The sequence below is a fragment of the Python bivittatus genome, unplaced genomic scaffold (assembly GCF_059951505.1).
Source record: "Python bivittatus isolate LINGU-HERP-01145 unplaced genomic scaffold, Pbiv_v1 ctg000080_np1212, whole genome shotgun sequence".
Lineage (NCBI taxonomy): Eukaryota > Metazoa > Chordata > Lepidosauria > Squamata > Pythonidae > Python > Python bivittatus.
The window spans coordinates 89,297,027-89,441,205 of record NW_028277035.1 but is presented as its reverse complement, the minus strand read 5'-3'; the positions used below and the strand labels follow the sequence as shown (position 1 = coordinate 89,441,205).

Below are 144,179 nucleotides of genomic sequence, written 5' to 3'. Positions count from 1 at the left end.
GAGATAGTTGTAGTCTTGCCACATCTGGAAGGCACCTATTGAGGAAGGATGTTGTAGTTCACTTGATCCCAGGCCCCCCAGACAGAGACCACAGCAACAGCCCTTTTCCCATCAGCATTTGCATATTTTTTCCTACAAAGCTTTTGGCCCTTGGTAAACGATTAACCTGTTTTCTTCTTGGAACGCTGCCATGACTTTTGGCTGGTGGAGAGAATTTTTCTCCTACTTTGTGTGGAATTTAACCCATGTTAGGCTCTTTTAAGAATTAGCTGACCTTCTCTAGATGGTTGACTTTGTCCATGTTCTCATTAATCAGGGTCAGATCTGATTAATGGGAAAGAATCAGTGACAAAGGTTCCCCCTATTGCTTCCAAGAAAACTGCATGAAGCCTTCTCTAAAGCTTCTCCCTAAAGTTATCAGGAGCCAAGCTCTACTCAAAAGAAACGTTAGTTTCTGCCCTTTATAATTTGTGCTTATCAGGATTGTCTGTCCCAGAAGGGTTTATTTATTTATTTCAAGCATTTATACGGCCACCCAACTTAACCAATGAGATTCCGGGCCCCATATAACAAAAATAAAATCCACAAGAAAATCAACCTCATATCATTTAAAAAGTAACCCAAATGTGCAAAATGGCAGCCTGAATATCTATTAGACTAAAAGATCCAATAGGGGGCCCCATTCACCTAGATCCAAACACCTGGGGGGGGAAAGGGTCTTGTCCCCCTTCTACAGGCCAGCAGGGTTGGGACCCATTGTATGTTGGGGTGGGGAGAGAGATTGTTCCAGAGAGCAGCTTCACTACTGGCTTTCTGTGCTCTTGAAAAAGTTAATAAACCAGGATTTCAATAGAGGAGAATATCTGTAGCTCAGGGTTGAACTGTGGAGTCCTTGGTGCTCTCTGAGCTGGGTTGTTTGCTTGCAGACGTTTCATTACCCAGTTAGGTAACATCATCAGTGCTAGTGAGTGTGGGGTTTGCTCCCTGTTTATATACAATAGCTTGCCCTGCCAGTGTTGGTGGGGGTGTGGTTTTCTCCTTGGTAGTTGAGCAAGAAGTTGGTTTTCTTCTTGGTAGTTGACCAAGGAGCTGGTTTTCTCCTTGGTAGTTGACCAAGGAGTTGGTTTTCTCCTTGGTAGTTGACCAAACCACACCCCCACCAACACTGGCAGGGCAAACTACTGTATATAAACAGGGAGAAAACCCCACCCTCACTAGCACTGATGATGTTACCTAACTGGGTAATGAAACATCTGCAAGCAAACAACCCAGCTCAGAGAGCACCAAGGACTCCACAAACCAGGAATTCTCTGGCTAAGAAGAGTATACCTCCATAATTACATGAGTTTTAGGAAGGGGAATGGCAAAAAACCGGCTCTTTTATGTTTAAAGAATGGGTCAGGTTGTGCTTAGGCTCAAATGCATACCAAATAAAAGCATCAATAATGGTAATTTCTTAAATATAATAAGCAGCCATGCTATTTCATGCAGCCTTTTTGAGGTATTTCAAATGCTTTATTCATAATTACAGGCTATTTATAGATTCCTCCCTCCCCCTCTTTCTCTTATCTAGTTCTTTGCTTTTTTTATTTGATGTCTTTGTAGTTACCCAGCAGTGATTTATTTAGAAGCTTTTGAGTCAAGCTTGTGGAATTGGTCAATAAAGCAATGTAGAACATCAGATGATTCAGAACTATAAATCTATACAGGAAGGCATTAAATGCACACACAAATATGTATTGATCCACTGATGAGGCAGTCCTGTAACATCAATCCCACAGGGATGAAGAAAAATACAACTCCGTGAACAGCTGTTGTATACTGTACCTGCTGAAGCCGGAATGGAGAATGCAGAGTACTGAAGCTAAGAATAATAAACAGCAAAGCACACTTACCGCAAATTGCAAATATTTCATTTAGTAAGTCTGTCTGTCATCAACCAGGCAATGGCCTCAAAATGGTTAGTGGGTGTGGGTGGTGCTGGTATACTGAAGTGCATTACAAGACCTATTTTCCTTCTTAGATAGGTTAAATCAGTGTTTCTCAACCTTGGCAACTTTAAGACAAGTGGACTTCAACTCCCAGAATTCCCCAGCCAGCATGCTGGCTGGGGAATTCTGGGAGTTGAAGTCCACTTGTCTTAAAGTTGTCAAGGTTGAGAAAGACTGGGTTAGAGAGTGAATGGCCCCAAATTATTCACCGAGCTTCCATGGGTAAGTAGGAGGCTTCATCCTTGGTCCTTCACCTCCTCCTAATCCAGCATCTTCGCCACTATCCCACCCTGGCTCTTGGGCTGGCCGAAAGTTTCCCCAAGGAATTTTTGTGGCTGAGTGAAGACTAAAACTCGGGTTTCCCCACTCCCCATCCAGTGCCTTAAATACGCCACACTATTTCTGCCCTCCCTCAGCCACATGGATCATCTTGGCTTTAAGTTTAGGCGACCCATTTTTATTGTGGTACGGTCACCAGCAACCATGAAACCCTTTCAGCAGATCTTCTAAAAGCATTCTAGCAAAGATGCTTTTCTGTATGGCCCCATTTATTCAATGGATTGAAGACCTGATGGCCCTTGCTACTTACGAGCAGGTTGCCTGTAGACGTAGACTTCGTATGGACGAGTGCAATGAAATATGGGACTCATTTATACAAAATACAGTAGGTTAAAGAATACGATAGTCGTATAAATGCATTAGAAATACGTATATACTTACTAGAATAATATTTGCATTAGATAAGTGTATATAGAATTGTAATTGTGTATTGTTATAAGGACATAGTAACATGTTTTTGGTATGTCTTTCACTTTTTCGTTCAAGCACTTTCTATGTGTCTTTTTTTCCCCTTCTCGATAGTAAATAAATTAAAAGATGCTTTTCTGTCTCAAGTAACTACCTTTTATTTAGAACACATGCAGCAGTCTTGAGGAATGTGCAGAGAAGAGCAAGTACTAATAAATCTGTTGCCTTGTTTTGCTACAATGGAACAACCGATCTGTCTTGAGACAGATCACGCTAAATTGTAATCTGCTGGTGGTTCCTGCTCTTCTCTTCTGTGAAACAATGGACCATTGTTCTGGAGGACGCGTGGGAAATCTTTCCACGTGTCCTCCAGAACAAATTTCCATGAAAGCATGAATATATTTTTGAGACGTCAGTTATCAGGTTTGCTAAGTGAGCGCACAACCCCAACCTGGCTGGATTTTTGTCGCTGGCGATGATGATGTCATTGTTTCAGGCCTGTTGCCAAGAAAGCAAAATGCCAGCACGCTTTTTGAAGATGATCTATTTTAATTGGAAAACTGTTCCAGTTTATTGCCTACAGGAAAGAGAAATCGGGTGATATAATTAGAGTAAATGTGCAATGGCAGCAAAGACATTTCAAATCCCCATAAAAATGAAAGTCGTTTTTCTCACACACTGCCACAATTCCCATAATCTTCTCTAACTGTTGACCTATCTGGATCAATCAATCAATCAACTGTTGACCTCTAGGATCTTCCGGCCAGAGAAGGCGGGATTAAAACTTTGCAAGGCTAATAGATCTGTCCCAAATAACTTCTGGCTTTTAATAAAATGTCTAGATGAAAGGTTTTATTAACATATATAATACTAATACATTCAAATAGATAAAGTACACCGCCCAGAGTCTGCTGGAGTTGGGTGGTCAATACAATCAAATAAATAAAAATAAATAAAATAAAGCATTTGAAATGAACGGGCACCAGCTTTCAATGAAACAAGCTGATGATGGTGTTGACCATGTGCATCAAATGTGAGGTTGTCCATAAAAGACGACGTTGTTTTTTTTCATTTTTTGCAGGTTCCTCTCACCCAGAATTGCCCCAAACAGCTGGAATTCACCCCAAAACTTGGCCCCACTCCCTGGCTCTACCATTAGACTTGCTGTGCTTTGGTCATTCCCAAATCAAGGTAAATCATCTTCCAGATGATATCTGGATCTAAAGATCCTTTCCAGTATTTCAAGATTAGCAGCCCTTGCAGAGGGCTCCACGGGGGGTCAAAAAAGTCAAGATGGAGGCCACAGCGATGCAATTGAACCTTACAATGCCCGTCAAAAAGGGGAGGGCTTTGATTGCACGGTGGTAGATGCTATTTTGCCTTTTTTTAACCCCTGTGTGGACACCCCCAAACCTTGGATGCTTGACAATAATGTTTAAATGGATATTCAGTAGTTACACCCAGTATTCAAGGGCTGCTAATTCATTCATAAACCGAGTGCTGAATAATACACAGCCAATGGTGTGTATTATTTAGTCAGTATATTTTTATCTCACTTTTCAGACCGGGACAGCAACCTCAGGCCCTTAAACAATAGTCCACCTCGGCTGCTATCTGAGATGGTCTCCATTTTGCCAGCTCGAAAAATTGAAGCATGTCTTTGTTTTTTGCTGGTATACTCTGATTGACATTTTTCTCCCCCCCCCCCCCCGAATTTCCATGGACGATTTAAAAAAGCACTCCCAGTGAATTATGGGCCCTAATTTTCCATCCATCGCAATTCATCATTAAGGCCAAGCTATGAAGCAAGAGAGCATATGGCTCTCAACAGCTGGGATCTTTCCTTTCCTCCCACCCTCTGTGATCCCACTCTCTTCCCAGAGAACGAGTGTCCATCTTTATCCTATCCAGGTGATGCCCCCAACTTCGCTCCCCTTTCTGAACAACAGAATGTGAGCCAACGTTGCTTTTCTGCTGGAGTACCTTTGATGGAAAGAGATCAGAAGGAGCTTCCATCACCCTTGCGTGTACATATTTTCAGTCTGTTCCAATAGGTCTTATAGGTTTTTGACCCCCTGAAAAAAACTAGAAAACCTGTTGTGCATTAGGGGAATAGGGCATGAATGTAGATTTTTGCTGCTGCCACAGCCCCTTCCCCCCCAAGCTTGTGAAAGAGGGTTGATGGCAGGAGATATACCTCTTCTAGATACCTATCTTGCTTTATATCCTTCCATCAACTCTGACCCCCCCACCCCCCAAAACAGCCTCTCCAACCTAAGATGTTCTTGAAATGTGGAGACTTGAATTACAGGATTTTCAGTCTGGTGTGGATGCTTCCGATTGAGAAGTCTACTCCCAACACATCTGCAGGGTTGATGGGACACTCTGAGCCAGGATCGTGCCTTTGTCTCGTTTGCTAAAAATGTCGACCCCCATCTTTAGTTATCAAGGAAGGGAGGGTGGGGAATGACAACAACATCCAGGACTTTTGGGTTCACCAGCTCCTCCTGGTTTACAGTGTTTACAGCAGCAAGGGGAGTTTTCGGGGGGGGGGTCTGTTCTTTCCCTAGCCACCCAGGATGTTGGATGATATATGGTCAGCGGCTGGACAAGGAGACTGTGGCGTTATCTTTCCCCCAGGAATTCAGTAGGCACCGCTGCTGAGGTGACATTTACATCTCACTGGCTGACCTTGGAAGCCAACAGCATTGTTTAAAATCCCATTAATGTCACTCCATAATACATGGATGAGAAATACTCTCTTGGGCCAGGATGGGTCCATGGAGAGGGAATACTAAGAGACACAATAACGTGGTGTGTGAAATCTTTGACTCTTTTGTGTCGCTAAGAGCTGTTTCAATTGGAACGTGCAGGAAGAGGGATTTCTGAATAGACAGTATGAAATGGGTAGAGTTCTCCAATTCTCCTTGTTCTCCAATTCCTCTTACGCTGCCATCATTCATTCTTGAGATAAAGCCCCCCCTCCTTAGATTTTGTGATTCCAGCTGGCGGGCAGCAATAAGAATGAGAAACGAAAATCAATAGATAAAAAGAAATCTGATGCAAAATCAAAACAAGCAAGCAGAAACGAATTCTAATCAATCCATAATTGAGGCTGGAGGTAATAATATAGACTCTTATCACAGAAGGGGCTCATCTACCATCCCAGATCAGGGCACGGGAGAAAAGGCAGGTCTTTATGGCTTTGTGGAAGGGCAATAGGATCTTGCTGATGAAACCCCTTCCTCCAAGTCTGCTAGAGCAGCTCCCACTCCAGGGGAATAGAAAGGGAGGGCAGAGGAACCCCAACAGGGAGAAAGGAAAATACTTTCAACCCCTTCCAGGACTGGTTACTTGAGTCCAGGAAGCAACCCTCTTCTTCGGAGACAAAACACATAAAAATATTTGGTTCCAACATCCTCTCCTTTCAGAAAACCATGCAATTTTCCTTGGTGGACATGGACTCCAAAGATAGTCCTGTGAAGTTTTCTGTGGGGAGAAGAGGGGAGACAGTCCTCTCCTCCCCTCCCCTCCCCTCCCCTCCCCTCCTCTCCAAAAGATTATTTTCTCCTTAGTTTTCCTTATTCTCAAGGTAACATAACCCATCAGCCTCACAGGTGCATCATGTGACTTCAAACCCCATCCATGTCCCACCTCACAGAAATGAGTGGATGTCAGCCTTTCAAGGTAGGCCAGACTAGGAAACCAAAGTCACGCAGGCCAACACTACTTTTATTATGAAGTTACAGCAGTGTTTCTCAGCCTTGGTTACTTGAAGATGTGTGGACTTCAACTCCCAGAATTCCCTCGCCAGAATGGGGAAACATGGTAAATAAATTAATAAATATTGTTATCCATGGTTTGTGGAATAAGACATGATTGACTGACTGATTGATTGATTGATTGATTATTTGCCATCAAGTTGGTGTTGACTGCTGGCAAGCACATAGATATACTGTAAGGTGGATGGACTCAGCTACAGTGGTGATGGGGGCACTGTTGGAAGACCTGAAGGACCAGGTTAGGGGCAGATTATCATGGAGAAAATCTGCCCCTAACCAGGTCCTTCAGGTCTTCCAATGGTGCCCCCATCACCACTGTAGCTGAGTCCATCCACCTTAAGCTACAGTTAGCTGGGTTTATAATAAGACTGAACTTTAAATCACTTTGTAAACCAAGATAATTGGGTTGGTTCACATGTTATCTTAAGCCAAGCCAAATGAATTGCTTTATAGCTTAATATGGCTATCGATCTTACTCTTCCCAGTATCAAATCTTCTCAATTCCTTTTCCACCAATTTCACTTGCCACTTGTCTGCCAGTCAAGCTCATTGCCTATATTAAATCACAGCCAAAGATGAAAGAGCAAGGGGAGTACAAGAGGAGAAATCTTTGTGAAGGGATTTAGCACTTCCCTCTCACACTCCACTTTTCCCCTAAAGTCATGTGCTCCCTTAACACACACGCAAATCCTTTTTGCATGATTTAGGTGGCGCCAGAAGGAGACCAAGGGCGGGGGGGAATTACACTCCTTCGTGTGTGATCTCCACCCCACGCTGACAATAACACATTTCAAATGCAAATTATAGCTGAACTTAATGGCAGAAACACCAACTTGATGGCCCATAATCAATCAATCAATCAATAAACTGGGAAAAAAAGCTGAAATCCTTGCAATCATCAAAGACATTTGGATTTTATTTCAGATATAGCATCTAAGGTTGGGAAATTTACAGGGAAGAGGGTCTTATGTTCCTTGACAAAATCAAAGATGTAAGACAGTTTGATATCTCCAAAATGTACCCTGTATATTCTGTTCATCCTCCAAATATACGTGTGGTAGGGGTTGCTAATGCTACTTTTGTGGGGGATGACCCATTACAAATAATAATAATAATAATAATAATAATAATAATAATAATAGGGAGGTGTGTTTTTTTTAACTCAAAGTGGCCCCAATTTTATTTCATAAATCTGCATGGAATTAGACAGCGTGGTGCCCTCAGTCTAAAAAGGTTGCCACCACCAGAGTTATGGCAAAGACGCTTCTTTCGGCCATGCGTCATTTCAAACCGCAGCCTTCTGAGCACAGATCAGATGCACCCCTGAAAATTATCCAGGAATAGAAAGGAAACACCAGAGCATAAGAGGGAGAAATTGTACCTTGGTAAGAGGTGAACCTGAATTTTCTTTCCAGGTCAGTTTGAAATGGATATTTCCTCTTCCCCCTGCTTTTTACAATCCCCCCACCTGTTTTCCATTCCGCAGCAGTTGCCGCATGCAGGCAAAATCTTCTCTTTGCAACTGTGCATCGTACAGTGGCCTCTTTATGAAAGTCTTGGAAACAGTTGTCATGCCATCTCAGGTTCAACGGGAGAGATCTTTGAGACTGGCTAAGATGAAACGTTTGCATATCGTCAGGACACAGTCACTAGGAGCTTAGAATTCGATCCAAATGTGTGATCGCCAGCTTGCCTTCAAGATACACACCATAAAAGGGGCATGTGCAACATGCATGTGTCTCCAAAGTTGTCGTAGCGTGTCAGCCTAGTGAGGTAGTCCAGACAGGAAGCATGACCAGATGGCCTAATTCTGCTTTACTGTAAGATTACATTAACAGAATCTTGCAAGTCTCAAAGTACATTCCTCCTCCCTCCGTCCCCTTTACAGCCCAAGAAGCTAGGGACGGTCCCTTCTGAGCTGTTTGCCCTTCCCACATTCCTTCTCTGGGCTCAGCTGCCTCTTATCTGACTGTTCCCCTGGCTGCAGCTCTTCCCCCTGTCTCCCAAGGTCATTCCCACACACCATGACATAGAATTGAAATGTTTGATAGAAGGGAAACTTTTGTAAATACATGGGGAGTAACTGCATCCTCTGGATTTAGTTGATGTAATCCTTGTGAGATGTAACCCAAGTAACTTTTTGCTTTTATTGTGGTCCTGCCCATTTTCTTGAAGTATACAATCCTCAGGTTATCACTCAAAAGGCAAGTGTGGACTATGGGCGGCAAAAGGTTATACACCTCTGTCTGGTCTTTGGTCCAGACTCCCCCACCCCACCCATCCCCCAATACTGAAGTGAATAAGAGTCAAGGGACCAATAAGGAAAAGTGATCCTGCATAGACAAAATGGAAGTGGAGATGGAGGAGAATTCTGGGAAATTCTGGGAGTTGAAGTCCATACATCTTAAAGTTCCCAAGGTTGAGAAACACTGCATTAATTGCACCATCTTGCTTGCACGGCCAACGAGAAAGCAGAGCTTTGCGGTCAAAAGGAGGAGTGGAGCTGGAAAGAGGGGGTGAACTCCAAAGTCTTCTCCTGGGATGAAATGTCTAGCAGGCCCTGGAAACATGGTGGAGGGAGCAGGACCATTGGAGAAAAATGTCCTTAATCCAGGGAGGGTAGAAAACATGTGAAAGAGAAAAACTCTGTCTTATTCGCCCTGGCTAAAAATGGACCTGGAGAATTGCTTTGGCAGTCTTTCAACATCTTTACTTTCAAGTCAAGATCATTCCAGAAATCCAACTGGTTCTTCTTCCCTGAGTTTGCAAGCCTCAAAGGGTTTGACAGCCACCGGTTCAGAATATTCAAGCATTCTATATTTTCAGTAGAGTGAAGATCACTTTCAAGTTTACTGTGTAATTAGATTGGCTTGATTCAGCCAGCGGGAACGGAGTCCGTGTGGTGTAGTGGCGGAAGTGCTGGTTTAGGAACAGGGACACCCGGATTCTAGTCCTGTCTGAGGCACAGAACTCAGCTGGGTGATCTTGGGCCAGTTGCTCCGTCTCAGCCCTAATCACCATTAGACTTCACAACAACCCAGCTGGAAAACAAAACCGTTCCTCACATCATGCACTAATAGCTTGAACGGTAGTGTGAAACAAACAAACCCAGCATTTAAGTGGGATAAACGCTAGACGTGATTGATAAGTGTTCAAAAGGCCCAGAATGCTATAGCACATTTTCGCTTTTCCCTCTGGGGTTATTTAAAAGCTGGTCCCATGCCCACCTTGGAATTTTGAAAACAAAACAAACTTTTCTGAGACATTCCTAACATCAAGACTTTCTGCTTAATCTTGCAAAATTTGGGGTTCTGTTTTCTTTGGCCTTTTGCACATCCCACCACACTCCAGATAGGTTGGACTTTAGCTCCCCATGGCATAGTCAATGGAAAGAGTGGGAGCTGTAGTCCAAAACATCAGATGTGAGCAGTAGAGTGCCTTCCCGTGCCTGGATCAGCTTTTGGGGGATGTGAAGTTTATCCAGAATTGAGAACCAGACTATGGAGTATGCCACTGGAAGGCTACTCCTTCCCCAATTGCCAATCAGAGGCCCAGAGATCCAGCACTGGGAAAACCTTACCTGTTGAACTTCCAGTTGCCATTTGTGGAAGGAACTAGTTCTAGAGTCAGACTTTGCATGCAGGGAAAAAAAAACCCTCTCAGGGTCAATGCCAGCTGTGTCTCATTCAAATAGGGGCAAAAGGCACAGACAGGAACTGCTTATTATTAGCCAGGATCCCTTGTTGCAGGCCCCAAAATGTGTAATGCTCAAATCTTTAGCCTCTTCTTCCTCTTCCTCCCCTTCTCCTTCCATTTTTTTGGGAGTTTGGAAGGGTTAAAGGACAAAACGAGGGCCTCAAACACTGCATTCATCCTTTAAAAACCATTCCACTGAAATTTCAAATAGGCTCCTACCTCAGAAGCGCGGCTCAGACCTGCCTGCAAATCCTGCAGGCCATGTGTGGTCCCGACAGATAAGCTCACCCAATCCTGCAAAACCAGGAGAGGGTTGTCTGATTTCACAATCTAAGAAAAGGCATGTTTCCTGGGTTTGCACAATGCATAATTACTTTAGAAAACGTCCTGCCACAAAACGAGCACATTGGCTCCTGGGGGTTTGTTCAAAGAATGGGGCTAATTCATGGTGCATCGGCTGTGGCAACATACTTCAAGGGAGTTGTGGATCCCTGATTACTAGATACTAAACAGCAGGGGAAGGTAATAGACTGCAGTGTCATGTCAGGGCATGTATTCTTCCTAAAAGCCCTTGCTTGACCCTTGCCTTAACAAGAACTACAAAAAGACTTCTTTCACCTGGATACCTATACCTCTCCTTTGAATCGAAAGCAGCCACAAGGTAGGTCAAAATCTGCAAAAAGGGAGCCGTGGCATGAAGTGCCTGTACAAAAGGGACACTGCTTGGATGGCAATGCCTTGGTGTCAGCCTTGCGAGGTAGTCCAGGCAAGAAGCACAGCCAGATGAGCTAACTCTACTTTATTCTAAGGTAATATTTACAGAATCTTGCAAGTCTGAAAGGACATTTCTTCTCTGTCGCCTTTGCAGCACAAGAAGCTAGGGAGGGTCCCATCTGAGATGTTTGGCACTCCCCATTCCTTCTGAGGGCTCACCCGCCTCTTATCCTACCGTTTCGTCTTCCTCCTGTCTCCCAAGGTCATTCCCACAGACCATTACATGTGGCTGCCGTCTTGTACATTTTGACACCCCTCCTGATGCCACTGCTGTAAATTTTCACTCTGTTTCCCATGAGCACTGCTTGCATACTCATTCCCAGCCAGAGTTGAAGTGTTTTTCCCAGGAGCATCCTCACTAGTATAGCCAGTGATGTCAACTCCCATAACTTGATTCTTTTTTTTTTTTAATATTTTTGTTGAAGAAATTTTGAACAAAGTAAAAACCATAAAAGAAAATAAAGATAAAAAATAGTAAATAGTGAAAAAGGAAAATAAAAAAAAGAAAGAAAGATTATAAAGAAGCAACTTCCAATCTTCTTGACAGCGGTGATAAATACATTTATATTTTAACCTCTCTCTCTAAAATTACACCATAGTTTCCTTCTTTCCGTAAGCTACCCTTTCTAATCTTCAAACCCATAAATCACAAGTTCGTTTTTCTCTTTTTTCAGCAAAAAGTCCATAAGGGGTTGACCTAACATGATTCTCAGAAAAAATTAAAAAATCCAAACAGAAGGCAGAAAAAAATCCAGAACACTTTAATTATTCCTCGACAACAATCAGACTACCAGCAATAGGCTCCAGTGGATCTGCTCCCAGGCTGGTGATGGGAATTGCTGGCAGAAAACAAGCCAGCTGGTCTGGCTGGCCTGTGTTTTGCCAGCAAGCAAGGAACAAGGTGAGTTTTCATGGCATCAAAGCATGCCCGGTGACATCACTCCACAAGACCCGCCCTGCAGTAGCAACCCAGTGCAGGCACATAACGGAGAGGCATGTGCAGTGATGTCACTGTGGGGTGGGGCTTGCCATAATTCCTCCCACTTTCTACAGATACCCTTGCATTCTTGAGTTAGCCAACAATTATGCTAGCAGGATGTTTGCAGCCCCCAATTGGTGATCCCCCTCCTGCCTCCTTTGCCCTGTTTCAGGACCCTACCCGTCACCTGATTTCTCTCCAAGGTGAGAAAGTGCAACAGATTTTTGAGAGTGCCTTTGGGCACTGCCAGACTGGGGGGCAGGGGGAACAGCTTTAACCCCAGAACAACTAAGGACAACTCTGCTTTCTCATGATGGTGTGACTGATAAGCCAGGAATGAGATGAAGGCAAGGCCAAGGGGGGAAATCAGGATCTGATTCTGTCACAGGTGCAAGTGGGGATACAGCCTTGCTCACAAGCTAGAGCAGTGTTTCTCAACCTCAGCAACTAAATATTTGCAAGAAAACAACCAAGCTCAGAGAACCCCAAGGACTCCATGCTGATTGAAGCCAAGGAGTTCACTTATCCTGGAGCAAGAGGCTCCACAGATAATTCAGGTGTGGCTTTCTCCTTTCCTTTGATTCTTGATCCTTGGGACTATTTAATGATTTGCAAGCTAGCTCCTCCGGCCTCTGTACTCATCTCTCTCTGGTAATGGTTAATTTCTAAGAGGTGCCATGAGGCTCTGTTTGTTTGCAATCCAAAGCTTTTCTGTGGGAAACCCAAGAGAACTGATAGCTTTTCCTTTGTTGACTTTTTAAGCGCAGGTTGCTTGTTCTTGAGGATAGGTATGAAGATGCATAGGCAATGCCTGGTGAGTATCAGAAATGAAATCATTCCAATTTCTCTGCTCAGCTTGAAGCTGGATTCCTTCAGCCACCAAGCCATGGTTTCTTTAACCTTGATTTGCTGACTAAATCACAGTTGGTGGAGTTTGCATGTTCCTGTAAGCCATACACCTTACTTTAGGAATGTATCTATAATTGCTGTCATGAAAATCTGGAGCCACTTCTTTAGAATCTTTTCCCTTCTCTTCTCTTCTCTTCTCTTCTCTTCTCTTCTCTTCTCTTCTCTTCTCTTCTCTTCTCTTCTCTTCTCTTCTCCCCTCCCCTCCCCTCCCCTTCTCTCTCCTCTCCTCTCCTCCCCTTCCCTCCCCTTCCCTTCCCCTCCCCTCCCCTCTCTTCTTTCCTTTTCCTTTTCCTATATTTCTTTTCCACTTTCTTATTACTTTCCTTTATTCTTCCTTAATTCAACATTTGTACTCTTTAATTCTGTTGAAAAACTTCTTCAGTAAAAATTATTAAAAAACCAAACCAAACCAAACCGTACTTTAGGAACGGTAGTGGCTGGGTTCACACAACAGACGAATCCCAAATCAAGCAAACCACATTGCAGCTTAGCACAATGTGTAAACTCAGCCTGTGAGCGCTGTGGCATGCATGCCCCAACAGGTGTGGGAAATCCCCCCCAAAATTGCAGAAACACAAACATTTTAGGGGGAGAAATTTCTTGGGATTAGGAACACCCCCAAATAGCCCAGGGAGGACCGGGTTTGCTCGGTAGCCAATCAGGATGCTGAGCGATTGTTGTGTCATGGGGATGGAATGTGGTTGAACGGAACCCTGACTGTAGCCTCCACGCTGCAACACTTTGTTGGAGGCCCCACTTGGGCAGATGTCAATTTCTGAGCTTATTTGAGAGAAACCTTTCTGTGTTTGCACATACTTCACATTTTTGGGAGCCTTGCAGTTGTCACTGTGGATCTATGGAAACAAATATTTGCTCTTTCTGAAAGGCAAGATACTTATCAAGCAGAGCTTTGGGGCTGACGTTGTCTCAAGACTGGAGTGACCTGAAAAAGTTTAGTTTTTTCTGATTGCTGTGAATTATATTTCTTCAGTTATAATCTCCTGATTATTTGAAATGTATATCTGGAATATCTATGCCTTAAAAAAAAAATCTGTATTTTCTTCTTCCTGTCCTTGGTTATTTATTGTTGGGTTCATGCTTTGTGGTGTTAATCGAGAACATTGTTGTTGTTGTTTAGTCGTTAAGTCATGTCCGACTCTTCGTGACCCCATGAACCATATTGCACCAGGCCTTCCTGTCCTTCACTGCCTCCCTGAGTTTGCTCAGTTTCATGCTCATTGCTTCAGTGATGCTATCTAACCATCTCATCCTCTGCCGTCCTCTTCTCCTTTTGCCTTCAATCTTTCCCAGCATCAGGGTCTTTTCCAAAGAGTCCTCTCTTCGCATTAGGTGACCAAAGTATCTGAGCTTGAGCTTCATTATCAAGCCTTCCGGTGAGCAGTCAGGGTTGATTTCCTTTAAGATTGACTGGTTTGACCTCCTAGGAGTCCAGGGGACTCTCAAGAGTCTTCTCCAGCACCACAGTTCAAAGGCATCAATTCTTCGCTTTTTTAAAATCAGTAATGCATAACTGTTGCATTGAGACAACATCAGAAATCATGGTTTTTCATGTTGGGAAAAGTTATAGGCACAGGAGCAGACTGAAACTTTTTATGTCTGTACAGGTAACTACAGTTTAGCATGATGTCCACACCTTAAATTAAGGTTTGGAGCCTGTTGTTGAACTACAATTCCCAATAGCCCTACCAAGCATGCCCTCTGGCAAGGAATGCTGGGAATTTTAATATCTCAAAAGCCACACAGCTTTCCCACAAAACTGTCGTTGTTCTTTGCTTGTTTCCTCAAAGGTAGCCACTGGTTTGAATTTGGCTTGTTTCAAACAAGCCATAATTAAAGCTGACGTGGTTGTTCAGGTTCACATGATGCATGAAACTACGGTGAAGAGATCAAAGCATTCCTACAGTTTTATAATATAGGAAAAAGAAGAGAATGATTATAAAGGCTCAGCTAGCTTGTTTAATTGTGCATATGCTGTGGCTTATTTGATGTAAAAACACGGCTGTTTTGTCTACGTGTTCAGATTTTAAATACTATCACTCATTCTCGGAGCGACTAGGAGCTACTGTAGATAAAAACAACAAAGTTTATGGCCCTTTAAAGGCTACGATATCTTAAAGCATATGTGAGGTGAGCAATACCTATATGCCAAGATTGCAGATCCACTCCCCCCCGCCCCTGAAATCTTTTAAGGTCTAAATCTTTGAAGATCACCAATTTTGTGGCATTCCGTAGTTGCAACCTTTCACAGAGCTCCTGCAAGATTTAAGAAAAGAACACTAACCTCCCGTGAGCTTTTGCCATTCCCAGATTCCCATGGGAGATTCTGTAAAGTCTTGGATTTCTAACTTCTTGCAGGACTGGCAATTTCGCGATCATGACAGATCAGACGATGCTGCCCAGCGCTTAAAAATGTGCTGAGTAATGCGGTGTCAGCTTTTACAGCCCACTTCAAGATCCACAGATGCTTCCACTATAATACTTGCGCTCGTATTTAAGGTACCCCGAGACCTTTTCGTAGACACGCCACACAAGATCACAGGCATCTCTCTGAGAAGACATCCCTACTGACCAGGATGAGGAGGACAGGAACCCTGGAGCAACAGAGCCCCTTGGCTGAAGGAAGACCAGAGATGAAGAACCAAGCAGCTGAAGGCTGACTGACAGCAAATCAATGTTTCATCTTTCTCTATCAATCTTGGCTCCAGTCAAGGCAGTTGCAACATATTTTGTGAAGGAGATCAGCAAAACACAAAGGCCTAGAGGGGGATGGAGTAATGGATCCAGCAAAAGCTAAAACCAGGAGGATCAGCAAGATTAGAAGCTTCTTCCGAGTCAGGACTTCATCTAGTTTAAGCTTCATATGTTAATTTCTATTAAGATGTTCCAGTGGAATGGAAATGACTTTAATGTTGTGTAAGGTTGTGCTGCATCCAGGCTAGGGAAAAGAGGCATCAGGATGGACAAGGCAGAAGCTGGAAAAATGCTCTTCAAGAAAAGACCCATCTGGTCCAGCATCCTATTTTTCAATGACCAGCTAGATGCTACCTGGGAAGCTCATAAGTCATGTTTGAAACCATCAACGTCATCGTCATCGTCATCATCATCATCATCATCATCATCATCATCATCATCATCATCCAGGGGCTTCTATTTTGGTGTAGATAGAGCTCAGCTGCCCCAGATGTGTTAGAATACAACTCCCAGAACTCCCCAGGCTGGAGGTTGCCTAGGAATTCTGGGAGTTGCTGTCCCAAAGCAGCTGAAGAGCGGGGAGTTGAGGAAAACCTATGGAGGTTTATCTTTCACGGATTTGATTAATCCCTTACAAAGCCTTTGTATCCATACAAAAGCTTGGTGCCTCCTCCGGTGCCCTTCCTGGCTCTTCGGCAGCAGAAAATGAATGCAGAGGGACCCTGAGAGTTCAAATGCGCCAGCAAGCCATTCCCCGCTTATAGACGTGCTCAGCACATTCTTGGCCGCCTTCACTGGCTCCAGGCGGGTGTCACTCGAGCTCCTGGCTTCCCCAGCCAGGGCAGAGGAGTGTTTACTCCCTGCTGGCCCAGCAGAGTATTATTAGCTTTCTCTGGTTTCTTGTTTGCGTTTGAAGATGTGAAGGTCATTGCTGGAAAAGACACATTCGGTCATGTCTCATTCATCTCTTTCTCCCCTGGCTCAAATCCCTGCAGCCCATTTCTGGTAGGCAACTCTGGGAATTGGTAGCCCGGGTGGCTGGCTGATTTACACAAGGAACAGCAGACCAAGGGGAAGCGGGGAAGGAACCTGCAGGGGTTCCAGTACTACTAATCTGCAGCTCCAGTGGTCCTCGCCATTGTCTAAATGGCTTGGGGATGCTGGGAAGTATAGTCCAGCAACTTCTGGAGGGGCACACAGGTCTCATTTTGCCAGCTGGATGCAAATGTAGATGTTGGACTACAACTCCCTTGGCCATCTTGGTGAGAAATAACAAGAATCGTAGAGTTGGATGGGGCCAGGGAATCCAACCTCCTGTCCAGTGCAAGAAATTCAATTAAAATATACCTGAGAATGGGCTTCCAAACCAGGTTTGAACACACCTGGAGCCAACACGTGTAAATGCTGTTAGATGGGGGAAAGCTGATCTAAGAATTCAGAGAGGGACATCTGAAGCCTGTTTTCTAGAAGAAGACAAGAGGGCAGAAGGAAGATGAGAACCATTCAGTGTCCTTCAAATGAGGATAAATCCCATAGTCTCAGTTCCTCAAGATCATGGGATCTGAACTGTAGGCCGAAGTGAAAGTGACAGAACTGTGAAGAAGAGATTGACAACCTTTTTCAGCCTAATCATGACTTTCTTGAGCTTTTCAGCCCTGCTTTTCCCCCATTTTCAGTCAGGTAAGGGGCTGAGGTTAAGGATTGACTGAATGACTTCGACTTTGCTGACGCTTAAGATACCCACTTTGCTCCCGAGCCCTGCCAGTGCAAACACAGCTTGGGGGGAGGGGGTGGGAGAGAGCAGGAATGGTTTTCTAAAAAGGTGCTTTGCCTACCTTAAACATCTGCAAGGTGTCTACCTTCTGAGCCAAAACCACCAAAACAAACCTCAAAATTGTGCCCTGTCCATGCAGGAAGGCAAATGGATGCTGGGGAGCCCATGTAACTCACAAGACATAGCTTGCTCACCCCTCTCTAAAGGGTTCGGGCCCAGAGTACCTTAGACAGTCTTTTAAAACTGCACATCCTAAGATCTGATGACAGATCTGAGGGTCAGCACAAGAGAAGGGACCTTCTCAGCTGCCACTAAATCAACAGACTCTGCTTCTGGACTGAAGACTAGGGCGTCCCTCTCTCTCCCGGTCTTTTTCCAGCTGGTTAAGATCTCTCCAATTTCAGAAGACATTTATTCCATAAGCTGTGTCAGTTTTAATCTGCGTGTTATTTCAGTGCCTCTCTCTGCCTCCTTTTACTCTATGACCTCTATTTGCAATTGTGTCTGGTTTTCGTTCATCTTTTCAACAATTTCAATTCTTTGAATTGCTTCTAACGATCGCTGGCACTCTAGCTGATATACACACACCGAATGGTGGCAAATTGGTTTCTTTTAAATGCAGTTAAATAAATTTAGAGTGAAAGATTCTGGAAGGTGCCAGGCTGAAAAAGGCTGATGTGAAGTCTTGAGTGATGTAGGTTTGGATCTAAAGTTTAGGAGGCCAAAGTTCTTTGTCTGTAGTGGGTCAAGAAGCTGGACACTTGTGTTTACTCATGGGAAAATAGAGCCCACTTTCCTTCCGCACAGTCTTTCCTTCCCTCCCCGCAAAACATAAGATAGGGTCCTGAAGCTCCAAAGCCTTCAGCTAATGGGCAGTGTTGGGCTTCAGAGTTTAGTGACCGTGGTCTACACAACAGATTTCCTGATGTTTAACCAGCAACCGTGGCTGGCATCTTCAGAGGCAAGGTGGTCTGCTACCCAGACCACAGGCAACTGAGCAGGGACTGACTAGGCTCTTGTCTTTATAGCCAGGTGTCAGCTACAGTTGCCGGCAAAACATCAGGAAATCTGTTGTCTAGACCACGGTCACTAAACTCTGAAGCCCAACAGATACCAGCCATGAAAGCCTACACCAGTATATCCTTCAGCTAATCTTACATGGAGATGTTAGGCCAAAAGTAAATTGAATCCTTGGCACAAAAAGGCCAGAGAAGAAGGGACAGAACAAGAATAAATGTCTCTAAATTTTCTCCTTTTCTCTTGGGAAGGAAAGCACTCCACTGTTCCATTGCCCTCTGAAGTGAGTCTTGCAGCAAAAAGAGAAGTGAATAAGAATAAGTATTTTTGGACTGAAATGCCGCTTCATCTACAACTGATGAACTGGACATTAGGCCCCAGCAAATTGCTATTGTGATAGATGTGCATATTTTGGGATGTTTCCTTGTATTGTTAAATATGATTGATTAATCTAAGATTTCTTGCAATCTGCCACTTCAGGGATTTTTAAAATCCCTAAATTGTCAGATCTCAGGAAATCTTATACAGTATTAGGATTGCATATTTTAATTGCATTAAATATTGAGAGAGGAGAAGAGAGGAGGGGAGAAACTTTGCAACATGTGAAACTTTCCACGCTGCAAAGCAAATGTGATTGTAACTGCTCTTTAGTTTTCTTCTGTTTTAATAAAGCACAGGGTTCTTAAAAAAAAAAATCAGCATCATTGTTCTGGCAAAGAATCGTGAGACTTCGTGTTTAGTCAAGGATGCTCATAATTTAAGATTAGAAATCCCAGTTTGTAGAACTGTAACTACCATTTTAGTTTATTATTGAATTTATACCTGGTTATCAGGTTTATTCCAGCTCTCAAGGTGGCTTATAAAGAGCAAATGAATGAATGAGATGTACATTATAATTATTATGATTATTCAAAGAGTAAACTGGAACAGGTAAAGACAGAGATACAGTCTTCTCCCTCTCTGTTAGGACTAAAAACTGGGGTAATCCAATGCAGTTCATATTTATTGGATTATCCCAGATTTCCGCTAAGGAAGCACTTCATCACATATGACATAGTTAAACTCTAAAAGGGGATTAGGTATTTTCATGATAGATCTATGGCCACCTCTCAGGGGATGAGACTGGCATTAATGTGGAAAGCAGCTGAAGAGGGGAGGGAGGGATCCTTCAAAAAGCCCTCGATTATCTGTGTGTGTGTGTGTGTGTGTGTGAGCAGATTGAGAACTAATGTGCTCAGATGGAATTAGTCTACTGAACCAAAATCCTGAGATGGTGGTGAAAGAAGACCATGCAGCGTTTCCTATTATGTTGGTCTGAGCAAGCAGCTAAAGGCCCTTATTGTGGCTAACCAATGAATACTGAAACATGCATATGGATGGGAAGAAACAGGACATGGTGAGAAGACATCATTAACAGAGGCAGGACACCCCTAAATGCTACTTGCTAGGGATCATGAGTAGAAGGGAAGTTAGCATGATCCAATCCTTCCACTGAGTCCTTTCCAAAGCCATAGATTTGGGCATTATGAGGAACTGGATGGTGAGCTAGATAAGATCCAGAAATGCTTATGTAAAGTCTTCAACAGCCTTTAATTCTGGCCTTTGTCTTCTTCTAAATGAACTCAGAGTCCTCTAACAATTCCTACTAACTGGCATCTGTGCTCCTTCCTGTGAAGAATATTTTCCCCAACACCATCTCTTTGTCCCCCCTACTCTCCCCAGGATGCCACGTTGTGTTTAACTGAAGGATTTCTCTTGACACCTTTCCTGGCAGTTTCTGACCCCAAGCCTGCTCACACAATTGTGTGATTGGACTCCTCTCCATATGTTTCAGGGTGGGGAGGGAACCTGCAACATTTCACAGCTGGGGGTCAAATATTCACCCTTTGCTGATGTGCTCCTCTCTTCCTTTCCAAAGCACATAAGACATACTAAGTTATCCAGATTTGGAGGGTCCATCAGGAGACCAAGGGTCTCCAGGAGGTGACTTGTCATGGATGATGCCTTTGAGTCAACCTCAGCCTCTGGTGATTTAACAGACATGGTGTGGAAATGGTTTGTCATTCCCTTCTTCAGACATGCTTTAAAATGAAATTGTCTGTATTTGCCAAGGGCTGATCCTGTTTTCTAATATCTGTCTCTTACTCCTTTTCTTATTTTTGCATGGAGGATAAGGCTTATTATCAATCAGATTACATATTGTTGGGTTCCCATATAGCTATAAGCCCTAATGTGATTTGTTCTAATTTTGGCTTAACATGCTATGTGAATTCTGGCTCACTCATTAAACAACAGTTAAGCATAGGGGGTGAACCAAATCAACTATCTGAATGGAGCTAGACCAGGGTTTCTCAACCTTGGCAACTTTAAGGCGTGTGGACTTCAACTCCCAGAATTCCCCAGCCAACTCCCAAATTCCCCAGCCAGCATATCCTGGTTGTGGAATTCTGGGAGTTGAAGTCCACACATCTTAAAGTTGCCAAGGTTGAGAAACCCTGAGCTAGATTGAATTACAGGTAGTCCCCAGTTTAACAACGAGTTCCATTCCCAAGATCTGTCCTTAAGTCAAATTTGTATGTAAGCCAGAACAGTATTATTGTACAATACTGTATAAGCAGTATTGTGTAATGAACTCAAACCATTGTGTATTTAACTCGAATTTTGCTACAATAGGCTCCGTTCTTAACTATGGGTCGTTCTTACACCGGGTGTTCTTAACCTGGGGACTACCTGTATGTTGCTCCTCATAAACTAGAACTACCAGAGCTGGGTTGCAAAAATACAAATGACCACTAGATGGCAGCAAAGGAATACAGACCCCCCCCATCCCCTTGCTGCCATCTAGTGGCTATCCAAATTTTGTAGGCCCACTGTAAACAGACATACAGGCAATTCTCATTATTTCCTGTAGTTACGTTCTGTGAAAATGCCACAAATACTGAATTAGCAAATGCCGAAACTTCAGCTGGGAGCACACGCATCGGGCAATTCCAATGTTTTGCTGCTCTGCGTGTCTGCAAATAACCACGCCAGTACCACAAGTACTGATTTGGGGGTTACAAAAACATTTTCACAAATAAGCAAATTCACAAGTACGGAACCCACAAATAACAAGGATTGCCTGTACTAGGAGTCTAGAAGAGGATGGGGACCCTTTTGCTGAATGCTTTCAAGCAAAGGATGTTTTTATTTGGATGTTTACACTAATCGGGGGGTGGATTTTATGGCCTAAGTTGTTTCTTCCTTTTCTGCAACCCTGTGAAATAAAACACAGTGTAAGGAGTGGCTTTGAACATGTGGCTTTGAGCACAACCTGAGCACTGAGTATCCCGGTCCATCTCCAAACATCAGAGACAAGGAAAACATAAACCCTTCCTGGGACAGGGAATGTGGCATCTTCAGATTACCTTCCTTATTCAGAGGAACAGAGAAATATACAAAACTGCTGTATGGACAAGAAGATGGCTCATTTAGCACAGCTATGCTGGCTGGAGGGATGAGAGATGTTGTCAGCTTTACAAGATAGACCAGACTAAGAAACCAATACCATGTGGGTCAGGACTACTTTTATCATACCGGCTATAGTAACAGAGTCTTGCAAGTCTGGATGTCCTTCCCCCTCCCTCCCTTTACCTCTGTGTGAACTAGGGAGGGTCTTGTCTGAGATGTTTCCTCAAGTTCCTTTCTTAACCAGGGCCTTTTATCTGAGGTTACTTTGGCAGCAGCTCTTCCTGCTGTCCTTCAAGGCCATTCCCTCTGCCTTCTACAGATGTGGGGGGAGAGGCTCCACATTGAGAAAGCCTGATCTTGTGCAATCTTCTTCATAGATGACCAGCCAAATTCTTCCCAAGGAGCAGAACAGGCAACATGATCCAGAGACAGGCTTTATCTACATTTGTTCCTAGTATCTATTAGAGAGTCGTCACTGGTTTACCTTTGAGAAACCTATCCTTCATAAAAAGCCATGTATCGTAGTGCTTCTAGCTATTATGTCCATCTACTGCTAACGAATTTTTTCCCCTTCTTTGTAAAGGGAAAAGAATTACCAATGGGTGATCCTTCCATTTTAATTTAGGTCTTGTGCTGGCTCACCTTACTTACCTAGGAGGATGTCCAGCTGTAAATGAGGAGAGAGCTCCTACTGCATTTAATAATAGTATTGACGAAGAACCGCTTCCAACTGGCACAGCTTCCATGACAACATCTTAATTCCTTTTTATTATTTTGTGGGTTAACTTGGCTTGATATTTTAATTGTAAACTGCCAAGAGCAGAGATGCGCTGCATTTCGGCTCCAACAAATGGTGCTTTGGAGTGCGCAGGGGTGCATACACCGCGCCTGTGCAACATATGGACCCCTACCCGCACCAACATCCCTTTTTGGCTTTGTAACTGATGTGTCACACATTCCTAGCCAAGCCACTTTGGTCATTGGGGGTATGAAAAGACGAAATAAAACGATAGGCTCTGAAATGGCCTCTGAGCACCGATGGGTTCGGGCATTTTGCAACAGGACTAGCAGCCGATAGGTTTTTCCGACATCCCAGCGGGAGCCAATGGAGGTGCTTGGATTCTGTGCAGAGACGGTGATGCTAGATAAGGCCCTGGAGGGGAGTAGGGGGCAAGATTAGGAAATTCCAGCTTGACAGTGATCCATTGGTGTCTCTCAACCCCCTCCCTGCCTATTGATCGGATTGAGGAGGCATCTGAGCAATATCTGAATAATTTAAAAGGCGTTTTTCTCTCTAACACCCACCCGGTGCTACAGTCATGCCAGATGGGCTGGGAGGGTTTCACAAGCCCAGCGGTGAATAATGAATGGATAAGTCTCTGATAATGAGGCCTCTGTAACCCAGAGGGAGAAGCAGGGAGGCAGAGACAAAGGCATGGGCTGACATCGCCGTAAGAGGAGAATAATGAGGATTTGTAGGAGAGATCCAAATAGAAAGAAATCTTCTCCTGGTTTTTCCTTTGCCTGACACCTGCTATGCCCTGTAGTCTTTCGCTCTATAAGCTGGGGGCGAAAATTAGAGTGGGGGAGGCAGCAGGGTGAATCTCAATGCCAAGGTGCCCAAAAGGTTTTTTGAGCTCTGTGCTTCATTTGACCATGTTTTAAAAACCTTTCCTTTCCTTTCCTTTCCTTTCCTTTCCTTTCCTTTCCTTTCCTTTCCTTTCCTTTCCTTTCCTTTCCTTTCCTTTCCTTTCCTTTCCTTTCCTTTCCTTTCCTTTCTCCTTCCCTTCCCTCCCCTCCCCTCTGTCCTGTCCTGTCCTGTCCTGTCCTGTCCTATCTGTTTAATAAAAGAAAAGTTGGCATGCTGCAAAATAAAATGCCACTGGCTTTGTTCCCACAACCCAGCCAAATGGGTCAGTGAAGATACTGTGTAGTGGGAACTTCAGAAAGGGTCAGTTGATTCAACTGTCCTCAACAGGGTGAAATTTAGCTCTAAACAGACCTGATCAGGTATAACTCCACACAGTCAACTGTATTATGGGAATGCCTAAATCCACTCCGATGACCTGCTTGACCTACCCACTTCCGAGGAAGATCGCCAAAGAGAAAACCTGGCTGAAAAGGGAAGGCCCGACGTCTGAGCTCAGCGTCAAGGTCTGGCAGCGGAGAACACACCTCGCCAAGGCTGATGCTCTACTGCAGCCAAGCCAGGCCCCTGCTCAGCCTGGCCCTCAAGGGACCTTACTTCCTTCTGGGAGAAAGCGGGCAGGGCTCCGGGAGCGCTAAATCTGGTAACGTTGGATCTAGTTAGTAAGATGGTTTGTGCTGCCAGGATGGTTTGGGTTAGTGACTGAATGCGTTATGCAGATAATGGGAGAAGGACACCTCCTATGTTGTCTCTGGACAGGCCTGCACCACCCTGAGTGAGCAGGTCCGTGACTTGGGGGTCCTCCTGGACTCATAGCTCCTGTTGGATTAGCAGATGGAGGCCGTGACCTGGGAGCCTTGGTCCAGTTTTGGCTGGTGCACCAGTTGCAGCCTTACCTGGGGCACGAGGACCTGCTTACAATGGCTCATTCCTTTATTATCTAGACTCTCGCAAAGAAAGCCAGTTTGGTGTAGTGGTGAAGGCACCAGGCTAAAAGCCAGGAGATCCTGAGTTCTAGTCCCACCTGAGGCACAAAGCCAGCTGGGTGACCTTGGGCCAGTCTCTCTCTCTCAGCCAGAAGAAGAAGAAGAGGAAGAGGAAGATGAAGAGGAAGAAGAGGAAGAAGGCAAGGGCTAAGCACTTCTGAAAACGTTGCCAAGAAGACTTCAGGGACTAGTCCAGGCAGTCACCAGGAGTCCACACTGACTCAAAGGCGTGCATGCACGCGTGTACACACACACATACATGACTCCTGGAACATGCTTTACATGCAGCTGCTTTTAAAGACCTCCTGGAAGCTTCATTCTACAATGAAGCTACAAAATGTAGTGGCCAGTGAGCTCAGGGGGTTTTGCCAGGGAGTGCGTATTGCACCTTTTTGTGGGTCCTGCATTAGCTTCCCATTAACTTCCGAATGCAATTGAAAGTGCTAGTCTTTACCTTCAAAACCCTTTATGGCCTGGCACGGGTCTAGCATCTCTCCACTTGAGTTGGCCCAACCTTTTCAATCTTGCTGGGAGAAGTAGCTGGCTGTCCCCCGTTTTCAGGCAGTTAGGGAGGCTGGCTCTCCGAAACGCCCTGTGGGAGATTTGAGTAGCTCTGATGTTATCCACCCTCTGGATACTGCTGAAGATGGCGCATTTCCAGTTTGGGGGTTGATGCCAGGTATTCTATTGGCTTGTATGTGTTTTATTATGGATGTTATTTCCTCTTGGTTAGCTGCCAAGAGTCTTTGTGTGATTGTGTTGGGCCATGAATTGGATATATAAAATAATAAGTGAAGTAAGAATGCTGTGAACATTTTATTCTCTTACAGAAGAAAATGGTAGGCAGCTAGAGGTCAATCATGGTCATCTACAGCCGGGGGGGGGATGGTCAAAATCTGCAAGATGGCAGGTGCATCATTGTGAATTGCCCAACTTTTGGTCACGCCACTAAGCTATGGCATGTTCCTGCATTTATGCAAAAGCTCAATCAGGAGACTCCACGAACGGATGATGTGATGATGAATTCTCTGCTGTTTGTCCCCGTATGGCATCTGTCCCTGATCGGATTAAGCTGTGGATCTTCATCCTTGCTTGAAAGGGAAGGGATCTGCTTCTCTTTCTCCCCCCATTAATGCTTGAAAATACTTAAGGAAATCACGCCTCATTTCCTTTGGCTGTTTATCGACACGTGGCCATCGATGGGTGAAAAGCACATGTTTAATTCATTGGGTTCAAATAGTGGTGGATCTGGGCCAATAATTGCTGGCTGTTGCAGAAAAGAAGTTCCTTCAGGAAACATTAGCTGGGAAAGAGTTTAGGAACTGGTCTGAAACCATCTGATGGGGTTCAGACATTGCTCCCTGCCCTGCCCTTGCAACTAACCCATCTTCAGTCTGGACTTCAACACTCCCTGGTTCTGCCCCTTAATTTCAGGGACAGAATTCCTTACACATATTTAGCGGATCTACCCCGAGGGGGTTTTATCCCTATGGGGTGAGATTATGTATCAGTTTTACCATCTCTGTAGCTTTTTTTCTTTACAATGAATGATCAGGGTTGGGTTTGGCATTACAAACCAATCAGCTAACCACTTGCAGAGAATTCTCTCCATGCCTCAGGAGGATTCCCGGTCCATTCAGATACAAAGCAGGCAACCAATGTCCTGGTTGATGACCCCATTTCTATTGGCCGTTTTGCATGCCAAAAGAGTGAGGGGGGCTGAGGCAAAGGAGACCTCTTCTTTCTGAATTCCTTTCCTTTTCAACTTTTTGTGGGATGTCCCCCTTTTCTCCCCATCCCTTTTGCTGACCCCTTCTTTTCTCTCCCCTCCTTCCTTGCCATCAGGGGTGTCCACAGTGAGACAAAATGGTGGCCCTAACCAGGCAATTGAAGCCTCGCCTTTTTGCACGTGTTTCATGACGCATAAAAGGGGCAAGGCTTTGAATGCATGGTTGTGGCCACCATCTTGACTTTCTTTGTCCCCCCCCCCCCCCGTAGACCCTCATACAGCAGGTGGGCCACTGGGTTTACTGGATTCCTTGCAAGGGGCTTTTGAAATAAGCCAAGGATTTTATGAAATTAGCCCAAAGGGCTTGTTCAGCCTTAGAGCTACAGTTGCTAACCCCTGACTTTGAGCTCTGAAGGCCGAAGAAAGTTCTCTGAGTTGGATTCGGTTGGATGTAACTTACCATTCTGTTCACCTATATCACCCCATGCCCCCCCCCCACTAAGTTGCCCGGGTAAACTGAGCAGTCAAGACCATGCTGTCTAGCGTGTGTTGAAAAGCATGACATGTACCTGACTGTCTCTGTGTGTCAAGAAGATAAATGCCTGTGATTCATGAGAAAATGCTGATGTTTGAGCTTTTAATAGCTCAAACGCTCATCTGGATCCAAGCAGAAAAACTGGATCAGCAAGAAACACGAGATTCAGATGAGGGAGAATAAAAACAGCTACAGAAAGGGGTGTGCAGACTGCAAATGTCAGAAGACATAAGCATTTGCAGCTGAGATCATGAGCACCACCATGACCAGAGAGTTTTCATGAAACCCAAAAGTAAATGGCCCCATTTTTGTACATCTCACATTTGCAATGTCTGTAAAAAGGGGCGGAGCTTCAATCACATGGTCAGGGCTGCCATATTGACTTTTTTGACCCCCACCCCACCCCGATACCTCTGTTTGAAAGACAGGTGTTTCTCACTAGTCCCTTTGGAACAATGTGGAACAGGGTCCAGGACTGCAACTTTATAGGGTGGAGACTTTTTTTCTGAACATTAAAAAAAATTATTTTAAAACATTTAAGTAACAACATAAATGGCTATATAAAGAAAAAACTTGTTTTCGGGCCTTTTGGCTGTAAAATAAATAAAGAAAATATAAAGAAGAAAGTGACAAAGGATATAGCGAATGAAAAATAAAATAGCAGCAAATAAACAGAGAAGAACCATTGTCATAAAATTTAAAATTCTTTATTTCGTTGATTAAAACATGAATCGAATATATAAAAATTAGACTCATATCATCCTAAGAAAGATGATAGGATGGAAATGACATAGCTCCTCATAATCCTGCTCTACAAATATTGTTTCTTGCAATGCTATCTACGGGTCCAATATTTAATATATTTATTTGATCAGTTGTATTGGATTTCATTCTTGGAAATAAAACCAGTGGGGTATAGTAATTAAGATACTGGGCTAGGACTGGAAGGAGCTGGGTTCAAATCCACCCTTGGCCTGGATGACTTTTAGTCGATTCCTGTGGCCAGCACAAATATGCCTTTACACGTTGTTGTCTGGGAGATCTCTCTGTGCTGCTTTTAGGTTCTGGGAGAAGGGCAGGATATCAATCTTAAATCATAAAATGAATGTCTTTACTTGACAACCACAGCTATTAGATTTCAGTCTCTGAAACCCAACCTTAGATATTTAACATTTGACATGTAATGGCTGTTAGTATGTGACAAGACTGAGAGTTCTGAGGGCAGGGCCTGGGGAAATCCAGTGGTCAAACAGCTGGTGGAACAATTTGTGGGTAGAAAATCCTTCTGTTGTTTCTCCTCTTGGCAATGTTTTGTTCTGTTTTTATTTTACTGATCTCTATTTTATATATCAAATTTGTCACCGCCCATCTCGCTGAAACGACTCCGGGCAGTTTACAGAACAGTGAAACTCAGTTAAAATGACCATGCACAATCATCGGAATAAATAGAAAATAAATAGATCCAAGGGTAGATATAAAATTGGCAGTCCCTCAGGGACTGTGGAATGACAGGAGGACTTACTCCAAAGACCTGTCTATCTTGGAAGAGAAAAATACCATACGGGTTCCAGAATCTGCTTTCTCCAGGCACAAAAGTTGGAGTGCAGAACAGTGATTTCCTTGACGTGCCCTGCACACAAATGCACTTTCCGTGTGGACTCTTTAACCATCTGCTCTCCCTTCTCTTCTGAGAGCCTGTTTTTTTTTTTTAATCTCTCTGTCTGTCTCCTATTCTCTGTCCCCCATGAGCTATATTTAACCATAGGAAGCCTCCTAGATTCACCAGAGATCAATCCTTTGCTCCCTTGATCCTTGCCCAACTCCTGTGAGAGGTTCAGGAAGTAAGCTGGGACGCAGATGGGGACTGGGGTGTGGGGGAGGCACAGAACAAAGCCCATTGTGGGTGGGTGGAAGGGGGAGACACCCAGTTGAATTCTAGAAGAAGGGGGCAATGCCTTGATTTTCCCACTTCCCTTCCCCTCTCAAAGATAATCTCCCTGGGAAATCAGAGTTTCCGTCCCCAGCCAAAAAAATTGCTGGATACTTCAGAAGGTGTTGGGTCCTGCACTGTCACCCTTCTGCATTTAGAGCAGTGTTTCTCAACCTTGGCCGCTTGAAGATGTGTGGACTTTAACTCCCAGAATTCCCCAGCCAGCCATGCTGGCTGGGGAATTCTGGGAGTTGAAGTCCACATATCTTCAAGCGGCCAAGGTTGAGAAACGTTGATTTAGAGAGACAGAGGCACCGAGAGAAAACGGAGGAGGGCTGTTTCTGCTGCTCAGAGGTGTACAAGTGTGTGTGTGTGCGTGCACGCATAGCTCTGAAGCCCTACTAGCTGTTTCCAGTGGCTCTCAAGGTCATTTTTTTTCTGGTTCCTAAAGGAGTTGTCATGTTAGCTTAAAAATGACCAAGAGTTTTATGACACCGTAGAGGCCAGCATATTTATGATTGCATATGCTTTCCTGGACTGTAGCCCAGGATATTAGCTATATAGGGTGTTCTCCTAAATTAAAGGTATGGATTAATATGTTACCACCATACAAGGAGGTATTTGGATTCCAAACATGAGTATCGAAGAGACAACAGCTTTTCCTTTGTGAATATTTAGGCTGGGAGTTGGTCAGCAGGAAGCCCATCGTTGCAAGAGAGTCCTTGGAACCCCAAAGTGGTGCACGTATTCCACCCCCTCGCATTAAACCGAAACCCTTTCTAAACCTTAAAAATAGCTGAAATCCGATGAGGTCATCAGATCTCCCAGGGCATGAGTGATTTCATGTGAGATTATGGAAAAGCTTGTAACACTGCCAAACTTCCTGAGGTTTTAGCAATCTTGTGTGACACTTGTGAGATCTTGAAGGGAGATCGCTGAAATCCGAAGAGATGTAGAGATCCATTAAAATCCGGGGAGGCATTTTTGTGGGTGGTTGTGAGCTGTTGTAGAAGTTGTGTGTGTGCATGTATGTGTGTGCCTTCCAGTCCATGGACTTTTCTTGGCAAGATTTTCAGAAGTGGCCTTCTTCCTCGACTGGAAAGTTGAAACAATAATTCAGAAGATGACAATGGCAAACCACTTCTGTATTGTTACCAAGAAAACAAAATAAGCTGTGTCCATGAAATCACCAGTTGAGCTTTATTCAGGGAGACCACTGACCTTTTCAAACCTCAGCTTCACACTTTGTGGTATCAAAGTCACAGGTATGTCACCCACCCTTGGTTTCTTTGTGAGCCTCAACTCAAGGAAGGAGTAAAACGTGTGAGCAGTCAGCCTCTCAAGCAGTGTTGTCCAAACTTGGCCACTTTAAGATGAGTGGACTTCAACTCCCAGAATTCCTCAGCCAGTCATGGGGAGCACTGCCCCCTTTTTCTGCCTTCGGCGTGCTGTTGCACAGAAGGGTAAATGCCCTAGCCAAGCCAGTCCTTCCATTAGGTAAAACAAAGAAGAACCCGGGGGAGTAGGAGTGCCCTCAGCTTCAGGGCATCACAGTCATATGATTCTCCAGAGTGGCTCACAGCTTCACCAGCCGTCCCATCGAGGGTGGGCAGTGAGAGCAGCCTTCAGAGAGATGCACTGTGGTGGTTCCCAGGCAGTAGCTCATCATGCGTTGCTCCCAGAACCTGCTCAGATTTGCAGGATCTTGAATCGTTGTTGGCCCTGGAGTAGATGGTGGTGCTACTGTTGCTGGCTGGGGAATTCTGGGAGTTGAAGTCCACTCATCTTAAAGTGGCCAAGTTTGGACAACACTGCTCTAAAGGAAGGTTGCATCTTGGGGTCTTTCAATGCACGCTTCCTCCTGCACAGCTCATCCTTGAGCAACAGTAGCACCACCATCTACTCCAGGGCCAACAACGATTCAACATCCTGCAAATCTGAGCAGGTTCTGGGAGCAACGCATGATGAGATGGTGCAGCTACTGCCTGGGAACCACCACAGTGCATCTCTCTGAAGGCTGCTCTCACTGCCCACCCTCGGTGGGACGGCTGGTGAAGCTGTGAGCCACTCTGGAGAATCATATGACTGTGATGCCCTGAAGCTGAGGGCACTCCTACTCCCCTGGGTTCTTCTTTGTTTTACCTAATGGAAGGACTGGCTTGGCTAGGGCATTTACCCTTCTGTGCAACAGCACGCCGAAGGCAGAAAAAGGGGGCAGTGCTCCCCTTCCACCCTCCACCTTCCAAAGTGATGGTGTTGGCAGTGGGTGGTGTGGGCTTCTGTAGCATTGGCTCTGCCCTGTGGTGGGAAGAAGACCAGTGGCTAGAGCAATGTTTCTCAACTTTGGCAACTTTAAGGTGTGGACTTCAACTCCCAGCTGGCTGGGGAATGCTGGGAGTTGAAGTCCACATGTCTTAAAGTTGCCAAGGTTGAGAAACACTGGGCTAGAGGCTTCCTCCGAGGCTAGCTTAAATATTGCATATTCGGTTCTGCCCTCTGACAGCAAAGAAGGGATGGGGGTTCAAGAACATGTGGGAACAGCATCACTGCTCCCTCCCAGCATCGGCTGCCTGAGGAAAGGGCCTCTTTCTTGCCAGCAGAAGACCAGTCTGGATGGCACCCCTCTTTCTGCTTTCCACCTGCAAATGAACCTCCTTTGCTGGCCTGTTCCGGATTCCAGGTCCTCTTCTGGCCCCCAGTCAGGCATCGTCCTGGCTTTCCCCGCGCCCTTGCCTTCTTGTCCTCCCTTCTGCTTCCCCAGACCTTGAATTAGTCACACCCCCAGGCCAGGCCAGGCCCAACAATATCTCCATTGTCCTCCCCCCCCCCGCTTTGGTCTCGCCCCTGTTGCAGACGCCCACCCAGCCCTCTCTTGGCAGTGCCCTCGGCAGGCTAGATCTCCCCCTTCCCTCCCTCGCCCAGCCGTAAATCTCTGCGTGCCAAAGAGCAGCGGGGAGGGGGGTTGCCAGGCACGGAAGCTGGGCACCTTGCCCTCCCCTGCCTTGGCTGCTGCTGGCAAGGGCCCTTCAACAGGGGAGCGGCTGGTACAAGACAAAGGCGAACAGGAGACATGATAGCCTTCCGCGTTAACTCTCTGCATGCGGGGAACGCTGCCCTGGAAGGTCCTGATTTAAGGCATGCAGGGCCAGGAAGGCAGAAAGCGCCATTCTGCAGCTCAGCCATTGCCTCGCCAGCCGAAGGGGCACCCGTGAGGTCCCCAGGTTTCCCCCCTGCAAAGGGCAGGGAGCGGGTGAGGAAAGATTCCTTCCCCAAACTCTGGAGAGCCGGCGGGATGGTCAAATAGATCGAGTCCATCTACCGTGCTTGCCAGCGGTTTGCTGCTTAATGACGGCTTGTGGCAGATGGTTGGACTCCGTTGAGCATGGCTTGTAAACCACGAGGTTTGGATTCCCACAATACATTTGGCCTAAACCAAACAAGCTCCACTCTTGCCAGCATTCAGTGGGAACCGAGGCACTTCCCTGAGCAGGAACAAACCCAGCTGGTGAGGGTGACTAGATGGGAGGAGAGTTTCTGCGCCTTTAAGAGCTTGATAGAAGAAGGAATTTCAGGGAAGCGCTACCTTTCTGAACCCTTCACAAAACAAGGCATCTGCCTGAACTGCTTTGTTTTAAATAAGCTACAGAAAGCTTATATTCCTTTGCATTTACTTCTATCTGCCGGTCGGTAAACAGCCGGGGTTGAAAGGGAGCATAGAAGAATGCCATGCCTGGATTTTCCATCTAAATGGGTTACAACAAACTCTTATTTAAAAAATTAGTAGAGATGGAGTAGATAACATCTATTTTTTTCGCTTGTTTTCTCTGGCAGGACTCTTGCATTTTTTATTTATTTTATTTAACATCCTGCTTTTCCTTTCAGGTTTCCCATCATCTTATCTTCACAACAACCTTGTGGGGTAGGATCAGCTAAGTAGCGAGCAGCCCAAAGTCAGCTAGTCGGTGTTGCCTGATCTTAATGGAAGACAGGGGTGTCTGCAAGCTATGGCAAAAAAGTCAAGACTGCCGCCATGATGATGCAATCAAAGCACATACAAAATGGGCGGAGCTTCAATAGCACCCTTACAGCCACCATCTTGACTTTTTTGACCATACCCTATGGATAACCCTCATGGAAGATGAGTGAACTGGAGCCAGAGGATACCAGAGAATGGATGGAGGACTCACTAAAAGAGTTTTGTTCAGTCAGCCAAGTTGGCACCCCAATGTCCTGGTTTGGATCCTGCATGGCTCTTTCCCTTTTAGAAGATCTTCTGGAAGGGGCTGCGGCTTCCAGCACAAACCGAATGGAAGTGTGGCCTCTTCGCTTGAGGGCAGGCCTGGGGTTTGGAAGAGGGGAAAGGAGATCAGGTGTGTGCGTAAGTGTTCCACCACGTTCATAAGTTATCACGTCCTTCTAACTGCATCCTGGAAGAAAAGGGTGGAAATCTATTTGCATTCTTGCTGGAGATAAAATTATTCTCACATTCAAGTGCCTCATTGGCTACTGGTCCCAGATATTTAGCCGGAACAAGGTGGATGGATTCAGTTATACTGGTGATGGGGGCACTGTTGGAAGACCTAAAGGACCAGGTTGGGGACAGAGCCTCCTGGAGAAATTCTATCTATGTGTTCGCCAAGAGTCAACATCAACTTGATGTCAATCAATCAATCAATCAATCAATCAATCAATCAGAAGTTCTGTTTGAGATTCCAAACCTGTGTTACAATCCTGACAGGCACCATTGTGAAAAGTTTCTAGTCCTCATGGCTATTGAGAAAGCAATGAGCACTGGCAGTGTTCTAAGCACAATTTGAGCACCATGTTCCAAATGCAGCTTGAGCTCCTGTATTAAAAGTGATACATAAATTTAACAAATGAAAAAGGTGCAGTGCCCTCTGCAATCATTCCTATCCATGTTCTGGCAACTTGAAATGTACTTCTATAAGGCATCATGGGATTCCCTTTAAGAGGGAATGAGGAGGAGGAGGAGGAGGAGGAAGTTTGGTCTAGTGGTGAAGGCTCCAGGCTAGAAACCGGGAGACTGGGAGTTCTAGTCCTGCTTTGGGCATGAAAGCCGGCTGGGTGACTTTGGGCCAGTCCCTCTCCCTCAGCCCAATTCACCTCACAGGGTTGTTGTTGTGGGGAAAATAAGAGGAGGAAGGAGTATTACGTATGCTCACCGCCTTGAGTCATTTATAAAAAAATAATAAAGGTGGAATAAAAAAATCTAAAAAAAACCCAAAACAGCAGCAGCAGCAGCAGCAAACAGCACAAATAAAAAGATGGTCTTTTTAGCATTCAAGTGCATGATTCATTTTTGCTAGTTCCTTGCTTCTATCATTTTCTCTATTTCTAATTGGTCTGCGTGGCTTAAATTTATTTAGAAACAGCAAGCACTTCAAAGAGAGGGCGCTCGGTGCTGGTCCAAAATGAAATTATGCAAATAGTCTTTAAAAATAAGAATGCGACTTTTTGACCTTTTAACATTTTCAGCATTCATAATTTTATTACGCTGGGGAAACCAAAGACTGTGGGTGAGTCTTCCAAATGTCACTTTTTAAATTGGGTTAGGAGGGATATTTTTTGAAATCTTCCAACTTTATGGGTGCATTGTAAAGAAAGCTTGACTAAATATCGACATTGTTCCATTTGTTTTCCACTCCCTCCTTGCCAAGCCTTCTCCAAGACTCTGAAATATCAGGCTGATGTGAACAGTGGGCTTATTGAACAGGGAGCGACCCGGGGGGGGGGGGCGGGGGGGCGGGCAGGCCATAGGATGGGCTATTCCATCCCAGAGTTTAATTTGGGTTAAAAAGTCTCTGAGTCAGTGGATTGTAAGCCTGTCTTATTTCTTGCTGTACTGTTTTCCTGAAAGAAACCTGACTGTATGAATATGAACATCTTTTTTCGCAAACACAGCATCCCTTTAATTGCACCAAGAAACCCATTGCCTCAGTCATCATAATCAGACCATCATCAATTTTATATCCTGTTAAAAAATGAGCTTCCACAGTTGCTAATCCTGACAGCCGTGAGAATGGTCAGTTATTCATCTTAGGGTCTCCTACACAGCTCAGTTGAGCAAACCTTGGTTAATTTGGGAAAGTTCAGCAGAATTTGACTGGGTTAATACTCTTGAGTTGAGCTTTTCTCCTGGTAAGTGTTTGGACACCTCCTTGTTTCTCAGTGACAGTGGTCGGTCATCAACTTCTTCTGAGATGTGTTTTTGACTTTCCAGTCTCCCATCCCACTACTAACCATATCCAATTCTGTTTAATTTTTTGAGATCAACAAAGTCAGTTTCTCTTGATCTTCTTGGAAGTTTGGAGAGAATTAAGCCCTATCCCCATTATCTTGGAGGTAAAATCAGGTCTTTACAGTCTCTACTTTATGTAAACAAAAGTTGGACCTTCAAGAAGATGAATAGAAAGAGTATTCATGCTTTTGAACTTTGGTGTTGGAGAAGAGTCTTGAAAATACTATGGAGAGCTAAAAAAACAAACAAATGGATCATTGAACAAATCAACCCCGAGTTCTCACTTGAGGCACAAATGACCAGGCTCAAATTATCCTACTTCAGACATTATGCAAAGACCCAGCTCTCTGGAGAAGGCTGTCATGCTGGGAAAGGTGGAAGGAAAGAGAAGAAGAGGATGACCAACAGCCAGGGGGATGGACTCAGTTACAGTGGTGATGGCTGCACCATTAGAAGGCTGAAGGATCACCAAGTGTTTACTAAGAATTGTTACCAACTTGATGGCATATAACCAATCTCTCAAATTCAGGTCTGGCCACCAGTTGTCAGTGTGACCAGAGATATGGGCATATCCCACTTCCATTTGGATAGCAGCCATGTCTACTGCAGCTATTTCTCTGCCAATGTTTGTCCTTTCCATCAACACTAATATTCTTTATATTTCTGTCACCCCCCACTTCCAGGCTTTCAACAAATAGAGGAGAGGACAACAGACCACCCACTCTTTTATTTGGGAAAGGATTGTTTGGACAACTGCACATGAACAGTACTCTGAAATGACATCAGTGGGGAATTTTAAATGCAGCAATGTTTGAAATTCAAAGATTATCTTGCATTGTTATTTTATTGTTAAAAGCCACCCGAGTGCTATGAAGGGGTGGGGCAGAGTATAAACCTAGACAAAAATGATAGATAGATAGATAGATAGATAGATAGATAGATAGATAGATAGACAGACAGACAGACAGACAGACAGACAAGACTAAGATGGGGGGGAGAGAGAGAGAGACTGGTAGACAGTGATAAAACATCTGGGGGCCTTGGGAAAAACTGTTTGCTCTCCTAGCCTAGGGTTATCTCTAGCACACATTCCCCAGTATCTCAGGAAGATGGCTTTCTCATCATTTGCTACCTGTAACCTGATTCTTTTAAGTGGGACTTTCTACCTACAAAGCATCCGTTCTACTACTGAGTTATATTCAGTGCTCAAACAAGATTACTTTTATTGGACCTGGATTAACAGCTGTGCCTTTCATCTATCTTTTCATTTCACTAATCCATTTGAACGACGACAAGATCAGATGAACCCATCTCAACAAGTGTCGCCCTTCCCATGGACTAGTATTTCTCCATAGGATCCAGGTTAGGTCCATTTGTTCCCTGCTTGAGATTCCCCATAAGCATTAGCTGGCCTCTTCAGCAGCTATAAAAAGGACCTTTTGGTCCCTTCTGCCAGCCTCTCAGCCTATTCTCAGCCTCCTCCATCTGGGAATGTCTGAAAACACTGATAAATTGTGCTGAACCTTTAATTGGGGCTTGCTGAGACATTTGAACACCTAATGGCAGTTTTCCTCCTCCTACCCTGAAGAACCATTCATTTCAGCATGGTTGTGCATGAGAATTGCCCATGCTGTGAGGGACAGAACTCTTCGCCTCCCACTCCATCTTCCTCATCCTCATCCTCATCTGCAATCAACTGCTTGGGACATCTTCGTCACCTTGCCTTGTGACAGGGCCGGCACATTCCTTCCACTGCCACCTCTTTGAGGATCCAGAGATCCTCAAGATCCTTCTCTGCATATGCACAAGGAGAGGATGAGAAACTATTTCTTCCCCTTTCTTAAGGAACCCAGCCTCCCAACTTAATTCCCCTTGTTCCTCTGCTAGATAGTCCTGGTCTCCCTTCCATTTCTCCCCCATAATTTCTGACACTCGCATTGGAAGATTCAGGCACCGAGTCCATCCAGCATTCTTTCCTCTTGCTTGAAATGCGGCAGATTCCACTCGAGGGGACCTTGAGAGTCCCTGCCTCTCCTCCTGCTGCTTAACCCACTTGAAATTCCAGCTTCTGTCTCTCTCTCTCTCTCCCCTACCAGCTGCTCACTGAGTCATCTCCAGTTAATCCAGCAGGAGACGTCTAGACCTGCCCTGCTGAAAACTTTGCTGCTACAGTATTAAGTCTTTTGGGGTTGATGTTTTACCTGCCAGGGCCTGTTGCTAGTGCCTGGGTGGCAGGAAAACTGAAAAAGGGACTTTTATGAGTGCAAACTCTGAGCAAAACATCCATCCACTCATTTTGGGGGATGGGAGCACTTTGCTCAAGGTTGCAGGCAAGAGAGATCCCTGAGTGTGACTTCTCTCTCTTTTTTTGTTTATAAACAGACAGGCATGCATGTTGGATCAGGTCCCTGTGTTGGAGAAAAAAGCATTAATCATTTCTTGCCCTGCACTGTGTCTCAAGTGAAATTAAGGCCCCTTGGAAGTGATTAGGGGATGTGTGCTTTTATAATTTATTTATATTAATTTATATTTCAAATTTAACTGCCCATCTTACTGTAGAGTGACTCTGGGCGGTAATATAATAATAGCACTGGGATGTATTTCAGTTAGGGAAATGGTGCAGAGAAGAAAAGAATGAGCTATGCGCTGCCCCAGACCTATTCAACATGATCCTGCCTGTCCTGTTACCATATTTCAAGCAAGAAAAAGATTTGGGAGGATCGAACCATGGAGCTCCCTTGATCCCTTTTCTTTTGCTACCTCTGAAGTTCCCCAGGATGGTGCTGCCACATTGAAATGAAGTTTAGCAGGATAAGAATTGGTTAGTACTTGAATGAGAAACACATTAAATGCACTAAGCTGGGATAAGGCAGTGCAAATATATTTATATTGTAGCAAAGAAAACAAGTTGGACATGCCCATCTAGACCAGGGTTTCTCAACATTGGTGACTTGGCTGGCTGGGGAATTTTGGGAGTTGAAGTCCACACATCTTCAAGTTGCCACGGTTGAGAAACCCTGATCTAGACACTAGGATCAAATCAGCTCAATATAGACTTTACCTTTTTAAATCAGAAAATAGGATCCAATCCATAGAACAGACATTCAAATGACTAACCTGTCCCAATGCTTGAAGATGCCCACTCTAAATATAACAGAGTATGGATTCCACCCTGTATTTTTACATGACCCATTTTTGTGCAGAGATACAATGGGAATGGCATAACTCATTCTTGTATGGCTCTGTGTTGAGAACCAAAATGTGGCACAGTTATTATAGCTGGCAATAGATAGAGATTGGAAGGATAGGCAGTTCACTATCTCATACAGAATGTCAATGGTCAGCTTTTCTTCTGTGGAGGATTATTTTGATTTCAACCAGAATCCTTAGAAATGTAATTCATACTGTACATCCTTCTTGCAGCACGCAACTGGGTCCCAATGTTCAGTTTGGAGATTAGGGCTCTAAACACTCGAAGAGTTAGATAGGCTCTTAAGGATTATCTAGTGAAGCCCAAAGAAATACATTTCCATGCCAACACAGACCAAAGATCCATCGAGCAGAGCATTTCTCAAGAACCAGCAGCAATGGTCTCCAGGGAAGATTACAACAGGATCATTCATCCCTATAACCTGTATCAGGTGATGAGAATTAGAAGACCTGCGTGCTTTTTCAGAAGGAGGTTGCCTGAACATAGTAAGGACCTCTATCAAGTTAAGCCCTGGGTCCAGCTAGTTCTACTGTTGTGTTCTGTACTAATTGCTTGGATTTCAGCTCAATTGTCTGGCTTTGAACATGATTGTTCCATACTTCTACTGCTTTCCAGAAGTTGTTTCATACTTCTACCCCATCCCCCAAACAGTCCAGGATGCTGGGCAGTTTGTTCCTTGAATGAGGAGGGTCTCTCACACCCTGGTGCAGATGATTTTCTGGTTCGCTTGGAGAGAAGAAAGATGAGTTTGGTAATAAAAGCTCTTTATTAAGCCATCTCTGCCTTCTGTAAAACTTTTGGATAGGGAGATTCCACACCTTCAACTTGTTTTTATTTCTAACCTTTCTTCTAATTATATCTCTCAGGAATTGAAAAAAGGAGTCTTGGGGGAGCTAACGGCCATCTGTCTCCAACCTAGGCATCCCATGTTCTTCACTAGGTGCTTTTCAATGACTCACTTTAATCTAAATAGCAATATTCCCATTATAGTTCTTGTAGCCTGGCTTTTGAGAGACGTGTAGCTTGGGACTTTTTTTCAAAGCCATTGATGACCTGACCCAACCACAGTGATTTTGTATGTGGATAAAGTACCCTTTCCCACCTTAGCACTTTCCAGATGTGATCAACTACATTAACCCCAGCTAGCCTGGCCAAATATGGTCAGACATTCTCTTTCAGCCTAGCCATCTGAATTTTTAAAAATGATTTTTTTTATTATGCTATTTTTGTTTTCATGAGCTTGGAATTGTTATTTGTTGTTAATGATGTATTTTGATTAATTCATTAAATTAATTTCTTCTCCATTTTAGTCACCCTTATTGTTAGCAATAGTTTCTGGGAAGATATAAATCCAGGAAATAATAATACATTATTATGAAGCATTTCCATTCTGCCACTCTTAACTCCCCCCTACATACAACCCTTAAAAAGACCCACATATTCTAGCTTTTCACCCTACATAGATACTCATTATACATGCCTCTTTCTGCTCTTCTCCTAATATTCTTCGTGTGATATGGCAAAACAGAACTAACATTGCCAGAGATGTAACTGATGCCATAAGCTGACTTTCCCTAACTTAGTACCCTACATACATGTCTCGGGGGTACCAGTGCCAAAAATCCTGGCCATGATGCCCAGCGGTTAGGGAAGTCTGTTATACAGTATTTGATACGTACACATATTTGCATGGCTTCATAATATTCATTTATTTATGGCCAAAAGACCCAAATAGCAAAATGTGGATATAATCTAAAAGTTTGGCATGAAATAAAACAGCTTAACAAATAAAGCAAATGGATAAATATTACATAAAAGATTTAAAACTCAAACAACTGATGTGTTACTAAAGACTTGGTTTTTACAGCCATAGTTAAAAATTTGGCAATTGCCATGGTTGTTTTAGGATTTTTATCGGTGCATAAAATTTTAACGTATTCAGAAATATCTCTTCCTGGCCTTGATTTTGTAATAGGTCAGATAACATCCTGCCAAGAAGTCTTGTAAAATTCACAATGCAATAAAATACGATCCATCGTTTCAAGGTCAATACCACTGGAGGGACAACATATTTATGTTTTGTTTATAGGTTTTTAAAGTTTTATTTCTAATTGTTCTGTTCTAATTGAATACTGCCCAGAGTCACCTTCATGAGATGGGTGGCTATCTAAATTAGATAGATAGATAAATGGATGGATGGATGGATGGATGGATGGATGGATGGATGGGAGATGGGGATCTTTTAAAATCTCCCGTATAGCATATTTGATGGTAAAACATTTAATCTGGCTTTTGACAAGGCTATTCTATAATTACTTCACTATAAACTACTAAGTAAAGTATAAGTAAACTATATACTAAGGTACATAGAGAGCTAAAAAGAGTATTTGTAGTATTTGCCATTGATTCCAAAAGTCATAGGTGAACATTTTTTGAAGTTCAAAAAACTTCAGCTTTTGCCATTCATTCCTGTAACGCTTCGTTTTTATCCCCTTGCCTTGTGAACTGGTTCTTCTCAACTGCGTTGTAAACTCTTCCATCGCGTCTTGGCTGTGTCTGCAGCATTCCCTTCCTCTTGTTATTTGCAATCACCTTTTCTGAATCTCAGAAAACCACTGCCTGGGTTCCCTCTCATCTTCTTTGCCCCAGACTATACCTGTCCTGTCCTTTCAGCTTTTCTTCCTGATAATCATGTATTCTAAACCTGCAATTATCCGTGTTGCTTAGTTTCAAATCCTTTCCAAGCTAAAAAGCCCACAATAGACATGATATAGCAAATCTGTAAACAGGGTCTTCCCTTTTTTTTTTCTTTTCTAAATTTAAAGGTAACTTCAGAAGTTACCTGTTGCCACTTGTTCCTTGTTTTTGTCCAAATTGGGGTAGAGAATGAGATGGTCATCTCAGGCAGCCAATGGGGGTGGGGGTGGGGACCAGAAAAGACAGCAAAATAGCATTTTCATTTGCAATGTCTCATTATAATCATTTTTATTGACTTTTACTTTTTTACTGTTGTATTTTTAATTTGTTATTCTTATTCTTACCTCCAGAGGAAGAGGCTTGTGGATTTTCTGCTTGGGGTGCCCAAACTGCCTGATTGGATGCAGACGGAGGAATGAGAGGCCATCATTTTTAGTTCCCTGCCCCAAGTCCTCTCCATGGAGAGAAAGTGCCTTCTGTAGCACCCTGAAATCTTTACAAGACAATTTTCGAACCCTCTGGGCGAACGATAGCAATTTTCCCTCCCACTATCACAGACTCCTGAAGCTTGGGCTTAGAAACGGATGATTTATTATAGCTTTCCTTATGAAGGACCCTCATGATAATGGGCAGCGTAAAACCACACAAACTATATGGTAAAAACAATGATAAAATTCTACACCTAAGCACATTGTAAAATGTAATAAAAAGCCAGCAATTGGAAAAAAAACAGTCAAACTATCCATTTGCATCAGGGAAGGAAAACAAAAATTAATCCTCCCTAAGCCTAGAGCAGATTCTTCTCACAGTCTCATTCCATTGTTTCCCTCTTAATCATCACATTGATACATCAATTTCAGAGACCAAAGAGACACACACTGTATTGAAGGTATTTCTCTGCAGACATCTTCCTTCCTTCCTTCCTTCCTTCCTTCCTTCCTTCCTTCCTTCCTTCCTTCCTTCCTTCCTTCCTTCCTTCCTTCCTTCCTTCCTTCCTTCCTTCCTTCCTTCCTTCCTCTCTCTCTCTCTCTCTCTCACACACACACACACCTGTTCCTTATAAGTCTTTTTAAGCATAAGCCGCTATCAGAAATGTAGCTAGTCTGGGGGGCGGATTTCGCAGCCGTGGCAAAGATGGGCTCATCTCAGTGTTATTATTTTCAACTAGCGTGCTTGGTTTTCTCAGTTTTTAAATGTACTTTACAAGGGTGTCTGCAAGAGTGGGTTAAACAAAGTCAAGGCAGCCTGCCATCCTGACTTTTTCTACTTCCCCTTGCCAGCACCCCTGGTCTTTTACTTGTTAGATTTATATCCTGCCTTTTTTCCTGGACCAGGAGGCCCTGCTCATGGTCACTCATGCCTTAGTCACCCCCCCCCCCGTTTAGATTACTACAATGTGCTTTACATGGGGCTGCCCTTGAAGACCATACGGAAGCTGCAAGTGGTCCAGAATGCAGCAACACGCAATGTTTTGGATGCCCCATGGTTCACCCGAGTAACACCCCTGCTGTGAGAACTGCACTGGCTCCCCAGTTGCAATTCAAGATGCCAGTTATCCCCTTGAAAGCCCTATGTGGCACATGGCCAGGCTACTTGCAGGACCGCCTCTCCCTGAGGGCATCTGCCTGTCCTAGGTTAGACAGGGTGGATACCCCTCCCTCCTGAGATCCGAGGGATCCCTACCCTTTCAGCCTTCCGGAGGGCTGTGAAGACCTGGCCCTTCCCCCAGTGGAAGCATTGAGCTCGGATGGGGGCTGAGCCGGGAGACCGTTTGGCTGGCAGCTTGAAGTCCACACATCTTAAAGTTGCCAAGTTTGAAAAACACTCATAAATACCCTTTGGAGATGAGATGCAATGTTGAACACACATAATTACCCAGAAAGAGATAGACAGGTACAAAAATCAGGGGAACAATCATCAACTGGAAATCTGGTGAGAAAAGACCTGTCCTCTTCTTATTTACATTACTGTGTTCAGGAGACAGGAAGTGGGTCTGGTGCAGTGCAACGATCTGAGATCTTCTCTACTGTGCCCTGATCAGACTCCACTTGAATACTGTGTCCAATTCTGGACACAGCTGGAATGAATGTTCGGCATTTTGTGCGACTGCAAAGAAACAGACTGATCCTAAAGGAGGTTCGCATAGCTTAAATACTCCCGCCATATTAGCAAAGAAAGCCTGCCGCATCCCACTTCAGAACCCGGGAGAGAGCTCTGTGCACCTGCGTCTTTTTCCAGCTTCACCCCAAAATGCTCCTCTCGTCCCCTTCATGGGGCCTCAGTGGCAAGCCAGTGAGGAGTGAGGGGAGGGGAGGGGAGCGATGGCCCCCTTCCATTTATTTCCTCCCGGTTGTCAAGGACTGCTGTTGAAAGCAATCAGCTGATCTTCCTAAGAAAAGAGAAGACAGAGTTGCTAGGCTCCGTTCCTTTTTTGCAAACTCCAACGATGCAGCAATAACTTCCTAGTAGTAGAACTCCTTGCCGTGGGGAGGGGGGGGGAACCCACTGAGTTTTGTGGCACCTTAAAGAATAACAACTGTATTATCACACTGACCTTTGTGGATCACGGTCTGTTTCAGCAGCAGTGCAGATCTGGGAAGATGCATATATCTACACAGAAGTAAGCCTTTTATGCTTACTTCTTGTTAACCGAACCATGATTAACCTAATTAATTCCATTTTCTGGGTTCACTTAACACCCTGAACTGCAAATTAACCACACTGTTGAGTTTATACAACATGCTAGGCCAGGGTTTCTCAGCCTTGCTGGCTGGGGAATTCTGGGAGTTGAAGTCTACCCGTCTTAAAGTTGCCAGCGTTGAGAAACCCTGCGCTAGGCTACAATGTGGTTAGTTACTTTTGTGGACTCTGCCATAAAGTTCAAATGACCCACGTTCGGATAAGCTTGGTTTGGGTTTAATTTGTGCCACTGCTTTCTGGAAGAGGCAACTTAATAATATCCATATATGAAAAACAGGGTGGGAGAGAGAAAGTCCTATAGTATCTTACAGATAACTGATTTATTTATGTAAACTGTCTTTTCTGTTAATATAAGCATGTCAGGGAATGTATGGTGAAAGGAAAGGAAATCAAACAGCAGAGAACTAAGGCCCACTTGCTACTGGTCCCTTCATGCTGACCCCTTCACTGTGTCAGCAACTTAATCTGGTCAGGCTGAGCTCCTCTGACTTTGGGGACATGCCAGATTAATGATCTTGGAAACCATTCTGGATTCAGTCCGAAGAAGGGGCCAACACTGAGGAGAAGACATTGACACTGAAGAGAAGAGATAGATCATTGGATGCTTGCTTTACAAGAAAGAGGGACCCCGAACAATGGAAAAGCAAAGATTTTTATAGAAGTTGAGGACTACAAGGCAGGAAATCCCAGGATCTGATTTGCTGGCCAGTTTGGGGGAAGCTAGCAGGTCCTTGTCTGTGTACCTGGGGTTAGTTGTACTGTTAGGCAAAATGGGCCTTTCAGGAGGGCAGCAGAGCTGAAGAAGTCCATTGTTAAAGGAGATGGAATGTTGAGGCCCTCAGGCTGATTGAGGATGGAAGGTTGGGGTTCCTCTAGGGTGTAACTCCTTTGTAAGGGATGCCCTTGGGCCGATCTGTGAGCAGGTGAGGAGGCTTCTATTCTTTAGATGGGATTGCAGAGGGTTTTGTCTGGGGCAGGGAGGGTCAATTTGGGTCTGATAGGATTAGGCAAAGAGAGGAACTGGGTTTTGATCCTGGTCATAGCTAAAAGACAGAGAAGAAAAGGGTGCCACCCCATTTTGTTTGCTAAATTTATTTTCTCCCTATAGAAACAATATAGAAGTAGTTGGCCACTGCTTTTTCCCAGTTTATTATTATTTTTTCCCCCCTCTTGCCAGCTGTGTCTACAGCCTTGGGCAGGAGGGTCCTCGGGGTATGGTCAAAAAGTCCAGAGGGTGGCTATGGTGATACAATTGAAGCTGCACCTGTTTTGTGTGTGTGTGTGTGTGTGTGTGCTGTGTGTGCAACACACATAAAAAACAGGCAGAGCTTTGACTGCCCATTGCAGCCCACCTCTTGACTTTTTTGACTATACCCCACAGATACCCTGGCTTTGGGATTTCCGAGTAGTCTTCCATCCAAGAACTATAAATCCAGCCCTGACCATGTTTCAAGGTGGGCCATGGTTAGTTAGATGCTGCCATGTTGCTGGACACGTGACACTAAATGTTTCATGTTCGTTAACCAACCTCTCAGATTGCCTGAAAGGAAGGTTCTGAACAGGGGAAATGCTTTTGTACTGCAATGTTTAAATGTACCCCACTCACTTTCACTCTTCACTAATTCTGTAACTTTCAGTCCAGAGAGGCGTAGCATCAGTTGCAGGATGAGGACAGGATTTAACTCACATCTGAAGCCAGGAAACAATGGGTTTGAGAACAGCATGATTCACCCTGATGTCCCGGATACACATTTTTTGCCAAAGAAAAAAGAAAAAAAAAGTAACATTTCTGATTGGAAAGTTACTTTTGAAAGCTGAAAGTTGTTCTTTTTCTCCCTAGAAGGTAGTCCGCTCTGATCATTGTATTCCCCCGGAGGAAAAAATGAATTCTGTTTCTTGGCCCAGAACAAAGAAACTGTAAAAATATTGCTCTCCTTTTCACACTTGAGACCTGTTTTAGCCCCAATGCAAGTAGCATTCCATAATTTTTTTTTTTTACTACGCATTTGTGTACAGGTAGGACCATCAAAGGGACCATCTCTGGTCTGGATGTAACATTCTGCGTTCAATCCAACAGTTTAAGACAAAGGCTGTCTAAGATGGCTACGCCATACTTTAACCATAGTTTGGTTACTCAGGTGCAATCTGCTGAATTCACACAGCATAAATCAAATAAACTGAGAAAATTGCGCTGGCTTAGCTTGACGTGCAATCCTGGGCAACGATTTTAGTGTACATCCTGTCTGACATTCCCACCCTGCACACCATTCTTTGTCTTTAAACTGGTGCCTCATGCAATGGGCACTTTACTGAAATCATTACTCGCTATAATCTTTGGCAACTCCCAGTTCACCAGGGGTAATTTCGTTGCCATTAAGACACTGTGCTTGCGCACAAAAATTAATGGCATTAGGGAGCTTTATTGGCATTCTTCCTCATGTATTTCTAAACATCCTGGATATCAGAGAAGGAAATCTTTGATCCTCCCAGCTCCCAGCAACTCACTACCACCACTGGCCAGAGTCCCGCTGTAGTTCTGCAACACCCACGGCAGGTACCCCAACCCTCTTTTCAGTAAAGGAATTTAATGCCCACAAACATCACACTCTCTAAGGTTGCCAGAAGGTGCATCTTGCTTGTGCCCCTTCTTCTCATGATTTTACTGCCAGCCTTGCAAGGTAGACCAGACTAAGAAACCAATGCCATATAGGTCAGGATTACTATTACAGGTAGTCCTCATTTGGCAACTGTCCTGTTCAGCAACTGTTTGCGGTTATGACGGTGATGAAAAAGTAACTTTGCGACCAGTCCTCGCATTTACAACCTTTGCCGGTCTGAAAGCAAAGAAAAGCTGAAGTAAGATTACAAGCACAGTTGCAATTTCACTTAGCGACCGCTTCGCTTAATTACCAAGTTGCCAGTCCAGATTGTGATTGCTAAACAAGGACTACCTGTATTGGAACAGCTATAAAAACTGAATCTTGCAAGACTGAATGTGTTTCCCCCCTCTCTCCCTCCCTTTATCTTTGTGTGAACTAGGGAGGGGCTTGTCTGAGACATTTTCTCAAGTTATTTTCTTGGCCCAGGCTCAAGACCCTCTTATCTGACTGTTGCCTTGGTAGCAACGCTTCCTCCTGTCCCTCAGGGCCTATGACCTCTACAGTTACATTGGGAAGATGGACAAGCAAGATACCAGTTCACACTTTCTGACATACATTTTAGCTATTTCTTTCATAACTCAACCTCCCCTGCATCTCTTCATCAACCCCATTCCACAAGATAGGACCACCTTCGCCCAGATCCATCACATCCTTCCTCTTTCTCTCTGTTTTACAAGCACACAATTTATTTAATCTTCTTGCTTGCCTCTCATTCATCAGTTTGTGCCCTTGGTCATTTAGCCCGCTTACATGCCAAGGCGCAATCTTCCACATGCCGTGGGCATCACCAGATCAGCTCATTGAGATTCGGTTTTGCCACCCACCATGGCTTTGCTCCCTTGAGGTTTTCACAGAACACTTTTGAGTAGCAGAAAGAAGGTGCAAACTAGGTTACCTGCCTTAGTTAGCCCTCTGATAGTAAGATCAGTTGGAGTATATTTAGGCCTATATGCCATGTACGCACAAAAGCCCAGCTTTATCTATCGCACTCATGCTATTCTATGCAAGCGAGAACCTCTAGTCTGGAGAATCTTGTAAAGCAGCATACTCTTGCCCACATTTCACCAATATGCAGTGTACCAACACAAACTCAGGATACTAAAGTACAAATGTCCATATCAAACAAAAAACACTTAAGATAAGCCTTCTACAGCCTACAGCCCTCCAAGTGTGTTAGATTTCAACTCAGAATGAAGCTAAGACATCTAGAGCAGAGTTTCTCAACCTTGGCAACTTGAAGGTGTGGACTTCAACTCCACGGAATTCTGGGAGTTGAAGTCCACACATCTTCAAGCTGCCAAGGTTGAGAAACACTGATCTAGAGGGTACCAGGATGAAAAAGAGGTAGAAGAGATGTGTACTCTTTTTTAGTAAGTACAGGTAGTCCTTGTTTAGTGACTGCCTCATTTAGTGGCCATTCAGTTATGATGGTGATGAAAAAGTAACTTTACGACCAACCCTTGCACTGATGACCTTCACAGGTCTGTGAAGCAAAGGAAAACTGGAGTAAGATCATAAGCACAATCATGGTTTCACTTAGCGACCATTTCACTTAGCAACCAGTTGCTGGTCCCAATTGTGGTTGCTAAACAAGGACTACCTGTATAGTGACGATGAGACTGAGTTGTGAACTAAGACATCCCACATTCAGGTCTCATCTACCCGATCAAAGGGAGCCATATACTAAATCTGAATAAAACATTGAAGCAGTAAAGATGCTCAGATTCAGCAGTATACAAATATATTTATGATACTTAGCTATAGTTTTCCTTTCCTGCCAGTTCAGGGTTGGACATCTTCAGAACCTTCATGTTTCATGAGTTCGTCACTGAAAGCCTCTTTACTGGTCCTACATTTGATGTCAACAACCAGTTTGGTTTTCCACAGCAATTTCAAAAATTGCTCTTAAAAAAGTCCCCCCCCCCACTTATAATTGTTTAGGAAGGAGTTGAAAATATATTTTACGTTCTATTCCTTTATGTTTGTATTTTTTTTCTCTTTTGTTGTTATTTATGTCTGATGTTTTTTATATTGGGATATGGTTTCAATTCTTATTTTGCTGGCAAGCCGCCCAGAGTCACTTTTTGTGAGATAGGTGGCTATAGAAATTCGCTAAACAAACAAAATAATTAACAATACGATCACTACTACTAATTAGACTCACTTTTTGTGAGATAGGTGGCTATATAAATTTGCTAAATAAATAAACAAAATCATTAACAATACTACTACTACTACTACTAACAATAATTTATTCACCTTGTATGCCATCTGACTCTCAATGACACTGGCTCAGCAATCAAAGAAATTACAATAAAGTCAATAAAAGATAAAGGTAAAAGATGGAAAATATGATGAAGCGAGGGGTCCCACTCTCCCTCCCCAAGGCCTGGGTGAAGAGCCAGGTCTTCACGGCTCTTCTAAACCCCAGCGGTGTGGGGGCCATCTGGATCTCTTGGGGAACCTCGTTCCAGAGGGCTGCCACTGCTACACAGAAGGCACATTTCTGGGGTCCCGATAGATGGCATTAATTGAAGACACCCGGAGCGCACCAACCCCGTCAGATTGCATCAGCCAGGCAGATGCTATGGGAGACAGGCGGTCCCTTAAGTAACCAGGCCCTATGCCGTGTAGGGCTTTATAAGTAACAACCCACACCTTGAATTGCACCCAGAAGCAAACCGACAAGCAGCAGAGGTGTTACGTGGGCATTCCGCCTCCTTGGATTTCATCTGTTTACTTTATCTGTTTCTTTACTTTTGATTGTTACGGCGTTTTTAACAGTTGTGTGATATGCCGTCCAGAGTCACGTGTTTGTGAGATGGGCGGCTATATAAATATGCTAAATAAATAAATGCATAGGTGCCAAGGCATGCCCATGACTGCTCGGGCCGTTGCATTTCAGACCAGTTGAAGCTTCTGGGTGATCTTCAAGGGCAGCCCCACCTAGCACACATTGCAGTAATCAAGCCGTGAGGTGACTAGGGCATGAGTGACATAAAGTTTAATTTAATGTAATTCAGCAAACCATCTGGGTGAGTGAACCTATTTAATACACAATTCTATATCCTTCTCCCTTACTCTTTAGAGCAGTGCTTCCCAACCTTGGGAAGTTTAAGATGTGTGGACTTCAACTCCCAGAATTCCCCAGCCAGCAATTCTCAGAATTCCCCAGTAGCAAGGCTGGCTGGGGAATTCTGGGAGTTGAAGTCCACGCACCTTAAACTTCCCAAGGTTGGGAAACACTGCTTTAGAGAGTCCTCCAGCGTCGACATTGCAACTGGAAGCTTCTTGGAGGCGGAGACCTTTCCTTTTGCAATCCGCAAAAGGCTCCGCGCCCGCGTGCGGTAAAGCAAACCCCCCTGTAAACAACGCGCTCTCCGTCCCTTCCCTTTATGGGGGGCGGGGGGGGGGTCTAGATCGTGGAAAGCTCTCTTTTTGTGACCCAAAGCTAAGGAAGGTAAACGCGATCTCCCCGCCTCAACAAAGAAGCCTCCTCGGTCCCGCGAAAGCCCGAAGGAGATCCCCCGCTCCGCGCTGCGCAACTTGCTTCTAAGGTCCAGCGCGGCTTCCCTGCCTGCCCGCCTCCCTCGCGGGCACACGCCGGCGCCCGCCCCCCCACAAGCCAGAGGCCCCTCTCGGGAGCGGAGAGCGCCCGCCGACAGCTGAGCGAGAAGGCGTGAGAAGAAGGAGAAAAGGAGAAAAAGAGGCAGAGAGGAGGGAGGGAGGGAGGCAGGGAAGGCGAGCCAGGAGGCGGCCCGGGCTCCGCATTCGCCGCCGCCCGGCCCCTGGCCAGCCACTCCCCGCCTCGCCAGCGCCGGGAAAAAGGGGGTTATGCAAATCCCGGATGAGATCAGCTGCGAATAACTGGTTGGCAACTTCGGGGCCGCTGCGCTCGCTCGCTCGCTCGCCAGTTGCGTGCCGGAGGGCAGCGGGACGCGGCGCTCTCGGCCGGGCCGGTTCCCACGGCTCCCTGCCGGGCAACTCCGTGCCGCCGCCGCCGCCGTTCGGCTTGGCTGGGGCAGAGAGTCGGGGGAGGTCTCGGCGGAGCGGGTTCCTGGTTCCTCCGGCCGTCCGGGAGCCGGGAGGATTTCACGCGCCGTCGCTGGAGAGGAGAGGCGGGGAAGAGGTAATCGCGGGATCGCGGGCACCTTGGACTCGGGCGGAGAGGGCAGGGCGCGGGCAGCGGAGGGGGCCGGGCTCGCTCCCTTCCCGCGGCTTCAGCCCGGAGTCACCTGCTGTCGACTGAGAAGCGGACCGGTCTGAGCTGGAAGGATTAGGGCTTGGCCGAGTTCAGGAAAGACTTTTCTTCGCGTCCCGTTTTCCCGTGCGAAGGGGGTCAAGCAGGAGGCAGCGTTCCTGATCATGGGCAGAGTGCCTTCCTCTCCGCACCAAGGGCTGCGGCAGCCGTGACCAGGGATAGCCGCTTTGTGGGCTGACTGGCACGCATTATGCGAAACCATCGTGGGTTTGACTGGGTTTTGGCTTACCATGAGGAGTGAACCCGGATTTATGGTTGGTCAACAGCGGCTTATTCCTGAGTGTCCTGTAGGAACCCAGCCGTAACAGAACCCTGGCTAATGAAACCACAGTTCAGGGCAGTACGTGAGTTCGCTGCGTAAGTTGCTTGTCACATAAATGTACTCCCCGTTGTACCTGCTGGGAAGTAAGGCAGAGACAAAATGGGGTTAGGCGTGTTTGGGGCAAAGCCAGGTTGTGTGCTTCATTTTCCCGGGGGCCATTTTTGTTGTGTTTCTTCGTTAAACAGGGCTGCGGAGAAACCCTGGAATGTCTATTTACCTAGAGACCCACGTGAGGTGCTCTCCGATGTGCAAAGCGAATTTTATCAGGTCTGAAGTCACCCTGAGCTCGCCACAGCCGGCCCTTCCCACTTGCCCTGCCTTTCTTGGATTTCGGGAGGCGGGACTGTCTGCACCTGGATTGAGAAATCCGGACGGGTCTCCGTTCCCCACCGTGTGAACCTTAGACGGACTTCCACGCCTGCCGATTTCTCCTAATCTAATGTGGGAGATGAGACAGATGGGAGGAACCAAAAGCCTGGTGACTTCCACGTTGTCTTTCATTTCCCATTTTTTCGGCTCGTTTGAAATGGCAGGTGGCTTTTGTCCTCCCTGCGGGTGTGCAAAGAATGGGGAAGCTTGCACGGGAAAAGAAAGTGTTTTCTGTCTATGAGAAGCCAACCTGGCTTTAACAAATAATCCACGGGTGCTTTCAGAAAGCAAACTTGCACTTCAGTTGAAAAATGAATACTTTTAATATAGGGGAAATTGGGCCAGTCTGCTATATCTGGGGGTTGTTGAATTTATTCCCGAGATATTGCAGGGACAGCAGTCTGAGTACTTTGGAAAAGCATTTCTGTTATACAGAATTATGAATTAACATTGGTACATGTATAATGATGCAGATTGTAACCACTGGGTCCTGTGAATGGCATGGTTAAAAAGAAGCAAGGAGATTCTTTGGGCTTTCTGCTTCCTTAGGGCCCAGATTTGCTTTCTGGGTGCAAAATCCAAACGAGTGACATTGTCTTGGGATTGAACCAAAGGATTATCTGTATGATTAACCTGCTTCCTGTTACTATGCTGGCCCCATCTCTGCCTATGGGGGTTCTGCTAGGTAGCTTTTGTAGCAAATATCTCTGATATTCCTGCCTTTTAGTGGGTCACCCACTGTATAGTCCTGGGATTGAAATTAACCCTGTTATTTGCTGTTTGGGGAAGAGAGGGGCCGAGAGAAAACTTCTTGGGGATTTGAAATGGGTCAGAGGGAGGAGCAAACCCTTGGGCACAGTGGAGCTCACCTCTGAACCTATAGAACAATGTTGCTCAACCTTGGCAACTTAAAGATGCGTGGACTTCAACTCCCAGAATTGCTGGCTGGAGAATTCTGGGAGTTGAAGTCCACGCATCTTCAAGTTGCCAAGGTTGAGCAACACTGCTATAGAAGAACTAATCTGGGGTAGCGTTGCCTTCCCAACCCACCCTTTTGAGGTATATGGAGACTGTCCTTCGATAATGTTCAATTAGCATTTGAACTTCCTTAGTCTACCCTAACTGGAGGACCCCAGGTTAAGAGACCCTAACTGGAGCACCCCAGGTTAACAGAGACATTTTGGTGTTGATCAGTCAGATCCAGGGACAGGATTCTGTTTGGCTATGATCTCGCTCCTGAGCCAGTGAATAATTGGGTCATATGTTGATCTAAGATGTGTTTTAGCCATAGTTTGTTGACTAAGCCATAATGCGCAGTTCACACATTATGCTAAACCATAGACTATGCTTTTTTCAACAGGCCTGGGGATCCCCTGGCAACAGAGCACCGCACGCTGGTTGCATCACGTGTAATATTCTGATGCATTCCCTCTTGGGATCTTGTTTTTATTTATGTTTAATTGTTTTAACTGGTTTTTGTAGAATGTTTTAATTGTTGGTTTCATGGTACGCCGCCCAGAGTCACTTTCTGTGAGATAGGCGGCCATGAAAATTTGATAAATAAATAAACTTCAATGCCTGGATCCAGACAGCTTGTGAAGCTGAAATCAAACAAGCTGCAGGTTCACGTACTAGGTTAAACCATGGTTTGCTGAATACGTTGCAGTCTGGATGGACTGAGTTTTCACAAGATATTAAACCACAAATAAGCACGTATCATTAGGGTTTAGTGTGATATGTGACCCTATTTTGAAACTTAGCATGATGTGCAATTGGCCCCTTAGCCTTGCCTGCTCCATAGATTTTGTTGTCAAATGCAGCCTCTGCCCTGAGATGGATTTTAGTATTTTTATAAATCTCAAGGAAGCAAACATACCTAATTCCTCCTCCTACTTTCCCCACAACAACAACCCTGTGAGGTGGGTTGGGCGGAAAGGGAGGGACTGGCCCAAAATCACCCAGACAGCTTTCATGCCTAAGGCGGGACTGGAACTCACAATCTCCTGCTTTCTAGCCTGGAGCCTTCACCGCTAGCCCAAACTGGCTCTGGATCGGGGCAGAGAAAATCTTTTTCCTGTGTGTGTGTCTCAGTGCATGGATTCTCCTTAGAAAAGGGCTGTGAGATTGCTGTAAAGCACTTTAATGCTTTTGGAAGATTCCAGATCTAGAAATATGAAGGAGTAAGCCAGTTGGAATTTTCTTTCCCAAAGTTTTAGTATGGAAGGCTTTGCAAATCCAACAATCTTATAAAAAATATTAAGAACACAAGTAGTGGCTTAACAGTTTTGCAACTGTAGTCCATTGCAAAGATTTTAGTAGAGCTTCCTTTTTAAAACAAGAAAACCTAAACAGTTCTTGTTTTAGAACCATTTTGTATTGACTGTTTGAAGTTACGATGGCGCTGAAAAAAGTGACTTATGACCGATCCTCGCAGTTATGACCATTGCAGCATTCCTGTGGTCACGTGATGAAAATTTGGACACTTAGCAATTGGCATGTATTTATGATGGTTGCAGCGTCCCGGGGTCAAATTATTGCCATTTGCGACATTCCCAGGGAGCTTTCGACAAGCAAAGTCAATGGGGAAAGCCGGATTCACTTAATGACTGTGGCAAAAAGGTGGTAAAATCAGGTGTGACTCACTTAATGACCACATCGCTTAGCGGCAGAAGTTCTGGTCCTAATTGTGGTTGTAAGTTGAGTACCTATAAAGCAGGCAGGGGGAAGAAGAGTAAAGGAAAGCCACATCCTTTGCACATGGGCAATTTATTTATTTATTTTATTTATTTTGTGAATAAAAAGTGCAGTCCCTCTAGCATCGTTGTTACCTTTATCCGCTTGATAGAACCTTGACTTTCAGAGCATGTGCAGAGTTCCAAGAGAGTGCAACAGCACTTAGAATTTCTGAGCTGGATGATTCCAGAACAGCAAAGTATTGAAATGATCAGTTTTCTCTTTATCAACATCCAAGGCCACTGAATCTGGCCTGCTAATGTAGGCAGGTTGTTGTTCAGGCACAGAAACCCAGTTTCTAATGGAAGTTTATTGCTCAGCCTATGAGAAATTTGTGTCTCTCCCCCTACATATTTGGGCACTGCCACGGGCGCCACCTTGCCTTTTTTGACCACCCCCTGCAGACACCCCACTTGGTGGTCTCTTTTCCGAGTCCTAAATGGGTCCCACCTAAATGCCATTGGGGAAGTGCCAAACAGAGGTAGAAAGAAGAAGAGGAAGAAGCTTTCTTGGGTAGAAAACACAATGGATGCTTCTCTTTTTCTGCCCCAAAGCCAGTTGGGCGTCCCCAAATGATTTTCTAAGGGGAAGACAGGTAGTAACAAGGGGACTGAAGGTCCAGAATTCCTATCTTTTCCCTTCTTGCCATTGCACCATTATAATTCCTGTCTCGCTATATAATTGTCCAGTGAAATTGTTCACTCATCTGCTCTGTTAGTAAAAGTACCGTTTGATGGAAGAGACAGAATCAGAGGCTGTTTAAATGGAAGTCTGCAAGGAGCCGGGCCGAAGTTCTCCTCTCTAACCTAATGCCAAAATGAACCAGGATTAAACCAGCATCCTGTTCCCCAGGACGCTGTATTCTGGGCATCTATGAACGGTGCCCTGTGGCAGCCATACATTTAGGTCTCAAGGTCTTGTAGAAGATGCCACCGAATTGCAATTTGGAAAGTGGCAGGAGGAGAAAACGACGAAATACATTAGCTGGGTTTTAATTACATTCCAGTGTTAATTAAACCAAAGTCCACTTTTGTTCTATCCCTGCCCGACTTAGGGATCCCCTGCCCTGCTTTTCAAAGGCTAACTCTGTCTTTTCGCTTCCCACAATGTTGCCCCCTCAGGGCGATGTACATAATAGTTCTGTCTCCTGTTTTTCCCACAACAGCCCTGCGAGGTAGGTTGGACTGACAGTCCCAAAGTCACCCAGGGGATTTCCTTAGCTGAAAGTCCAATAACATCACCACTCTGCCTCACTCTCTCTCCTTTGTTCTGGGCACAGATTTGAGTTCTGCGGCGTAGTTTGGTAGAGGTGGCTCCGTCCCGTGGAAGAATTGGCGTCGGCTGTAAAATTTGCCAGCCGAGGAGTCTCACGTTTCAGGGTTTTAGAAAGCGCATGTCTCGCCCTTCGTTTTTGCAAAGACACGTTTGAACCTGCGGAGGAGGTGAAAGGAATTCAGAGGCCAGGTTTTAAGTGTAAACATGATCTGCTGGGTTTGGCTTTGTTCATTGTGGGGCTGCAATCTGTGTGGTGTCTGCAGGAGGTGGGTGGATTCAAAAACAGCAAGATGGCGGGCGTAGCATTGAGATCCAAGCCTTTAGCACGTGTGTGAGTACAAAATTGAGATTTTGACTGTTTATGGTAGGGGATTGTTGTATTATACATTGATGGAACCTTCTGGAGCAATGTTTCTCATCCTTGGCCACTTTAAGATGTGGGGACTTCAACTCCCAGAATTCCCCAGCCAGCAAGGCTGGCTGGGGAATTCTGGGAGTTGAAGTCCCCACATCTTAAAGTGGCCAAGGATGAGAAACACTGTTCTAGAGTCTCTGAAGTGGGCAGTGCATAAATTGGTGTGTAAATAAATAAATGGTGGCTTGAAGCCTCTGCGGTTTATGACTTCGCGTGACATCTGAACCCGGCCATCGGTGGCTTGTTCAACAAGGTATGATTAAGCAGAGGCTTCCCACTCTGTATAAACCACGTTGTGGACACCCGAAGCCCGTTGCACGGTGTGTTGCTCGTTCTAAGGCTCGGAAAAGCAGAATAAATAAACGTGTCCCCTCAAAAGTAAGTCCAGTTGTGTTCGGTTGGTTTTATTTCCTGATAAGCGTGCAATCAGATTTTATGGCATGTGGCTGAAGTCCTTGCAGGAGTACCCAGAGTGCGGCTTTCAAATGAAATTCTGAGAATATTACACCTATGTACACAATTAAGAGGAAATTAAAGCATTGCCATAAGGATCTCACTAGGAACATTTCCTGACTCCTTTTTGTATTGAAAGTGGAACATGAAAAATGCCAGAATGCTACTTCATAGTTTTCTGTGGCTGGAGTTGCACAGAAATATAATATAAATATAGCATAGCATAGCATAGCATAGCATAGCATAGCATAATATGTTTGTTCTGTTCTGTTCTATATAATATTTAATATTTAATATATATAATACATATATATATATAATATAATATGCAATATGTAATATTATTATTTGTGTATGTGTTTGGTTTTATCCTATTTTTACTGTATTTTTATATTGTTTTTATTGTCTTTTAATTAGTATTTATTGTTGTTTTATTGTGAACCACCCAGAGTCACTTTTTCGTGAGATGGGCGGTATCTAAATTTGAAATATAAATAAATAAATATAAATAATATCATATAATATAATATAATATATATTTCTGTTTACTCAGAGCAAGGCCTTTTACATAATGGGATTTATTCCCAGTTGCAGGATAGCAGCCTATATACTGTAGGTTTTTTTTTTCAACATAGGTTTTCTGTAGCCACCAAGGACCACAAAAATGCAACGTCCGCATTCCCAGATTGTTTACCCCTGATTATCAGATGTTCAGGAACGATGATGGTGATGATGATGATGATGATGATAAAAATAGGGAAAGAAGGATGAATAATTTCACGGTGCCCTGCCAATGACCTTCCAAACTGGCATGCTATTCTCAGATAAAATACAGAAATAAATGGACTCTAGTTCAACCTGGCGTGGTCATTTTTTTAACGGGGCGGTTGAGGAAGGGTGCTCTGAAGGCGTAAGCTGTTTTTTGCTTCAAGATTCTCCCAAGGAAGTCATAACCATCCCCTGAAGAAGTAAATGGAAATCGCCAGCTTGGCTGGAGTTTAGATACAGCCATTTTGGTATTTTATTCTGCTTGACCTCAGCTCCTGTGGATCAGAGGTTGTCCATAAGGCTGATTTCCTGTCCACATTCACGGGCGTGACTGCTTTTGAAGAAGCCATGAGGAAAGGCGCAATAGTCATTGTATCTGTGCATTCTTTATTTGGTTATGGTGGGTTCCAATTAAGGAGGCGCAAAATGTTCTGCGCATGGACCGTCCCATGTGCAAACCAGCCAAATCCAGTTGGTCCTTGGCCAGAGGGCTTCCAGGGTAGGGAACGGCGGGGCTGAGCTCTTGGCCTCTGCCTAAGACGGAAGGTAATTCGCTTTCCAGGCATGATTCTCACAGCGTCTTTAGCCAGATTTATTAAGAGGAAGGGAGGGGGTTCCAGGAACTGAACTTTTCCCCATCCACAGCCAGTATGTCCTCAAAGTATATCACGATGACATCTTCGGGTATCAGTTCGGCCAAATCAACGGTTTGGCCAAAGATCAGAGTTGGCGCCTTTGTTCCATGCGTGGAACAAAGCATGTTTTTCATTTAGTTCTGATTTCCCTTCTGTTTATGTCTGTGTATTGTAGTACAGTAGTTTATACTGGGTAGCTCTATTAAGTATTTATAACTTTATGAGAAATTTCTGTAGAGGACGGGCTGTTTTCTCACTCTTAATTGTCTTGGATTGCAAATGGTAATTCTTTTGCCCAGATTTTAATTGTCAAATGATTTTAACGCTGGGGTTTTTAAGTCAATGTTTATAATGTTTAAAGGTTGCTTTGGTTTGTTAAAGGTGTTTTTTTTTTTTTTGTCTGCGCTCAGTCATTGCTGACCCTGCAGTGACTGCTTGGACGAGTTCTTTGCAGTTTTCAAGGCAAGTGTTTCGGAAGTGGTTTGCCAGAGCCTCCTTCCTAGGGCAGAGCCCAGCTGGCGAGCGCAGGAGGCGGGTTTCCGTTGCTTCGCGCCCTTTTCGGGCACGCGTGGCTTTTCATGCTTACCGGCAACTGCTCCCGACTCCTTTTTGCAAGGCGCCGCCAGCATTTTTCCTCCCACCGGAGTGAGAGTCCCCATTTATCTACTCACGTGAGTTTTCGACCTGTTGGGTTGACAGGAACTGGGGAGGAAACAGGAGCTCACCCTGTTTAACGTGAAGGCTGGACTCGAACTGCTGAAGCGTCGACCATTTCTGGCCGGCAACTTTCAGCATCATTAAGCCGCTGCGCCACCGTGTCCCCCTTTGTTAAAGGTTGCTAGAGTAGAAAAGAGTCAGGGTGTGGATGTATGCGTGTAGATGGAATGGCCCCCAGTCAAGCACGTGATTGCATTGTGAAATCCCAAGAACAGGGATTCCCCAAACCCTTCACGCAGTCCTGATGGATACTGTGGTCAAGGGTATTTATTTATTTGAGTTACATCCCAGCTCAAAGTGGTGCACAGGTAGTCCTCGTTTAACGACCGTTCATTTAACCATGGTTCAAAGTTATGATGGCCTTGGAAAAAGTGTTTTACAACCTGTACTTGCACTTATGACCATCGCAAACCGTTGCACGCCCCCCACAGTTATGTGATCGCAATTTGCGACCTTTTTTACAACCGTTGTTAAGTGAATCTGTGGTCATTAAGTGAATCATGTCATTAAGAGAATTCCAGCAAAAAAATCCATTGGGGAAGCTGAATTTGCTTAATGACCATGTGATTCAACAACTGTTGTAAAAATGGTCGTAAAATTGGGTATAGTCACGTGGTGACTTGCTTAACGACTGCCCTGCTTAATGACCAATTTTTCCATCCCTCTTGTGGTTAAGTGAGGACTCTCTGTACTCCTTCCTCTCATTTTTCCTCACCACAGCCTTCCAAGATCAGTTGTGATGAGAGAGTGACCCAAAGTTCCCCAGGGAGCTTCTGTGGCTGAGTGGGGACTAAAACCTGAATCTCCCCAGAGCCAATCTGATTCCTTAACCATTATAGCACATTGGTGTATCAAAAGCCACCAGGAGAACAAACAGGGACACATTTTTCTTTTCACACTCCATCAACAGATTACCCTTTAGGGCAACTTGTACTCTTCTCTGTGCTGTTCCCTGACTTGCAACAGATCCAAAAAATCAGTTTTATCCATAATTGCTTGGAGCTGCTTGGCCATTACCTGCTCAAACCTCTTGGCCAGGAATGGTAAATTCAAATGTGGCCTATAGTGATACAAAGAATGGATCTCATGATGAAGATACCATCCACTGGGCTATTCCACTGCTTTTTTCAAGGCAGGTGACACCACCCTCTACCTGAGGGAGGCGTTCATAAAAATACTGTCTCTCTTATTGGATCACTTCCAGCCAGCATCAGTCAAAAGGAACTGGATATAAAGGCTACATAATGGACCAGTCCAGCTACCTTGTCCACGTCCTCAAGGTGCACAGGAATGAAACAGGGCAAGCAGATGACCTGGCTTCCTCCATTCTGTCTTCACTCATGTGAACAGCTAGCTGAGAATAATTTCATCAGGTCTTCGCAGGTCACCACCAAGGGTTCTTAGGAAACCTTCCAAAATTCTTACAGCACGTGGAACAGCTCCCTTAGGTGATTTTCAGCAGAGGTACTGGTGGAGAGGAAAACCTGCTTTCTTCTTCCCTCACTGCCCTGGCACAGGGTTGCCAATGCATTATAAGCTGTGCTTGGTCTTGTACGCATTTAGATTTCTGCCACCAGCATGGTAGGCATCTTTTCTGCTTCATTGCCAGTAGCTCTTTAGTAAATGAAGATCTGCAAACTTGGTGAGACAGTAGAGGATGCTTAAGAGGTGGTCGATCAACAGCCTGGGACAGCTGGTCAGTCTCGTCCAGTGTTGTCCAAACTTGGCCACTTTAAGATGAGTGGACTTCAACTCCCAGAATTCCCCACCTCTCCATACACTGTCTTTTATTTTTTAACTTACCTTTTGCTCTTCTTTCATATATTTGTTTTGCAATTCAGTCCATCTCACTTCCATCTAATAAAGCGGGTAGAAACATACTCTTATACTGAGGCATTTTCATTTCTCTGACACCTACTGCCTTTCAACCAGCATTTGTATGACCAGCAATGTCACCACAAGCATCCTTACATATCTATCCATAAATCCATTAAACAACAAGGGGACATTACATATCCTTGCTTAACTCCCTGTGTGGTGTTGAGCCATTCACTAAGCATATTCCATGTACAGGTAGTCCTTATTTAGCAACTGCCTTGTTTAGTGACTGTTCACAGTTCTGACGGTGATGAAAAAGTAACTTTATGACCAGTCCTTGCATTTATGACCTTCACAGGTCTGTAAAGCAAAGGAAAGCTGGAGGAAGATCATAAGCAGTCATGGCTTCACTTAGCGACTGCTTCACTTAATGACCGAGTTGCCAGTCCCAACTGTGGTTGCTAAATGAGGACTACCTATATTTTCTAGCATGCTTTACTGCCATTACATCCTGCTTCTACTGCAGTCACCAACCAACCTACAGTTCCATATCTCTGCAAAATGTTCCATGGTTCAAATGTCAACCAATGGATAGTAAACTTTCCTTCTCACATTCATACATTTCCCAAAGACCTGCTGATCTACATGTACCCATCCAGCATAAAACTCTGCTGCATTTTCCAAATTTTGCTCATTGTCACCCTTTCAATCTGAATTTCAAGTCCGTGGATTTCTTGGACCCCGGCACCTTCTCCTTATAGATAGCTTGCTTGTCAGAGGCCCCTCTGTGTGTTTCAGCCTGAGCTCCCCTTTAATGCTTTTCTCTGTGTAAGTCCTGTGAAATGATACTTATGAACAACTCCGCTCGTACAATGGTATGATTGACAAAAAGATATCTCAGTGATATTGAAATAATATTTGGCTTCCGGTTCATTTTAAATCATTCTAAAAGGCCTGGATGAATAAAAAGGTGTAACAAAAAATATAATGTTGATGTCCATTGGACATCTCCAGGAAACATCATAGCTTGTTTAGACGTGTTGTTAAATGAAGGTGCATGTAAGGCTTGAGTAGACTTCCCCTGCAGGTGAGAAGAAGGTTAGAATTCTCCAATTGTAGTTAATGGAAAACCATAGTTTGCCAGGTTCAGATGCAGCTGCAAATGATGATTTGTAGGAGGTGGATTAAATTCAGCCGAAGGCTGGATCACAAGGCAGAGGAAAGAAATTCAAACAGATTCTCGTTTATCTGAGGCAAAGAGCAAGCAGATCAGAATTTGCTCCATTCTGATTTTCGGCCACCCAGAAACTTTTATCTCACTTTTTCCTCTTGCTTTTTTGGTGCATGGCATTGAGGGGCCATTAAAACATGGGAATCGACAGCGGTCATTTAATGATGTGTATCAAATGCCTTAAAAACGAGGGAGAGAGTTTGAGGTTCCATGACCAACAGTTTGGCCTTCAAATCAGTGTGGGAATTAAGTCTCTATTGGTCACCTGCTTACTTTGGGGTGTGATGTGGGGCCATCTTGATAGTTGAGAGAAAATTACCATTATTCCAGCTCCTTTTCTGAGCTGATACGATGGGATGGTGTTTCCAGAAAGGTGTTTGTTGACTGGGTTGGCTTTGTGTCTGATTTATTTCATGGAAAAGATCTGGGAATTCATCATACTGTATTTACTTCTGCCTCAATTTCTAACAGCCTGCTCCCCTGCATTAAGGAAAAGGCTCGCCTGTCTGCGTGAATACTGCCCTTCTTAGTTAAAGCTATCTGTTTGAAATGTGATACAAGAGTTTCCCATTTAGGCATGACTACTACTATCAATTTAATCACATTCTGTATGGGCATTTTTTTCCCCAAAGAAAGCAAATCAGTTTTGAAAGGAATGTATCTTTAAAACCCCTGCATTGATTTTAGAGGAACCTGGCATGCTTTGCCAAATTTGAATTTCTCTATAAAATCTGGTTCTGCTGAAATATCCCACTGCACCCCAAAAAGTTACAGCTACCGTGCTTTAATTTTTCTTGTGCCGGACTACAGTATGGGGAAATAGAACTCTGTTTTTCTGAATCTCATTCTGGATCTGGCTTCACATTAGCTTGGGCTACCTTTGAAATAACCCAAGTGGTCATTTGGGGCCACTTTTATATTCCAGATCAGTCTTTCCAACCAGATAGAGGAGTGTTTCTCAAACTTGGGAACTTTAAGAGGTGTGGACTTCAACTCCCAGAATGCTGGCTGGGGAATTCTGGGAGTTGAAGTCCACACCTCTTAAAGTTCCCAAGTTTGAGAAACTCTGAAATAGAATGATTTCTGCACATCCCTAGTGATTTGCCATTCATTGAGACCAGAAGGTTTTAGACTTCTTCCTGTAGAAATGAAGGAAGTCTTCCTAGTTACTCAGGCTGAAATTTTATAGTTCCTTGATATAATGATAAAACCAAGTAGGCCCTATGCATCTAAGAATAAAATAACATTTGGTACAGGAAAACTCTTGTGTCCAGACATTTTTTCCCTATCTTTGCGCAATATTAATGATCCCCACTGCATCTAAATTTGCTGTTCCTCGTGATAGGTTCCAATCCTGTGCTGACTTTGGGGGTACAGAGAAGAAGTTCTCAGTTACTCCCTGCTAGCTACTTTATCCTCAGCCAAACTTCAGAACTCCAGAGCTGGAAAGAGGCACATGGCGGTAGGAGTTCTATAAAGTAAAAGCTAGGGAAGGGGGGATAGGAAAGAAAGCATGAAATTGGGAATCTGTACAAAATGTATTACATATTGCTTGTTTGTTCTGCTAAGGATGTTTTGTATAGTGTGAGCGTGAGTGTGGTACTTCTGCTGTTGGCCTTATTATTCATTAGTGGAGGACATATGAATGAAGGCTCCATATTGATTGACGTATAAATTCTTGGTGCTTTCTGGTTTGGCTGGGACCTTTCATTACCCAAGTAGGTAACATCATCATTGCAGCCTCTGGCTTAACCAGCCTTGAACTCAGTAGATGATGTTAGACAAGGTTATGAAAGAAGAGTGAATGGGTTGGGGGAGGAGACCAGAAAGTTGGATGGGGATGAGATCCTGAAGAAGAGGGAGATGAGAAGGCAATATGTGGAGCAGTGGTTGGAAGCGGTGGAAGTGAGAGTGTCCTACAAGCTTACGAAGGTATGGAGATACACAATGAGCGATGATCATTTATTTATTTGTGCAATTTCTATAGCTGCCCAGAGTCACTTGGATTGAGATGGGCGGCTATAGAAATTGCATAGATAGATGGATGGATGGATGGATGGATGGATGGATGGATGGATGGATAGATAGATAGATAGATAGATGCTAGTATAAATTGGATTTAATTCGATCTCCTTTTTTCTTCTTATGGCCTGCGGTTTATTGATTTGCGTCATATTTTGTACTCCTCTTCTGCATAGGGTTTCTCACCCACCAGTGGAATGGGACATGATGAGTTTGTAGGCATGGAAGACCTTGGTCAAACAGTAGACTCTTAGCCACAAGCTCCAGGGATCTGGAGGTGCAGGGTACAAATGTTTTTCTGAGGAGGGCTGGGTTTGGCCTATGAGTGGATAACAGGGTCACTCTCCAAGAAGTAGTGGGAGAAGTCAGGGCAAAAATGACATTTGATTTGATTTCCGTTACATTTAAATGTAATTAAAACTGAATAGCTTTAGTAGGGTTACTCTTCATGTAGTTAATACATTCTGCTTTCTGTCAACAATCTTTGGAGGCTGTTGAGCGTTGGGGCTCAGGAGGTAGATGTCTCTGATAGGATCATTAGAAGGTTCCTGGGCAAGACAACAGTGTCATCTGCTATAACTCTGTCCCATTTGTGTGAAAGCAGGGAAGGGAGGGGTCTACATCAGCCTTCCCTAAACCAGATGTCTCCCAGATGTGTGGACTTCAACTGCCAGGATTCCTGAGCCAGCAAAGTTATTGCTAAGAATTAGGGGCATCCACATGGAGGAGTGGGGAAGAATTAAAAAAGTCAAGATGACAGCGACCACCATGGGATTAAAGCAGTGTTTCTCAACCTTGTCAGCTTTAAGATGTGTGGGCTTCAACTCCTAGAATCCCCCAGCCAGCCATGCTGGTTGAGGAATTCTGAGAGTTGAAGTCCACACATCTTAAAGTTGACAAGGTTGAGAAACACTGGATTAAAGTGATGCAGGTAAAATAAGATGGGGCTTCAGTTGCGTAGGTGTGGCCACCATCTTGACCTTTCTCTGTCCCCCTGCCCCATGGACACCCTCACTAAGAATTCTGGGAGTTGAAATCCACATAGCTGAAGGTCCCCCAGAAATCTGGTCTTCCAAAGGTCACCCAGAGGTGAAGAGAGTTGAATTGGCCTTCATCTTCGTTCTCCCCCTTCCCCTCCAATGATTCATCATCCCCAGATAATTTTTGTTTTATCCCAGGATACTTCTCATGTTGAGGCACTATTCTTTGTTGAAGACTGGGGGGGGGGGGGCGAGGCTGGGGGAAAGGTTTAGTTTCTTGCCCCCCGCGTGATCCTCTTGAGACTAAAATTACATCCGTCCACCCCCATGTTTTATAGATAAATTATAGCAGACATGTGAACAAACAAATTCGGCTCCCGCCATTATGTCTAGCCTGGAGTACGCAAAGTACTTTGAACAATCTGATGCAGTTCATAAATGTCGGCATTTATTTAACCCTCCAGCGTTCTGGGCTTGTTTTTCAGATTCAGAAAATTAATCCATCCAAAATGAGGCAGATGCTTTAAATCTCTGTTTGGAACACTCGATGGGGAGATTTTGGAAAGGAAAAAAAAAAGTCAAGAAAAACAGGTGGGGGAATTCTTTTAGAGACATTCTTCCTGCGGACTTTCCTTTCCGGAGCTTTTTGTATGAGTAATTGCAAACTCAAGCCCTTAATTCTGTACTTTCCCGGCCTGATGCTAGACAGTGTCACTCTGCAAACTTCAGAGCCATCCAGAAATGGACTTTTTAGAAAGACGCGGCGGCTACCTTCGCCGCGAGGAAGCAAAGGTCATCCTAAAATTAGGGAGGCATTGCTGAGGGATGACACTGCGTGAAGGAATTTATAGTGAAGTCACACAATCCTGTGGCACTCTGTTTTTGCTGTCCTAATTTTTTTTCCCATCCAACAAGAAAACCAGTTGTCCCAACGATGGAACCAGGCTCAAGACATTGGTATTGTGCTTCAGAAACATGCGCGTTCCTTTTTCTTTAGACAGATTCTCCACTTTCTGTCTGCTCTTTCGTAGAATTCGAGACTGCCATCATGAGACGGTTCCTTCTTTCAACTCCCAAAGCAAGTCAACCCTTTCGCCATCTTCCCCAACAGGCAACGTCTGTCTGGGGCAGTGTTTCTCAACCTTGACAACTTTAAGATGCGTGGACTTCAACTCCCAGAATTGCTGGCTGGGGAATTCTGGGAGTTGAAGTCCACGCATCTTAAAGTTGTCAAGGTTGAGAAACACTGGTCTGGGGTCTCAGTTGAGGGGCTTCTCCAAGCATTTGCTACCTGATCCTTTCAATTGGAGATGCCACGGATGACATAGGCAGCCTGCCGCTTAATTACCACTCTCTTTTCCAGTATTTGTACCATTTATGACCTGGTAGCATGTGATTTTCTCTTGATCTATGACTTTTACACTCTTGGCGGGGGGATAAAGATGCAGAAGGGCAGTAGGCTATAATTTGGCTACTAACACATTGCTCCAAAAGAGGAAATGCAGCACTCCCTCGAAGATAGGCCAAAGCGGGGATGGATTTGCCTAAGGTTTGCATGCATGCTCATTAGAAACGGTTACTATAATTAAACTAGGAATGCAGTGCACTTTTATCAGGAAACCTTTGTCCTTTGTGTTCTCTAACTAAAGTACGGCTCTTCCCTACGTGGGACACTCAGGGGCAGGTGTGTTGAGGTGAATGGCGGTCTACAACTGATGCTTCTTCTTCATTGTGTACCAGTTAATTCCTGGTTTGTTAGATTTCTATCCCAGCTTTTATACAGGAGCTCAAGATGGTAGACATAAAACTCCTCTTCCTATTTCCCCCCACAACAACCTTGTGAGGGAGATGGGGCTGAGAGAGAATGCCTGGCTCCAAATCACCCCAGAGCCTCCATGGCTGGGGGTGGACTAGAACATGGATCTTCCCATTCCACTCCCGTGACTCTTGGTCTCCATACCAGCTCTTAGGCTGAAAGGGAGCTGTCATGGCTGAGGGGGACTAATACCCAGGTCTCCCCGTTCTTAGTCCAAAAGTTTAACCACTCACCCCCCTGGCTCTTGGGTTGAGAGACAGAGACTGGTCCAAGGTTCTCCAGCGACCTTCTGTGGTTGAGGGGGGACTAGAACCTGGGTCTTCCTAAGTCCTACATCTTAACCATTGCACCACACTGGCTCTCATATTTGATCTGTTAATTTTCTAGTTCCTGTTTTACTCCCGTAATCATGTAATTGTATTATTCTAGAACTGGATTGATACTTATCTAGTTACACTGGTTCAGACGCTTTACACTGTTATGAAATGGACTGCTTCTGCTTCAGATTTTATGCTCTGCCTGTGCGAGCTACATTCCTGCCAGTGTTTATCAAACTAAATTAAGAGCCGATGAAAGAGCTGGATAGGAAGAGAGATCTAATTAAATCCGTGATATATATGGATATCTCAGTGCTGATTGGCTTATGCTTTTAAGTGGCCCATCATGAAATATCATGCCACTTTCTGACTTTTCAGCTCTTTTTTTCCCCCCCCCCTTTTTAAGTGACAGAAATATTGGGTTGAAGCTTGCTGCAATGCACGATGCAGCCTTCAAACTAGAAAAATGTCTTGAGAGAAGCTACGTGCATTGGAAATAGACTGTGACTTTCTTATAAGCTGAATTCCTGCTCTGCGTTACAGAAACTATCAAACATATAATGAATAGGTCTGGCGTAATGATCATAATTAGGACATGATGGGAAATTTATGGGATGCAAGAACTAATCTTAGGAGATTCAGCATGGCAAAATTAGGTCCTGTCTTAGCTTTAGAGAGCTTTGAGAGTGACAGTAAGTATTTGTTTAATGATTGACCCATATTTTCAAAAGGTCAACTTCAACTTTTAAGTAAATTTCTCACTATAGGCCAGTGTTTGTCAACCGTAGCAACTTTAAGATGTGTGGACTTCAACTCCCAGAATTCCCCAGCCAGCATGGGGGATATTGAGTAAAAGTAACTGCTATATTGAATAAATGTAATGATCTCAAGGTAAAAAGGCAAATTTTCTTATGGGTCAGGAACAGGTTGAAGAAGGAGTGAGTGCAATTTAGGCTGAAGGAGTAGACAATCTGAACTACAACTCCCAGGTTCCCTTGTTATTGGTCCATCTTAATGCAATGATGGGAATTGAAGTTCAGCAACAATCACCAGGGACAAAGATTTCCCGCTCTCAGGATCCACACTATTTTTTCTTAGAATCCTGAGATCCAAAACTGATGGTAAGTGCAAATAAAAAAAAAAAAAAGGCTGAAGCAGAATCACCCGTGTGCATATTTTATTTATTTATTTATTTATATTTTTTATTTATTTTTCAAATTGGTCACCGCCCATCTCACTGTGGAGTGACTCTGGGGGGTTATGCTCAAGGTAGGAATTTGTTCTTGGTCTCAGAATTGGATCTTGTACACAAATCCCTTCCCACACTCCCATTTCTTGATTTCAACAATGGAAAATGGTATTCTTTTGATACTGTGGTTAAAGAATCAGATGAGAGGTTGGAAATATTGATTTGCACCATGTTTTTTTTAGAGAACAACTTGAAGAACATCAGTCCCAGGACAGATACTTGGGCAGAGAATTCTGTTTCTTACATCCTTCCAATCGTTATCTCTTACTTTCAATACTTCCTTCTTTAACTGAAGGGGGAGCATACAGTGGACATGACGCAGAGCCTGGCTGCTGCAAAAAAACCCCCCATCCATTTCAGAGATCATTAGAAAATAAAACAGCCTAATCTCATAAAGCCTTTGTACACATCTGTGGCACACCTGCAAGTGAAATACTGTATACATTTCTGGCTGTTGCCACTCAAAAAAGACAAGGTAGATGCAGAAAAAGTGCAGAAGAATGGGGTGGTACCTGAATTCAGCAAGGAAAGGTTACAAAATTTAGGCTTTTAATTTAGGAAAAAAAGGTGAATCAGGAGCTTACGAAATTATGCATACTGTTGGTTTGTCTGTTCTCCGAGAAACAGTTCTTAGATTGGGCTTCCTGCATGGGGTAAATTTTATTTTCATTACAGGCAGAGTTCTTAATAGACAAAAACAGTGTTGTCCAAACTTGGCCACTTTAAGATGAGTGGACTTCAACTCCCAGAATTCCCCAGCCAGCATGAATTCTGGGAGTTGAAGTCCATTCATCTTAAAGTGGCCAAGTTTGGACAACACTGGACAAAAGGAAAGCGTTCTGCCTTGTACATACAGCACCTGAAGGCAGGTACATCTAATGAAGCTGATGAATAGACAAGGCTACAGATGCTCTTCTTTTACGGATATGTTCATCTGGATTCCCGCACTTAGCCGGGACTTGGATTTATGTCTTTCACAGACTGTCCTAACTCTGTAGTGACCTGTATGAGTTTGAGGGCTTTAAAGGGGATTAGACAAATTCACTCTCTCTGTGCTTATGTGTTACTGCAAGGATCAGAAGCAGTGTGCCTCCGAATTCCATTTCTTGGGGAACAACATTGGGAAAAGCCATAACTGCCAATATGTCATACTGAGGGGCTTTCCATAGGCATCTTTGAAATCACAATTAGAAGTGCTTGATTTAATGTAGCAAAGCTTTTCTTTCACTCTTAACAATTTAGCCGGTAAGAGGGGGAAGTATTTGGCAGGATCAAGAACATGTTTGTTTAGAGGCAACATTGTCAAGGACGGATTTAGATCTCATCAGCTTTGCAGTAAATGTTGAAGCGAGAACTGGTGAAAACAAAGGAATAGCTTCCCCCTTCCCCTCTAAATGAATACAGATCCAAAGCCTAAGTAAATCACAGCAAACCTGATGTGATCTGTATTTGGGAAATGTATCCGTGGAGTTCTGAAGGACAAAAACTCTATAAAGGAACTAGCAAATTATGTCAAGTAGGAAATTTTGTATGTGCTGAGCCAAATTCATCATAAGAACTTGGCAAAAATGCTTTTGTGAAAATGAAGGGCTAGATTGATGTTGAGGGAACTGCTGTTTATTAAGACGCTTTTCTTTGATCTGCAGTTTCTGAAAGAGACAAGATCTGTTCATGCTGGGGAAGAGTTATGAAAAAGATGTGGTACTCATTGGAAGCGTTGGGCAAAGCGAAAACATCTATTTCATACTCGTATAAGGTTTTTAATGGTCTTACTGTTGGTGGCCAAACAAGAAATCACTGCATCAGAAGCGATTTTTGGCTGCTCTGTATCTAAAACATCTTGAAATGCAAGGCATTCCTTTCTGCTAAGGTGAGGTCACCTTTGCCTGCATATGAGTGAGGAGCAGTGGGAAGAAAACCTAAAAGGGACCCCCCAAAAAAGATAAGGCAGCAGGGAGACTTCATGAACATGAACAAAGACAGCTGTCAAAACGTCAGTCATCCAGTGCTTCATGCGTGTGTCTGCACATACATGTAGTGTTTTTTTTAAAGCAAAACATAGAAAAAAAACACCTTTGACCCCTTGCTTTCCTAGCAGCTGGTTGTTATTGATATACAGGTAGTCCCTGGGTTAAGAATGCCCAGTTTAAGGACAACCCATAGTTAAGAACGGAGCCTACTGTAGCAAAGTTCAAGTTAAATACACAATGATTTGAGTTATACAATAATACTGTTCCAGCTTAGATACAAATTCAACTTAAGGACAGACCTTGGGAACGGAACTTGTTCTTAAGCTGGAGACTAGCTGTATAAGTGGGTGGTTTGGTCCCCCCCCCCCCCCCGTTTGCTAGATTTCTGTGATTTTTCTTCTGGTTGCAATGGTTGGGAATTTTTTTCATACAGGAAAGCAATTGGGATTCTGAGATGGGAGGGCATCATTTTGAATCACCACAGGCCACTTTGAGTTCTCCAACATAGGAATGGGGTGTCGTCTATCAACTAGCGCATGAGCCTTGCTGAGCATGGAATTCTAGGAGGTGAGGTTCTATGACCTCCTAAGGAGACCTATTCCTTCTGAGTGCCCTGTAGTTTCTTTGGATGTCCATTCCTGTGCTGCTGGCATGAGGTGATGAAGGTTGAAATCTAACATCTTGATGTTCAAAATCCTTGCAACCATGGTATGTCTCAGTACAATGCATGAATCTCCTGGTTGTGCAATGACAGCAGTAGTATGTTGGTTTATATGGCGGTCTCTAGATTAGATATCCTAGCTTGCATAGACTATCATGACTGTGCTTGGGGTAAAATTGGGCTTTGGCACACTGGCCAAATATGCGTACTGTCCTGTCCTTACCATTATCAAGGAATATTGCCTGTGACATGAGTGTGACAAAACTTGGTAATCCGATCTATACCTTCTCTATCTTACTAAAAAGTACTTTTGGAAAGCTCCAAAATCATAGTAGGTGTCAGCCTTCCCAGGTAGACCATGCAGGAAACACAACCAGATGAGCTAATTCTACTTTATTGTAAGGCTACATTAACAGAGTCTTACAAGTCTGAAAGTACAAATCTCCCACTGTCTCCTTTACAACCTGGGAAGCTAGGGAGCGTCCCTTCTGAGCCTCTTTCTCTTCCCATTATGCAGCTGTGGGGTATGCCCTCTCTTATTTGACTGTTCCATAGGCCGCATCTCTTCGCCCCGTCTTTCAAGGTCATTCTCACATACCATTACGGTAGGTAACTGAGATACAGTAAGTATCTTGGGGTCCATCTGGTAGTGACCATAGCATATGGAAGATTTCAAATTGAAATGTAAGAGCATGAATTAAAAGAAGAAATGAAATTTAAAAATGGGTGTTGTGTGTCTGTGAAACTAAGAGAAAGAAGGATGTAAACTGAGAGAAACGGAAAGGTGGTTTGATCTTGTGGAGGGGAGCTGATAATGACATTTATTGATTTAGATTTATGTGGCTCTTGCCATGGTGACTCAAGGCAGAGAACAAAGTTTAAAAATAGAAGCTGCAAGATAAATGACCATTAAAACATAAAACAAACAATTCCAAAGAAGATCAGCAGCCAAGAGTAAAAACCACAAGGAATGAAGGGGCTAAAATATATGTCTGAATTGGTATGGGTCCTGTGAGAATGTATGAAAGTAGACATAAGTTGATGATAGTTGCATGGTGCACTCCAACAGGTGGTGGCAATAGAAGACCCACAGTTTGGTTTGGGAAAAACGTGCAACATTTTGACTGAAAGAATCCAGGGAAAAATACACTCTTAGATGACAAGAATAGATGGGTGGGAGTGAGATCAAAGAGTGCAGAAAAAGGGATCGGGCTACTCAGAGACTGAAGAATGAACGAACATGGGGACTGTTTGGTGAGATGCACTTTGGTGCTCAGAAAAACATCTGTTTCAAATATGTGTTTTAATCATAAATCTACTCATGTACCCATGGAAAAAGAATGAATTAAAAAAAACACAATTGATTTGATTGTTTATGATGAACAATTGAGAAAATTCATGGGGGATACGATGAGAGGTTCTGAATGTGGGCAGACTGTTATTTGATAGCATCACGAATAGTTCCTGGGAAGAAATGGACCCCAAAGAAAAGGATAGAGGTGAAAAGAACATGAATGAAAGTAGAATGACTGCAGAAAGAGAAAGTATGAGTCCTGCATGAGACAGTATTTGAAATTAAATTAATCTTCCAAAAGAATGAATGGAAAACAGATGTAAGAAACATGATGTGGAAGCTGTGTGGGAAAAGTGTGGAAAGAACTGTTACAGAGTGATGTAGAAGTCTAGGGAGTTTACCTCATAGGAAGGATGAAAAAGGATGCTTGGTAGAATGATGAAGAGCAAAAGACTGTGGATAAGAAAAATACATATGCATGAATGAGAGTAAGAGATGGGTATATAAAGTATATGGAGAGAAAGATAGACTTTCACAGAATGTAGTCAGTGAGGAAGGAACATCTAAGGTTAAAAAGGGCAAGAAAAGGCAGAGCAATTTTGATAAATTGGGAAGTGGGAGAAGAGGATTAATCAAGCAGTCTCCAGTAGAGTGAATGGAATTAAAAAGAAAAATGATAAAATTATTAGGTATGAAACTGAGGTGAGAGAATGCTGAAAGGAGTATTTTAGATGATGATGATGATGATGATGATGATAATGATGTTTTAAATTTATATGTCGCCCGACTCCCAGCATCTGGGCTATTTATATGGGATCATGATTGATACATCTCAGAGTGGAATTGAAATGAACAATGTACATGTTATCATCATTGCCCTTATTGTTGAAGAGTTAATGCAAAGACTATGGGTGATAATTTCTTAAGGGTCCTGGAAATGCCTGGAAAGCCATTTCACAAAGCGAAGTGATAATGAGCAACACTTGGAAAGTGCAAAGTGGCTTTATGTAGACCAGAGTCTTGCTCTTCACCAGGTCATTGAGAAACATATAAGTGTGAGAAGGAAAACTTATACGTTTGTGGGTTTAGAGGAGACATGACAAAGTGAATAGGTTGAAATAATAATATTTTGAATGATTGTGAAATTGAGGGTTGGTTGCTGAATGTGTTAAGAGTAGTATATGCTTAGCAAATAGTTCAACACTCAGCAGGGATTACGACAAGGATGTGAGATGTTCCCTTGGTTGTTCAGTGTATTTGTGAAGAAATGTATAAGGGATTCATGTGGTGACTTTAGAAGGGTGTTGGCTGGGAATGTGGGAGGCTCGGCGTAGGCCGTGCACAAGTTGGGGGAGGGGATGTCCGGTGCGGCACGAGCTCAGAAAGGCCAGGGAATGAGGGCGTGGGGTGCCTGTGATTGCAGAGAGGCTGAGGAAAGAGGGTGCAGGGTGCGTGTGATTGCAGGGAGGCCGTGGAAAGGGGGCGTGGGGTGCATGTGTGCGAGCAAAGGGAGGCTGAGGAAAGAGGGCTCAGGGTGTGTGCAAGTGAAGGGGGAAAGGAGGGCACGGTTTCTGTGAGCGAAGAAAGGCCTGGGTGGGGAGACTTACCCCAGCGACTTGTGACCTTCCTTGCTGGTTTCCCATTGACTTTGCATGGGGAAAGCCAGCAGGGAAGGGCACAAATGGTAATCACGTGACTGCAGGATGCTGCAACTGGTCATAAGTGCGAGCTGGTTGCCAGGCACCCAAATTTTGTTCACATCACCACAGGGTGCTGCAATGGCCAGAACTTTGAAGAATGGTCATAAGTCCCTTCATTTAGAACTGTCGTAACTTTGAACAGTTGCTGAACGAATGGTCGTAACTTGAGGATTACTGTAGATGAATTTGCATACCTTTGTAGAATGTTTACTAAAGATGGGGAAATGGATGGCAAAATTGGAAGACATGCCGATGCTGTTAGAAAGATGATGGGTAGTATATGGTCTGTTGCACGCAATGAATTTTTGTCAGAAGAAGCTAAGATGCCTGTATATAAGAGCGTGCTTCTGCCCATTTTGTGGTAAGAAAGGGAGAGTCGAGTATGTCAAGAGAAAGTTGAATATGTTCAGAATAGGTTACTTAAGAACTGGATGTAATAAAGCAAGAATGAATAGATGCTGAATGAGTGTGGGTTACAATGAGGTAGTTTGGTCATACAGAGAATGAATCATAAAACAAATATATGAAGGAACAGTTAAAAGGAAGAGGAAGAATGAGAAATGATTGGATGGCACTAATAAGATGCTCAAAATGAGTGAGATGAGAAGTTTAAAAAATCAAAAACAGTATACGAAGCAGGATATGGGTTTACTGAAAACAAGAATTGAATGATATGGAGAAATACGATAAATGGGGTTCATGTAATCAAATGTAGCTAATATTTCCTTTTCTTTTTCTTACCCCATATTTATTTATTTAGCAAATTTACATAGTTGCCCATCTCACAAAATTTGATTCTGGGCAGCATACAAACACAATAACAGTTAAAAGCAATATAACGCTCTTAAAACCCTGAAACAGGATTAAAAATAAAAACTTAAAAAAACCCCAAGATTGCAGGAGAAGAACAGTCATCTAACATCGTACAACCACCTTGCTGGCTCCCTATGGGATCCTCAAGGTTGCTAGAAGAACCACGCTTTAAAGGGTTTAAAGATTTAAAATTTTAAGTTTAAGTTCTTTTTTATTTCTCTTCTGTATTTTGCATATTACTTACCTTGAAAGGGAATTGTAGTATGGATCTGTATGCAACTCACCTCTGGTGGGGAGGAAGGGAATGGGAGGTGGGGGGTGCACCAGGGATCTTCTGTGGCAAAGAATTCTTACCACCCGTGACAAACTGGGCAACTCATTTACTAAATTGCTAACCCTAAATTACTAACCCATCATTGGAGGAGGCATAGTTGTTCATCCAGGCACCATAAAAATTTTCAGATTGGCTTGAATTTGCAATTTGTCCATGGCCAAAAAGTGGAATTCTCAGTAGGCGTGAGACTTAGCATTACTTAATAATAATTCCTTAATAATAAGGCTAGAAAGCGGGAGATGTGAGTTCTAGTCCCGCCTTTAGCCAGCTGGGTGACCTTGGGCCAGCCCCTCCCTCTCAGCCCTGGGAAGGAAGAGTAGGCAAGGGCAAGCCACTTCTGAAATCTTGCCAAGAAAACTTGTCCAGGGAGTCAGACTGGCTCGAAGGCACCAAAAAGCAAACGACCGGACCAATAAAGCCCTTTCTGAAAAAGAATGAAAAGAGCTGGGCCTTGGTTCCTGGATGGAGGCCCAGCTCGTGTTCTTCAGGAAACCTTTGGGGTTCTGTACTATGGATCATTGAATCGGATGGTTAATTGGTTCTTGGCAGTGATTTGGGACGGCGGGGCATCCACTGAGCCTTGCAGCTCTCCCCGCCAGGCCAGGCCCGTTGGCTGGGTTGGCAGTGCAGCCCAGCTGCTTTGCATTCCTCACACATAGCTGGGATGCCTTGCCCTTCAGCACATTGTGTCTCCTTCCCTCCCCTCCCTGCCAACCCCCTCGCCCCGAGCTGGGGAGATCTCTGGGTTGCAGGGGCTTAACATCCAGCTGGGCAAAATAAGGACACCCTCCCCAGTCAGCTGCTGTAGAGAATGAGGACAAAAGGATGGGTCAGGGGAAGGAGAAAACCTAGGTTGCCAGCTTCCTTGCTGCAGCAGATACTCTTAAATCCAGACAAGGCTTAGTACGAGCTAGGCTTTAGCTCCAGGAATGTGGGTTTTTTATGTTTTTAGCCCAGGGTTATCATTTAATTAGTTTTCAGCGTCAGGCAGATGGGTGATGCGCAGGAGATCTGTAACCAATTTCTAAGACTATATTTGAAGGTTCTGCATGCTACGACAACAGCAGCAAGACTCTGTATTTCTAGCTCACTCGCCATACAAGGAACTTAGGGCTATGCGAGTGTTTTTGCTTCCCATAAAAGTTGTTCTCATGACAACTCTGCAAGATAGGGTAGGTTGGACTGAGAGAAGCACAGATTGCAAGTTGCTGAGTTCCCAAGCAGATTAGAGATTGAAGCTAACTTCTGTCCTGACTCTTCCATCATTGTATCGGACCGGTTGGATAATTTTTAGAAGCATTTGCTGTGGTTCCTGACTAATCATCCATAGTAATCCATGCTGGATATCTTCCAGGTGAATAATTAATCTATGGAGTCCTTGGTGCTCTCTGAGCTGGGTTGTTTGCTTGCAGACGTTTCATTACCCAACTAGGTAACATCATCAGTGGTAGTGAGTGTGGGGCTTGCTCCCTCTGTTTATGTATAGTTGTTTGTCCTGCCAGTGTTGGTGGGGGTGTAGTTTTCTCCTTGGTAGTTCCTTGATTAGGGGATTGTTTTCTGCTTGATTGTCTGATGTTAATCCCTGCTTATCTGGGTGTTGGCTGCTGGAGAGGATGTGTTCTGGTCTTTTTGTTTCCTTCTTAGCTTTTTTTATTACTTCTTTTGAATGGGGTGTAAATGTGGTTTATCTCTCTGTGTCTGTTGATGGCTGATTTGTCTGAATGCCAAGCTTTCAGGAATTCCCTAGCGTTTTTGGATTCAGCTTGATCTAGGATGTTCACGGTTTCCCAGTGCTCTACCTGGCTGAGTCAAGGATTGAACTTGCAACATTTTGTGTGCAGACTATGAGTTCTGGCCCCGAGCAACCTTCTGAGGTTTGCTTTTTTGTTTGGGTTAGTTAGAGAGGACATCCCCCATGATCCGGGGGCCTGATCAATGCTTTGATTCATCCCCCTTGCTTTTTGCATTGCCCACTGTGTACCCCCTCCCAAAATGATGGCCTGTCAGCTGCTGTTACTGGCCTTAGATCAGGCAGCTGTTAGAAGGGACATTCCAGCAAAGGACTATGGGAGCAGCTGGCCAACCACCCTTTTGCGCGCGTGCACACACACAGACACACACACACACACAGACACACAACTCTCTTCCCAACCCACGGATTAAGACACAGTGAAGAGAGAGTGAACGTGCTTCCTCAGAAACGAGGTGTGTGTGGGTTCTTGCCTCTGTTTGTAGGGACACTGGACTGATGACTATGGATTTCACCCTTATGGGCAAAGCATGCTTGCAGGCCTTTATAGGTTAGCCTTTGCCAACCTAATGCCTTCCAGATGTGTTATCTTACATGCCCCATTGGCCCCACCAGTATGGCCCTTTGTTATGTTGGTGAGTGATGTTGGGAATCTGGATGGTGATCTTTGGGGGAAGTCTAGGGAAGACTGTGATACATTGCTTTTGACTGGAGTGGAAGAGAAGCCTAGGTAGGTAGGTAGGTAGGTAGGTAGGTAGGTAGGTAGGTAGGTAGGTAGATAGATAGATAGATAGATAGATAGATAGATAGATAGATAGATAGATAGATAGATAGATAGATAGAGTGAATTCTAATTGGTTCTAATTCTTAAGCAGACTAAATGGTTCATTGATAGCAATGTCCATGCTGCTGGGGAGGGTGGGAACTGGGCCTCTGGAAGGGGGTGGGCTGAGTTTGAGAGCTGTATGTTGTAACTGTGTGGCTGTCCAAGTCATCTATTCATTGCAAATGTTTTCCTCTCACGCTCATTTTCAATATATTTGGGGATAATGGGAGTGAATTTCCAAAGACCATAGAAGACGGTGGTGGGTCTGAGTCAGCAGACCTCTTGGAAGGGCCGTTGCTGAAGTTCATAAAACAAAGAGAAAGTAAGGGTGGAGACACAGATGCTGGATTGAGAGCATGGGCTGATTTTTTCCTCTTGCCTGCCCTGCCATGTCCTGCACCCCCAATCTGGATCACCCATTCCCCATCTGCTCTGCAGCTGTTACTTTCATGAGAAAGGATGTTCCATTGGGGAATAGATGGCTCTTACATCTATGTGAGAAAAATCCTAAACTGGAGTACAGATGTTCAGGCAACGTCATTTTCACAGCGAATGTTTGAAACGATTCTTTGGAATCCTTGGGGCTCTCTGAGCTTGGTTGTTTTCTTGCAAACGTTTCATTACCCGGCTAGGTAACATCTTCAGTGCTGGAATGGAGTGGAGTTTGCTCTCTGTTTATATGCAGTGGCTTGCCCTGCCTGTATTGGTGGGTTTCTTTATAAACAGAGAGCAAACTTCACTCCATTCTAGCACTGAAGATATTACCTAGCTGGGTAACAAAACGTTTGTAAGAAAACAACCAAGCTCAGAGAACCCCAAGGACTCCACAGTTCAACCCTGAGCTACAGATAATCTCTTCTGTTGGTACAGTTCTTTGGGCAATGAGGTGGAGAAGACCACAGGAGTACTCATACTTCATTTTAGTCACACGCACCCATGTGCTCAGCCAACCCGTTCTTAAAGTGTATTTCTTTCTGTAACCAAACCTTACGCAAGGAAGCACTGTGGTTAAGTTGGGGGGAAACCCCAAATGTTTCAGATGAAGTTCGAGTTGTGTCATTTGATATCCCTTAATTGTTCAGGACATAAATCAATGAAATTGGAATGTACACCAATTGGATTATCAGTTGATTTACTCTCAGTGACCGTGCTCAACCTTTATCAAATAATTCTAGGGTAAAAGCTGTCTTAGCTCCTAAACTGGATTTTATCTGCCAGAGAGAGGACATAATGTTGCAGCTCCTTGCTTTGCAAAATGCTGATTTTGTAGATTTAAAAGGGAAAGCACGAACAGGGACAAGGGGAAATTTTAGCACAGAAATCTCAGAGGAGAGTATACTTAATCCTTCCTTTATGGATCTGTTTCTTGGTCCCTAGATGTATGGAATCTGCATGAAACTTCTGTACAGTCAGAAGGCACGTTTTCATTTTTTTTAAAAAACTATTTTATTGGCATTTGACTGGTTTTCCCACTAAAATCTGACAAGAAATTGCGGTACCATCATCCAGTCGTTGGCTACTGAACTTCAGTGATGTAATTTTGGGAGGGTCGAGGGGCCCCTTGGTGGCTGTGGGTGTTGCACCTGTGATCTAAAGTAATGTTCTGAAACTTAGTCCCCTGGTCCACGCTCCCAAGGAATGATGGGAATTGTAGTCCAATGCGTTTGGCAGATGTTAGCTTGAAAAAGACTGATCTAAAGATGCTTTTTCAGCAATATCGCCAAAGCTCAGCAGGACGGTGCTTAGACCAAGGACAGTGTAAACTTATCCACGCTCCTTGCGTTAAATGACAGGGGAAAAAAATAGGTGGGTCAGTATGATTAGCAAAGCAAAGAAAAAAATTGCAATAGTATTCAAAAATCATTTCCCCCTCTACCATATTCAGATATTTCTATCCATTCAAAATGCTTATCCTGGGTGGATGTGCTGCAGGAAAAACACTCATTTCTTGCTCTCCTCTGAGTGTTTTGTGTGACAACACCCACCTTTTGGCACAAATTGATGCTCTTCTCCTGAGGTTCAGAGGAAGGCTGTGAAAATGGAGCTATTCAGAAGGCCCTGTGGGGGTAACATCTGATCATTGGGCATCTGTTAATCTTACTGTTAATTCTATTGCTGATATACGGGTGAGGGGAGCGGCATCAAAAGCCAGTCCCCATAGACCAGTGTTGTCCAAACTTGGCCACTTTAAGATGTGTGGGCTTCAACTCCCAGAATTCCCCAGCCAGCCTGGCTGGGGAATTCTGGGAGTTGAAGTCCACACATCTTAAAGTGGCCAAGTTTGGACAACACTGCCATAGACAATGTAAATTACATTCAGTGTTCAGAATTGGTTGCCATTTCATAGAATCATGGAGGTGGAAGGGAGCCTTCGTGCCTGGATCTTCCTGGATGGGCCGAAGCTGTAGCATCTGCTGGGAGAAGATGACCTTGCAGAGATCCAGGTTGCGAGCCATGTGGGACTTTAAAAGTGACCACCAGCACCTTGAATTGTGTGACGTCACAGAGTCCTTAGGAAATATGGCAGCATAAAAATGCAGTAAATAAAGATATAATACATACTCATTGCTCTGTGGAAATCTCGAGTGGAACATGCTACAGTATGTAGGAAATGCTCTCCCTGAGCCAGGCCGCCGTGACCCTTCCGTTATCATGGAACTCCAACCTCCAGCAGCCCCAGCCAATCTGGCTGACGGTGAGACATGCTGGGAGTCATCTGAAGAACCATGGAATCTTTCTCCTGATTTAAAACCATCCCCTTTCAAAAACGCTTCTCACAAAACAATGCTGAGCTTTGCATGGAGGCTGTGTTCGTGCAGGACCTGAAGCCGTATAATGGGATTTGCTTGGGTTGGGCTTAATATAATGACATTTCATTGTCATTTAGAAGTTGCTGTGAGTAGATTTGCACGTTGCACTGAGCCAAAAATAAACAAACTCCACGTTGACTTACCAGTCATAATTCTTCCTCTGCTCTTCCTCATGTTATGCTTGCTTTGCGTGGTTTTTAATTTGAGGAATGACATCACTAAAAAAAATGTGCCTGGAACTCCAGGATGAATGCCAGGGAGAAGAGCTGGCCTATCTATTGCATGTGTTCGTATTTCTATTCTTAGTTGGGAGTAATAATTGATGACACTTACTTGGGCTGTAATTCTGATGACCTGGGCAGCTTAACCCCCCCCCCCCCCATTGCATTTTATACTTCTGGTGCCTTTGACAATGAACAAAACAAACTAACAAAGGAGTGGTCGAACAGTGCCGCGTAAACTGAACCTCCATATTCAGAGGCATTAAACCAGGACAAATAACAGGGATGTTTCCTTTCTCTGCTGACTTGAAACATCTGAGAGGAGACAGAGTGCAGGATGGGCTGAGTCCTTGGTTCATCCAGAATTAAGACTTTTCTTATGCTTTTGGGTGATCTTCATGAAATACAAGCCATTTCGCCATCTAAGATTGGCAGTGGAGCTTGTGTTAGGCATAAATGCAACTTGCAGAGGCTCTGCAATTGGCATGAGTCTGCCTGCTTCTCTCCTAATAAATAAGATCATTGTTTTGCCCTACTTGAGCTTATTTCACCAATATTTGACCTTAAAGGCCAAGTTATTTTTTGAACAATCATATGACCAGCTCTTTTATTCCAGCCTGGATTTCCCCAGAGGCAAAGTGTACGCTGAGCCACAAATTTGGCCTGTCGCTCTCTTTGTCCGCGATGATTATGTGTTATAATGCTGCTGGTGTGTCACTTCCAGTCACCTCTGGCTGGAATCTAGGAAAACAAAGACAATAGCAGCGTGTGAGTGATTTCCTTGTGTGGAACGTACGCTATTTATTAGAACCAATCGAGGGCTTGAACTAGGAAATGAATAAGGCTGTTAAGTCAGGTTGAAATCATCTAATCATCAAGCTGAGTGGTGTAGGAAAGACCCACATAAGGTTAACTGGTTCTTTCTTCCACTTTTTCAACAGGCATGAAACTTCACTTGTTGATGTAACCAGTCCACTTGCAGGAGGCAGGATGGGACCCCGGACGCTTTATTTTTTGCTGTTAATCTCTGTGGGAGCATCAGAGTTGGAAGAGCACTTTGATGCAGGTGAGAAGCAGAAGCGGAGAGAGAAAAGGGCAGTGGCTTGAGACAGCTGGCTGGCATCAGGACTCAACTCTGTTGTAGAAGAAGTGGGTGAATAATAAACCCCCAAAGTCCACAGAGCTCGGATTAACCAGAAGAGCCTCTGATGCACACTAACATCGCATGGTTCAGGGAGAGGATGAACTTCTCAAATTTGGGAAATTGGAAGGCAGAACCTCAGCCCAGTCTCCCTCCTAGGAGGGACAGGTCTATATGGTGCTTTGAGCTCCTGAGTGAAAGGCAAAATATAAATCTAATAAATAAGTACATTCCACCAATCCCAGCTAACTGCACGAGAAATAGTCAGGATGGATGAGAATGAAATCTAATAATCATAAAAATGTCACAGATTAAACAGAGCAAGACAGATTCAACTAGTAAAATTAATAAGAATTATATCTGGACACACATGTTTGTCAGAATAGCTAAGGAAAAAAAAGTTGTTCTTGTTTTTTTAATTGTAATTCACAAGTACACAATTGGGGAGAGGAGGTTGCAAGCAACACCTTGCCTTTGAGTAGTTTGCTGGGGTTAGGTGTGCCCAGAGCAAAAAGATTTCATTTCATTTATATTTAAACTTACCTAATCAAATAAGAGTTAATACGATCGTTCCTCGTGTAGTTTTACACTAAAGATTACAATTCATGGGCACTGTTTAGAGCAGTTCTGGATCCATATTGGAACCTTCATGAATTCAGAAGGATGCTTCTCGGCTGTAAATGAGAACTCAAAGGCTAACTCCTCTGAATGCTATCCCTGAAGACAACTAATGCAATGTCCTTGCTAAAGCTAAGCAGAACTGATAGGATCGATGACTGGATAAGAGACCCTAGGAATGTCCAAAACGTTCCCTCACGGAACAGCCTGACCTTGGAACAGGTTGTCCTGAGTGTTCTGGAAGTGCCAGAAGACTTGAAACGGTCCATTTCTGCTTGGAGTGTTCCGTGATTAAATGTTTTGCACACTCCTAGAAGCCGACCTACAGCCCATTGAGTCCTATGAGGAGGAAAAGAAAAGGGGGGGAAGTGCCAGTTGGGGTGCATAGGACACACGGGGCAATGTTATTGTAGCCTGATAGAAAAGCCAGTCAAGTGGAAACCAAGTGGTCAGTTGATCTCGATCCAGATCATGTCCTCTCTGGAATGTTTCGCATTCCTCCAAGCTTTTTTGGGGGGGGGGGGATGTTATTTTCTCAGGCTGACAAGTAGTGGCAGAGCATCCCATGTGTACCACAGCAGAGAAGCACCAAGAGCCTTGTTCCCAGCATTAGAAACAGAACCCTCTGCAGTCCAGCGTCCCTGTTGGGGAAGAAAGTAAGCGGGCCTGAAGACACTAGCACTTCTCCACTGTTGGCTCTCAAGGAGTTGGTCTTCAGTCATTTATTGCCTCTGGGCAAAGAAATTCCACCCAGTCATTATGACTAATGGGCAGTCATCAGGTTGGACAAGCACTGTCTGATCTCCCTATAAAGCCATGCAGGTCAGTGGCCATCTCTACATTCTGAAGGCAACAAATTCCATAAATGAGTAATATATTTCACAACAGAACATTGTTTTTCCCTCTGTGCTGAATATTATCACCAGACAATTTCAATTTCATTCTAGGGTCATTCTGTGGTTTCTTCTCAGGTGCTTTTCCTAACAATTTACCTTTGGACCTGAATTCCAAGAAGCCTCCAGCGTTTTGGACAGGAGGGGGTCTTGAAAGAATCCAATTTGTCTTGTTTTTGTTGAATCAGTTTGTCTTCTGGATTTTTATGTTTTGATTCAAGTTTCTGTTGAAACTTATTCAGTTCATGGCCTTCCTCTTCTCGTGTATGAAATTAGAGCACCCTCTAATGGAAAATCAGAGCCACTGAAAGGAGCCAGTTAGGTGACTGCGTCTGACCCCCTGCTCAGGGCGGGAATCCAGGTTAAAAATGCCAGACAGGTGGCTGCTTAGCCTCTTTTTGAACACACCTAGTAAAGGGGGCCCCACCATCTCTCTGAGTAATCAGTTCCACTGTCAAACTTTTTCCTAACACTCAATTGGAATCTGTCTACCTGTAATTTAAATCCATTATACTGTTTACATGGTTTTAAATCCATTGCATTCCAACCTTGGCAACTTCCAGGTGCGTGGACTTCAACTCCCAGAATTCTCATCAACCGCTATGCTGACTGTGGACTTCTGGGATTTGAGGTTCAAGTTTCCACATCTGGAAATTGCCAGGGTTGGAAAACACCGTATTACACTATCCTCTGGAACAAGAAGATAGGTCTTGACTTTCTTCTGTGTGCCATTTTCAGGTATTTGAAGAATGCTATCATGTTCCCCCCATGCTCTTCCAGTCATCTTTTCGCAAGGCTAAATATGGCCTGCTTGTTCAGTCTCACCATAGGACTGGCTCCTTGGTTATCTTCGTTGACCTTCTCAGAACCTGCTTCAGTTTCTCTGAATTCTTATTAGAAGAACATTGGCCAGAACTGGGCATTATAGTGAGGTGAACAGTAACCAAAACATAATAAAATGGAACAGTTACTTCCTGTGATTTGGACAGCATATTTCAGCTGAAGCAGCCAAAATATATTTGCAAAAAAAAGCTGCATCACACTGCTGACTCATATGCAGTTTGCGATCAAATATTCTTTGGAAATCTTTTTCACAGGTAACATTATGAAGCCAGTCACCCCCCTCCCCATCCTATACAGATACCTTTGATTTTTGTATCCTATTTGAACAAATTACATGTGTCTAGCTGAACCTTGCAAATAAGCACACATAAATGATTAACCTGCACATTTTAACTAGTTGGATAAAACATTGCTAATCTGGAACACAATTCTGGTCCTTCCTTCAAGATAAATTGTCCTTAAGAGGTCTAGGTAAGTTTTGTTTTTAAAAAAATCAATCCGTCTATAGCATTTTTTATAAAAGGGCTAGGATGTTAGGTTAAGACTCTGGAAGGGTTCTTTGTAACCAGCATTTGCTCAAGCATATTAACTTGGCTTTAAACCCCATTCTAAGCCATCGAATGAGTCACACCCAACACGTGTCATTTGTTTTATTGACTTTCTTCCAGCTCATATTAATTGTGTTAGGCCACAGTTGAGTCAGTATCATGCCCGGTTCCAATGAGAGTGTATCTGGGGACTGCATTCGCTACAGAGAGTATTATTCACCCTTTCACGTTTTCCCCTTTACAGCTAAGTGTCGGTATGCCCTTGGCATGCAGGATCGTACCATTCCAGATGAATCTCTCTCAGCCTCGAGCTCATGGTCCGATTCGACCGCTGCAAAACACAGCAGGTGAGGATGGCATTCACTGCTTAATTTGCATGATACAATCAGTTTCCATTTGCTTATTTATGCATGCCTCCCAGCGCTCGAAATCCTGTTCAGTATGTACACATATTCAAATGTTCCATACTTTAAGGACTAGGAACTTGGCATTTATTTACATTTAAAAAATTAAGTTAAATCAGTGCCCAGTAAAAGATACCTGTAGTTGAATGATGACTGAAGATTTGCAAAATGACTCTACTTACCTGCCATTGTAAATCTGTTATTTGTATTTATAGAAATTAATAACTGGATAGAAGTGTATGATTTCTGATATGTAGTTTCTAGACCAGATTAGTTTTCATTTATGAAGCTTAAAGTATCTGTTGAGCCCATCAGTTTATAAAGGTGGCTTTCACCAGATTGCTCCTTGGAATGACAAGGAATCAACAAAGCTTTCTTTTGATTGTCAGTGATCTATCAGATTTGCAGATTGGGTGGGCTCTCTAATACCAACAGTATCCGTAACAAGCCACAGGAATGTTAATGTGGCTACTTGTACATCATGGTGCCATTGGGCAAAAGATGTCATTATAGAAATTACGGAAATTGTGTCGAGATGTCCAGGGCAAGTAGGAAGTCACGTCATTTGCATAATAATGTCATGATGCCTGGGTCATCCTTCCCGCTGCTCTCTAGATGCCCATGGCTAACACTCTAAAACAAAATTCAAAATGAGCTGCATATGTTAAAAAAGCCTGCCCTACCCATCTTTAAATGAGGCTTAAAAAAATCTACCCAGTCTTAGGTTATTGTGTAGTTGTATCCCTCCTTTAAGTCAGGGGATAGGGTGAGCGGGGTTTATATATTTTTTTTTCTGATTTTTCATTGTGAAGCCATGCATAGCCTAGTAATTGGATGGATGGATGGATGGATGGATGGATGGATGGATGGATGGATGGACGGACGGACGGACAACAAGCAGGTTGAAAACAGAATGGAAGTTTGGGAAAATAAAGAAAAATGCAGAGGTATAGGATGGGAGCTACCTGGCCTGGGGATCAGACATCTGAAAAGAATCTTGGAATTATATTTGATCACACGCTAAACAGGAATTGGCTATGCGATATTGGCTTCCAAAAAGGCTCATCTCACACCTACCTTCTTGTCCAGGTTGGCACTGAATGAGGGCGATGGAGCTTGGTGCCCCGCAGGACCGGTCTATCCCAATGATGCAGAGTACCTGGAGATAGACCTGCGCCGGCTGCATTTCCTAACCTTAGTGGGGACGCAGGGACGCCATGCCAGTGGCCATGGCAAGGAATTTGCTCGGGCATATCGGCTCCATTACAAGCGTGATGGGCACCACTGGATGCCTTGGCGTGACCGGTGGGGCAATGAGGTAAGTAAGGAGCCTTGTAGCTTCTCCTCTGAGGTGGGATAACATAGAGACAGGTCTTTCTGTGGAGGCTGCGTCTACGTCTAATCAACAGATTAGGCAAAGTTGATGTGATGGAATGGTGTTATGAAGGCCAGGCTCTGGGAGATAAGCGTTTCCTTAGCCCTCAACAGGAGCGTGGGAAGTTTAAAAAGATGAGACTGGCACCACCCTAAGGAATTCAGGGTATTGGGCCTGCTGGCTTGGGAACTTAGGTTCAGTCTGGAGAGATTTCTGCATTGAGGTGAAGCTAATAAACGCAACAGAACTGTACTGCACTGTCTCGGGGAGTTCTTTGGGCTGAACCTGACAGTTGACCTGTTGAGCCCTGTGCAACTTCCCCTCCATTTCACTCTTCACTCCTCCGTTTCTCTTAGGTGATTTCAGGCAATGAAAATACTGATGATGTGGTGTTGAAGGACCTGGGGCCTCCCATCATTGCCCGGTACATCCGCTTCTACCCCCGTGCAGACCGCATCATGAGTGTCTGCTTGCGAGTGGAACTATATGGCTGTGTTTGGAAAGGTGGGTGAACCAGTGTTTGCATCGCTGATAGTACATCGTATTTTAGCACTTTTTCAGGCTGGGTGCAGATAGCCTGGCTGTGGCTTTTTAAATATACTTTGCTGGGTTCACATCATGCACTAATCCAGAAACCATGGTCCCCCCCCCCCCATTGCCAGGTCATCACCGCATGCTGCCCAAATGAAACAAATTATATCATCAATTAGGGCAAGGTTTGTGTAAGGGAGGATTTGCACACTGATGTGGCTAGTAACCATTACGTAAATGAAATCCAGATGCAAAATAACCTGCCTTCTCCTTGTTACACTGAAAAGCCACAATCTGACCACATCAGATGGCCTATATATAGGGTCCATATTTGAAAGAAACGTTACTTAATGGAATTCTTGTGCTCTGCCTTTTTCATATAAATCTTCTTAACCCAAGCTCAGAAAGAATTGTCTGTGGGTTGCTGTTCCTGGCTATTTGCTGATGAGACAATAGGAATCTGTAAGAAGGCTTGTTGACTGGCATACCTTGCAGGTCTGGGTCTGTGTGTGAACCCAGTCTTTCATTTATATGCATACAAGGAGGAAGGAGGGTATACTGGTTAGAATGCTAAGCTAGGACTGGAGAGACCCAGGAGTTCAAGTTGTGACTCAGTTCACACTTTTACATGGAGGTGCTAGGATAAAATGGGAAGCATGCTCCATGAAGAAAGTGTACAGTAAACAGTTAACAAATGAATACAGGTAGTCCCCAGTTTAAGAACAAGTTCCGTTCCCAAGTTCTGTCCTTAAATCAAATTTGTAGGTAAGCGGGAAGGGTATTGTTGTATAATACTGTATAAGTACTAGTGTGAAATTAATTTGAACCATTGTGTATTTAACTCGAATCAGTGTGTATTTAACTCGAATTTTGCTACAATAGGCTCTGTTCTTAACTATGGGCCATCCTTAAACCGGGCGTTCTTAACCCGGGGACTATGTAAAAATTCCACATTTCTCCACCCAGCATGTCACTTCTTACTATATAGCATTCAAAGCAAGCTTGAGTTGTGTATGAATCATACACAAAACTGTATGTAATTCTTGTTGGTCATCACAGAGAAGCATGATTAAACTGCCCTGTTCATGGTTTGAACTGAGACAGAGTTCTTTGCTTTTACAACACTCAGACAGCCCCTTGCTGAAATAATTCTGAAATGAAGGATTTCCTTGCTTGCGTTTTTAGCAATGACACTACACCTGTACATCACTACTGTTCAGGTGATTCAGTTATCACCTTTATTAACACATTTGTAAATAGCAACGGTCTGGATTTGTTTCTAAAAGCAACATTGCTGATTCAGTTAGAATGGTATTAACGGTACGATTCTGTACTAAAACTTACTAACCTCTCCTTACCTTGGCTGTCTCCAGATGCCATTAAAAGATTTGACAGAGCAGATTACAAATAGATTTTTAAAAAAAATTATCAGAATCGGGCTTCTTCAAAATCCCAATGGCAACTGGAATTTAGGATCAGAACATTTGATAAATTGTCTACCCATTGAACTGGTTTCAAGATTTGTAAGATATGGAAAACAAACGTACAGTCGTTGTATTTCTCCTTACATATCTGGTAAGGTGATAACTCAGTAACTTTGCACACGCTTTGCAAAAAAGGAAATCCAAGATTCAGTTGCTAGCATCTTTAGTGACCAATGCTTGGGTACCAAATGGTGGGGAAAAGCTTTACCTAGACTATCTCCACCAGAACAGATGAGTGCCTTGAACCAACAGCATAACTCAGTAAATGATTGCTTACCATGTTCCTGTTTTATTACTATCAGTGTCTGGACGTATTTTCATATTTACTCAAGGCCTTTGAGGTGGGGGAGCATTCATGGAAGGGTTTTTCCCCCAAGTATGGTTTAGTATATTTTAAAGGATTTAATGGATCAAATAGTACATTTTTTAAAAGAATATAACTTTATTAAAAGTTTAAAACAGTATCCCACCCAATGGATCAAATATTATATTTAACAGACCAGGTGGATGAATTAAATATAAGCCAAAGAGTTATTTTTGTATTCTGGGTTTCCCCGGCATGTTTATTGAGCTATTGATTTTAGTGACCCAAAGCAATGGAGGAAAAAAAAAAGCATATGGTTATATGATAAAAGGAAGAGAAGGGGATTCAAATAGACATTCAATCCACCCCCGCTTGGGCTTCTCAGAGTTTTGTCTTGAGATATCTTTGCAATGCATCAACCTTTACCCACCAGAGACTTGCATCTGATGGTGTAACCAGCTGGAAATATGCTTCTGAATACGTTGTGTCCTTCCACAGATGGTCTTCAGTCCTATACAGCTCCTTTAGGTCAGATCATGCCTTTGGTTCCAGAGCCGGTCTACCTGAATGACTCCACTTATGACGGGCCCAATGTCAGCAAGTGAGTGAGTAAGAAGCTCCTGGGTGGCTTTCAAGCGTGGCGATTGGGGCTTGAATTGGATGTTTGTTACTTGAGATTGGGGAGATTGATGTTTGTTACTTGAGGGAGGGAGGGAGGAAAGGAAGGAAGGAAGGAAGGAAGGAAGGAAGGAAGGAAGGAAGGAAGGAAGGAAGGAAGGAAGGAAGGAAGGAAGGAGAATGAATGAGAAGGGGAAACTAAATAATTATGGCCAAATATTGCTAGCTCCATCTTTTGATAACCCCTAGTTACATTCAGATGGAACATTACAGTGCAATTGGATGGCCAACCTTAAAGGAGCTTTTAAAAGGTTTAGATCAGCGTTCCAAGGACCCCGGTGGTCCCCCAACCCTTCTCAAGGGTTCATGAAATCAAAATTATTTGCCAGATATTGAAAATATTTGAAAAAGTTAAAACAGTGCCACTCTTCTCATTATTATTTTTTATTTGTTAAAAAATACAGGGTTTTTTCACGAAAAATGTTTTATTTGTTAATAGCTAATGGGTTTAATACTGTTATTTTTACATGATTCAATAAATAAATATTCTATGAATGCATCTATACAGTAAATATTGGTAAATATAACCCATACAAACAAAAACTCTTTTGGGGTCCTCCATAATTTTTAAAACTGGGAAGGGGTCCTGAGAGCAAAAAGTTTGAGAAACGCTGGTTTAGATGATGCCGAATGCAGATCCAAGGAGATCAGTAGACGCACCACCATATTATCAACCTACACCAGGCAATCGGTGGTCAAGTGGTTGCCCTTCTTTTCTACAGGATCCAAAGCTCCAAAGGATACAGCAGATGCTGTGATGTGACTAAAGAGGGTGGGGACAGACTGTTTGGCTTTTCTACCACCTCTCTTTTAGGGGCATTTGGGAGAGGCTCCACAAAACCTGTAACTTCTTATTTGCAGAAAAAAGAATTGGAATAGTACTCTGGTCATTATTTGGCAGTTGGCTGCCATGTGGTTCACATCTGCTGCTAAATTTTAAGGCATCAGGCTAGAAACTGGGAGACCGGGAGTTCTAGTCCCACCCGAGGCACGAAGCCAGCGGGGGGACCTTGGGCCAGTCCCTCTCTCTCCCACATGGGAAGAAGGAGGAGGAGGCCAGGGCAAACCACTTCCAAAAACCTTGCCAAGAAAACTGCAGGGACTTGTCCAGGCAGTCGCCAGGAATCAACCCTGACCACCCCCCTCAAACAATACTTTGCCTTATTTCACGATTTTTCATTGTTTTAAACTGTTGATCCTGCCTCCCTGACTTTTTTTTTAATGGATGGTTTCATCAAAATAGAATCTTTCAATGTTGCTAGCTGCCTTGAGTGACTATTTTGCCTGAAAACAATGAGAGGTAAATACTTTAAAAAAATTAAAATGAATGAGTGAAGTCTTGAAAAAGTCAACCATCAGTTCCCCAGGTCCAGATTCTGAAATTCTCACCCTGTGTTTAAATATCTATCCTTTGGTGCAAATGTGAAATGCAAAGGCTTGCAGCTATGTGTGGGGGAGAGGTCATTGCAGGACATTGCGGGACATTGCAATAGCGTTCCCTTCTGTCCCTTCTGCTCAGTTTTAAGTCTTTAACTGGGTTTGGCAATTTGCAAGCCAGAGGCTGTGCGTGGCCTCAGAACCCCAAGTTTACAAAGATTGCATCTCCAAAATTTAGCAACACATTTCTGACAATTTGTTTTGCTTTATAAAAGAAAACTAATGCTGAATATAGGAATGTTAAGCTTCTGATAAATTTAATCTGACTTAACTTGAAAACATATGTGAATGACCAAGTACACTATAATCTTTGGAGGATTTCCCCCCCCTCTGGTTTACATGCAACCTTTAGACGCTTAAGTGCTACTGCTATAGTTGAAAATGTACCCAAATTTCAAGGGTAAAATTCAGAGAAACCTATCCTTTACAAAATAATGTAAAATTAATGGAATTACTGCTATATTTAATAGATTTCAGGGATCCTAGTCTTTCTTTTCCTCATCCTGTTGGCCCTCTTGTTACTTGGGATCCTTTCTAATGCAGGTTACACTTTGGGGGCCTTGGCCAGTTGACGGATGGGGTGGTAGGACTGGATGACTTCACCCAAGCCAAAGAGCTGCGTGTTTGGCCCGGGTACGACTACGTGGGCTGGAACAAAAGCTCTTTTCCTGACGGCTTCATCAAGATGGAGTTTGAGTTTGACCGACTCAGATCCTTCACGTATATGAAGGTAACAGCATTTTTCTGGAAAGACCCATTGGGCACGAAGAACGTGGCAGAATTGATGGGCTTGGACAATTAAAGGACACCACTCGTGATGCTAGATTAGGGAAGTGAGTATGTTTGTGAGAGACAGGAAACAGAGCAGTGGAAATGTGGAAGTTTAGGGCAGAAAGGCAGAGTGGTCTAACCTAGTGAAAAGCATCCAAGAAGAACTTTGTGCTGAAAGCAGAAGAGAAAGAAAGAAAGAGTTCAGAAAGGATGCATATTTTCCTTCATCCTTTTTTTTAATGGAATTGGAGACGCCGTTCAGCTGTTAAGTACAGCTTTTCAAGTCTATAGAGTCACGTTCCCTCCAAGCCCCTCTGATTCCTCTGAATGTTTTCTTTATCACAATGGAAAATGTCCTTTTCTTTATCACAATTGAAAATGTCTGTTGCCCAAGACTTCTCGGACCCACTAGCAGCACCCATTGGATTAGGTCAGATGGTCTGTCGGTGTGATTCTTCAACGAGCGCCTTGTATAGATCTTTAGACATATTGAAAGAAGCTTGCCAAGAAAGGGGAACGAAATGCCTGAGAGCGGGGCAAAAATAATGGGATTTAAACTACAATAAGATGGATAGTTGAAAAATAAGGAACATTATGGCCTGATGTTAGCACTCCCTCCCCATCTGCATCTTTCTACGTGTGTGGGTGCTGTGCAAAAATATCTGAGTGGTTGTCGTGATGGGAAATTATGCAGGGAAAGATGGAGGGTGGAATGACAATGAAGGGAACGCATAGAGCTGTAAGTTCTACTCAGTCCTTGTAAGTACCAAATACAGGAAGGGCCAAGAAGGAATGCCAGAGCTTCACTGGCTCTGCCTTGGCTGGCAGCACTACTCACACTCCAAAAGGGGTTGCTTTCTGCACGGGTAGAGTTTCCAACGTAAGAGTGGGGATTCTGGTGCCTCTGGGAGAGACTTGACCAGGAAGACCCCTACTGATGACAGCTTAGCACACATCATCACCTGGGAGCATGGCCAGCACCAGTGGGACCATCAAGTGGGTGCAGCGAGCATCGAACGGGTGGGTCTCATTCTGCTAGAAGATTAAAATGGGAGGAGAACGAGCATGTTTCAGAGTTGACTATCATTTGTGTCATCCTGTCTTCCACTTCCCGTTTTCCATTTTTTCTCCTGCTCCACCCCGACCTCTCCAGGTTCATTGCAACAATATGCACACACGTGGTGTGAGTGTCTTCCGGCAGGTGGACTGCCTCTTCAAGCACAGCCTTGCCACAGCTTGGGAGCCCGCCCCTGTCTCTCAACAGTTTGTGGTGGATGTCAGAGACCCCAGTGCCCGCTCCCTCACTGTGCCCCTGGGGGGACGAATCGGCCTGTTTGTCCAGTGCCATTTTTACTTTGGTGACGAGTGGATGCTCTTCAGTGAAATTGCCTTTCTCTCAAGTGAGTTGGGTTTGGGTGACTGCTTGAGGCCGGTAGCCCAAGGGTGGAAGGTAGAGTGAGTCCTTCGAGGATCTGAGGTCATTGTTGTTACTCATTATTCCCCGTCATATTAGAGTTTATATGCAAATGGTCTAGGTTCAATACTCCATGATTTTCACTTGAAGGTGTCTCAGGGGCCCTCTTGGGAAAGAAAGACCCTTATCTGAAACTTTGGAGAGCTTCTGGAGAAGATACAGTTTTGGACCCAAGGCTGGATCAGAAGAATGCAGCTTCATATTGCCTCTTAGTTTCAGGATGATTTTTAGTCTGTCCCAGAAACTTAGATAATTGAAGTTTGATTGCCATTGCACTCAAGGAGTGATAGGAAGGGGAAGAGAGAAAGCTCTGAAAGTAGGGAGAATCTCTCTCTTTTTTCCCCATTGCTTTATGGAGAGTTTTGCATTTGTTCCAGCTGCTTGCAGCTGTTGTCCTGCCTGGAAGAAAAGGAGAAAAGACAGTGCCAGAGAGCTGGGCATTCCTTCCATGCCTGAAGGAAGGGAACGAAGTGGACCTTCTGCAGCTGCAACCAACAGCCAGACTCTGGCATTTATTCCAAGCTGTATCCACTTTTCAGCTGGTTTCATGGGAGGGCTGGGAGCATGGCTAGGAGATGACATGGCATTTTCCCCAATTTACCTCCTGAGAAATACTATTAGAAATGTTCTTTTTCCCATCGGTTCTCCCTCTGTATGTTCTGGACATCTGTTACAGATCTGGGAAGCCCACCTGCTGTTTCTTCAGACCAAAGAGCAGCAGGGTAGGCGGTCAATAGGATAGGAGACTGGCAGGTTGCAGGGAGGATGCTTAACCACCAAACTTGCCCCAATAACTCAACCTTCCCCTTGCAAGAACATAAGGCTAGTCCAGCTGGTTTAACCCAGGATTTTGTTCCTACTAGTGGGCCCATAGATGCCTCTGGGGTGCTTGCAAACAGGAGATGGAGGCTTCTGTCTCTCTGGCCTTTGTTCCCCCCAGCCAGGAGGTGCTATTGGAACTTCAAGATTAACAGTCATTGATGGACCTGTCCTCCATGAACATCTCCAGTCACCCTTGGAAAGCTGTTCAAGCTGGTGGCCACCAATATACCTTGTGGCAGCAAATTCCATGGATTGATGATGTGCGGTGTGAAGAAGTGCTTTCTTTGATCTGCTCCAAGTCTCCTCTTCTTATTGCCTGATGTTCCATACCTGATTCCACAAACAATGGTTGGAAGAAGCAGGAAGGAATTTGTGGAGGAAAAACTGCCAGCAAGAAAGGAAGGGTTAAATGATCTCCTTGCACGTCCTCTAGATCTGCTTATCCCCATTTCCCCACACTGAAGCTATGGCTAAATTTCCTAGGTCCACTACGAATTTTACATATGTAAAATTTCATAAATGGATAAAATTGCATCCATTTTATCCAATTCCTTCCTGCTTTTGTTCAATGCCATGTCTTCCTTCTGGTTTTGCAGCCCAGTTGATGGATACCTCCTTTTCTCTTTCCTTGTTCCCATTCCCTTTCTGTTTTCTTCCCATCCAGATGTTATGGATGACCCCTCCCTTGCTGTTTCAAGTCACTACCCCCCAGTGGTGGCCCCACCTCACCCTTCAGGCCGCAACTTTCCCATCTCTCCAGCTCTTGGTTCTGCACTCAATGAGAAAACCGATGTCACCTCAAACCTCACCGAGGCAGGTGAGTGGCTTGCAAATCAGAGAGCAGAGCCATAATGTTCTTCCACTACCACCACCACCATAAAAAAGTAGTCATGTATTTCTAAAGCACCCTCTTGACTTCTTTTTCTATGTTTCTTTCCTCATAAGACCTTGAGGGTGAAGGAGAAGCGAAATCCGGCCAGCCAGTTGCAAAAGATGACAACAGCAACACCTCCATCTTGATTGGATGCTTGGTGGCCATCATCCTACTTCTCCTGGTTGTCATATTTTTCATTCTCTGGCGTCAATATTGGCAAAAGATTTTAGGAAAGGTAAGACTGGCTGATTTAGGAAAAGGGTGCATCTGTTTGAAAGACCTCTTGTTCAGTCAGAGGTCTGTTGGCCAAAGCGCAGTTCCCATCTGTTACCTACTGAGAAGGCTCATTTTTACAATGTGAGAGGGAAGGGACGTTGTCCATTTTTTGAAAAATGTCATTTATTTTAATTTCTACAGCTGCCCATCTCAACCAAGTGACTCTGGATAATGAACAATCATAAAAACAATTAAAACAATTACAATACAGTACAAAATAAATATATATGACAGCTGAGAAAAATTATCCCATAATTATCAGTATAGCCAGGAAACAGGGCCCTTACCACATTCGGGGCCCAGGCCCGGGCACATAACCAGGTCTGTAGGGTCTTACGAAAGGCCAACTGGGCAGAGGTCATCCTAATCTCTGAAAGGAGAATGTAGAGAAGTCCACCCTGTGTTCTAGTATGATACATGGATCAAGGAGAGAGAGTACCGCAGTAGTAGAGCTTTTTAGGTAAAAGTAATCAGATTAAATCCTGGTCTCTCCAGTTTCAGGTTTCTGAGAGCTGATATGGGAAGGATTCTACCATCACCTGCTAAAAAGACCAGAAACAACTGATGGGTACCCCAGCCAGTCAAGAGAAACATTACTGATCTACAAGGATAAGAGTCATCAAGGCAGCTTTCTAAGTTGTCTTCTGCTAGGGATAGGCTACGTCAGGGGTATCCTCAGGTCTTGCAGCTTTTGTGAGAGTAATGAAAATAGAGTTGTAGCATCACGCTGTAAGCTCCACCCCTTGGAAGCCCATGTGCAATGTTGTGATGCATATAGAAAAGGGGTGGAGGTTGTGTTGTGATGCTGCAGCACTCCATGCTCGCTTTTACCACTATTGTCTCCCACCCCCGGATGCTACTGGGCAACATTTTTTTCTGGACCCAAGATAAAATAACATTCAATTAAAATAGCTTAAGTCTAGCAGCTGGTCTGTCATTGATCTTGGCATCAGGAGGCCTCAGTAGAAGCTTCTGAGGAATCCCTAGGAAGCCATCAGGCTAGGGCAGGGAGGCTACCCTAAAGTGGAATGAGAATGAAGAAAGAGCTGGATATTGGGGCTTTCCTTCTTTTCAAGAACAACTTTGGTAGAATAAGTGTTTTTCAGAGATGGAAAATAGAAAACCTGCCATCTCTACCTTACAATCCTCCCTGTTTCTCTCACCTGTGATGCTCCCTTGCTCTGTAGGCCCAACGCCGCATCTCTGATGATGACCTTACCGTCCACCTCTCTGCACCGAATGATACTATTGTCATCAACAACACAATGGGCTCCAACCGGCACTCCAACCGATATGAACGTATCCTTTCGGGTGAAACTGAATACCAGGAACCCAGCAGGGCCCGCATGAAACTTCCAGAACTTCCTCACAGTGCTGAGAATTCTGGTAAGAGGCTGATATGCGTAGAGCCACTGTAGAAATAATGGGTGAACATCCTTGCCAATATTGTTGTGCGTTGTTTTTTTATAGTAATGTTATTAAAAATTACAATTACAAAGATAAAAACTAATACAAACCAAAAAAGAAAAGAAAAGAAAAAATAGAAACTGCAGAAAAGAAAAATATAGGGAAAAAAAGAAAAAATAATGTCATAAAGAAAAGAAATATATAAAGAAATGACTTCCCCCTTCATTAGAACAAGTATAAACAATTTTAGTAACTTATGACCTTCTCTTAAAATACAACAGATGACCTCTTCTTCCCATATCTCATCTCTTACCTGTAAACAGATCCTTAAAGTTTCATCGTTTTAGTCCTGATCAGCAAAAGTCCAAAGGGTTACCAGAGATAACATACATCTATTTTAACCTTGATCAAATAAATCAACTTTATATTCATTCCTTTTACTTTTAACAATCTTGATCTTTAGTCCCTTCAAATAATTTCCTAGACCTTGATTTCTTTTCATTTTTTCTTTGTCTCTTCTCACAAAATTCTACAAAGCTTTAACCAGCCTCTTTTGTAAATCCAATATAGGAAAATTTTCCAGGTCACTGTCTTGGTCTGTTATTTGTATATTCCTTTTAATCATTAAGACATCAGCCAGTTTCTTTTGTATGTCCAGTGTAGCATCTTTTTCCATAGCATTCTTGTAGCCTGTCATTTTTAAATCCAGTTTCAGATCAGTTTCAGTCTTGCCAGGTAAAACTTGTTCCTCTTTCATAACAACTTTTAAACACAGTCTATCTGTAGAGGTAGGCACTCTTAAAATTAACTTCTGGGTCCATTGTTCAAAAATATCCTTCAATATGTCCAATGTTAAAATATTTTGCTTCATTCTGTATTAGTAAGTCAAATTTAAGTTTTCTTCTCCTTAAATTGTAATCTTAGTTCCTTCTGGTTCCCTCTAGTGTCTAACCTTCAAAGTTTCATCCTATCATGTTTTTCTTTGAGAGAATTTAAAACAAAAGCATTTTCCCACAGGAAGGATTCTTATAATTAATTCCAAAATCTTATTTCAAGTCCATCTGGACCCTTAGTCTGTTTGTAACTTTCCAGAATCAAAGTTCTAATCACCTTTTTGCTGTTTATTCCAAAAGAATTTTTTTTAAGACCTTAAACTTGTACTTAAAGCTTCTTTCACTAAGGACTGAAGGAAACTCACCTGGTGCTATAAAACTTGTCGATCCGAAAGCTCCTAATAGCTGAAAAGCAGTTAACGAGCAATTTCCAAAAGTGATTAGAAAGGGAAGTATGTGAACCCTGTCTCCTTTTGAAGGCGCCGACCATGGTTTGAGCAAGGTGACTATTCCCTTGTTGTCAGCCTTACTAGATAGGCCACACAGGAAACATAAGGAGATAAACTAATTCTTCTTTATTGTAAATCTACATTAACAGAATCTTGCAAGTCTGAATGTACAATTCTCCCACCGTCACCTTTACAGCCTGAGAACATAGGGAGGGTCCCTTCTGAGCCTCTTGCTCCACCCATTATGCAGCTGCAGGATATGCTGTCTCTTATCTTACTGTTCCCTAGGCAGTATCTCATTGCCCTGTCTCTCAAGGTTTTTCCCACATACCATTATACTTTTCTCCCAGAGCTCTAAACCTGCTGGAGACTGCTGTCTTGCGGTCTCCTTGTGAGGAGCCACTGTATGGAGCACTTGTGGGCGATCTCAAGCCCTCTCCTTCTCCAGAGAGGAATTATGAAGAGCTGGTCTACTTGCTGGCTCTTCATTCTGCTGCGATCATTGGCTCCATTGCAGTTTGCCATTTCTTCCCCAGAAGTCCCTATTGTGGTGCATTTAGTTGTGTGTCTGTCTGTATTTCTTTGCATGTATCAAAAATATCAAATCAATATACCCTTGTATATCGATAGGCTTTTGCTGTAAACCACAAGCTATGAATTGTAGTGACTCAAGGAAGGAAAGAAGGAAGCAGTCAATTAATTGGATGTTTTGTTAGTGGTTCATTTCATTTAAAAGAGTGGTCTATATTTCTAGCAAAATCAAGTTATAACCTGTTCCTGAATAATGCTGATTTACGGTCCACTTTTTCAACACTTCTTTTAATGTAAAAGAAACTCTGCAAATGGAAAACTCGCACTCAAGAAAGCCCAGTCTCTTCCTGATGTGCTTAGTTTCTACATGCAAAGAGGTATCTTTGTATCTTTTTCTTGAAGGAGCGCTCAGTAACACAATGCCATCTGTTGCCTGAAGTAGAAAAATCTTGAGAAAGAATTTTTAATTCTTCTAGGCAAGTAGGTTTGCCCAGTAATTTTAAAATTGTCCTTAAATTTGAATAGGGAACACAGGTAAGGGAAGCAAAAGAGAAAATTAAGAATTAGAAGATCAGACTGTGCCCACTTATGGGTGGATGTTTTTCCCCAACTATTTCATAAAGTTTGTTCTCTTGCTCCATTTCATATCACCTGCATATTGAATTTCCCACCCCAGAACGTGAGGGCTTCTCCAGTTTTGGTAGTTACTCCCAAGGTTAGTTAAGGCTCTAGTCAGAAACAGATGGCGAGATGGTCAAGCTTGTGGATCCTAAAGCTTGTGGATCCTATACCGCTTCATGCTACTGAAGAAGATTTCACTTGGGCCGATGCTTTTATGAGCATGGATAAATCATTTTACATTTTAATTTTTGTAAGGGAACTTTCAATCATTTCCTTCCTGAACCTAGAATCTGACAGGTAATGGTTGCCTTACTTCACCTGCTCTTGGTGTGAACTAGGTTTTAATTCTTCCTCTTGGAGGACCTAAGACATTTGATGGTTTGCTTTCTAGTGGTTTGAGAAGGTGGAGGAAGAGTAGGAAGGAAGAGCAACATAATCAAGTTCTGGGATGGGTTTCCTCCACTTTGTGGCCTCTAGATGTCTTTGATTGGAATACCCATTATCCCATGCCAGAGGTAATGGGACTTGTAGCCTGGTACCTCTAGAAAGGGCCAGATAGGGGAAATCCAACGTGGTTGATCCCTTTGAAGAAGACAGAACCAGGTGAGGCAGTCTGGAGATGTCAGGATTCTTGGGTCCCTTCCTTCTGTCCAAAGATACTAATGATGGCTGGTTGCCATCATTATACCGCGTGTCATTCGGTGTCTGCGTCTCTTGCTACCATGTTTGGGATGTGAAGCCTAAAAGAGGGGCAGGAATCCCTAAAGTGCTGCCTGTTCTCTGCGTCACGCCTTACCTTTCGTATGCATCTCTCCATCCGTCTGTCTGTTCCTCATCCGTCCGTTTGTCCTCTCCACCCCCCGCCCTTCCCCCTTCCCCCTTCCCCTTCTCCCGACAGCTCTGCTGCTCAGCAACCCGGCTTACCATCTCCTCCTGGCCACCTATGCCCAGCCAATGGGAAGGCCTGCTTTCCCGCCACCCAACCAGGTTAAGCCAATCAACACCAATGGTAAGGAGGGCGCTGAGCTTGTGCGGTGCGACTGGGAACCTGGGTGGCCTCACTCCATGCTCAGAACATCCTGCCTTCTGCAGTTTCTCTCACTCCTGCCGGGGGGTGCTGTCTGTCTGTCTCCCTCTTTCTTTCCTCGCCATGTCTGTCCCCAGTTCATCTCCCTCTTGTCGACCCCATGCATGGCTAACCCCTTTTGCTCAGACCAACATTTCACCTTCCGCTTTGCAGGTTCTGCGATGCTGCAGCTTCTGGAGTGGAGGAGGGTGGGTTGGGGCAGGATTTTATGTGGGCTTCTTTAGTCCAAAGCAGAGCTCCAGCTGGCTCTGAGCTTCTGATGGCTGCTGGGTTCCTACAGATGCAGCACAGTTGGGGTTGGGCAAGTCCTCCAATCCTCTTTCTCCACCTCTGAAATGACTCTTGTTTTCCCTTTCTTTCTCTCTTTCTCCTGCTGCAGCATGTGGGATTGACTACATGGAACCAGAAATGGCAGCCAGCCAGCCGGGCTTCCAGAACAACGTGCCACATTATGCTGAAGCTGACATCATCAACTTGCAGGGAGTGACCGGGGGGAACACATATGCTGTCCCTGCTGTTGCGGTGGATGCCCTGGCTGGCAAGGACATGGCAGTAGGGGAATTTCCCCGGGAACGACTGATCTTCAAGGAGAAGCTGGGTGAAGGACAGTTTGGAGAAGTAAGTCCAGCTCAATGTGTGGCATAGGTTGTACTATGCAAATGGAAAGGTGAGATACACATCTTCAGTGAAGTAAAGTAGTAGAGGCATAATAATAGATGCCACCAAAGCTTTAGATTAAGTTGTTGGCATCTCTAAGCCTCAATCTAGAGTTCTAACTCAAAGCACAAATGGTCAGGCTCAAATTATCAAATTTTGGACCCATTATGTGAAGAATTAGCTATCTGTAGAAGTCTGAAAGGCTTGGAAAGATGGAAGATGAAGGAAGAAGAGGACAACCAGGTGGAATGGACTTGATTACAGTGGCGATGGGTGCACTGTTGGAAGACTTGAAGGGCTAGGTGGGGCCAGATCATCCTGGAGAAGGTCTGTCTATGTGGTCATGAAGAATTGACACTGACCTGATGGCACATAATCAATCAACATTTCTAAATCAGTTTGGTGTAGTGCAGTGTTGTCCAAACTTGGCCACTTTAAGATGAGTGGACTTCACTTCATGGCTGGCTGGGGAATTCTGGGAGTTGAAGTCCACTCGTCTTAAAGTGGCCAAGTTTGGACAACACTGGTGTAGTGGATAGAGGCGTTGGATTAGAAGCCGGGAGACCATGTGTTCTAATCCCACCTTAGGCACGAAGCCAAACTGGGCGACTTTGGGTCACTCACTCTCTCTTAGGCCTAGGAAGAAAATATTGGCAAGCCATTTCCAAAAATGTCAAGAAAACTGCACGGACTTGTTCCTGTAGACCAGGAGACTATTCTGGGAGTTGAAGTCCACACATCTTCAAGTGGCCAAGTTTGAGAAACACTGGCCTAAGCAATGCCTTTATATTATTCACTGTGCCCTTTATGATCCCATAATGATGGACCATTTCCTCATGGCTCTGTTCTCTTTCCTTGCAAGGTCCACTTGTGTGAGGTGGAGAACCCTCAAGATCTTCCAGGCTTAGAGTTCCCTTTCAATGTACGCAAGGGTCGTCGCCTACTGGTGGCTGTGAAGATTCTACGCTCTGATGCCACGAAGAATGCCAGGTGGGTGCCTGATGATGGGAAAAAAGTATGCAGTGTTAAAGAACAACCCATTATATACATTTTTCCAACCTGGCAGTTCTTCAGCATCCTGGGTGATATTTAAAATGTAGATCTTCTTAACCTGCTTGGCCGTTGCTAGGAATTCTGGTGTTGAAACCCACACATCAGAAAGATGTTCAGGTTCAGGAATGATATATTATGCCATGATTTCCAAACCTGATTTGCTCCAAATGTAGGTTGGCATAAGTGTCCATAATGGAATATTCTCAGCTATGCCTTGATAGACTTAATCTTTATTTGCCTGTCTTAAATGTTGTGTTAGCCCTAGCTTTGCCCAAGGCCCATATATCTCAAAGGAATTTATGGCTGCAGACTTCAAGAAAGGAGAATTGCTCTCTCCACATTAATCTGAGCTCCTCACTTACTTATCTGCTCAAGATTTCTCATTTAGGCTTTACCTAGGAGATAATTTGAGAGGATTATGTTGCCGCAAACGCCCTTAAGGCAGCACTCCCCCAGATAATTCCTTTTATACCAATCTAGAATTCAGCTTTTGTTACTGTGGAAATGCTCTGTTTAAGAATGCCTGCTTCAATATCCTTAGATTAGGAAGTGTGAGAGGTTGTGAGGAACCTGGGAAATGAATGGAAGAAAATACAAATGTAAACAATAAGAGATAGCAGTGGAGGAACCTGAGGAAAGCTTATCTCACAGAAGAGAGTTTAGCCCAGGTGGGGAGAAATTGGGGAAGAAGGATTTCAAAACATTCAAACAGACTCTGCCTTAATTACTTGACTATAAGCGAGGCTGAGAAATTTTTCATACAGTTTTCAGGATACTGAATTTACCCCAGACTAGAATTAAGGATCTTCTATGGAGATCTTTTATGTGGTTTTGGGGTTCCTTGGTCTTGCTTAGCTGCCTGGGGTTTGACAAGAGGAGGCACTCATGGATTGTCTGACCTCCAGGCCTGTTATGGTCTTGGAGCACCCTTCATTTGAAAATTGGCAGAAAACTGGCAAAGTTCTTTGGTGGGGCAATTTGGGACAGTTTATTTTAGGAGGAAGCAAAATAGGTATGTTAAACTTTTGCAGGCCTTAACATACATATTTATCTTTGCTGATCAATGACAAAATTCTTACCTGTTCCTTTTCAGACATTTCCATGTTGAGTGTCTGAATGTGAATGGAAATTTCCCTGTGATCCAGAACTGATGTTTCTAGATCATGAAAGTTTCTATTCACGTTCATTAGGTGCAAGTCCCCCCTTCCAACCTTACCTCTGAACATTTGATTAGAGTTACGTTATAGGTGGAAGGAAAGAGAAGAGGACAACCAGCAGCAAAGTGGATGGACTCAGTTACAGTGGTGATGGGGGCACCATTGGGAGACCTGAAAGACCAGGTTAGGGACGGATCATCATGGAGAAAATCTATCTATGTGGTTGCTAAGTCAACACCAATGTGATGGCACATAATCAATATGCTTACATTGATAGGAAGACTGCATTCTGAATGTTACAGATTGCTACAGTGCTTTGATGGCCAAAATGTGGGGATTTTTGATGGTTGGAAAAAAAATGGGAATGAATAAACAATCTGAGACCAGATGTCCTCTCTTGAGACCTGTAAACTACCTTCCTCATCTCCCTGTCCATGTCTTCTGTTGTCCATGTAGGAATGATTTCCTGAAGGAGGTGAAGATCATGTCTCGTCTGAAGGACCCTAACATTGTAAGGTTGCTGGGTGTATGTGTACAGGATGATCCCCTGTGTATGATCACAGAGTACATGGAGAATGGTGACCTCAACCAGTTCCTGAGTGGACATGAGCTGGAAGACAAGCTGGGTGGCAGCCCCAGCGGGAAACCCACCATCAGGTATCTATTCCAAATTTCTGAAATCAAAATCCAGCAAGGAACTGATACAGATTTGGGAGTAAATATTGACAACTGAGTTCTATGGACTTGGCATCACACTTTTCATATGCAAATGCCATCATGCTATTCCTTTTCAGGTTAAACTATGCAGGGCACAGAAAAGGAGTGAGGAGTAGTAAGCCCCCCCCAAAAAAAAATGCATGGGAAAAACAAAATAGCAAAAATGGCTTTACACCAGTGTCATTCTCCCTGCCTTCCTGTCCTTGTAAACCATCCATGTTTTTGCCACATTCTTACACTGCTTCAGATACTGCCTTGTGTTCGTTCGGCTTCTTGGTGCTCTCTTTTTTCCAGGTTCTCATCAACTCATCAGCCTTCCCTTTCCTCTTGACATCCCCTCTTCCTTCGTATATTAAAATTGTGATTTGATCCTCAGTCATTTTCCCTCTGTAGCCAAGCCTCCTCCAGGCACTTCTTTCAAACGGATCGCTTGCTTTTGTATTCAATCGGCAGTTAGTCGTCACTTATTTATTCTGGTCCCTCTCTCATTTCACCACACACATTTCTTAAGTACCCCATTTCTACTGCATTCGGCTTGCGTTTATGTTTCTTCTCAAATATCCAACTCTCACCCCCATATAATGCAACTCTTTGCATTATTTATTTAATTGTTTATTAATTAATTATTTTAACGATAATTAAATCTTAATATCTTATAATTTAATTTAATTTAAAATTTAATAATTAAGTGGTAATAATGACATTATTTATTGATTGATTTAACCATTTCCCCATTTTTATTAAACGTTTTACCATAGATACAACATCATCTGCTTGCTTTTTTGTCATTTATTATGATTTGTAATCGTCCACTCCGTTTTCCCTGTTAAATACCACTACCTTGGTCTTTGATATATTAATTTTCAGATCCATGCTGTCTGTTGCATCATACAGTCTGCCTAACATTCACTGCAAATCATTTGAATTCTTAGCCAACAACATGGCACTGTCTGCATACAAAAGTACACATATTTACATCTGAAACTCATTCCACTTCTAAATGTCATAACAAGCATTTTTTATACATTTAACTATAAGTCCATTAAACACGCAGGGGGGTATCATGGATCCTTGTCTGACTGCTTAGTGTTGAATCATTTGCTAAGCATTTCATTTATTCTCGTGCGTACCTTACCTTCGCTGTCTACCGCTCTTACTCTTTGGAGCAACTAATTTTCAATCTGTTACTGCGTTCCACAATTCAGACTTACTCACTTTACCCTTCAGCTTCTCTGAATCAACAAACCAACCATGAATGTTTCATTCTCATGTCCAGATAGTCCTCAGTGATCTGCTGAAGAGCACAGAGGTTTGCACATCTGCCCAGCAAAAAGCCGCCACCATGCTCCTCAGGTTTTGCTCAGTCACCTCTTTGTACCCTTTCACTCTGAATTGTGCCAGACCCCTTCCCAGGTGCACTTAGTGACCTAATCCCCCTGTAGTTTTTACATTGCTACCTTTCCCTTGGCGTAAGAACAATAATGCCATTCTTCCAGTTGTCAGGCACAGCTGCAGTCTTCACAGACTTGTGAAACCAATCACGGAGCCATTCCAAAAGCAAACCAAATCCATTTTTTAAACATTCCTCCAATTACATTGTTTTTCAGCATTCTCCCACCATTTAAGACTTCTGTTTTATTGTTTTTTCCCTCTGGACACTAATATTTATAACATTCGTTTCGGTTTCACTCTTAATGCATCACTGTTGTTCCCATACAAATCTTTAAACTTCTTCCAGCATTTTCTCAGTTCAGTTTCATTCTCAATTATTTTATCATTTTTGTGTAATCCCATTCCCTGGGCTGTATTAGCCCTTTTCATCCACTTCCCAAAAACTTTTTTTTTAGATTAATTACTTTCAAAGCCAACAGAGATACATGTGACAGAGCTGTTTTTTGGTGGCATTAACCCTTCTTCCTCAAACGGGTCATCAAAATGCCACAGAATAGAATTATATCATGATTATTTTTGGAATATTGGTCACAGTTCCCAATGTTAGATGTCACTAGAATGTAAAAAGGATATAGAAAGGCAATGAATACGGCCAGTTGAATCTTAAACCGTTGCATTAGTATTGGTGACTAAGACTTCATATCTAAAGACCAGAGAAATAGCTGTCAGAGTCAAATTTTCAAAGCAACAATGGAAACACAACAAGATGGATTTTAGCTTGGAACTTCTAGAAAAAATCAGAGATGGAAGTGCTCAGTTAACTGGGAAAAAGAGCGAGAAAGTGAGTTGCTGATGTTTCACTGAGTTTGGTGGGTCACTAAGCTCCTGAGATGACTTCACTTTGATTCCCTTGTATTTTAGCTTGCTTGGTTAAGTATGCCAGATGGGAATATCTCCTGTGTCTTGCTCTTGTAAGGAGGGAGTAGGTGAGATATATATACATTTTCTAAATATACATTCCTGCCATGTTTTCTTCCTTCTTCCCACTTCTCAGCTATCCTACTCTGGTCCATTTAGGGGCTCAGATAGCCTCTGGGATGGCTTTTCTTGCCTCCCTCAATTTTGTGCACCGGGACCTGGCGACCCGAAACTGCCTGGTGGGTGAAGGCTTCACCATCAAGATTGCAGACTTTGGCATGAGCCGGAATCTCTATACTGGGGATTATTACCGCATCCAGGGCCGAGCAGTGCTTCCAATCCGCTGGATGGCTTGGGAGTGCATTCTCATGGTGAGTATGTGAAGCTACAAGCTTCATCTACAGGTAGTCCTCACTTAACAACTGCCTGATTAGGGACTGTTTGAAGTTATGATGAAGCAATGGTAGCGTAAAATTGAACTTCACAACCAGACCTTGCACTTATGACCATCGCAGCATTCCCGAGGTCACATGATTGAGATCCAGGCGCTTCGCAACCAGCAGGCCTTTATGATGGTTGCAGCGTCCTGTGGTCACGTGATTGCCATTTGTGACCTTTACAGCCAGCTTCTGACAAGCAGAGTCAATGGAGAAGGTAGTAGTAAAATCACAAGTCATGGTCGCATGATGTTTCACTTAACGACTGTGGGTGTTTTGCTTAATGACTGCGGCGGAAGTGAAGTAAGCCTGTCACAGTCATGTGATGCCTCATTTAGTGACTGTCACTTAGCAACAGAGTTGCTGGTCCTAATTGCACCAGGTAGTCATGGGAAGGACAATTTCTCAAAACGGGTTTTGTTCCATCATGCCCTTTTATCTCCATTTCCTTGGGTGCAGCCTGGTTCCTTATGCAAAGCAGCATCCAGAGAAAGGATTGTTTTGTTGATAAGCCAAAATAACAAAGGTTCTTCTTCTGACACTAAACTTGGATTTTAAAAAGGCCTTAAAAAACTGGATCTTCCTTCAGGCTTTAGCGTCAGGGTGCTGAGAGAGCCTGGGCTGTGTGTTTTGTTCTGCATTGTTGGTTTTATCTGGCATCTTTTAATTTTTTTTCTTTTACTGTTTTTATATGTACAGCTTTGTTGTATGCTTCGTTAGCCCTCTAGAGTTAGATTAAGACAGACAGCCATATAAATTTGCAAAATAAAATAAATAAAATATTTGAAAAATTAACAGCTCTATTATAGGATACATTTTCACATTTAAAGCAGGGTTGTCCCATGGACCACAGATGGTCCTGTGTCTGTCTGTCTGTCTGTGTGTATATAGCTTCTGACACAAGTTTTGCTGATTTATTTCTTTTTTGTTTGTTTGTTAGAAAACCCAAGGCTCCCTTCTCTCATTTTTCCCCCACAGCAAAAACCCTATTAAGGCAGGAAACAGGAAGTTATAGCTGTTTGAGCCTTAGAATCGATTCGAAACATTAAATCAACTTTTTAAAAACCACCGAATACCATTCTCCCAAATAGCAGCACCTTGGAAAATGCCTGTCCTTTCCATTTACGTGATATCATGTAAATGGCACTCCTTGCTGCCAAAAAAAATCTATTTTAAAAGGTGGGGTTTTTTTGGTTTGTGAATATTTCTCTGCTCCTATATCAAAGTCCACTCATTTCATATCTGTTTGGTTGCTAGTGATGGGAAGACCAAGAGCTCTGAATGGGAAGAACTGAAATTCTTCTTTTGGTTACAGCTGATACTAGGCACGGGCTGTACATTTTGTTCATACTATCACAGTCACGATAGCGAGAAAAGCTCTTTTCTTGAAAAAGAATGTATTTCCCAGAACAATGGCTACCTTCACCTTTCCTTTTGGGAGGAAAGAGGGAGATCTCTGTGATGGCTGCGTTGAAGATGAATGCAGGAAAGGAAGAATTTGGCAAGAGAGGGAGGAGTTAAGGGGAAGAGAAAGGGGATTGATTGACTCCTAAGCTTTCCTTCATTCTCTGTAAAAGGCCTTTATGTCACAGAGTTGGGCTATATCAGGCAATGCCTTGCCTAAACTGAATCTCCCCATCTGGTCTGGTCTTCTAGAGAGGGTCTGCTTAGAATACCGACCCCCACCACTTCAGAGAGGTTCAAGGGGAGTTGAGTTAGGAGTAGGTACCGGTCCCTACCTTGCAGGTACATAGGGCCCCCTGCTCTGTTTACATAGACAACCAAGGAGATGGGCTTGAGGACAATATTCAGAGATGGTTATGAAAACAGAAAGGGCAGAAGCCTGCCTTAAGCCCCGGGAAGGAGACAGGATGAGGAAGAGACTCAAGCTGGTTTCTCCCTGGGATAAAAGTACAGTGACCATGTTTTCTTGGGAAAAAATAAAGGACAACCTGAAAAAAGGGCAAATCGGAAAGAGGTTCGTAAGGATAAAAAAAATTGTTGATGTGTATAACTTTGCTTTACAAAGAAAAATTCAGGAGCAAAATCAAGGAAAAAAACAAATTAAATCTAGAGGATAGCTTTCTGAAATAAAGGACTGTGGTTTATAATAAAGGACGTAGGTCACTGTACGTATGAGAGGAAGAGGAGGAAAAACACCTGCAAGATTTTCTTATTATAACCTATCTCAAGAAAGTTCTAATCTTTCCAGAGAGTTGGGATCTGGTCTACTTCGTAGAGCTGACAGTTAGCCTTCCAGAAACAATTTAAAGCCATGCTTTCAATCCCAGCAAGGGACTGAGTGGTGGAACTTGTTAACAGTGCTTTTTATTTGGGATTTTGTATTTTTGTTTTTGTGATTTGGTTTTCCTACTTCTCCCCTGTCCAGAGTCCTTCAAGGTGGAGGCAGGTTGTGAAAAGGGTTTAATAAATGTGTAAACGTCGTCTTTCTGTTCCCCCGCAGGGTAAGTTCACGACTGCCAGCGATGTCTGGGCATTTGGGGTTACGCTCTGGGAGATCCTCATGCTATGCCAGGAGCAGCCTTACAGCCAGCTCACGGATGAAGCTGTTATCGAGAACGCCGGCGAGTTTTTTCGGCATCAGGGGAAACAGGTAACCACACACCCAAGTGTGTATAGTATGTTAGACTAGGATTCACATGGGGCTAGATAATGTGTGGATCATTGTGTTGTGGGAAACTCAAGTCATGGTTTCAGCATGCTGTGTAAACCAGACCGTAATGTTAAGCTATACTGTAAATTATTTGTCTGAGCACTACATGTTATGGAAAACATGGCAGTTATGTTTTCTTAATCCAGACATAGCATGCTTTATGAATCCAGCCACTGTGTAGCGATCCCTTGATGAGTACAGGTAGTCCTGGCTTAACGACCACAATAGGGACCAGAAAATTTGTTAAGCGAGTCACACCCGATTTTATGACCTTTTTTGCAGTGGTCATTAAGTGAATCACCATGGCCGTTAAGTGAATCACACAGTCATTAAATGAATTATGCGGTTCCCCATTGATTTTGCTTGTGGGAAGCTGGCTGGGAAGGTTGCAAATGGTGATCACACAACCCCAGGATGCTGCAACTGTCATAAGTATGAGCTAGTTGCCGAGCACCTGGATCACCATCACGTAACTACGGGGGTGCTGCAACAGTTGTAAGCATGAGGACCGGTTGTAAGTCCCTTTGTTCAGCACTGTGGTAACTTCAAACTGTCACTAAATGAATGGCTGTTAAGTGAGGACTACCTGTACCACTTGTACAACTTGTACACAAGACTATTCACTGCGATGAGGGGCAGACATCACAATTTAAAAAAGGTGCCATGCATAATTTGAAACCCACTAAACTCAAAGCAGAGTACTCACTATTATTTAACCTCAGCCTTTCCTATCTGCCTGAAATTGCAGCAAAAATAGACAGTGACCTTGTTCAGATGTCACACCAGTCTGCAGCCATCATTTAAACCAGACGTGTCCCATCTTTTTTAAATAGTAAGATGCCAAGGCTCACCCCTGGCCTTTTGAATCTTGTATGGGGGCTACACTCCATATTAGAACAGGGTACAGTTGGTCCACCGAACACAAAGCTTGCATTTGATTTAATTTAAAATGAATTAAAATCAAGATAAAATCAGGGAATAGAGCTCATAAGACTTCTTCCCATCTGTCACATTAAAAATCGCAGGGCTATATTAATTTGGGGAGGGATTTTGAAGCTCTGGGGTTGGGGAATATGTGGTTTAGAATTGCACGCTATGCACGTGTGGCTTAGGGCTTGGTGTGACACTTACAAACAGGGCCCATGGGATTTCTGCCCTCACCATGCTGAGGATGAAGCAACCGTTTGCTTGCTTACACATTCAACCTCAAATAAAGGAATGAGATTTATTTCCTGCCCATGCTACTTGAATGGAGACAGGAGCTACACGCCTTGAGTCTTTTACTGAAGATTAAGCTCCGTTGTAAGAAAGTCCTGGTTCTGTCTTGGGCCTGCCCACCTCAGGACCGTGTAATAGTCCCTTTTACTCCATCTTCAGGTCTATCTTTCCCGTCCTCCCGCCTGCCCCTTGGCTGTCTACGAGATGATGCTGAGATGCTGGGCACGAGAGGCCAAGGACCGCCCATCGTTCCAACACCTGCACTGCTTCCTGGCTGAAGATGCCCTCAATATGGTGTGAACCAGACTAGTACTGGCTGTCAGAGGCTATGTTAAGAAGTTGGACTGCACCATAGAGACTGCTGGGGACAGGGTGTGGCTCAGGGGGCGTAATGCTCTGTCGTATCTCTGGGGCACATCTGGTTGTTCACTCTGGCCCAGCCTTTGCTCATCCATATCTCACCATTCATCCTCTAATATGTGGTTCTCTTTCCCCCCTCATTTTCTTTTGCCTGGTTATCTCTAACTAACTTATTCCATCTCATGATCCAAAATGGTCATTCTGAGATTCTTAACCAAATAGTCTGTTTTCCACTCCGTTAACCTACTGTATATTTCTCCTTGTCCTAAACCAGTCTGTTTCAGCTTTAAACCAACTTGGTGCCTTCCTGATGTGTCTAGAAAACTACAATTCCCAAAGTTGCCAGCTAGTATTTATCAACACAGAGTAAGCAACTGGGGGCCCTCCATGTGTCTGGGCTGTCCCAATTCCGTCAAGGACATTTGCAGCAAAGGACAGTTGTAGTCCAAAACATTTGGAGGACATTAGATTGTCTCTAGCCAGAGACTATGTTGGCTAGAACATCTTAGTTATAGTTTCAGCACATCTGGGAGACACCCAGGCAAGGAAGCTGCTCTGTCTAATCTAGTCCTGTTCATCCTACCTTAATTTGAACAAATATTTCATTACTTGTTCTTCTGAAAGTTTCTTCTCTTACATCATTTTACATGTTTCTTCTGTCCTCTGATCTCCAGAGTCTCGGGGTGAGCTGAGCCTCCCTAAGGAAGCAGGGTTAGTGGCTAGGTGATTTCCTGAACCACGCTTTCTCTGATTTCCTTCCTTTAGCGCCAAACCAGGCACAGTGTAATGTTCTGATTGATGTGATCATGTCTTTCACGTCCATTCAATGCTAGCAGGTCTGTGAGTTGGTGTCATGCAATGGGCTGTGAACCTGAAAAACCTCCTTCCCAGTTTCACGTCAGACACATCACTAGGGAGCCCTAAACTCCAGCCCCTCATTGAGAACATGAGGAGAAGATATTAATGCTGGCTTACTTAGCAGGAGTTTGTAAGGATTGCTGCAGTAAAGTCTGTAAACATTTTGAGCAGTCAAGCATAGTACGATATGTGCTTTGTGCCATTTTGAATATTAACACTCTTTTTTTAAATACCCTGCAATCCTTGTCTTTGATACTCCAGAGTAATTGTGGGGTGGCACTCCCCCCTCTCCCCCCCACACTTCCCTTTAGCTTGCCAACTGAGATCTGGGGGACTTGAATGCTCTTTAATGGGATCTTCACCAAACCACCACTCTGGATTTATAAGTGAAGTTGGGGTGATTGTTCCACCCGTTGAGTTGAGAGCTTTTCTTTATTTCTATTTTGTTTTAGCGATATTTTTTCTCTGTGGGACTTACAACAGAGCTGAACAAATATCTTTTCTGGTTAAGGGTTGGATTCATGCACAGCAACCTGTGTAACATGGTGTCCAAAGTGCTCTGTGTAACTTACACAAAGATGGTTGGTGCTGGTTTGGGGGCTTGGCTAGGAACAGCTGGTGAGGGGAGGGCATAATGTTAGGGAAGGCTATTCTGTACTGTAATTCCATATCCTTCTGGGAGCGGGGAAGGTGGTGCTTCCTGGATATCTCCCCCTTGCATATGGAGGCTTACACTTAACCTTCAAGAACTCTGCACTGTTCCACTGTTTGTGTGTGTTGTCTTTCCCCGGAAAATGTTTCTCTCTTTCTCTAAACCAGTGTTGTCCAAACTTGGCCACTTTAAGATGAGTGGACTTCAACTCCCAGAATTCCCCAGCCACTCATCTTAAAGTGGCCAAGTTTGGACAACACTGCTCTAAACAGATAGTCCCCAGTTTAAGAATGAGTTCTGTTCCCGAGGCCTGTCCTTAAGTCGAATTTGTATGTAAGCTGGAACAGTATTATTGTATAATACTGTATAAGTAGTATTGTGTAATGAACTCGAACCATTGTGTATTTAATTCGAATCATTGTGTATTTAACTCAAATTTTGCTACAAGAGGCTCCGTTCTTAACTATGGGTTATCCTTAAACTGGGCGTTCTTAACCCGGGGACTACCTGTACTTCTCTGTGAAAGTCAACATGTGTCAGAGGGGATACTTTGGACCTTTGACAGACTCCATCTGAGGGGGCTGCGTTTCCAGCTTTAGATTCATGGACTAACACTGGCAAAATAACTAGGACCATCCGGTCCAAGCACACTGGGATTAAGTAAGCACTGGATGTTTGGAGAAGCTGGAAGAAGTGGCTTCAAAGATACGTCACAAATCCATGGTTGGCCAGGAGATATCCGGTCCTAGCTGTTCTCAAGAGGCGGACAAGAAAAAGAGGCAGGAGCTGAGGTTGGCCAGATCTGATGTGGCACCGACTGGACTTTGGGCTGGATGTGATCATGGATTGAACTGAAAAAGAATCGATGCTGGTTCCTCGTAAGGGCCAGTTGCCATTCCACATCCCACGGATCCATCCCAGCTGGGGACTTGGCCCTGTTCTTTGTACACTTGTTCGTTTTCCTTTTCCTGGAAACTTGAGGTGACATGATTGTAGATACTGTACTGTATAGAAGGGTGATGGGAAAGATGCACTTTTCCAAAGTAAGCAGAAGGGTTGGGAAATCAGTGTGTGGTTTTTGTTCTCTCCTGTGATTCCGTGATAGAGATGCCACGAGAAAGTGTCCTGGAAGTTAGCCATGGCATCTGTGCACAGGCCTACTTGTGATCTGTGTCGGATCGTGCAGGCGACTTCTGATAGGTAACCGATGCAATAAACTGCTGAGCCCAATGTCTTGTTTGGTGGAAAGAAGAGGAAAATATACTTTCTTTTTAACCCCCAAATGCTGTTTAATGTCTTAAGCAATAAATATATTTTATTAAGTAATTCATCAAGCATCTCTCAAAGTGTAAAACTTTGTTTAAATGGACTGTTGTATAGAAGAGTTGTAGAAGGGGAGGTTCCCAATGTCTTCAACGTGTCCTAAAATAAATAGAGCTTTCTATGCTTTTGGAAGCATCACTTATCAGGAAAAAAAAAAAAAGATAAAGCCTAAATGACAACAATATATGTTGAACACGCTCCTTCGGAAGTTACAATGTGCAGCTCAGTCTTACGTGTTTTTGCTCAGAAGTTCCCGTAAGATTCGTAGGATTTGTTCACAACTCAGATTGCGTAGAATGTCCTATCATGTTAAATTGATTGCATCCAGATTTATCCAATTGGAAGAAATTCTAACACTGAAAGACAATGACAGGGTTCATGCACAGTACTAACCCAGGCTTGTTTTAATCATAGTTTGTTGGATTGTCTGGGTGCCCATATTGCAAGCCATAAACCATGATTTATAAGCCACAGTGGTTTGGTATGTAAAACATGCATATGAAAAACGAACAGGGCTATTGGTTTATGACTTTGCCAGAAACTCTGCAAAAGATTGTGCAGCATGGGGCATTAGCAGACATCTTGAATAGACTGCCATATTTGGGCTGCAAACATCTGGAGAATTGCTAGATGGCAGCGAGCGGCAGGTTTTCTGTAATTCTTTGCTTCCTTCTAGCGTTCATCTGGATTTTTGCAGCCCAGAGATGATAGCCCTACTTGTGAAACCTTCTGTGCAAAAGATGGTGCAACAGGACGCACCTCTGAATTTTACTTCGTGTGTCTTTTTCAAGTATCTTGTATTAAGCTAGAAATCTCTTCCATATGTAGAAAGATTCTCTGGAATCAGCGTGCAATGGGATGTTTGCTGCAGTTATATTTCTATTCTCTCAGGAGGAAGTTCCACAAAGCTGAATGTTTTTCCAAGAAATTGTACATAGGATTGTAGCTTTAGTCATGACTAACTGTTGCTTGATGGAGGTAAGCTAATGTTTTGAATATTTTCAATTGTTTGAAATTACACATCTTAACTGATGTATATTTCTATTGGAAAATGTTTCAGTGGTACAGTGTGCCCATAACTGCTTCTTCTTTGTTTCATCATCTCTCCATTTATCCTGTCAAAGGCCTTTTTTGTGTTTTCCTGGGAATACTTGTAGCTGTTTGTTTCTTTATATGTATCAGGATGTGTATATATTTGAAGAACAGAAAAAAATAGACAGATTTTTTACATTAATATATAGAAGTTTGGGGGTTTGTTTTTAGTCCTTTCCATTTATGTGGTGAAATAAAGCGCTGTGCATTTTGTATACTATTAGAGTTGGTCTGTGAAAGTCGGCCTTTCAATTCACAGAAAAGAGAATGAAATTGGACAGGGGGACGTGCAAGAAATTCATCTATGGAAAGAACCCACGTTGATTTGAATGTAGCTGTATAATGATATAAATCTAAGGGCTGGGAAATTTGAGAATATAGCTATACAGGTAGTCCTTGCTTAACGACCATTTGTTTAGTGACTGTTTGACCTTATGACAGCACTGAAAAAAGTGACTTACGACTGGTCTTCACACTTAGGACATAGCAGCATCCCCATGGTTACATGATCATGATTTGGGTGCTGGGCAACAATCACGCATTTGCAATGCTCGCAGGTTCCCGCAATCATGTGATCGTCATTTGCAACCTTCCCAACCAGCTTCTGACAAGCACTGTCAATGGAGAAGCCAGCAGGAGGTTGCAAGTTGTGGTCATGTGATGTTACACTTAACAACTGGGTAATTTGCTTAACAACCGCAACTGGGACTGCTGGAACTGCTGTTGCTAAGCGGGGCGGTCATGTGATGTTTTGCTTAATGACCACTTTGCCTAGCAACTGAGTTGCTGGTCCCAATTAGGGCTGTTAAGCGAGGACTACCTGTATTGTTAGTTAGCGGAACTAAACTTGTTTGGAGGCCCAAAGCTCTATAGCAGTGTTTCTCAACCATGGCAACTTTAAGATGTGTAGACTTCAACTCCCAGAATTCCTCAGCCAGCAAGAATTCTGGGAGTTGAAGTCTACACATCTTAAAGCTGCCAAGATTGAGAAACTCTGCTCTATAGAATTGTGTGCGAATAATCAAAATGAGACTCTAATAATACTTTTGACAAATTGATACATATAATCTCACAGCAGTGTTGTTAGAAGCTTTCCTTTATAAAGTGAAAAGTAAAAAAAAAAAATCTTCAAGGTTATCTCTGATAAGTATCCCTGTGCTTTTATAAGACAAGAGAGGGGAATGAGATGCCTCTATTCCAAATAATATTAACTGCCCAGTTAACCACAGCCTGCAGTAACTCCTTTATAAGGAAAAATGTCAGTGTTTGAGAAATTAGCTTAGGAAAAAGACAGGGAATTATATGGTACTGGTGTGCAACATTAAGTGTTGTGTAGAGAAATTGGATTGGAAAGTTTTTCTTTGCTGTCATAGTTCTAGTAGCTATACTTCCCTGAGGCATGATAGTCATTAATGGGGAACTTACATCTGAGAAAACAACATCTAGCCTAGCTCTGCCCAACACCATTTACCCCACCAGATGGTTCAACGTGTTGTGTGAACCAGGCCAATATATTAAACCACAATATGGTTCATCTGTTTGAGCAATGCATGCCAGAGGAACATATCAATTGTATTTGGGGAGGTTTAGGGTTTAGCATATTCCATGAATCAGAGACTGAGTCTGAACTGAACTTCTGCATAAAACTGTAGCCCTTGAGGGACAGAAGAGGTCAAGAAGATCGGGTCCTAGGGCTGCGATGGAGAAAGAGGCATGCACTTACAGAGTAACCAGCAAATAGATAGCCCCTGTGCTCTTACAGTTACTTGAAGAGTCCAAGGGTGTTCATGAATGTCCTGTCTTTTCTTGTTTAGCCTCTTCCAAAAGTTTCCTGCTCCATGTTCCCCATTGGTTTCCATGAAATCCCATACATGGACTTTTTTTTTATAGCAGCAGTGCTACAGGCCCTGCAAAGGGAGAGTCCTGCTCTTTAGAAATGGTTGGAGAATTTCTCTTTTCCCAGAAGAAGTTTGGAGAAACTTTCTACACCATTTCTCAGCCAATGCATTTGGTGCAGAATTTCCAAAGGCCGCCTGTGCCTTGCTCTAGATTCATTTTAGCAAGACCTGGGTTTGTAATTTTGCCTATTGTCCCCCCTTTCCTCTCTCTTGGTCTGACACTTGGACAAACTTTACTTAATACTGCAACACTTCTGATTTATCATAGATGTCCACCTGCCATGAGGTGGATGAAGGAAATGCACAAGTCCTCCTGAGAACAAGGCCCTCCCTGTCTCTTGTGCAGAACATCAGGACACCAGAATCATAGGATAAGAAAAATACTGTATTGCCCTTTTAAATTAAACAACAACAAAAAATAATGTAAAAAGCAATACATTCTTCAGAAGGTGTCTAAGGCTGACCTCCCTGTTCTGGAGGAATTAAGAGGCTTTCAAGCAGATTGCTTTTGATAAAGAAACATGGTTTGTAGAATACAGTACAAAAGTCTCCAAGGTCTGATCTCTAGCTACTGACTTCACACAAATATGGAGTCAGCATATTGTTGGTACCTCCTGAAAGATAACAAGGACTTAAGACTCCAACGGAACCAAGAAAAAGGAACGGAAGGGCGTCAGACCATGGAGAAAGAGGAACAGAACAGGGGTAGTGCTAAATGTTTATTTTGTTGTTAGCAGGGAGTGACTTGGGTGGGATCCCAGATTCTGATGCACGAGAAATTTAGCAATGTGATTTCTTTGCTTTCCTGGCCAGACGAAGGCAAGGCTAAGTTCTGGGGGGTGGGGTGGGGGCAGAGGTTGGGGGTGAACGGCTCTCTGGGAAGCCAAAGGGATACATGTGTGTGCAAGTAGAAGAGAAGCATGGCCTGCCCTTTCCATTTTTCACCATGCTCTGCCAAGTAGCCTTTGTCGTCCACTTTCTTCCCCACCAGTCATGGTCTTCTGGGAGGTGAGACCGCCTTTCCCATTTTGGGGGGAGAGTTTGCACACGCGATGCCCATTAAAAAAAAGAGCAGAGCATCAATCACATTGTTGTGGCCACCACCTTGACTTTTTTAACCACTGGCTGCCTCGATCACCATGCTTCTGGAAATGCGCAAGTGGTAGGATGCATGGTGGCCCTGAACCTGGGCAAAATAGAAGAAAGTTTCCTCTTCCGCCCCTCCCTTAATGACAGAATTTATGAATGAGAGGGCTTCTTGCAGTTGAATGGGACTTTGGGTGTGTCCCGAAAACTCTACCAGGGCACAGGGCTGTTCATTCAATCACACCCACACAGGGCCACCCTCACATCCTGCTTAGCCCAACTGTGGTTTATTTGGTTTTGGGGTGGGGTAACATGGGAACGTCCCTGGCACTGTGGCTTCTTCAGCAAATTGCAGTTGGTTCAACCACCAACTTACAACAACTTTGTACAGTACAACTATGCGGCATTGTTCTCATTTTGGAGGTTAGGGGAGTCGTTTTCTTTCTTCCAGTAACCCCCCCCCCCTTTTGGCCTTCCTACTTTAGCTTTGCAATGGTGCTCTCCTCTAATAAAAGCCAGTGACTCCTCTGAGTGAGCAAACAATCAAAAAATAATTCAAGGACCTCTTTTATTCAAATGAGGATGGACTTTGTGCATGTGTAGAGTACATTTTCTCAAGGTCTTATTATCTGCCGTTTTGTGATCCACAGTTAGTAGGCTGGAATGGAAATCCCCTAAATAGTAATTGCCCCTTTTATTACAGCATGTTAACTCTATCATCCCCTTCAGCTTCCTCATTGGGGTCAGGGAGGTGGGGATGTTCCTGGAAGGATGAGTGAAGAATACTGGAAGGATGTCAAAGAGAGGAGACTTAACAGAGTGTGCAAATTATTGCATAATATCTTCGATTTCACTTGCTAGTAAAATAATGCTTAGGATGATCCAACACAGATTAGAGCTCTACGTGGAAAGGGAGATGCCAGATGTTCAAGCTGGCTTTAGAAAAGGCTGAGGAACATTGTTGCTGATGCACTTTTGGGTAATTGGGAAAGTCAAAGAATACCAAAAAGAAGTCACTATGTGTTTCATCGGTCATAGAAGGCCTTTGTGTTGATCACGTCAAGCTGTGGAACATGCTCAGAAAAATGGGAATCCCAGAACATCTCATTGTCCTCATGTGAAACCCATACACCAGTGTTTCTCAACCTTGGCAACTTTCAGATGTGTGGACTTCAACTTCCAGAATTCCCTAGCCAGCCATACTGGCTGGGGAATTCTGGGAGTTGAAGTCCACACATCTTAAAGTTGCCAAGGTTGAGACATAGTGCCATACACAGAACAGGAAGCCACAGTCTAGATGGAAGATGGTGAAACACACTGGCTCCAGGTTGGCAAAGAAGTGAGACATGGTTGTATGCTCTCTTCTTAGTTACTCAACCTATATACTGAATATATTGGAAGAAGATAAGCATGGCTTTAAAACTGGAGGAAGAAACATCAATAACCTGTGCTATGCTGATGATTACTACTGATAGCTGAAAATGCAAATGATCTGCAAGGTCTGGTAATGGAAGTCAAGGAATGCAGTGCGACAAATTAAATATAAAAAAGACCAAACTAATAATAACAGATGTATCAAACAGCCTTAGAACTGACAATGAAGATGATGAAATTGTGGATAACTTCTGTTTTTTTAGGATCGGCTATCAACAATAAAGGAACTAGTAGTCAAGAGATACCCCACAGAGTAGCACTTGGTATTGTAGCAATGAAGGCCTTGGAAAAGTTATTTAGTTTCTGTGACTTGCCTACACCTACAAAGATCAGAATTGTGCAGGCAATGGTTTTCCTTGTGACACTCTATGGAAGCAAAAGTTGGATTTGAAGAAGCAGGATAGAAAGAGTATTGATGTTTTTGAATTTTGACTTTGGAGAATTTCTTGAGAATACCATGGATAGCAAAGAAAAATCACAGAATAAATCAGAGTTCTCAACTGAGACATACACGACTAGATTCAAATGATCATAATTTGGATACATTATGCAAAGACCTAGCTGCCTTGAGAAGTCTGTAAAGTTGGGAAAGATGGAAGGAAAGAGACGAAGAGGACAACCAGAAGCAAGGTGGATGGACTCAATTAAAGTGATGATAGGTATACTGTTGGAAGACCTGAAGGGCCAGATTGGGAACAGATCATCCTGAAGAAGATTTATCAGTGTGGTCACCAAGACTCAACACTGACTTGGTGATGCATAATTAATCAATCTCGGACACTATTGTTGATGTTGAGATAAGTGACTGCTTCCAGTGATTAGGTGAATTGCTCTGATGTCACAGAATGCTGAGGACACCCAAACGGCTGTCAAAGAATGTTGACAAACACTGTTGCTGCTTTGAAGGGAAATGAAAAGGTAGGTTTGCCTGCTGGAATTAGAGAGAGGACATGCAATGGGTTATTGGACAACTGGGTTCTTGATAGGGATGGTACCCAGCTACTTGGAAGGGTGAGAATTCTGCAAACCACTCAAATTAACATCAAAGGTATTGCTGCCAAGTTGGGTAACAAGCTGAGTTGAGCAGACAGTTGAGTACAGCTGAGGGTTAACTTTATTTTCTTGACATGATTACCTTGTCAAATCTTTCTGTTCTGTGTCTTCACATCAGATAGCTATCATGTTGACAAGAACTTTTTTGCTGTGGCTATTTCCTCCTCCATTCCACTCAGTTGCCACATTCTTGTGATTGCCCCCATTTATTTCCCACACTTGCATCGTTACTGGCCTTACTACCCAACTCTTTCACCCACTCCTCTCCCTCTCCCCCCCCCCCCAATCTGGATGCAGTAGTGTTAGCGCAGTAGTGTGAAAAAGTGCTGACTCAGGTTTGCTAGCGTGCTGATAGTTTGCAGAGGGGGGAAAATGCTGCATTATCATTGCTACACAGAAGGAACAGCCATGCTGCAGTTTTCAGTTCCTGAACTCTTCCCCTCTCCTTGAGGTTGAGTGCAAAGAAAAAAGAAGAGTGGAGTCAGAGGGAGGACTATAAGGAGTTTTTTTAGCCTGGGAGAAGGCTGGGATATAGCCGTTCAAGCTAGAGAAGAGCATTTCAGCCCCAAGGGTAAGCGAGTGACTTCTATTTTCCTTCAGCCAGATTCTCTGCCTCCAAGGATCTCATCCTTTGAGATACTGTATTGGGGCAGGGGATGGGGAAGGGGAAGATTGCCTGAGATTTCCTGAGAAAATGTGGACGAAGTTCTAAACATACGTAGTGGGAAGTAAATCTTACTGAATTCAGTGAGGTTTGCTTCTGAGTCAACTTGCCTCGAAGAGCTTGCTCTTCAAGAGGACTGCCCTTTCAAAATAGACTCAAGCTGAAAGGAGTGAACAGAAAAGGGGGAAAGGAAATATATTTTAAAGTGGTGCGCGTGTTATATATTTCCACTACACTTCTTGCATTAAGCGAGTTTGCGTAAGTAATTATTTACTGCTGTGGAGATTTTGGAATGAGCAAAGTTCTGATCTTTTGTTAATATTGCTTTTGGTGGATTTTCTATACAGTTCCAAAGAAAGTCAAATCCCAATTAAAAAACCTCCATGGATGCCTATGTTGTTAACAGGTGACTTTGGGGTGATATGAGGTGATTCTGGACTGCATTGCTCTGCAGTAGCTCAAGATCCTGGCTTTAATCTCTCCCAAATCCCAATCCTGTGAGATAAAACCCTCTCTCCGCCACCCTCCATTGCTGAATAGTGATTCTACTGTCCAGATTTAAGATCGCTTGATAGAAGATGTGCAAAGGTCTACAAAGTCTCTGAAGATGCTGAATTAAATGCTTGGTCTTGCTTAACTTTATTGTTCCATGCTAGCAATTTATTGATTATTCCTTCTGAGGGTTATATACTCTGACCAATGGCAACTAGGTCTTGGGTATTCTCTAGAAAGAGGCTGAAATAGAAAGGAATGAGAACAGAAGGATGTTTGGTTTCTAAGGCAAGTCTTCTGATGAGTTAGAGTTGGATGGTTTGGAGGAACTCAACATTCTGGGAAATAAAGCTAATAAAAGACCTGCCTTGAATTTCTAAAAGGAGGATTAGAGATTATGGTCCACCTCAACCTCCAAACTGGGATTCAAAGACTTGGAGTACAGAAGATGGGATTCAGCATTTTTTGAAGCCTGAAGAACGAGAGTGGGCTCTGACTAGCTACATATTTGTTTGTTTGATCAATTTTAGCCCTCCTTTTCTCCAGGGGCTCAAAGCAGCTTATATGGGGATTGGTGAGTTAGGGTGGGTTGAAAGAGAGCAACAGGCTGGCCCATGGTTACCTGATGACCCATAATTTGAAGGAACACTAGTTAAATATTCCCTTGGTTGGTGATAACAGGAAAGAGAAAAGGGGAAAAAATGCCATGCATGGGATAACTAGAGCAATGTTTCTCAACCTACATTTTGGATTGTTTTTTCAACTTGACTCTCCTCCATCACTCTTATAATTGCATCAGGTCAAGAATACCCACAAAGAAGGTCAAGAATCCCCACAAGGAAGGGACAGCCACGTGTGAGAAGCAGGAAACACAAGAAAGGAGCAGAACAGGCTTCAAATAAGCTTACAACCCCCAAACCAGAAAATTCTGGCCTCCTAAGAAGGGGGATGTGGTGGTCCCCAGACCGTGCATTCCTCCTACAATAAACATAAACTGGATGGAGCTCTCCAGTTTCCAGAATTTTTGAGCTTACAGTACTTATTTATTTACTGGATTGGATTGGTATGGCCGCCCAACTCACAAAGCGACTCTTACGATTATAGAGAACCATGAAAAGAAAAGAATTAAAAACAAAAGACTGCAAACATTCAGAACCAGAAGAACTGATAAAATAAGAAAAGGAAACAGAATAGCCAAGGCCAACCATTGTATAGTCCAGTGTTTCTCAACCTTATCAACTTTAAGATGTGTGGACTTCAACTCCCAGAATTCTGGGAGTTGAAGTCAACACATCTTGAAGTTGCCAAGGTTGAGAAACACTGAATGAGAACATAGCCCATGCCGATTGAAGGAGGTGTTTCATGCAGCAGGGCTGGAAGTTCAGCTGAGAGAATCACCAATCACGGCCCTCAGAATGTTGCATCTTAAAGCTGCATGGATTTCAATGCAGCACACGCCCATCCCGGGTGCATGGTGAAGGCACACTGTAATCTCACCAAGATTTAGTGCAGCATGATTTCTTGCCAGGTTCTGGGATGGGATGGGGTGGGGTGGGAGCCCAGGCAAATATCAGTATGTTTTGGCACATTTTGGCCAGTCTGCCCCATATGCAACCAAACCTCAGATTTACCCCAAGCATGCTTACACTATTCTGTACAAGCCCCAGTCTCTAATCTAGGAACTGTCTTGCAACCAGGTTAGATTACAGGTAAGGACAAGCGTCTTAATAAACAGAGACTCTGAAATCTAGGAGCTAAAGCTTCTGAAACCACCAAAATGGAAGTCTAGCTTATGTTTACTGATAAATAAGTAAGCCTTCCACTCTCAAAGCACTGTTACTAGATTCCAAGTTCATTTTCTAACACGTTGTACTTCTCTTACATATTAGCATTGTATCTTCCACCTTCTTTTCATGTTTGAACAGACAAGGACTTTCTTGTCAATTTTCTACGGCCTAAGCTATCAAGGCCAAAGGAATATATCTTGGGCTTTGAGTGTAGAATGAAAGGGAGGACCCTTCTGATCTTCTGTTAAGACAGTTGAATGTATTCCTTCTGTTGTCTTTTCATTCATCTTTCGAATCTTGTAGGAAATCCACGTCAGACTAGAAACGTGAGTTCCGTGGTTGCTTACCAAAGGATTGTGGATGCATTAAGAGTTTGTTTATTTATTTATTTATTACATTTGTATGCTGCCCATCTCCCCCAGAGGGGAGTTGAACAATTTAATTCAGAATTATTATTCTTTTATTTCAAAGTAACGTTCTGTTTTGCTTGTTTAAAAAAGGGCTTCATGGGACGCTGACGTTTTCTTCAAATGGAGAAGGCGGAAATAAAAAAATAAGCTTTCTTGAAGATCAGAGAGAAATACTGGGGGATTCCCCCACCCTGTAAACGGGCTGTGAGAATAATCTTGAGGAAGAGGAGAAAGAGCCACAGTGAGGTAAAAATTTTCTGTGTCCGAAGCAGGAATGGAATTTGAGAAAATGTCTCGGACGTGACCCTTCCTGGTTCACTTTAGGATAAAGGCAGGGAGCAGCAAGATTCTGTTACTGTAACCCTATAAGAAAAGTAGTTTTAGTATTCATGACTTTGGGGTCCACATCTAGTCTACCTCGAAGGGCTGAGAGACCCCTGTCTCTTTTTCTTTCAGCCCAGGAATAGTTCGGAAGGAGTTCACCAAACGGGTCGAAATAGAAGCGGTGGTGCCTGGGAAACGTGGTGAGGCTCTCTTTTCATTGACCAACATGGCCTCAGTAAGAGAGGTGTCCAGTTTCACTGAAGATCTGCTGTGTCCCATTTGCCTCTCCATCTTTCGGGACCCTCACATGTTGGAGTGTGGCCACAGCTTCTGTGCTCCCTGCCTGGAGCCCTGCATCCCCAAAGGGCAAAGACGGGGGCTCTGCCCCGAGTGCCGACGCCCCTTTGCTTTACGCCGCATGACCATCAACCGCGCCCTCTGCAGCCTGGCAGAGAAGGCCCGGCTGCTGAAGCTGGATGAAGGGGCTCAGCTGAGCGGCACTGGAGGATGGTACTTCTGTGAGGAACACGAGGAACCTCTCAAGCTCTTCTGCAGCCAAGATGAGGAACCTGTCTGTGTCATCTGCCGGGACTTGCCTCAGCACCGTGGGCACGACTTCCTGCCCATTAAAAATGCGGTTCAGGCCTATCAGGTGAGAAACAGGCATCCTGCTTCTGGGAGGAGAATGAAGGGGGCCTCTGGGTGAACAAGAGACTACTTTGCAAGCCAAGATAAAATTCAAGTAGGGAGAAGTGTCATCATAAACAGGGACATTGAAATCTAGGAGCTTCTGAAGCCCTCCAAATATTTACCAGTAATCTAAGCTAGATTTCCACTCTCAAAGGCATGAAGAAGCACTGATACTGAATCTGTCTCTCATGTATTAGCAATTCATCTTCCACTTTCTGAAGGCAGGACCTTTTCTGGGGACACCATGATCGGCTTTCACCAACCTGATGCCCTCCCAATGTAATGGGAGTGCGGTTACTAAAATTCTCTGAGCTACAGCAAAGGGGCAGCTGTTGGCAGGGGAAGTGTCATAAATTGAACTTTGGAAATGTCTGTTTAGGGGCCCTGATGGGGCCCCACTACAGTTCAGTGCCCCTGCTGAAATTTCTTAGCAAGATAGTAAGGGGTTTGGTCGGGGGGAGCAAGGCCTGTGGTGATCTCCATATGTTAGGAATCATCCCAGGACTTGTGATAAATCACAGTTCTCCAGATACTTAACTCCTTACTCCAGGGTTCCTCAACCTTGGCTTCAACTCCCAGAATTCCCCAGCCAGCATGGGGGATATTGAGTAAAAGTAACTGCTATATTGAGTAAATGTAATGATCTTAAGATAAAAAGGCAAATTTTCTTATGGGTCAGGAACAGGTTGAAGAAGGAATGAGTCCAATTTAGGCTGAAGGAGTAGACAATCTGAACTACAACTCCCAGGTTCCCTTGTTATTGGTCCATCTTAATGAAATGATGGGAATTGAAGTTCAGTGACAATCGGTAGGGACAAAGATTTCCTGCTCTCAGGATCCACACTATCACTGGCTGGGGAATTCTGGGAGTTGATGTCCACCTGTCTTGAAGTTGCCAAGGTTGAGGAACCCTACCTTACTCAGATCTTGATAGTCTCAGCAGAAGAGCCACATCCATACAGTGGCACTTCCATCTTAAAGCCAGAAGGAAATCACACTGCTCTAATTTTTGCTCCTCCACAGTGTGAGTTTATGCACTCTGGAGTGGATCTGTGTGTGCTGCTGTTCATGCAGCTTTAAAGCACACCGTTCTAATTGGGGGGGGGGGTCCCTGGGCTGAAATTCCAGCCCACCATCCAACTCATGGAAAGCCTCCCACAACAGGCTTGCCCAACCCTCTGGTTGCTCAGTGCGCTGCAAATCTCTTTCTTTTTTCTTTCTCTGCTGTACCATCAGCAGACTGAGCTGTTTGTTCTTGCTTTATTTGTTAATAAATTAGAAAAAAAAGAAAAAACAATAAGAAAAAGAAAAAAGCAATGCAACGAAAAGATGTAGTGGCTTTTCATATAATTCACACTTTATAGAGATCTATAGTTATAAATGAAGTAAGAGTTACACAACAGTTTTAATAAAGGATGACCATTCTTTATTGTAATTGTCGAGATCTAATCTACATCTGTAAACAACTGATGATTAAATAGTAACACCCTCCACTGAGTCATTGGGATCATAAACGGCTCTTTCCAAAATTGAATGACTAGTTTTCTTAGTAATAAGAAAGGCACAGAGGATCCATTTTCATTGCCCGGCATCTGTTCCAGTGTAAAAGTTCTAATTGAATTTTTTTTTAATTGTATTGTCGAAGGCTTTCACGGCTGGAATACAATGGCTGGTGTGGGTCTTCCGAGCTGTGTGGCCGTGTTCTGGAAGTTTTGGTTCCTAACATTTCACCAGCATCTGTGACCAGCATCTTCAGAGTGCAGGAGCACAGACAGGAGCGGTTCTCTCTGTGCCCAGGATGATGTGACCCTTGTGGGTATTTATAGAGATCAGCAAGGGTGCCTGGGGGGGGGGGGATTGTGGGTTAATGAGTGGGTTAATGAGTATGAATTGTTCATGCATCCTGGTGGTTGAGCTAAGTTCGTTGACCTTTTGCAGGCTGTATTTTTCAGGATTGGTAGCCAGGTTTTGTTGATTTTTAGACTTCCTTCTTTTTTATTGAAACTGTGCTGGTGTTTGTGAATCTCAATGGCTTCCCGATATAGCCTGGTATAGTGGCTGTTGGTGTTGTCCAGTATCTCTGTGTTTTCAAATAGGATTTTGTGTCCAGTGTGCTTGAGAGCATGTTCAGCTACTGCAGATTTTTCTGGTTGCTCTAGTCTGCAGTTTTTTTTAATTCCTTGAAATGATGTGCAGACCAGGTGATTGTTTGACCTGCTGCCCAGTAGGTGGCAGCAAAGAGTTAGAGTTTTTTGCATCCTAGGTTGGCATCTCCCGTCACCTGGATTTGTGTAGCTGCTGGATGAGTGCTGTTGAAGAGCTGCAGTCTGAGAAAGGAGTTGTGGGAATTGATGTGGGAGTGATAAACTAGCCTAAGGACGTTATATGAGGCGCAGCAGCCACTGGGAAAGGAACGCCCTGCCAGCCAGGCTCCAGAAGTACAAGAGACAATGCCTTTCAATTACACTTCCAGTTAGTTAAGCCATTATGGGCTGGTCAATTTCAAGGCGCTGTCTAGGTTGGTTGGTTGGTTGGTTGGTTGGTTGGTTGGTTGGTTGGTTGGTTGGTTGATTGATTGATTGATTGATTATGTGCTATCAAGTTGTTTTCAACACCTAGCAACCAGATAGATAGAAGTCTAGCTTGACCAAACCCTTAAAAAAGTGGCTGTAAAAGCCAGCATTCTGGTTTCCTTGCTGTCCAAAGAGGATTGTGGGTGGGTGAAGGGGTCAGGGACCAAGAGGCCAGGGGCTGAAGGGGTGCTCCTACAGCAAACTGGCAGAACCAACCGGAACCACAAGCTTGCCATTATGGAGCACATCATTTCAGGTCACCTCCCCAATGCACATCAACGTGCACTGTTGTAGTGTGTTGAGGTAGGAGATTAGGAAAAACACCGGTTCCAAAGTGTAGTGCCTTAAGCTGTCCTGTCCTTGGGCTGTTTCAGCAGCAGAAGGACCCTGAGATACAAGCAGAGACATACAGACATATCCTTGGGAAACAGTAAGTAGGTTGTCCTCATGCTGGGACAAGGTTGTGTGGATTTGCTGCAAGACACAAGCTAGCTACTTTAGAAACTGAACAGGAATGAAGTCTCTGATACAAGAATTGGTTGCCCACAGCACAGCAAGGAATTCAGAGCCTCATTTTGGTCTAGTGGTTAAATTCAGAGCCAGTTTGGTGGTGGTGAAGGCACCAGGCTAGAAAGCAGAAGAGGGTGAGTTCTAGTCTGGCCTTAGGCATGAAAGCCGCCTGGGTGACTTTGGGCCAATCCCTCTCCCTCAGCCCAAGTTACCTCACGAGGTGGTTGTTGTGGGGAAAATAGGAGGAAGGAACATTAGATATGTTTGTCGCCTTGAGCTATTTATAAAAATAATAAAAGTGGGATAAAAAAATCTTTTTTTTTTTCAGAGTGTGTAAACTCATCTTTTTCTTCCTGTCTTTTCCAAGGCCATGGATGCACAGCCAGTCTCTTGACAGCATTGGGAGGCAGCTGGGAGATGTTTTCATAACAGTCGTTTCTCTCCTAGGAACCCTAGTTCCAGCCTCACTAGTCTCAGCCCTTGAAGGCAAGGGCCGTTAACTCCAGGATGCCTCCCCCTGTGTTAGAGTTGGAAATAAAATTAATAAAATTAATTTAAATTAAACTTAGATAAAAGCCATGGAATCCAACCCTTTCTTCAGACCAGAAATACCTCAATTAAAGCATCCCTAGCAGGTGTCTATCCAGCTCATCTTGAACACATCAAGGAAGGCAAACCTATCACCATTCTGGGCCACTGGTTCCACTGTAGAACTGCTTTTACTGTTAGGAAGTTTCTGTAAAACTTAAAAATCCTTACTCAGACTAGATTTCTCTTGTCAGGAACACTCACATGCACCCACAAATTTGCTTTCTACAAATTCTTTTTCCAGGGGTTTGGATGGAGTATCAGGCTCCATATTAAAAACAAGTCAATGAGGCAGGACAAAGAATCGGGGATGCCCAGAAAAAAGCAACCCTAACTTTGATTAATTAAGTAGAGTTAGTATAACTATTTTCTAGGTAATAGAAAATATTTCTATTTCTATTTCTATTCCATTAGAAATTACAATGTAGCAGTACCCTTTTGGAGGTGCTTGGGGTTGCAATCGAGACTTCTGGGGGTCCTCAGGTTGGGCCCCTTTGGTGTTGATGGTTGCCACGTTAATGCTGTGTCTGAATATGCATAAGAAAATCCAGTGAACCAAGTCCTTGAATGCAGCAATGCAAGCCGTCTTCATGAACATCTTCAATCTTTATGTATGACACTTCTTCCATCCAGTTCTGCTGTCTTCAAAATCATGTTCATTTTGAGCGAGATTTGATTTTCTCTTCCCTTTAGGACCAGCTGAAGGCATCTCTGGAGCCTCTGGAGGAAGGTCTCAGACGGTTGAAAAGGAGTCAGTGTCACCAGCAGGAGAACATTATTGAATTAAAGGTGCAGTTGGGAAGTAATGAGGGTTGGACTTTGAGTTTGTTTAATGTTAAACTGAATACAGCTTCTCATTCTTCATCCCGGGACCCCTTGCCATCAGTGCTACAGTCTGTGGTTCATTGATTTCATACTCAGTGTTTGATGGTCAGCATTTAATCCAGGCTCCTGCAATTCAGTCTGAGGAAAAGAAAAGCTACTTGCTTATTTGATTTGCATGATTGAGATCAGCAGAAAACAAATAAAAATGTGGTTGTGTGGTACTCAGATTGCCAGCGATCAACCATGCATTTTTCAGGATATTCCGTTCTGTTCCTCCTTCCCCTTGGATTCTCAGTTCAGTTTTAAACACTTAGAAGCATTGTGGTGCTCTAAGCTACCACAAAACACACACCTACAATTAGCATGGAACTTAGAATGTGTGTGTGTGTGTGTTGTCACTAGCATTATAATAAAAAAGATAAAGGATTTCAATTGCTGGTGTTGCTTAAGCAATTGTCATAGTGGCTTTAATTATGTGGCATCAAGTTGTTTTTGATTCCTAGCAAGATAGATTTTCTCCATGATGATTTGTCCATAAACCTGTTATTTGAGGTCTTCTAACAGTGCACTCATCGCCACTGTAACTGAGTCCATCCCCCTTGCTGTTGGTCATCCTCTTTTTCTCTTTCCTTCCATCTTTCCCAACATTTGAGCCTTCTCCAGAGAGCTTGGTCTTTGCAGAATGTGTCAGAAGTAGGATAATTTCAGCCTGGTCATTGGTGCCTCGAGTGAGAACTCTGGGATGATTTGTTTGATGGTCCATTGGTTTGTTTTCTTGGCCATCCACAGTATTCTCAGGAGTCTTCTCCAACACCAAAGTTCAAAGGCGTCAAAACTCTTCCTATCCTGCTCCTTGAAAGTCCAACTTTTGTTTTCATAGAATGTCACAGGACTTGCATGATTCTGATCTTTGTAAGTATAGACACATCACGGTATAATGGCATATCAGCTCCTTATGCTGTCATGATGGTAATTTTATATTTGAGATCCTAGATCAGTCATGGCACTGTCTTGACTACTCCAATGTGCTGTTTGTGGAGCTCTCCTTGAAGAGTGTATAGAGATTATAGCAAGTGTAATATGGGGCTGCTAGGTGCACGAGATAGGGATGATATGATGCCTGTACTGAAAGGTCTGCTTTGGTTGCCAATTGTTGACTTGGCACAAATCAGTTAATTAATTGTACTTATAATCTACCTCAGTCCCAAAGGATCTGGATGATGTAGGGATAATTAAGGGATAAAACCCAAGATAGGTAGCCCCCATCATGAACTGGGCCAAAGTCTTGTTGAAATGAAACTGATTTAAATTGTTTCCAGGACATCAACAAAGTGTACTTTTGGGGAAAGAATTTTCTATGGAATGGGGGCTACCACAGGCCTGCCAGCTTGCCTGAACCCCATGTAACTTGTCAATAGTGGCCATATAAGTTTGCTAAATAAATAAATAAATAAATAAATAAATAAATAAATAAATTGAATGAATGAATGAATGAATGAATGAATGAATGAATGAATGAATATTGCAGTGGACATGTAAGTCAAGCCAATATTATAGAATGCATAAATACAGCTAGAGAACACTTAGATCAGTGTTTCTCAATCTTAGCAACTTTAAGAAGTCTGGACTTCAACTCCCAGAATTCCTCAGCCAGCAAGCTGGCTAGGGAATTCTGGGAGTTGAAGTCTAGACATCTTCAAGTTGCCAAGGCTGCAAGACACTGACTTAGACTGTATAATATTCATTAGAGGGGGGGAAAAGTCCATTCCAAAATACATTTTAAAACTCATGTCACAACAGTTGTTGGCCAAGCAGAGAATAGAATAGGGCTATCCTAACTGTAAATCACTCAAGCTAAGGAAGGCTCATGCAAAAAAATGCTGTTTGCTTAGTTTACTGCAGTGTTTCTCAACCTTGGGAACTTTAAGATGCGTGGACTTCAACTCCCAGAATTCCCCAGCCAGCATGGCTGGCTGGGGAATTCTGGGTGTTGAAGTCCACGCATCTTAAAGTTCCCAAGGTTGAGAAACACTGATTTACTGTCTTAATAAAGGAGGGGGGAAAGTCCACAAGAGGAGTTTTCCACTCTGTCTTATCTCAATTCCTGTGAACTCACAGGAGCCATTGTGACATACTATCATCTCTGTATGACCAAACCACCGTCTTTTCCTGTGACACATCTATGTTTTCCCAGACCTGCTCTGAATCCTTGTCTGATCATATCTCTGGAGAATTTGTGAAGATGCACCAGCTGCTGAGCGACAGGGAGCTGGGTATAAAGCAGGCCTTAGAAAATCAGCGGGAAAAGAACCTGGCTCAGATGGAAACCAAGTTAAAGGAACTGGATTGGAAGACGGCCTCATGTTCGGAAACTCTCTGCCGTGTACAGGCAGGCCTTGAGTGTAAAGACCACATTAGTTTCCTCAAGGTAAAGGGGACCTTGGGCTGTGGGGTTTGCTTGGGGAGAAGACAAGAAGATTGCACCAAACCATGATTTGTTCCATTATTGTTTGTTGCCCAAGTTACCATGACGGGTTCAGACATTTCATTAAAGCATAAAAGACAGGTTTGGTTTTGGCTTAGGGCAGTGTTGTCCAAACTTGGCCACTTTAAGATGAATGGACTTCAACTCCCAGAATTCCCCAGCCAGCTTCTGGGAGTTGGTCCACTCATCTTAAAGTGGCCAAGTTTGGACAACACTGGCTTAGGGGGTGATGTGATCCCAAGCAGCGAGAGAGAGAGATTGAATGAGTACCGTATACCCAATCTAGCTATTCGTTAGGAGCATCAGAAAACACAAAGAAAATGAGATTTTACCAGCTAAAAGTGGTACTTTATATTCCCATGATGTAAGGTTGCCCATTTTGATTTCAGTTCACATTGAAAATACAGTACACTGCCTAAAATTAATTTCCAGCTTTGCTCATATAAAAACTGCTTTGCATCTCTTTGCTTCTGTTCCCCACTGATAAAAGCTCTGCATTTTCTTTAAGGCTGATTTTCTTTAAGCTGCTGCTGGGTTCCATGGCGTTTGTTCATTTAAAAGGGAGGTTTAAGCCAGAACACGCTTCTTCATCACCCTTGGGTTTTTCATGGCGTACCAAGCTTTGTCACTCTGCATGCCCTCAGTTTTCTTTTCTTCCTTGTATGTTGTGATAGTATTTCACTGGCATGTTTTTTTTTCTGATAATAAACTTGGGCATGGTCTATTGCGACAAGAATCTGCTGTGCACCATTAAAACACAGGACACTTTGACAGGAAAGTGGGTGGTAACCCAGTGAAAGAATTATTTTGATTGTTATCTCTCCTTCCTTCCTTCCTTCCTTCCTTCCTTCCTTCCTTCCTTCCTTCCTTCCTTCCTTCCTTCCTTCCTTCCTTCCTTCCTTCCTTCCTTCCCTCCCTCCCTCCCTCCCTCCCTCCTATTTTCCTTCCTTCCTTCCTTCCTTCCTTCCTTCCTTCCTTCCTTCCTTCCTTCCCTCCCTCCCTCCCTCCCTCCCTCCCTCCCTCCTATTCCTTCCTTCCTTCCTTCCTTCCTTCCTTCCTTCCTTCCTTCCTTCCTTCCTTCCTTCCTTCCTTCCTTCCTTCCTTCCTTCCTTCCTTCCTTCCTTCCTTCCTTCCTCCCATAGGAGGCAAAAGAATTGCTGGAGAGGTAAGTGTGTTTCTCTTTTTTTTTTTGTAATAAATATATGAAAGGATGAAAAGCATGAACCAGCAGAGGAGGGCCGAGCATTGAGGGGACTCTGATCCTACGGGGTACATCAGATTTGCCTCCCCACTGTAGGCACAGGGAAGGCTGGCCAACTGAGCAGCAAAAGAGCAAACCATCATCCTGACTTGCTCTTCCACCTTTCAGAAGCTGCTGGATCTGCCAAAATGAGTAGGTGAAGCTTCTCTGCCTATGGCGGTAAAGTTGATTTCTTGTTAACTTCCATTGAAAAACTCTGCTATAATTATAAAGTACTCTTCCTTCTTGGGGCCAGAGGCAAAGCAAGGTTACTTTTGGCCATGAAAAGAGTTTAGCAGGGGAGAAAAAAAGATAGCTGTTCTTCTGGCCCTTTGGCTCCTACCCAAATCATTTGTAAAATCTCTGTGTGAAACTATAAAAGAAGGTAAAGATTCCTTGAGTGAGGCTTCACTTTTGATGATGACATGGACATTTTCTTGGCAACAGTATGGAAGTCCTTTGCCATTCTTTCTTCTGGTATGTTTTTGCAACTGCCCTGGGAGTCTCCCATCCAAGTACTTATCAGATCTGAATCTACTTAATTTTTTTTAAAATCAGCCTATGTTGGCTTAGTGCTGTTCTCTGCTGTGATTATTAAAAAATGCATGGGTGCTTCTCATAGAATCTGATGTATGGAGCAAGAGAAGGTATACTTGTCTTCCATTTCTGATCTTCCCACTATCCCCCAGTATTTTCCATACCTTTTTTTCCTAATTGCATAAAATCCATTAAAGAGGGGAAAGAGAAAGTTGCAGAATCCTTCTTTTTGTCCAATAGTGCTCAGAGCTCTCTCTTTAGAAAGAGCCAGATGTGATTCCTCTAGGTTGGGTAAAAAAGGAGCAGCTCATTCTAAAATGGTTGACCCTGCGGATGTTCTTCTCCTGCAGGGTCCGTAAGGAGCAAGGAGCCCCAGATGAACATGAACTAGATGCCAAGGTAGGAGAAGATGAGCGGGGGGCCAGCAGTGAAGACACAGATGAGTGTGAGAATGAGGTTGATGAAGGGCTGATGAGAGAGGAGGAAGATGTTGATGAGGAAGAAGAGGAGGAAGAAGAGGAGGAGGAAGAAGAAGAGGAAGAGGAAGAACAAGAGGAAGAACAAGAGACAGCAGCAGTAGAAGAAGAGAAGGAGGAGGATGAAGATGGAGTGGTGGCTGTAGACTTGAACCTGGGCGAGTTTAAAGGACCTCTGCAATTCTATGCCTGGAAGGAGCTCTTGGGTGCAGTACATCCAGGTGAGACAATGTGGTGATGAAGTTTTTAGACCCAATATATTGGTACTGGTTTATTACTTTTACACCCCACCTTTTCTCTGGAAGTTCAAGGCTATGTATCTCCACAGCAATAGCCCTGTAATGTAGTTTGGGCTAAAAGAGAGAATGGCTGGCTCAAACTCACCCAGTGAGCTCATAGTCAAGTGAAGACTCGAACATGGCTCTTCCTGGTTCAAATGCAACACCTTCACCATGATGCTCCCCTGGCTGTTTAACAATCCAGGATGTGTATGGTTATAACTTTCCTTATTGCTTTTTAGACGTTCTGCCTTGTTAATCTCAGGCACCCAAGCATCAGGAGTGGCGAATGTGAGTGGATGATGGCAGGACACATCCAGATATCCTTCAGTTCATCACATAAAAAGCCCCAGTGTCTGATCCCTTATCCTATGGAAAATGTATAGTTTGTATGCATATGGAGTCAATATGACCACTGATCGTGTCATGGTTGGGGGAATTGGCACTGCAAAGGTCTCCCCTTCTTACCACAATACGCTGATTGTACACCTCTGGAGATGTCCACCTCTTGTTTTGCTTCAAACTTAAAGCTGGTCTTAGGGCTTCTGTTAAGTCCCTTGTAGCTGGGCAAGATCAAGGAGGCAAGAACTGTACAAGAGTTCAGGAAGGTCTCTTTCATGTTCATCTGGGATAAATACAGAATCTGGGAAACTGTAAGAAGAATTTCCCATCTCACTGATAATGTGTTCATAAGGTGGAGTTGCCCTGAATGTTCTGAAATACTTCTTCCCAGGTTTCTGATCCCTGGGCTAGTGTGATGGAATGGAATTATGAAGGCCAGGCTCAGGGAGATAAACATTTTTTTAGCTCCCCAGAAGACCGTGGGAGGAATAAGAGGATGAGACTGGCACCTCCCTGAGGAATTCACACTGTTGTGGCTGGAGCACTTTGGGATCTGGGGTTTCAGTCTGGGAAGATTCTTGCTAGAGGTTGTAGCTAATAAACATAACTGGACTGAATTTGCACTGTCTCTTGGAGTTCCTTGGGCTAGGCCTGACAGGTAGATTGCCAAAGGGCTTGCTAGATGCTGTCTCTGGATTTTTTCATGCCTGCTCTCTCCTGGCAATCTCTTTCAGCTTCCTCATGTAATGATGTATTGGAAGTTTAGATTCTATGATAACTCCTGGAAAATAATATTTTTACTATCATTTAGAACAGGGTTTGCAGAATTTATGGGAAGGCCAAGAAATTACCCCCAATAGGTAAATGCAGCCAAAACAAATAAAGGGATAAGGCCAAAAAAATAAATAAATCCCAAATTAGATTAGATTAAATGAAATCCCAAATTTGATCTGATTAAAACGAATGAATTTAAAACTACTGTGAATATGATTAATCTATTGTGAATATTTTTTTCGCATAGTGTGATTTAAAAAAAAAAACCCTACAATTTGGTGACAACCTTCAGAGAATCCCACAAGGTTCAGAATGACATCTCTAATTTACAGAAATAAATTGGAACTGTTTTCAGCAAGCAGACCAGAACTAGCTCTAAAATTTTGCTTTGGCTGTACAAAAACATGACCCCACTGGCACCCAAAGAGAAGCTTCAGAGATGTTGGGGATGGTAGCCCTATTGATAATTGCTAATATTATATTTATTTGTGTCTAATTGTTTCTGCACCACTTTATATTCATGCAATAGCCTGCGCAAGTCCACTCTTGTTCATTCTGAATTCATTCTATCTTCCCTCTCTAGTCCCTGCATGCATCACTTTGGACTGCAATTCAGCTCATCCCAGCCTCATCCTAGTGGAGGAAGCCACCGGGGTCAAGTTCAGTCCCGGCCGGCGGTTCTGGCGACGGAAGCCGGAGCGCTTCACCTCCAGCCCGTGTGTGGTGGGACGGAAGGGCATCACCACTGGGAAGTTCTACTGGGAGATCCGAGTCGGGGACAGCACCGGCTGGGTGGTGGGGACGGCCAAAAAGTCTGTGAAGCGCAAGAAGCAGCTGAGGTTTCTACCCAAGGAAGGAGTGTGGGCTATTGAGCTGAAGGGTGGAGAGTACCAAGCTCTGAGTCAACCCCGTACACCACTCACAGTCTGTGGGAGGATGGATAAGGTTGGAGTCTACCTCGACTTTGAAGGGGGGCAGCTCTCTTTTTATAACAGCAGTAGCATGAACCATCTTTACACCTTCCAAGCATGCTTCCATGAAGAACTGCTTCCTTTTCTCAGCACTCAAAGCAGCCATCCCCTCTCGGTGTGGGACTTGGACCTCTGAGATCCTAGCTCAGGGTGCAGCATTTGCAAAGAAGAGCCTGGTAAAGATTAGGGGCAGGAAACCATTTAGATGTGCTGAAACGGAAGTTTTAAGAGACAACCCATTGGATTCACTCTTTGCAAGCAATCAGTCAAAGATTTGAAACTGGCCTGATCAGACTATTGTGGTTCGTGATGATTGTTCTTGACACAGAGAATTCTATAGGTACGGCTTTTTAACTTGGCCTCCTGTTTCCCATATCTTTAAATTCCTTGGACCATAGACAGTAGTGGGGATAGAGCTTGCAAGATTTTACCTGATTTCAATGCATTCAGGCAAAAAGAATGAGAACAAGCCATACTTCCTGCCTTTGGTTTGGAAGTCCTTAGTAAAGATATTCAAATGCTGGGATGTGTCTATATCTGCAAAAATCAGTGATGGATTTCCCTATGACCCTTTATGGAAGCAAAAGTTGGACTTTGAAGAAGCAGGACTGAAAGCATATTGACTCTTTGAACTTTGGCAATGGAGAAGATTCCTGAAAAAACAAACAAATGGACATCGAACAAATCAACTCAGAGTTCTCACTCAAGGAACAAATGACCAAGTTCAAATTATTGTATTTTGGACACATGATGCAAAGACCCAGATCGCTTGAGAAGTCCATAGTGCTGGAAAGGTGGAAGGAAAGAGAAAAAGTTGATGTCCAGCTGCATGGATGGACTTGATTACAGTGGCCATGGGTACATCATTGGAATATCTGAAGGACCAGGTTGGGGACAGATCATCCTGGAGGAGGTCTACCTATATGGGTGCTAAGAGCTGATACCAACTTGGTGTCACATAACAATAACAGCAAAATGTTGGGTCATAGTCCAGAGCGGAAAAGAACATGAAAAAATGTATACCATGTGCCACAGTAATTGTGAAGCCCCTTTTTTTCTGAATTAATTCTTGATCTTGTATACTGAGTTTGGGGAGGGGGGAATATTTTGCTTTTCCAGTGTGTTCCAAATAGCTATATAGAGATTTCCCCCACCTACCCCACTTTGCTCATATCAGAACATCACCCTGACAAAAAGTGGGGGTGGGACTTCAAAATCCCCACCCTAGTCTCATAGCTGAGTTACGCAGCCTGATCTATGTCTGCTATTCTCACTCCTCTTGGAAATATTTCAGCTTGTGCCAATAAATGCCTTGGTTTGTGATGCACTGCTCCAGTCGTCTTCTGCCCAACTCCCCAACGTCACGCCAGGGAAAATTAAGATTCACATATCTCTTCTCTCCTATCTCCAACCAGCATATTTAGAAGATTGCTTTAACTGGGCAAGCAATGGTATTTCTATTTCATACGTTTCTCCACTTACCCACAATGTTCAGATGACACCTTTCAGCACTCATAAACAATAGCTGCATGGGAGAATGGAGAATGGGTTAGCCTCCTACATCTGGTATCTCTGCTGGATGCTGGAAATGCGCTGGATCAATCTGAGCTCAACTTTCAGTTGTTTCAGTTATTCCCAATCTGTACATCAAATCAATCTGTTATTGCTCAGTGTAATCTGTTAACCAAATCCCAGACCTGCCTGGAACTGCTTCTCAGAATGGATATATAGGAGGAATTAGAAGAGGACCTAGATGGTGTCATTTATACCTATCATTTTCCTGCAGGTGTCTTCCTCTTGAAGTTGTTGGTTTTCAGATGACTCAGGGTCAAGCTAAACATGAAATTGGCTGATTTTTTAGAAAAACTTTTTTTATTTATTAAATTTGTATGCCACCCAACTCCCAATGACTCTGGGCTGCTCACAAGTAACAACATTAAAAACAAGGAAAATCATACAATAAGAGATAAAAATAAAAGAATAAAAGATGGCAAGGATGACAAATACCAGACAGGAACCAAAGAGAAAGAGACCCCCACAATCCAAACGGGGTTTCAGTCACTCTTGCCAAAGGCCTGGGAGAAGGGCCAGGTCTTCACGGCTCTTCTAAACCATAGCAGAGTGGGAGCCATCTGGATCTTGGTGGGATCCTCATTCCAGAAGGCAGACACTGCTACAGAGAAGGCACACTTCCAGGTCCCAATAGATGACATTATTTAATCAAAGGAACCCTGAGCGCACCAACCCTGCAAGATCGAATCGGCCGGGGAGATAGGTGGTCCCTCAAATAGCCAGGCCCTATGTCATGAGTAGTGTGCCGTTCTTTAAAAAAACATCAGTCAAGCTTTTCCCCCTTCTGCAACAAATCTAAGAAAGGATTTTCATTTGGTATTATAGCAAGAGGAAGGAGTTTATTTCTACATGGTCAACCTCTCTGCAGGCACTGCTTACCATTATTTTTAAAGTGCACAGAAGGACCATGAAGATTAGCAGGGGACTGGAAATGAAGTCTGATGAGAAAAGATTAAGTGAACTGGGTGTATTTCAACTGGGGGGAAGGCCACAGCAGGAAGGCATGCTAGCATTCTTCGGGTACCTGAAAAGAATCATCTTCTAAAGTTCAGCCTGTGGAATAACAGATTGAAGTTATAGGAAAGCAGATTCAGATTGTTGGAAAAAAGTTCCTAAAACAGCAGTTTAACATTGGGTCAATGACCCAGAGAGGGGGTAGGCAGGTCTGTCCATAGGAGGGTAAAAAATGTCAGTATGATGGACATGTCCATGTGACCAAAGCCGCCACCATGACATTTTTGACCCTCTCTGCAGATGCTTTTGCTGGTGGGCTCCTTTCACGGGTTGTGTTCCACAGAACCTGGACTGCCATCAATCAAGGATAGTTTAAACTGGATTCCTACATGATCAAAAGGTCCTGGCTAACTCCTCATGGATTCTAAGACGGTTTGGCCCTCAGTTACTATGAACCCAGTCCAGAGTGACACTGAGAGCACTATATCAAATGCCTGAGCTCCAAACATCAAACAAGCAGGCGCTATCCAGCCCCGAAATCTGTTAGGTTTACAATTCTTTATTAAATAGAACCTCTGAAACAAATGAACCAAAAATCAGGATTCAAGCAGGACAACGGCAAAAGTCAAGGGATATTTACAAGCCATCCATGCAGAGCAAATGAGCACCAGGTCACATTGGTGCCGCCTCCTTAGAGAATGGGAAAAAAAGGCTGAGTTTCTGTCACGGGTGGGCACCCAGATCCAAGGGAGGGAGGACCCGCTGGATCCGTTGGTTAGCGTTTTGCTCCTCTTCGGAGGTGGCCAGGCGGCTACGGGCTTTGATCAGCCAGTCCCACAGCAGGCCCAGTCCGCACAGGAACATGATGCCGGGGATCAGCAGGAAAATCCGATAAAGAAATAGCGGCCCTAGTATTGACAAAAGCATCAGGAGAAGGAGAAGTCTTCTGAGTCATAATTTCTAACAAGCCAGCTTTCTGAGGACATAGCGAGGAAGCACAAATTGTTCTGTAAGACTGAATTATCTTTTTCCCCCCCTCCAGAATAATATCTCTGAATGGGAGTTAAGTCCACCCAACCTGCCAAGGTTGAGAAACACTGACATAGACTATTCATATTTAGGGTTGTATTAACAGAAGTACTATAATTTCTGTTGTTGCATCACTGCTTCTGCTATGAGTCTTAAGACAGAGGATCCCATAGGAATCCCTTTCATTACTTTGCAAATTTGCCCATCAAACTGAAAGAATGTGGGGAGGCAGAAGTCAATGAGTTCTATTAGTTTGGATATTTCAATTTTTGTGTACTCAGGTTGGGTGAGTGGTGAAGTAGTGTTGTAATTGTTTCTTTAGCTGCATTCCCACAACATGATTAACCTGATTATTCAATCAACCCATTTGGAGGTTCCAAACAATACATGGAACCATAAATTAGCCAAAGGGGCTGGGTTTGCATAATATGCTGAGCTACAACACCTCACCGTCTAAAGTCGGCATTAACCAGGCCTAGCATTTGGGTAAATGTGGCCATGTTGCATGGATACAGCCAAAAATCACTGGTTTGAGGTCAATCAGAGAATTTCATAGCTGAGGACTTATCATCATTCCCAGTCCTAGCTAAAGCATCATATCTAGAGCATTCCACAAGCATCATACTGTATCTCTTTATAGAGCACCCTAATCAAAAAGTCAGCCATCACGTTATCTAGCAATTCCCCTCTTCCTTACCCCAGAGACTCTTACCTACAGCTGTCATCAAGACCCGTCCCTGGCAGGTCCGGTTTACCCCAGAGAGGACCTGATACTCTCCTTCCAGCTCCTTCTTCATATGCATGACAACAAGGCCCATCTGGTGGAGGATGAGGTGTTCCTTCAGGCCCAGGTTGAAGTAGTAACAGCGTCCTCTGTTGGCGATCAAGACCCACTCACACTGGGATGAGGAGATGTTCACTCTGCACAGGACTGCGTAACTGTTGGAGCGGGGTATGGGGATGAAGGCTTTGGAATCGCGAGGAATGTACCGGTGGATGATGGGACACATGCCTGATGCTGGTGAGAAGACATGAGATGGGTATACCTAGTTATGGATTGATATGTATGGTATCTTTCATCCTAAACCCTTTAGACCGATAATAGCAAGTATAAGTCACTTTTTTGTGAGATGGGTGGCTATACAAATATAATAAATAAAATGAAAATAAACTGCCAATGAAATATCTTAATATTTCCTGCAGCCCCATGGTGGGTCAGCTGTAACAACCAGACCCAAATGGTGAACAGAAACAGAAAAGAATTTGGGATGGTTTTAAGCACCACTAGACCCTCTCGGTAGTATTCAGATATCACCGTCTCAGGATGCCTTCCATATTGGCTTCATTGGGAGACACCTCTGTGCCTTGCAGGGGATTCTGGTATGTACTTTCACTTCAAGGGATCGCCTATACCACATCCTTATAATATACCCCAGACCAGTGTTTCCTGACCTTAGCAACTTTCAGATGGGTGGACTCCAACTCCCAGAATTCCCCAGCCAGCATGCTGACTAGGGAATTCTGGGAGTTAGAGTCCACCCATCTGAAAGCTTCCAAGGTTGAGAAACACTGCCCCAGACTCTCCAATTGCTGGACATTCTTCAGCAAAGTTGGAAAATTTGCTCCCCAAAGAAGAACATTCCATAGATTTGGCGCATGTTCTATACATGGCATATTATGATCTCAACCTGACATAGGGAAAGAACTGATGGGAGCACACTGAATTATTTTGGAAACCAGCCCATAAGAAGTGATGGCGATGTCACCATTTTATTGATCCAGGCAAGGATTAACTGGATTTGGAAATAATCAGATCTAACTGGAGATTTCTAGGTTGACACTGAGGGAGTATATCCATTTTATAATAACCATCTTCAATATAGCCACGGATGATGATGATGATGATGATGATGATGATGATGATGATGATGGTCGGTCTCACAGTCAGCCAGATGTTTAGACTGGATTTGGCATTTTTAACCACCTATCGAGCCCTTCCCAAGGACCCGGGATAGGCAGATGTTGCTGTTTGATGGTGTTAAAGGTATTGTCGCAGGATATAAGCTGTCCCAAGTAAAGCTGCCTTTGGCAATTGATTGTTGGTGATTTTGTCAATGGTGTTCAAGTGTTATTATTATTTCAAAATCTGGCTGCCTGCATAGGAGAACCAGCTGTACCAGGTTAGGGTGCCAGGACACAATGTGATGCTTCTGAGCGGGGAAGATGAGGAAAAATCAAGGAACCATTTTGCACAGTAGGGCTCAGAGCTGCCAAAAGTTACCTTCTAAAAGAACAGCTGCTAAGAAGCCAAGGGTTTGGGTCCAAGCTATTCTTCCATGAGGACACGGGAGAATCGGATTCCCATTCAGCCAGTTTGTTTGTTTGTTTGTTTATTTATTTATTTATTTATTTACAGGACTTACGTGGCCGCTTAACTCCTATGATGATTCTAGGTGGCTCACAACAATCCATAAAAACATAGCTAAAAACAAAAGTACTCTCCCCCCCACCAGCTCAGCCCCCATCCTAGCTCAATGCTTGGGGGAAGAGCCAGGTCTACACAGCCCTCCAGAAGGCTGAAAGGATAGAGATCCCTCAGATCTCAGGAGGGAGGGGTATCCACTCTATCTAACCTAGAAGCCTGGGCAGATACCTTCAGGGAGAGGCGGTCCTGCAAGTAACCTGGCCATGTGCCACGTAGGGCTTTCAAGGGGATAACCAGCATCTTGAATTGCACCTGAAAAGCAACTGGGAGCCAGCACAGCTGACGCAACAGGGAAGTTACTTGGGTTAACCGAGGGGCACCCAAAACAGTGCGTGCAAGTTCACCAAGTTGAAGGAAAGATGCAAATTGACACAACCGCAGCTGGAACTTGCAGCTGTGTCGCTATGCATATAAATGCTCTTATGACTTCTTAAAACACTTCCTATTTTTTCTGTTTCCCAATTCTTTCAAATACTTCTCTATGCATTGAGGCCTGTGGCATGCAAATCACATCCTCATTTTGAGCTTGACTCCTGAAGATTCTTGAAGAAGAAGACTCTTCTTTTTGAAGAACTGGATTGCCACAGCCTTCTTCCAGAATGTTTTTTTGTTTAATTCAACTTTTCAGGCTATCCTACAATGCTGGAATTCTTCTTCTGGCAGTCTCCCATCCAAGTACTAACTAGCTCCAATCTGGTAAATGATCAGAAAATTCAGTGAGATGCCACTAACTAGCTGGGAGAATGTGCCATCTCTTTTCCCATAAACCCAGCAGAAAAACATAGAAGATCTGCTCAAAAGTAGATAGAGAAAAAAGATACAGAAGATCGGCTAAACAGATAATACACACATTTGAATTTACCATATATCTATAGCAGCGTTTCTGAGCCCTGACAACTTTAAGATGTGTGGACTTCAACTCCCAGAATTCTCCAGCCAGTGCTGGCTGGAGAATTCTGGGAGTTGAAGTCCACACATCTTAAAGTTGCCAAGGTTGAGAAGCATTGATCTAAAGTGCTGCAAGTAATAGGTCTGTTACAACTGAGATAAATATAGAGTCCATCCAAATTGATAGAATTGTGGTTTCTGCCTCTGGTGTTTCATTATTTTTAACTTTTATCTGTAATCTTTTCTAACGTGGCAGTGGAAGAGGACTTATGAATCCACATCTCAAGTGTTTAAGTTATCTAAAGTTTTTCAGTGTTGGATAATTCCTATTTTAGCTGCTAAAATTAAGTAGATAATAAGTTCCTTGTTTAAGCTTGAGATCTGATCCCATCAATAAGAGTAGTAAGACTGTGTTCAACTCTTTGTTTAGTAATGATGTTCATCTCCCCAAGAATTGTACACCAAGCGGGTATAGCTTTATCACATGACCACCACAAATGAAATACCCTTTTTTGGGATAACCTCTCCAACATTTGGAAGAATAATTACAGTGTGTTTTTGTGTGTCTGTGTGTGTATGCCAATTTGATGGATCTGTATATCCCTGTGTGCCTTTTTTGCCCCAAGTAACAGAAAAAAATTCAGATCCACAACATTTATAACTCTTACCAGGGGTTAAAAAAAAAGACAAGATCAGTAAGGGGCATAGATCAAATGAAGACTGGTTAATTATAAGAGCTAAACTGAATTTCCTTGTCTTGGGGCAGCGTATCTTGGAAAACCAGTTACGAAGAGACAGGCAATGATGGAGAGGAGCTGTGTTTAGCTGCCTGTTGTGAGAAGGAAGATGTTGTAGACAGGACATGAACCCAACTGAAGCTTCTCCTGGGGTTGTAGATTCCTACTTGTTCCTGCAGGGAGAGACGATGTGTTTCCTGGTGTGGGAGAGGCAACAGGGTCATCCATGGGATGGGGGTTAAAAAAATCAAGATGAGAGCTGGGACCATAGAACCAGGCCCTCCCATATTGTATGTGCATTGCACACACATAAAAGGAGGCAAGGCTTTGCTCATGCAGTTGTAGCTGTCATCTTGGCTTTCCCCCTCATCCCCGGGTGCTCCTGGGGGCAGGAGAAACGCAACCATTTTTGAAAACACCGCCAAGGCCTACAGCTCAATCGTCAGGCTTCTTCACCCTCTTACCAGCTAGTTTCTCGCTCATCGGCCCAGCTCCAACCTCTGTGATCCATCGCCCCAGAAGCCCCCCCAGAATGAGGATCAAGGCAGAGGTGCACACCCACAGCCTCTTCCCTTCCTGCGGTGGGGTGTGGTAGGCCCACATCCCAACAACCATCTTGGCGGTTCCCCAGGTTTTGAAAATGAGCCAAGCAGAGTCCGGGGTTCCATCCTGATGTCACAATGGAACCTTGGCAGAACCGGCGGCTGGAGGCAGCAGCCATTCCCACAGCCCGGCGCACCTCCCACCCCAGGCAGGATGTACGGTGTGAAATAATACAGGCGACCGTTGCTCATTCCCGTGTGCCAGCCACGATCCGGTTCCAAGGACACGTTCGGGGATCAGGCTAAAGGAAAAGAAGGGATGGTCATTCATTCATTCATTCATTCATTCATTCATTCATTCATTCATTTATTTTTCAAATTTGTCACCGCCCATCTCACTGTGGAGTGACCCTGGGTGGTTTACAGTAAAAATAGAATAAACGTAATTAAAATAGATAAGAATTAATTAATTACAATATGCTAAAAACAAACAAACTGTGGAGTGACCCTGGGTGGTTTACAGTAAAAATAGAATAAACGTAATTAAAATAGATAAGAATTAATTAATTACAATATGCTAAAAACAAACTTCCTTTATAATACTTCCAAGAGGCTGATGTTAATTAGGTGTTAATAAACTCAGGGAGCATCGTCAATGCGCCAGCCATCCCTAGGGTCGA

The 144,179-nt window shown here is 43.6% G+C and overlaps 2 protein-coding genes across 5 annotated transcripts; both read left to right on the top strand.

Annotated features, from left to right (window-relative positions):
* Positions 1-50,061: 50,061 nt before the first annotated feature.
* On the top strand, positions 50,062-112,936 carry DDR1 (discoidin domain receptor tyrosine kinase 1). 4 transcript variants are annotated; one of them, XM_088134635.1, is made up of 18 exons: positions 50,062-50,315; positions 80,888-81,012; positions 84,234-84,336; positions 85,483-85,711; positions 86,125-86,272; positions 88,586-88,688; positions 90,746-90,932; positions 92,127-92,373; positions 93,934-94,086; positions 94,215-94,378; positions 95,607-95,805; positions 99,159-99,269; positions 99,727-99,965; positions 100,867-100,994; positions 102,671-102,871; positions 105,378-105,612; positions 108,143-108,292; positions 109,730-112,936. In XM_088134635.1, exons 2-18 carry the CDS (start codon positions 80,937-80,939, stop codon positions 109,868-109,870), a joined length of 2,814 nt encoding a protein of 937 aa, XP_087990761.1. In that variant the 5' UTR covers positions 50,062-50,315; positions 80,888-80,936; the 3' UTR covers positions 109,871-112,936. The 4 variants fall into 4 exon arrangements, with proteins under 4 accessions (XP_087990761.1, XP_007435889.1, XP_007435890.1 ...); XM_007435827.4 differs by lacking the exon at positions 50,062-50,315 and adding an exon at positions 50,400-50,804; XM_088134634.1 differs by lacking the exon at positions 50,062-50,315 and adding an exon at positions 75,315-75,693.
* Positions 112,937-123,149: 10,213 nt separating this feature from the next.
* On the top strand, positions 123,150-136,529 carry LOC103055698 (zinc-binding protein A33-like). Its single transcript, XM_015889396.3, has 6 exons — positions 123,150-123,655; positions 128,058-128,153; positions 130,384-130,617; positions 131,817-131,839; positions 132,802-133,148; positions 134,905-136,529. Exons 1-6 carry the CDS (start codon positions 123,230-123,232, stop codon positions 135,426-135,428), a joined length of 1,650 nt encoding a protein of 549 aa, XP_015744882.2. The 5' UTR covers positions 123,150-123,229; the 3' UTR covers positions 135,429-136,529.
* Positions 136,530-144,179: the final 7,650 nt, after the last annotated feature.

Coding starts and splice junctions, on each gene's coding strand:
- DDR1 (XM_007435827.4), top strand. CDS start 50,767: ATGAAACCACAGTTCAGGGCAGTACGTGAGTTCGCTGC. Junction 88,689..90,745: donor GACGGGCCCAATGTCAGCAA/GTGAGTGAGTAA, acceptor TTTCTAATGCAG/GTTACACTTTGGGGGCCTTG. Junction 95,806..99,158: donor TCACAGTGCTGAGAATTCTG/GTAAGAGGCTGA, acceptor TTCTCCCGACAG/CTCTGCTGCTCAGCAACCCG.
- LOC103055698 (XM_015889396.3), top strand. CDS start 123,230: ATGGCCTCAGTAAGAGAGGTGTCCAGTTTCACTGAAGATCTGCTGTGT. Junction 128,154..130,383: donor AGAACATTATTGAATTAAAG/GTGCAGTTGGGA, acceptor ATGTTTTCCCAG/ACCTGCTCTGAATCCTTGTC. Junction 130,618..131,816: donor ACCACATTAGTTTCCTCAAG/GTAAAGGGGACC, acceptor TTCCTCCCATAG/GAGGCAAAAGAATTGCTGGA.